This window comes from Diabrotica undecimpunctata, chromosome 3 (genome assembly GCF_040954645.1).
Source record: "Diabrotica undecimpunctata isolate CICGRU chromosome 3, icDiaUnde3, whole genome shotgun sequence".
Taxonomy (NCBI): domain Eukaryota; kingdom Metazoa; phylum Arthropoda; class Insecta; order Coleoptera; family Chrysomelidae; genus Diabrotica; species Diabrotica undecimpunctata.
In genome coordinates this window covers 113541807-113685985 of record NC_092805.1, presented here as the reverse complement: position 1 = coordinate 113685985, position 144179 = coordinate 113541807, and the positions used below count along the sequence as shown (strand labels likewise).

The following is a 144179-nucleotide window of genomic DNA, read 5'->3' as shown; positions in this document are numbered from 1 at the left end:
TGATGGTCACCAACATCAGCATTTTTTCTAATTTAAAAAAATTGACTTTATGACTATTAAATGAAATGATATCATATTAAAACTTTTATGTCATAGCATAGTAATTTATTTTAAAAATCAACTTGTTCCAGAATTTTGATGATTCTAGAGAGAGATAAATTATAAGAGCGGGGGAACACTTATTACACCACACTTTATAATATTTGATAACGTAGTACCACTTAATACAATAATATTTTAATTAAAATGAGGAAAATGCAAATTACGGAAATAAAGGATAATACAAAATATTTAATATTAATCTCATATCAGAAAAAAATTAAAAATATGTATATTTTTTTCTTGATAAGCAACAAGTATGTATATGCGTCAACATAATCTCAATAATAATGATCTGCGTTTTACATTAACCTATAGTTCGAAGGTATACTACATTCTTATACTATACGATAAAATTTAGTCCATAACAGTATATCTTTTAAATAGCCTTACCTTTATTTGTGCTAATAGCATTTTCCGTATTTTCTTCTTCAGAAATTATTTTAGAATTACTATTCCAATATTCGGATTGGTTTACTTGATCATCTTCTAAAACAATAATTTACAAATTAGGTTTAAATCTCGTATGGAATATTAGAGAAATTCAACGTTACCACAATATTGATAGAAATTTAATGTTTTTAACGTTTCTGCTTTAAGGTGAAAAGCAATATTGTAAAAATTCAAATATAAAACGATAAATGGCAAATAAATATTTCTATCTATCCATTTCATTATGTGTCATTTACACAATATATCTTATTTTTTAATGACTCAACGGGGGTTGCTTGAAATTGTGTCGTTGTCTGTCCTAAAACTCTTGAAGGAAAAGTCCCCGAGACTTTAAAATTAAAATATGACAATATCGTTTAGGCTTTCGCCTCTTCAAGGAATGGCTGCCCCCTTTTGTTTGTCACGGGAATCTGAATTAGGGAATTCGTAAACAATCGATGTGTTATCAAAGAAGATAGACGCTTAAGCGTCTATATTCTTTGGTGTTATGATGGTGAATTTTTATGCTAGAATGGGAAGGTAGACAGCTGACATTTATTACTCAGAAGGCGATTCTTCTGCAAATATGTTCTAAGCGTTTTTTTTTATAGGAACTGCTCTTAGATCAGCATTTTTGGCAGTTGCAGGTTGTTACTTGCGATATATTAGAGAAGTTGATTCATTAGGAAGTTCGTTGCCTGCTAAGTTTAAAGGTTTAGCTGATAGGAAGGAAACTTTGGTTTTCGAGTGCCTAGTGAGTAAATGTACTCGGCAATGGCATGTCGTTTAAAAACCTTCTTTCCTCTTTTGTTTTCGTATCATTCGATAGTTTGTAGAACGTATTTTTTGTTAAGAGTTTTAATCTTATTTTAGATGGTGGGGAGATTGGCTAGTTTGTCGATTAGTGCTGGCGGATAATACGGAAAATATTAGGATTTTTCTCTCGGTTGCCATGATTGGATTCATCAGTCTAGGAGTTGAGAACTAGGTGAATTCTGCTACTGTATTCGAATATTGGCCTGATGTATGTTTTATAAGTGTGAATAAGACAAATAGGAGTAGTTTTCGATGTCAGTGCTCCAGTTGACTGTCTTTGCAAATTTAGTCCCAAAGTAGGATACCGACGCGACGGTCTTCGAGTCCCTCTCTGTTGAACATGATGTGGTTCATCTATTCGGACGCGAACATTTGGAATGTCTAAACAATATTAACTCTGTTTTGTTGAGTTTAGAGTTACTGTTTATTTATAACACCACTTAACTATGGAGTTAAGCTGTTCTTGTGTCTTATCGAACATAGTTGTAGTATAGAGGTTCCGCGGAGAGTAGGGCCGCGTCAACATAGAGGATGATGTTTTTCGGATGTATTGTCGGGAATGGTAAAGATCACTGTTATACACTGGATACCCAATACACGCTAGCATTGAGCCCTGTGGGATTCCTGGTTGAGGAGTGACGGGCGTTGAGAGCTTATCAGCAACTTTAACACGGATAGTCCAAGCATAGACGTAGGAGTCGATTATTTTCAGGAAAAGAATTGGTACTAATGCTTAAACCTAAGGATCCTCTAGTAGATCTTGCCTAGAGTACTAAGGAGCGAAATTGGTCTCTATGATTCAGTGCTGCTGGTGGGTTTTCATTTGTATTTTAACCTAGGCTACACGACGGTATCTCCTGACGATGTCCATATCTACTTGGGCCACTACCTCGTGATAATTGAGCCTTATATAGAGGTATAGGTTATGGAGGAGATTGTCTATTCTCTGCTAGGTTTCTATTCGTAATTGCTGTTACAAGTTTGGGTTTTCAGGAATTTAAAATGTGACTGGGTGTAAATTTTTAAAAGTTTCAGACTTATCTAGTGAGTTGGTTAAGACGGTTAAGTTTAAAGCGAGAGTACTGTTTAATTTGTTGTCTAGTTAGGAATTTCAATTTTTGCCAGAATTTGCCCCCGTCCCGGTAGTCCAGACCAGTTGCAAACCGCCTCGAGATGCGGTTGTATTCTGTTTTCATGAGAGTGTTTCGGAATCTTTTACATTCTCTGATAAGCCTGCGCTTAGTTTGGAATTTTAGTAAGGATTCTTGATAGTAGACTTGGCGTAACGATGTTATATTTCGTATCTGGGATTGATATGTTTGAAGTTTCTTGTAGAAGACTTTCGATTTAGGAAATAATTATGTCTACCAATTTGACTGACATCATATTTCCTAACTCTGGAAGGTTTTGGGAGATGTGCTTAATTCGCATTTCTGTAATCTCTTCTACAGGTATAGGGTAGTCTTTATCTAGGGGCTTAAACTTCTAATTTAACTAGAGTAGAAAATGATCTGACATGATTGAGTCACCTATGAAGCAGTTATCCACAAACTTATTCATAGTGCTTTCTGTGCATAGGATTTGGTCGTTGATAGCCATTTGAACGTGACTAAAAACGTTATATTAGTGTTGGTGATTCTGTAGATAGGCAGATCTAGAAGAAGGTCTAATAGGTGTCACCGAATTGGTTGTGTCTGTCTACTGTTACGACGTCTAAATAAGGAGTTAGAAATTATGAACAGCATAAAAAGAAGAAAACTAGAATATTTGGGTCACATAACCAGAGGAGAAAAATATGAGCTGCTGAGAAATATTATGCAAAGAAGGATCCAAGGAAGAAGAAGCATAGGAAGAAGACGCATCTCCTGGCTGAAGAACCTTAGAGAATGGTTTAACTGTAGTTCACTACAACTTTTCAGAGCAGCAGCCAACAAAGTGATCATAGCCGTTATGATATCCAACCTCCGATAGGAGATGGAACTTTAAGAAGTAGAAGTCTACTGTTTAGATCGCTAGTTAGAATTGTTTTGTTGAGTGTAGAGCACTGCCAATGGGAAATTTAGAGAGGGGTTCGTCTGGATGTTTATAGTAACAGATTACTGTGGTGGTGATGTTTCCTTATTAACTGCCAGATAGTCGATATCGGGAATTTGAAATTCTGAAGGGGTTATGTGAGGTAAGGTAGGTCTTTGCAAATTCTGAGGCTATTTTAGTGACAGACTTGGCTTTTACGTTTATGATACACTGTGTAATTAGCGAAGTTTAGTATGAATTTGAGTTTGGTGTCGGTTAAGGATAGAGTTTGAATGTCGTAATTGTGGAGATGTTTTATCACTTGACGTTTTCTTCTAACTTATGGTTTCTATCTGCTAGTTTGTTCTTTGTCTGGTGTTAGTTTTTGTGTAAATGTATTTCATGGATATAACATATACTTGGGCAAAAACTGTGCTCGATATCTGCCCTTTATTTATAACGAAGAAAAATATCGAATTCTTCAACTTTTTATGCAGGGTAAAGTATTTGGCAGAAGAGGACCGGGACGCCGTCGTATCTCGTGGTTGAAAAATCTCCGACAATGGTTTGGGATGACCTCAGCGGAGCTGTTTCGCAGAGCAGTCAACAAAACCATGATAGCCTTGATGATCGCCAACATCCGGACCGGATAAGGCACTGAAGAAGAAGAAGAATTTATAAAGTTTAATATAAGTCTTAATAATCTATAACTGGTCTCTTATGTCCAACAGCTCTGTCTGTATGTAATGTAGTATCCCAGCACAGTTTAACGTGGTTGTTTTGTAATATTGTTTGTGGTTGATATTTGTAATATGTAGGGTATTCTGTAATGATATTGTGTTTTAGTGCTATTACTTGGTGAATTACTTTAGCTGTTATATTATGCCTATCTGTATAGTCTGTACTAGCGAGGAGTTTTGCATTAGCTAGTGATGTGTACAATTTCTCTGAAAATTGGTGACATCTTCTCTATTTGTCTTTTAGTATAATAGAGTCTTTTAAGATATGTTTCATTTTATTTTTAGTTGCTATTACTTGGTCTTGGATTACTATTGTAGTTTCTTCTATTTCTGATTGTATTTCTGCTTTTGTTAGTGTTTTTGTTCTGTGTTTTATTGCATATCCTTGTTGTGTTTTGTTAAGTGATTGTACAAGTGGATTCAGACATTTGCAGAATTATAGCGCACTTAAAAAATCTCCTTGGAATATTCCCCTTCTTATGTGTATTTCTTCTGTTTCTATTTGTTATATAGGACCGGTGTGGAGATGTATTTTTGTTCTCCATCAGTTCATTACGTGTGTCCAGATTTAATGCCGTTATGGATGTCAAGCCCAAGACGTGTGTGTGTTACGTGTGTTATTATTATTATTATCTAGAAATTTAGCCGATGGGCCTCTCTCTTAACAATACTGGATCCGCCGCTGGCTACAGCGTCTATCTGGTGGTCTACTGTTGTTTTCAATAGATTCCTGTCAAATACGACTTATTATTATTTTATATTATAACCAATGAACCATATAACCATTTTAACACAAAATACATTGATAATCTTATAATATATGCTATTATTGCAACTGATATATTAAAGTGTTCTAAATCAAGAGAATATAACAGCCAACTGCGTGAATAATCACATACTGTAATCATTTGACCCTAACAAATTTTAAACAATTTTCTAGTCTAGTAACAATAATAACAAACAGTAAAACATACTGACAACGACGAATTTTAATGTTTCTTGATAACATTAAAATGACTCAATTATTGTAGCAAACAATAAACTATAAATATAATGCCTGTAAACGTCAAAATATTTTTTGGTTTAAACCCTAACTGAAAGTGGCATTCCGGTTGGTTGTGATGGAACTTCAAATTAGCCATTTTTTGCTACCTAAATTTTGCGTCTTATTGCATAATAACACAATGCACCATATCGCGCAAAATACCCGAAAACACGTCTCTGTCAAAAGCTTGCCAATTTTATTAATGCCAGTTCTTTATATTCTGTAGCCACGATATTCGTCTGCAACCTACTCCTTTCCTGCCCTTAATCTTTCCTTGGATAATTAGTTTTGGAACTGCGTATTTTGTCCTCTCAGAATATGGTCCAGGTATCCAATTTTTCGTACCTGGATCAAGGTGAGTAACTCTCTCTCAGTATTTGCCCTTCTTAAGACTTCCTCATTTCTATCATCATTTCAAAGTATTTGAATGTTTTCACTTGCTTGATTTGAGCAGTATTTACTTGCAGTTGTACTCTTAAAAGTACGTTTGTTGTTACTGCCATGCATTTAGTTTTTCTAGCATTTATCTTTAAGCCATATATTTTGCCTACGGTATTTATTTTATTAGAATTTCCACATGTCCACATGAATGCTAAATTGAAGTTACGAATGACAGGCGCTGAGCCCCGACTGAAATCTCATTGAGTACTTCTTGTACTAAATACGTGGGATATTCTTCACTGATCCAGTCTTCTGGCTACCCCATAGACCAATCAGTTCGTCACTGATGATTTTTTTAAACTCGAATGCAATTAATGTAGAAGGTGTTGTACACATGATGTTAATTTATTGACACATAACCGCTTGTCATAATTCTATGATATTCAGAGGCTATCATAGATCTCTCCCCGCTGGAATTATTTATTTTGGAGGCAGCGTTTATGACCATCCTGAGACTTGAAGCAAACGATACATGGGGGCATTATACTTGGGGTATCCATCTTTCAGATGAACTCAGATATGATGACACCAAAACTAAACTTCACTGAGAAGATTTATACAATTATATCGCCTAGAGAACAAGAATTCCCAAATATTAATGAGGAATTATTATTATTTACCTAATGGATATAAAACTACACCTATGGTCCCGGTGTTGGATACTGGACCAGGCTACAAAGGCAAAGAGAATCAACATTTATACAGCTAGCCAAGCAGCTATTCTGGCCATAAAGAATCCAATCACCAAATCAAAACTGGTGGGGAATTGCAACGATCTTCTCAATAACCTTCTTTCTTCTTTAGATGCAAATCCACTAATGGATGTTAGCGATCACATTTTCCATTAATTCTCTATTTCTTGCAATATGTATCAGAGATTGTATGTCGTTAATCCCTGTCCATTGCCTTATGTTTCGGAGCCAGGACATTTTCTTGCGTCCCATTCCTCTCTTGCCTTCAATTTTACCCTCGATTATAAGTTGGAGGAACTGGTATTTTTCATTTCGCATGATGTGACCTAGATACGCCGTTTTCCTTTTCTTGATGGTTTCGAAAAGTTGGCGTTCTTGGTTTATTCTTTTAAGGACATCTATATTTGTGATTTTCGCTGTTCATGGTATTTTTAGGATACGGCGATAGAGCCACATTTCGAAAGCTTCTAATCTGTTTATATCCCTCGTTTTGAGTGTCCAGCCCTCTACGCCATATAGCAGCACTGACCACACGTAGCACTTAGTAAACCTTAGTCTCAGTTGAAGATCGAACTCTGAACAAGTCAGTACCTTCTTGAATTTTACGAAAGCTTGTCGAGCTTGCTCAATGCGACATTTTACTTCCCTGTCCGATGCCCAGTCTTCAAAAAGCCACGATCCCAGGTATTTAAATTTACTCACTCTTTCAATGGACTCAATAACCTGGTAAAAGAAAATAAAATATGTGCAATACAAGTGCAGGGTTACTAAGATAAGCATAGGAACTAACGAGCAGATTTATTGACAAAATAAAGCTCGGGAGAAACCTTTGTTGTGTGTCGAATCACCAAAGATGCAGTAAAAAACGAGGTTTAGAAGTGGCTGATAATGAATCATCAAAAGAGCAAACTAAAGGGCAAATCCAGACTATGAAAATAGTCAAGAATATTGATAAAAAACTAGGACAGTCTGATGAACATCAATAAAAGAGAGATCAAAACGGTCGCCCAAATTTTACTTCTTGTACTTAACGATATGCCATTGCAATGTGCTAATGATATGAGGCAGGAATTCAGTGGTCAACTAAGGAATAGTGAAACGGTGAATGGTTGAATAACATTAGATATGCAGATGACACTATAGTTTTTGCCGATAATCTGAATGACTTACAGATATTAACAAATCGCATAACAGAAGTCAGCAACAGATACGGACTAGCTCTTAACATAAAGAAAACCAAATTTATGACAATTAGTAAAAAACCAATACTAAACGCTCAACTTACAATCAACCAACAGAATATCGAAAGAGTCGAGCAATATACATATCTAGGCACCAATTTAAATAGCCAATGGGACCACTCAACAGAAATTAAACAGCGAATAATAAAAGCAAAAGCAGCATTCGTTAGAATGAGAACTATTTTCAACAGTCGAGACATATCATTAAAAACAAAATGCCGTCTATTGAACTGCTACATATTCACAGTTCTGCTCTACGGAATGGAAGCATGGACACTGACTGTTGCATCTATGAATCGGCTCGAAGCTTTCGAAATGTGGTGTTATAGGCGCATCTTACGTATATCCTGGGTTGACAGAGTTACTAATGTGGAGGTCCTGCGTAGAATGGGGAAAGAATGTGAAATTCTCATGACCGTCAAAACTAAAAAGTTGGAATATCTAGGTCATGTAATGAGAAATCAAGAACGTTACGGCCTTCTCCAGCTGATTCTCCAAGGGAAAGTAAATGGTAAGAGGGGACCGGGAAGAAGACGCATTTCCTGGCTTCAAAATTTGCGAAAGTGGTATAACACGACTACCACTGAACTGTTCCGCGCTGCAATAAGCAAAGTGAAGATAGCCGTGATGATCGCCAACGTCCGGAACGGATAGGCACTTTAAGAAGAAGAAGAACTAAGGATTGAATCAAAAGTGATCCTTTTAACTACCAATGAAAAAACCGTTATCCTTCGTTAAGGACATAGGACTTATTGGAGTTTAATGAAAAAAAAACAGGGCTTGGCATAAAGATTTTATGACCAAGTACCAGAGATCAACGCCTGAACTAAGAAAAAAAAAAAGAATTCTATGATACAGAGGATAGACATTTTTAACAGCTTAAAGTGTTTTAATTCGAGACAGATTTTTGTTATAAAATTATTTAGCAAAATTATAAGTCTATCAAAACTGACTGAATATATTTTTATAGCAACTTTGTCAAAAAACTTTCCAGCTCCGAAAAAATCTGTTCCCCTAATTTTGTGCAGCATTGTAGTTTTCTGTTCACAAGTAGATAATAAGGTTAATTTGCTTGGTAAAAAATTGCTTCGTAAATCATTTCTGCTGTAGTGAATAAATTCTAAATTTAATTAATTGAAAAACAGCAGATAGGAGATTATAAAACATCTTTAATGAAAACATATAAATAAAGTAGTTTATATTAGAAAAATCTAAATAGCATAGTTTGGAGCATTTTTGGATTTTAATTATCGTCCTTAAATCAATTATTTTGTTATTTCAGTTCTGGTAAGTATTCAGATAAATTAATCGAAGCTTTAAATTTCTGTCTCTGGAATTGATCATTGATAGTACTATAAGGTCACTGCCTGGAACCTACTTAGAAAACAGAAAACAGCCTTTAATATCAAAGCAACTAACTCTTCATTACCAAACCCAGAATAAATTGCGAAACGAATTGCCCAACTCTCCAAACCAGTGATAGAAAATGTTCATAAAAGAGAAGTACGGCTGGATTTATGCCAGGAAGGAACTGCCTTGATCAAGTTCTTTCTCTAACAATATTGTTCTGAAGCTATTTTCTTGTGGCATTTTAAATTAATTAATATTTAAATGGGAATAAGCCACAATTAAAGGTTAAAATACATTTATTGACGTTTCAATTTCCACTTCGGAAATCGTTCTCAAAATACAAACTAATGTTTGTATTTTGAGAACGATTTCCGAAGTGGAAATTGAAACGTCAATAAATGTATTTTAACCTTTAATTGTGGCTTATTCCCATTTAAATATTAATTAATTCTCTAACAATATTTATTAAAAATGGCTTCCAAAAGAAAATTAAAATGGTAGTAGCTTTCATTGATCTGACTTGATCTGACACGGTATGAAAAAAACGCCTACTAGTTAAATTGTACCAGATGGTACCATGCAAATTATTTAATAACCTAGTAAATCAAATGCAGTGCAACAGATCATTTACACTTAGTGGTAATGGGAAAACTAGTAAATTTCAAAGTTTACAGAACAGCTTACCTCAAGGGTTGATTCTATTGCTGCTCTTGTCCAACTCACCAAATCACGCACATATTCTTGCCTCTCATGCAAATTTATTTATGCATATGACATGGCTTTATACAAGAAAGCAGCATCAAGAACGTCCAAGATATTGTAAAAGGCCACTTAAATATTATTAACACGTTTTTTTTTTAAATGTGGCCTAAATAGTCGTGAAGTAAACCACAGACCAAACAGAAAGTAAAGGAGTTATTCTAAAACATAACCCAAATCCAAAATATTTTAGTATAACTAGATCGTACACTTTCAAGTAACACTTACATAAAACTGCAGCTAAAGTAAAGACTCTTTATAAGCTTGCAAACACTTCTTTCGGAGCCAATGCAGACAAAATCAGGACAAGTTCTGTTGCATTAGTCTATTCAACAGACGAATATTGTGCTCCAGTTTGGCTAAACAGTCACCACACCAACATTCTAGATGCACAAATCAAACCAGGAGATATATTACGCGGACCATAAAGAGTAAGCCAACTCAATGGGTTCCTATTTTAAGCAACATTACACCACCCAAAACACGACGGTTAGCTGCCCTTAAAGCTTAATACCAGAAATGTCAAAGAAATTCATCACTGCCAATAAAACCAACATCTACCAGCTAAATCAGGACTAACTGCAGCTTAGATCTCTTAACCCGCCAACAACAGCTAACAAACTTCCAAACAATTTCACAATCCATGAGCACTGGATAGGCTAACGGAACGAAGAAGTGAACCACACGGTTAATAGAAAATTCTACAGTCAAATTCAACGCTTTCTCTCTTTCGCACCGAGAATCGAGTAATCTGAACCAAATCAGAGTAGGCCATGGAGTATGCAATAAATCCAGTGGGGAAATGCAGACAGCCCCTATATGACAAATGCAACGCTCTGAACAAACAGTCTACCATATCACTCAAGAATGTTCAGCCACACGATTCGAAGGTAGTTTAAATGAAAAATCCACTAACGTTGGCTGCATCAACTATGTTGGAAAATCAATTTGTTTTGGATGAGAAAATTTTCTTTCAGCCGATAGAATATTCAGATGATTGACAATAACAATTAAAACGGTATTGGCTACCTCACATTTTTGGAGCCAATTATCTGTTCAAAGTTTTTGTTATTAATATATTTCTGATGGGTACTCCTAATAGGTAATGAAACCAAATAAATTCGTCTTTCCATCGACAAGACTTTTCTTTGTATCTTAAAGTTGCTTATTTAATATATTTAGTTTTTCAACGATATCGTCTAAATAATTCATAAATGATTTACCATCAATTGTTAACAGATACTTCATTTTACGTTTATCGCTTAAAAAATCATTAAGAGTATTAAACAGTTCCATAAATATTTTCAAACAGTTCCCTTTACATTGCCATCTCACGTCAGTATGAAGTAAAAGTCTCACGTGGTCTTTATTTTGATCTTCACAAAATAGCTTGAAGGGACGCTCACATATGACATTAGCTTTAATATCGTTAACACACTTTATTACTGAATGTAGTACTTTCTTTAGAACAGCCGATATGTTTTATTTAACACGTTTTTATATGATAAACAGAATGCACAAGAATCATTTCTGGATTCTGGATTGCACATCATATTAGGAGCACCATCTGCAACACAAGATGTTATATTTTTATTTACATCTTAGTAGTTTTTCATCACCATCATCATTCTGGCTTTACAACCCTGCGTGGGTCCTAGCCTCCTCAAGCATTTCTCTCCAATCGTCCCTATCCACCGCTTTTTTCCGCCAAGCACGTATTCCCATATTTCTCGTGTCTTCATCGATGTTATAAAGGAACCTTGTGGTGGGTCTTCATCTTATTCTCTGACTAATGGGTCTATCAAGAATCATTTTTCTAGCTAAGTTTTTTTGTTCATTACCCTATCCAACTCAGACGTCCTATCTTAATATGTTTTACGATATCTTTTAATAGTTTTTAGATAAGTAGTTTTTCACCAATATCAATACAACATCAATACTAGGCTTACCACAATCGTCAACCAAAATATATTGAGGTACTTTAAACACATTACCAGACGAATGGAAGGCATGAAGAGGTTGATGGTTGAAGGCAAGGTAGATGGTAAAAGAACCCGAGGAAGATCGCCACTCCGATGGTCAGACCAAATAAAGTACGCTACCGGTTACTCTCTGTCTGAGGCAGCACACCGCGCCCAAGAGAGAGAAGAATGGACAACATCCATTCGTCAAATACCATAACGTCATCACATCCTTACGAAGGATAAAGGAGAGAGGAGGAGTTTTTCACCTAATTATATATATTTTTGGAGGTAGTGGTGCTTTCTAATCTTTTACAGAACAACATTTCTTCAGCAAAATGTCCTTTATCAATATATCCTACGTATGTTATCAATACTGCCTCACTGGCTCTCAAAGTAGATTCATCCATTTACACTGAGAAATTTATTCTTTTCAGCTTTTCAACAAGTACTTTTTCAATATCTTCACTCATTTCATCTATTCTTCTGCTAACAGTATTGTTATAAATACTGAGTAGTATCGCTTTTACATATTTGAAAATTGAAAAGACTTATATGTTTTTGTATACAATTATGACAAATGAAAGAATGGAAAAGAAAAGTAAAAAAGTATTGTAGAAGTGTGAAATTTTTTTTTAATTTCTATAATTGGTTTCAAATGAGTGTAGAGTAATAAATCATGAAGTGTCATAAAATTTGCCTGAATTTCGGTGTTGTCATGGGCGTAGGCAAATGGACGGATGTCAACTTCGTCGTCAAAAATTGATGTACCTCAAAATATCATATTTTGGATATTTTGTGATAACCAATTTTATTTAATTTTTCGATTAACTTATTCTTCAAACTCGTATTCCATTATATGGTCATTAAAGCTAATTACATTTTTATTTATAAAAACAAATTCACTTCCTTACTGAACGAATAAAAGCATTAGAAGAAACTGATAAGGGTATGACGCACCTCCTAATATTACTAAGAACTAAAATAAATCAACATGAAGACTAATAACGCGTAATGAGGTTTTACTTACACTTTCATTATAATCCCTCTTTTATTTTATTATTATCATTCGACATTCGACATTCGAGTTAGTAATTGTTACTACACCAATTAAACGTACAGTAATATTGTGATATAGAAATAGTGAAAAAGTTATAAAATGGCGACATTTACTCCAAAGAAAAGAGGTGTAAAAAATTCTCCGCTATCTGTTAGTGAAAAAGTTATAATTTTAAATGTATATGATTGCATAAAACACGATCACCCTAGTTTGTCTGTGCAAGAAAGTGTTGAGCGATGTGCCCGAATGACTGGAATTGGACAGTCCACGATTTTTAAATTATTGCGAGAAAGAAAGATATCAGGCCAGTTAAGTCCATGCAAGAGAAAATCAGGAAGACCAATAAAAATCTTAGGTGAAGACACCAAACGTGACATTCGAAGAAAAGTTCATTCGTTTTATTTTAAAAAGGAAATACCCACCCTTGACAAAATACTAATGGAGATAAGCCAAGATAACGATATTCCTTTGATATCCAGAAAACTTTTATGGAAAACTTTAAAAAGTATGAATTTTTCCTGGGAAAAGCACAATCGAAAGGCACTATTACTGGAAAGTGATGAAATCATTTGCTGGAGACGAAAATATTTGAGAACTATAAAACAGTACCGCAGAGAGCACAAGAAAATTTTTTATCTTGATGAGACGTGGATAAACGAAGGTTATATAGTCCAAAAAATGTGGCAAGATAAAAATGTAACAAGTGCTCGCCAAGCTTTCATAGAAGGCCTTTCGACGGGTATTAAAGTGCCTTCGGGAAAAGGGAAGAGGCTTATAATTGCTCACATTGGAAGCGAAGAAGGATTTTTAAAAGAAGGTTTGTTAAGCTTTGAGTCGTGTCGGACGGGAGATTATCATGAGGACATGAATTCGGATGTCTTCGAAGACTACTTCGGGGAAATGTTAAAATTTCTTCCAGCTGATTCGGTCGTGGTTATGGATAATGCAAGCTACCATTCAAGGCGCATAGAGAAGGTACCAATTTCAGCTTGGAGAAAGCAAGAAATTGTTAACTGGCTGTCAAATAAAGGTATTCAGTTTGAGACGAATTCAATAAAGAAGGAACTACTAGCCGTAGTAAAACAACATAAATCTCGCTTCATAAAATATGCCGTAGAAGATGTAGCAGAAAAGTATAAAGTAACTGTGCTACGCCTACCGCCATATCATTGCGAATTAAATCCCATAGAACTTATATGGGCACAAATTAAAGGATATGTTGCAAGGCACAATACCACATTTAAAATGAAAGATGTCAAGGTATTGTTTGATCAAGCCATTATGGAAATCACATCAGAAAACTGGCAAAAAGCAATCCAGCATGTTTTAAAAGAGGAAGATAAAATGTGGGAACTGGACAACTTGGTCGATCAGGTGGTTGACCCTATAATTATAACACCAGGGGATGATGACAGTTCTTCGGATGAAGACTATAGTGATGTAGAATTGTAATAACGTATCCAGTAAAGTTTTTGTAGTTTTTGTGAATAAATTGATTTAAACTCCCCACAAGTGTTTCAATATGTAAAGTTCATTCGTGTGTGTTTGTGAGTATTTCCCGATTTCGGTTCGTATATATTTTATTGTTACATTTTATATTTTTTTAATAACACTGTTCTGCTGTATTACATTTTTATTTCCTTTAATATGATTTTTAAGAATGCATATTCTTTTGTCAATTAACCCACTAGCGCGCCTCTGGCTCAGTGTTTATCTGTCGATAACAATGGACTAATCCCTTAAAACAGGGTGATACCTACCTGCTCTTTATGAAACGACAGAATTTTGCAATGCGGACGGAATTTATTGACGGATTATTGACGGATTACCCTGTAGCGCTTTTGAATACTTCATGAGATTTTATTACTCTACACTCATTAGAAATAGATTATAGCTGAGTGCTCTCGGCTTACAAAATAATTTTCATGACTATGGTCAAATTTATAAAGTACCACTATTAAAGAGGTATCCGGTTGGTGGAAAAATATAAAGTTTCCTTTAAAAGTTAAAAAAAAACTTCAAATCTGACTTAATATGCCTACAAATGCGCCTCAAGATGACCTTGTATCATTGATTCGTTGATGATTTATTGATTTGTCAAGTATTGCTGGCATAAAAGTCTAAAAGGGAATTCGCTCATCGTTAACAGCAGGTGTGAACCCAAATTTTAAATATTCCTCCGAATATTTAAAACTTATCCACCACTTATTTTACTGTGGACTATAAGAAATAAATGTCATTTACTACACTGCCACCGTGAAATAATATATTTTTTCTATTTGACAAAATTGACTGGAAAATTATGCTTCTAAAATTAAAATAAATAAAAATAAAATCAAATGTTTTCCGATGATATCCATACCTACAATGTATATATTTATTAAATCAACGTGCTTTTAGAACAGTTTTGACAGACACTTATTTCAAATTAACACCAAGTTTATCAGTGGCGGATCCAGAAATTTTTGTCGGGGGGTGGGAGGGGTCATGGGTCTTGAGGGTGATTTTGATATAGGATTTACTTAGATTTTTGCACCTTTCTAAACTCACATAATCCATGACAGTAAAATCAAGTGTACCAGACTAATAAACCAAAGGAAATTTATTAAAATATAAATACTGAAAAATCAAGGACTGTTAATTTAAACTAGGTATTTTAAAGACAATTAATTTAAACCCACCTATCCTATGGCTACAAAATCAATAACAAACCAAGGATAAATAAGTATAAACTAAAGTTAAGTAATTTAACTGCAATAACTTAATGTAAGTGTAAACATTAATGAATGTATTAAACATTCCTAAACACTATCTTATCGTTGGATATCCGATATCAATTTGTAAAAACATTCATTTATTCCTTATTGCTATACGGAGTGGAAACATGGACTCCCGGAATTACAAGTATGAGGCGTATAGAAGACTTTGAAAAGTGTGTTTTTCGAAGGATGTAGAAGATTTCGTGGAAAAGAGCACGTGACCAACAACGAGGTGCTGAGAAGAATGAGGACTGAGAGAGTCCTAAGTATTGTAAACAACAGAAAAACGAGTTATCTAGGATATATTTACAGAACCGAAAAAAATAACTTTCTACGACTCATAATGGAAGAGAAAGTATAAAGAAAAAGCGGTCCAGGACGAAGAAAATGCTCCTGGGTGAAAAATGTAAGAGACTGGACAGGCATGGACACGGCTTCTATACTAAGAACAGCTCAAGATAGAGAGCAATTTGCTGTAGTTATAGCCACCCTTCCGTAACGAAGAATGAACCTTAAGAAGAAGTGTAAACATCATTTTATTCTAATCAATTTATTCAACAAAAAACATAATATAATTTAAGCATAGTTATTTCTATAATTACGCATATTAGGCTACAAGTGAGTGAAATATTATTTTACTCTTATTATTTCATCTTCAATTCAATGTCTAGTTGTTCAGCTGTTTCCTTTACTTCATAGTAAAGTTTGCTAAAAACAAAATTTACCATTTGATTTTTTATTTTGAAGAATGCACTTAGTGTCCTCTATGGCCTCAGTAGCCTTCTTCAAATCTAATTTTGGTGACTGAAGAAGACGACTAAGTGATACAGTTGTATCTAAAACATCACTAGGACAAACTACTAAAATGAGAAATTCTGGGCTCCTAATAGTTTGCATTAATGAAAATGCATCAGCTGATATTTTACTGTCCTTCCACGTAGAAATTGTTTCAAGAGCTTTGTATATTTTGATGACTGATTGCAATCTAGCATTGCATTTAAATAGCTAGGAGCAAAAGAGTTAAACTCATGTCGAGTCCACTTTCAAATTGCTCCTCTATGGGGTGTGGGCCTCGGGAAACCCTGGTCTAGTGTAATATACTGACAATACTGTGATATTTGTAGATAGGCTGATATGTATGAGCTATCAAAAATTGCTACAAAAAATTTCTGAAATATAGGTAATTTCTGGCTTTGTTTTTTTTAAACAATTCGATTAACAAAGTAGATAGTCATATCAAAATAAACAAATATCTGAGTCACATCGAAAAAGAATGGTCAATAGATAAAATTAGTTAAATTATACAAATATCTAAATGTAAATTGGGATATTACACATGAGCTTCTTCTTCTTCTTCTTAACATTGAACATTACATAGTATTCTTTATCACAATTAAATCAGTTTTGTCTCGTATCGAACTGAAGATGACTACGATTTCGAGTGCTCCACTATTATGTACTAAGCATTTTATATTATTTTTATCAACCAACGATTGAAAAACTAAATAGCACCTGCTAAAGTGTACTTACTCTGGATCCGATATATAATCACAGATAGATAGACCACAATCTACTTATCGGCAAAACAAACAAATAATTCATAGTCCAAAAACTAAGAAATATAATATTAATCAACTAAAAGACCCAAAAATAAAACTACAAAAAGCCTAAAAGAAGAAATGTAGGTCCATACAGAAACAGATAACGCAATAATATAAATTAAAAAGATACATAACAACAACATTTATTATAACCTAATAGCCAAAATCGAAATAGAAGACCAATAAACTAATAAAATCATAATAAAACGAGTAGTGCAACATATATGTATTTTATTTCCTCTGTCATTCAATATTTATGTTAGTTGAATAACTTTCGAGATGTGCTGTTATCTGTTATAGGCATTTTCTACAAAAGAAAGTCCTGCACAGAATGGAGAAAGACTGTAAAATTCTGATGACAATCAAAACTTTAAAGTTACATTATCTGAGAGTATTTGCGGAGTTCTTCCGTTTTATCTCTCCAACGAAAGGTCTATAGTAAAAGAGGAACGTCAAACAAAGTAAAGATAGCCATGATGATCTCTAACGTCCGGAACGAATAGACATTATAAGAAGAAATTTTGTATTACAGCATTTAAGCATGCGTTGGTGAGGGATCTAACAGACCCGAAACAGACCAAAAAAGATGCAAGTATATACTATCTAAAGAATTTATATACGGAATAATAAATAAAAGTCGATTTTAATTAAGAAACAGGAGATAATTTCATTACGTCGTCGTTATCTACGTCGTTAGCTACGAGTCATTCGTCGATACCGCGAAGAAGGCTACAATATCGCCTATTTAATCGCCTTAAAAGCTCTTGCAGATCGTGGTCCTCGTTTTGTCTTCCTACATGTCGGATCTGAAAATGGCTTTGTTAATGGAGCAGAACTGACTTTTTTACCATGACGGAATGGATGGTCCACTCTTTGAAAATTCGTTCAAAACATAACCTAATTCCTAATTTGCCAGAAAAAACAGTTGTGATTAAGGATAATGCTCCTTATCATAGCAGAAAATTGGGGAAAGTTCGTAACACTGCCTATAATAAAGAAGAAATAAAAACATGGTTTTTATCGAATGATATACTTATTTAAAAAAAATATATTTAAAAACAGAACTGTTGGAAGTTGTCAACAGTTATAGGGCAAATTACGATGAGAACTGACTTTTTTGGCAAAGGAAAACACCCCAGTTTAACATCACTAACTTAATGGCTCAGTCTTTGAAAATTTGTTCAAACATAACCTGATTCCTAATTTATCAAAGAAAATAGCTGTCATGATGGGTAATGCTCCTTTTTATAGCAGGAAGTTCCTAACACTTCTTTCAATAATAAAGAAATAAAAGCATGGCTTCTATCGAAAGATATATATAGTTATAGGGCAAATTACGATAGATATATAATTGAAGATATTGCACAACAACACAATTTAATAATTATCCGCCTTAAGTTACTCAATAAAAATGGAAAAATTATATAAAACACCTAATATTCATGATGATATTCACCAATTATTATAAATATTGGTAGGACGAAAGTAATAACTAGTAACTTAAGTTATTATGTTTAATTTATAATTAAAAATATATTATATTTACCCTTTACTTTTATTTATTAAAAATAGTTCGTATTTCCCCATTATATTATAAAACAAATGTAACAAACAATTTCCGTACAAATTTTTATATTATATATATATATATATATATATATATATATATATATATATATATATATATATATATATATATATATATATCATCATCATCATCATGTGCAGCTTTATCAACCGTTTCCAATTACGGTGCAGCCTCCCTTATTTCAATGTTATTTTATGTTCTTATTATTATTCGACGATGTCTTAGTTATACGTTGTTCTAATAATTTGCGCTCATTTGCGCCCATATTTTTCTATCTTGTGCTATTCGAGACCACGTTGTTCCTGTTAATTTTCTAATATCATAATCCCATCTGAGATTTGGGCGCCCCTTTGGTCTCTTAGCGTTCCTGGGGTACCACATAGTTGTTCTAGTGGTCCATCTGTTATCTGTTCTTCTTGCCATATGTCCTGCCCATTGCCATTTCAGGGATTTTATTCTTTGGATTACATCAGTAATATATATATATATATATATATATATATATATATATATATATATATATATATATATACGCCTGTACATTGGGCGCCACGCCCTTCCGGTAGGGATCTATGGAGTAGTATCACCGAGACGACGCAAGTCCTTATCTCTTGCCGTACAGCTCCACCATAGGCCGATCAGACACCAGCATATTCTAGTCTAAGCCACAGATTCGTTTTAGAATTTTATACTGCTGCGTTAGCCTTTTTTATTTTTCTGTACACCGAGCCAGCGCTTGAACGCACATCCACTTAACTATTCGACAGTGAAACGAATGAGAGTCGGCCACCTGACCTGCTTGGCTATCTGACCGACCAAATTTTTATATTAGCTACGTATAAATAAAAAACATTTATAGTGTTGACGTTTTGAGCTATCTTATTATTAGTCAATTTTCAAAACAATAAGTCAACCTCGCAAGGGGTATAATAAAAAAGGGGTTCAATAAAAATGTTTTTGCATGGTTAAGATTTTTTACATCTTGAATTATGGTTTTCAAAATGGCCTAACATAAAATAGTCTGTAACTTCAACACTACAAATGTTTTCTATTAACATATTTTTTTGTTGACCGTTCATGAGTGAATTGGAAGAAAAAATAATTATTCAGTACCGTCAGTAAATTATTAATTGTTTGATGACCTCTGAGAAAAAAAAGCAAATGAAAGTATTAGGCAGGTAGGTACTTGATTATTGCTATTAACTGCTGTTGAATACAAAAGAAGTATTTGTTTATAATAATTCACAGAATGAAAGAAATATGGTAAACCCGCTAGAGGTTTAAAACACCCTGGATCTAACATTTGAAACGCAGTATAGATCAATAGTAATCAATAAGATCAAAACTGGAAGTCAATGGAGTTAGCATTGAAACAGTAATGGAAATAAAGTACCTAGGGATGCCTAGGGATTACACCGTCCAGCTATGGAGAAGGTGAAAAAGAAGTAAGAGATCAAGTATAGAGAGCAAAAAGATTAGCAATATGCCTTAATAACACTATATCGCATAACCGACACATTAACGATGAAACGAAATCAAGAGTCAATAAGGCCAGTATAAGACCAATAATGATATACGCTTCAGAAACAAGACCCTACACAGCCGAAACACAGAGGTTGATGAAAACAGCAGAAATGAGAGTACTCAGAAGAATTACAGTTAACACGCTGAGAGACCGAATAAGTAGTGATAAGATCAGAAAAAAATGTGTATGAACGAGTGAAGTAAATAAAAAAAAAGCAAATGAGTAAGCAAAATTACTTATATAAAGGAAGTTGAAGAAGGCATGGCAGCATGGACTCTTACTGATAACATGTATAAGAAATTGAACGCACTTGAGATGCACTTAGAACGCAAAATACTTAGAACATCATGTAACGACAGAGTACGAATCGATATGATATGGTTTTCCTATATCGACACGGCACTTAAAGTAGAACGAAACAGTTGAGTTACTCATAATAAAAATACTTAAATACTCCTAATAAAAAACGGTGAATATTTTTGTTCCAGCTTTACCTTTTTTTAGGTTTATAAGCTCATTAAACCTTAATTTCGTATCGTTTTTTATATGCTGTACATTATGAAATTATAATTATGTATTCACAATTTAATATAAATCGTACTGCTACCTACAAAGATACTCACCAACATTGTTTTGTTGACCTTTTGTTTCGGGTAATTTCGTTTCTACCATCTTGTTGCCATGAAAGACGACTCACAACTAGGAGATGAGCGGATTACGTTCGTTAATTTGGATATTTGAACTAAAACAAACAGACAATTCTGTCGATAAGATAGTACATGAATATTCAAATTAGCGCTGTGATTTTAAAGTGTGGCAAGTTTATTGATATAGATACATTTAAATAAATTAATTAAGTTTCTTAAAAAAAGTAAAACTCCAATATAATAAATGAAAACATAAATATTCAGAAATCGAACTAATTAACAGACGGTTCAAGTAAACGCAAAGTTTTATGAAGAATATATCCCAGAAGTTAGAGTTATTGTTATATTTATTGGATTAGTTAATTCAAAAATGTGTCATTTTTTATGTGCGCGTACATCCAACAAGAAACCTACATAAGCAGTTACAAAAGGGCTATATCTAAGACACTACTTGAGCTATAAATAAATTGTTTTGACAAATTTTTAAGGTAATGTCATGATAACAGTTTTCTAAACAACATTTTTTTTACGAAATACAGCCCAATATGAAAAGTCAACCCTTTTTGCAAAATGGGTGTACTTTTGGATTGTAAACTTTTTTTGAATAATAATAAACACCGTCAACTATCTTTTTTTATTTTATACACACGCCGGACAATAAATCCCGGGTCTAACTAGTAAAACAATATATTTTTGAAAAATTTATTCTTTATTCATTAAAATAACCCCATTTAACGATGATACAACCATTCCAATGCTTCTCTAATTTTTCGATGCCGTCCTTGTGAAACAATAATTTATCTTTGCATTCAAAATAGGCTTCAGTTTCGGCGATTACTTCTCCACCGGAGCGATATTTCTTGCTACGGAACATTTTTTTAGATCGGAAAAAAGGTAGTAATTGCTGGGGACCAGATCTGGACTACACGGTGGGCGTGGAAGCAATTTAAAGCCCAATTCAGCAAGCAGTTTGAATGCAGCAAACTATTGTTGAATGGTTGTAGTCGATGAAGCAGAGTCCCCGTAACACTTTTTGAGCCATTCCTCAGTTTGGACGATATTGTCTCCCATCAAATAACAGTGATAAATCAACACAAGAAATTGCTTTGAATCCAGTGTTTATAAAAATCACAAAAGTAGCGTCACTTCAAGCACCGTAACTGGGTAAATAATAATCTGAGTATCATGCACATTTTTACAGTATGCTTTTGAAGGTTAGTACTACCGAAATGTCAAATGGAAAATTCGTTAGAGTCGCCATCTTATGGTTATGCCCATTACTTATTGACGGGCGTATTATATTATAAGAATAAAATAAAATAAAGTTGACCAGAACAAAATGGAATAAAATAACGTAAAATAAAATAAATCAAAATGAAATAAAATAAAATAAAATAAAATAAAATAAAATAAAATAAAATAAAATAAAATAAAATAAAATAAAATAAAATAAAATAAAATAAAATGAAATGAAATGAAATGAAATGAAATGAAATGAAATGAAATGAAATGAAATGAAATGAAATGAAATGAAATGAAATGAAATGAAATGAAATGAAATGAAATGAAATGAAATGAAATGAAATGAAATGAAATGAAATGAAATGAAATGAAATGAAATGAAATGAAATGAAATGAAATGAAATGAAATGAAATGAAATGAAATGAAATGAAATGAAATGAAATGAAATGAAATGAAATGAAATGAAATGAAATGAAATGAAATGAAATGAAATGAAATGAAATGAAATGAAATGAAATGAAATGAAATGAAATGAAATGAAATGAAATGAAATGAAATGAAATGAAATGAAATGAAATGAAATGAAATGAAATGAAATGAAATGAAATAAAATGAAATAAAATAAAATAAAATAAAATAACATAAAATAAAATAAAATAAAATAAAATAAAATAAAATAAAATAAAATAAAATAAAATAAAATAAAATAAAATAAAATAAAATAAAATAAAATAAAATAAAATAAAATAAAATAAAATAAAATAAAATAAAATAAAATAAAATAAAATAAAATAAAATAAAATAAAATAAAATAAAATAAAATAAAATAAAATAAAATAAAATAAAATAAAATAAAATAAAATAAAATAAAATAAAATAAAATAAAATAAAATAAAATAAAATAAAATAAAATAAAATAAAATAAAATAAAATAAAATAAAATAAAATAAAATAAAATAAAATAAAATAAAATAAAATAAAATAAAATAAAATAAAATAGAATAGAATAGAATAAAATAAAATAGAATGAAATGACAAAGTTAAAAGTACAGTAGATCGTCGATTATCCGAACGTCGCGTCGCGTCGATCAACCGAACGACCGATTATCCGAACTCCCGAGTCATGCGTACCTAACTTTTCCCATAGTATATTAAACTAAAGATTAATATCGTTATAGTATCTACTAAGCTTATCCTGTGACAATTCGGATTCTACAAAGGGAAGAGGACAGTTGACGCAACTTTGAATGTAATCGAGGCATTGCACAACATTGGGGACGAACAGCGCTCGGCGGCTCTACTGCTCTTCGATGTTAGAAATGCATTGCATACCCTGCTACTGTTACTCGCGCAATGCTGGAGTGTAATAGATGAACAGTGGAACGAAACAGAATGTATAGAGAAATAGGTATGAACCCTGGTACTGTGAGAAAGATAAATGTGAAGATGACGGGAAGTAAGAAGGGATGTTGATTGCCAACGTTCGGAACGGACAAGGCACATGAAGAAGAAGAAGAAGGGATGGAATATTGTACATAATTACATTCGAACAGAAATTAAAAAGAAAGAAAAAGAAGAGAAACACCAGCCGGAACAATGACAGAGATAAGATATAGATATAAAGAAGGTAGTGCTCCGAAAGTATGGTCAGCCTTACAGCGGCCATCCCAGTTTCGGAGTACAGCAGTCAACTGTGCACAAGTAGAAGAGGGTGGTTTTAGTTGGTAGGCAGGCTAACAGAAAGGCATCTGTTTTCATTACCTCTTTTTTATAAGAGTAAGGGTAAGGGTAAGGGATAAGTTAACTTTTTTAGAAATTTCTACTCCCAGAGAAAAAAATACCTTAGCCCTAAGCTTACCCAGGGACAGATATAGCAAGTGACCACAACATTGTTTTAGCAGACATGAAACTCAAACTAAAATAAATAAAAACAGCTTCCAAAACAGCTAGAATTAATCTAAGTAGACTTAAAAAGAAAAAGAAGCTGATCTCTGCCAACAGATCAAAGAACATATTCACAAGGAAGTCCAGAAAGTAGAAAAATAAGGAAAACTTAACGCTATAGAAAAATAGAGAAACAATTCTGAGGAACATCATACAACAACAACTAGAGGGCGATACATCGCCTAAAAGCAAACAATAGATAACACAAAAAAAAAGTCATTACTATCGGAAAGGAGGAAATACAAGAATAACAACGAACAACAATACAAAAACGTAAACGAAACAATCAAATAAAAAATCAAAGAAGCGAAGGAGTTCTGGCTATTAAAAAAATGTGCAGAAATCAAAAGATTAGAAAAGCGACATGACAGATTTAACATATACAGGAAAATTAAAGAGATATATGGCATATACACAAAACGAGGTATTGGAAACAATAAATCAAAACAACAAAATAATAATTGAAAGAGACAATGAAGAATATATAAAAGAGCTATTTGAAGATGACGAAAGAATGGAAACAATAAAACTAAGAGGTAGAAATGGACCAACAATTAAAAAAGGGGAAATTGAAAAAGCATTAAAACGTATAAAAAATGATAAAGCCATGGGACCGGATAAAATACCTACATAAATTTTAAAACTACTAAAAGTAATATAATATATTAAACAATATTATTGTTAACACCAATGATGTTAACAGAGATGCCAGAGAAAATATTTTTTGTTAGTATATGGCAGGGCAGTTGCATTGGATTTGATTGCAAACCATAATTGTAAGACCCCAAAGAAAAGAAGTCAGGAACAAAACTTGATAAAAATCAGTTAAAAAAATACTGAGTGACGTCATATTCAGTTTCAACAGTTCGCGTGAGTAGTAGATGTGCATATTGGGTTATTTATAAAAATAAACGACGTATATGAAGTTTGTAGCATCAAAAATACTCAGTCTAGGTCTTATTCTGTATGTTTATTGTGCAACCTACAGAGTGCGAAAAAATTATAATAAAGGTGACTTTTTGTATAAAGCGATTCTCTTTCTTGTCCTTATGAATTTCTAACTAAATTTTGTTGTGAGTAGCCCAATGATAGCCTCAAAAATTAAAAAAAAATAGTAAACCTTACCTTTATTTAATAGTATGTATAAAAAATTTAAACACAAAGTAATGGACAACAAATGGTTAATAATAGTTTGATACGTCAAAGAAACAAAAAAGTTGTTTGTTACAACAAACGTGTAATGTATGCAAAATGACTAATATAACATGAAATTATATTTTCAACTTGATAAACAAAGCAAAGCAAATAGAGGTACTTGAAGAGGGAATACAGTGAATAAAATAATTTCTAAAAAACGTTGCAAAATATAAATTTTTTTGTTTATATTAATGGTATATCTAGTATATAGTAAAGGTATGGGTTAGTAGGGATTATTTTATAGGAACTAGTCAGTGTAAGAGAGAGGGGGACATCATGCCCCGGGCGCTACTCACAAAGGGGCACCAAATAGTCCACGAAACCAAAAATTGCTAGATTATTATTACTCTAATGGATCCAAATGATAAAAAGGATGAATATGTAAAATCAGATTCAGAGTCACAACTCTATTTAGGTTGTACACCTACTGCTGCCAAACTTTTATTCACTAATAACACAACTCAACAAATACAATAGGTACTATGAAGAAGGTGGCCCAAGTACATCAGAAATGATAAATACATGTTCAAATTTAATAAAAATACAGAACAACAGAAAATACAACAGAAACACTGTAATTCAGGACGTTTTGGAGTTCAAGGATGTTGCTTATTTAAAATTAAGCAACTATCTTTAAAATAATATCGTACCAACTTCGAAAAGAAATGATTATTCGTGGATCTTACACATTTCACAACAAAGTCAGTTTAAATGCAGTAACAACATCAACTAATTGTCTAATGCCAGAATCTTGGTTTTCTTAACTGGTCGGTAATAAAGAGGAAGGAAGGAACTGAAGTCAACCCATCTTAATGGGGCGCTAAATAGGTATTGTGCCCCGGACACACTACCTTTAAGTTCGCTTCGCCACTGGAACTAGTTAAAATTATCTTTGGTGTAAAACTCTCTTAACCCTAGAATGGTAGTTTCAATTAGATGAAGTGAGCACATTTCTAGACAGGGGTGGCCTATATTCTCAGTACCTTTTTTAGTTTCAAATCAACTGTAGAACTTCTGGAGAAGAGCAGCAGGCAAATCAAGAAGAGATCGAATACCAAATGAGAGAATACGAGAAATGATGGGAGTCAAGCATACAATAGTTGATATCATAAAAACAAAACAGTTAATATGATACGGCCATGCACAGAGAATGCCAGATGACAGGATTCCGAAACAGATTTTGACGTGGACGTCACAAGGAAGAAGAAAAAGAGGAAGGCCGAGAAGAAGCTCGAGAGAGGGAATTGAAAAAGAACTAGAGGAAAGAGAAATCCCTCCAGGCCTATGGTTAAATAGAGAAGAATGGCGGTTAGGAGCCGGAAGGCGTCGGAGAATGCTGTGAACCGATAGTAGTAGTATCAACTGTAGCCGTAAATATTTATCGGACGCTAAGTCCGCTAATTTATAACGACACCACAGTACAATTCTCGTGTTATAATTTCGAATATAGAAGTAAATAACTTTAACAAGCAAAGCTTTGGCTCAAGCTGAGTTATAAGAAATTGTGCGTGCTTATAAGGATGGTGAGAGTGATGAAGACGTCTCTTTAAGTAATACAGAATCTGAGTGTTTAAGTGAGGATTAAGACAAAGAGCTTAGTGAAAGTAAACATTCTGATACCATTTTAGCAGAACTAGATAGTGAAGAGGAGAGTGAAGATTCGCAGAAAGATAGCGATCAAAAAAGAAAAGTAGTATATGAAAAAAATGGTTTTAAGTAGTATTAAAGGTAGTCCGTATTTCTCAAAGAACACTCGCACAGTTCAAAAAAATATATTGTTTCGTCTAACAGGTTCAAAGGCTCTCGTTTCAAATACACCAGAAGAGATTTTGGCTTAAAACCTATTTTTTAGCAACTCAATGATATATTACTCAAAACACAAACCAAGAAATCTCTAAACAATCTACTGAATATAGTCAAACTCCAAGTTTTACAACTACCACAAGCAAAGAAGAGTTTTTGGCATTATTCGGTCAAAAGGTATTCAGCATCAAAACTAGCTACCTGAGTATCTCGGATTCATGGTCAAAATAATTTGGAATGCCCATTTTTAGAGCATTGCTGTCTCAAAAACACTTTGATTTTTTGATTAATTGTCTTCGTTTTGATGACAAAACAATTATATAATATATATAATTATAGCAACAATTAAACCAGATCAGATTCAAATTTAAAAATTACTCCCAGGAAAGATTTTCTTTTAACATTAAGCACTACCGTTGGTGACTCAACGCAACTAAAAAAGAGAGCAGAAATACCAACTTTGTCTAGATTTTTAAGCTCCATGGTTTTGAATGTTCTTGGCGAAGAGGACCAGGCAGTACTCAGAAATCAAGAAACTCAATCTCCAACCCTCAAAAGATGTTAATTTTGCCCTTAATTTACCAACAGAAAAGGCACAGGGTAAAGACCTGTGCGTCTGCTGAAAAGCTTGTCTTTGTGCCGAACACAGAGAAGACCAATTTGTCCAACTTGTACCAAAGAAATTTGACTTTTTTGTTATAAACATGTTCTCGTGTACTTCTTTAGAGTCTTTTTTATATTTTTATGTTTTAAACAATGTAAAATACTTGACATTATGGTACCAATAATGACTTAAAACATATCGATACCCATTCTAGGGTTAATATTGGATTGTAATCTTCTAACAAATAATTTAAACAAGATGCTCAAGCTGATGATATTGCAGTACCTTTTGATATATTAGTTGAATTGAAATTTGGTCACAAAAACCCGATGCAAATTAATATCAGAGATTATTGAGGTACAAAAACAAATGTAGTCGGGGATTATAATCTCTTATAGTCTAGTTTACTCTTTGATAGTTTGAAGTTTAAAAATATTTAGCTGCGGATAATGAAATAAACTTTAAAAAAATAAAATAAAAAATATTTATAAATCTCATATACAATGTCTACAAAATGGAAACATGATATTTAAGGTGTTTACTTTACCATTCAAAGATACACTTATACTAAACTGGAACAATACTCATAATTGCGTAAATAAAATAACGTCTTAAATACACAGATGATACTGTTGTGGTCGCGATCAATTATGCAGAACTTATCATAAACTTGACACAGTTAGCATACTCACCATATATCACATACGGAACACAAATAAAATATTAAAACAAAATTTACGTCGAACTGCACATGCCAAAGTTATTCGTGCGAATGCAAAGGTCGATGATTCAATTTATACCTATTTGCCAGGACGATTTTTAGTAATACCACAGGATTACAACATATTCTAAAATTATTTAAATTATCTTAGTATAGCATTCAGAATTTTGTCCTGATCTTGATTATTATTCACAAAATAACTGTATATCCCTTATCGGTTTATGAGATAATTAGAAAGTCAGTCTTTTAATAGTTTGATCTTTAATTCTTTTTTATTGTTATTAACACGTTAAGCCCCATGAAGTATAATACGCGTAACGCACCTAATCTTGCTCTTTGAGCGACGTGACAAACCTATTATGTCTCATTGCTAACAGTTTTATTTTGAATCGTAATAGTCTAGGTGCCAGGCGACATACTGTATCACTCATACATAACAGGCTACAATTTTCAGGATAGCTTCAAAGACCTCGACCCCCAAATATCTCTTGGGATACTTTCTGTACCGGATGCTTTTTCTCTCCAGCTTATCCAAAACTGGTCATTTTGAAGTGGTGTATCAAATTTATTAATAACGTACATATTTCTGTTTAATGAATACAAAAGTCGACTTCGTGAAATATCCTAAAAAAATCTTGTCCGACAAAAATTTTGGTTCCATAAGGGAGTCCACCAAACTAAACATGCCAAAAAACAAAAAAATTAGTGATAACAAACTGATTTTCTCTATATCTTTCAAAAATAACGTGAAAACTATTATTTTTACATTGTCCGACAAAATGTACTCGCCGATTTTTCCGTCCGACAGTGAAAATCGGCTTTTCCACCATGTCGTCTCCGGTGTAATTAATAAACATATGAAATAATGATAGCATCTTGGTGCAAGTTTCCATGTTTATTAATTTTTCTAACTATTGCGCAATATGTTGCAATATTGCGTAGTTAGCCGGTACGCTCTTATTGTGGCATTGTCTTGAAAAGACAATGCCTTTATGGTTTATTTACTTGGTGAAAATAAAACACAGGTTTTCTAAGAAGAAAAAAACTCAGCTTCAGAGTCTTAGAAAATTGCAGAGCCCTTCGAGCAAAGTGCTCTAGGGAGCTACCCTAGACGGGTAAAACTTAAAAAATTAAATTTAATTATAAGTTCCAGAAGGAAGGGCGATGCACATCGAGGTGCGTGATTGGTGGCACCTGATGACAACCAGTCTTTGGAAATTTATTAATAACTGTGGGACAAAAAAAAATTAGATTTGTGAAATATTTACATACTAAATGGAATATGTGTCCGACAAATATAATGTACCCAAATTGCAGTCCGACAAAAAATGGTAATTTTTTTATTTATTTAATCTATATAAATTTCAGATATTACGCAAAGCTTAAATTTTATTAATAACCGTCGGACTAAGTACAAAGGTTATTTTTTAGATAATTATTTAATGTTTAATACTATTGGCGGACAAATCAAATGGTGCGGGAGCGCCCCATGAAAAAATCAGTTATTTTTCGCGTAAAATGCAAAAATGCGCATTTATTAAATGGCGTTATTGAGAATTATGCGTATAACAAAGATAACTGGTATTTAAGTAAGTAAGTATTTGATATTTTATATTATATTCTGTATGAATATTAAAAAAAATTGTAAAAATAATATAAATATATATAATATAAACATGTGTATGCAATAAAAAATAATTAAATAATTAAAGTTTTTTTGACATTTTTCATCAGAACTATTATTTAACTCTTCATTACTTAATCTAATAATGTCCTCATAGTTCTCTTCATTTTGACTTTCCGTATCTAAAATAATAATAGATTATGATTTTTTACAAGTACCTACTATATTTCAAATATAAATAACAAGCATAAAATATTATTACCTGATACATTTGAAAATATATCATCAAATGTAGGACACTGAGGGCCATGAAACCAATGGTGGTAATATTTTTCTTCCATCAGTGTCCATCCACAATTTTCAGGTTTTAAATTTGTTGGTGATCTTAAATGTGCATTGCACCACACACTGCATATACAAATTGTTCTTTTAATTTGTTGCAATAGCTCTTCTTTAGATGGAGGCATACTTGATGCATCGAGACCTCTTAACTGAGCTTTTATTACCATTTCATCGTGATTTTTGTTTCCAAAAGCCTTCTTGAAGAGCTCAACTCGCCCCATGTTGACGTCTTTGCTTTTTAAGGAATAAACTTTACAAATAAATTATTCAATGACTTTAAAAGATCCAGGAAGGCTACCTGATATCTCTCATTTTTCTTCAAAATATCAAATGGTCTCTTCTTTCCTTTTCTATAAAATGCAGGGTTATAAATAATCATTGCCAGTAAATACATGACATACTGTTAGAGCTCGTATCATTTGCTCTCCATAATTTTGATAAATATCATTGATATTAAAATATTCCCTTTTTTTTTGTTGGTTGACATATCTATAATTACTTCCACATTGGATTTTAAGAACTCCATATTGGATAGCATAATTATAGGTATGTCAGAATCGGTATAACGAACTATTACTCGGTAGTTCGTGTTCATCTGACAAATATGGTGTAGAATCTTGTATCTGCTTTTTCATGTGTACAAGATGAATTATAATCTACAGATCTCTTCATTCGATTGTTGAAAACTTCATACACGTAACAATTATCATAATTCAATTTTAGTATTTTTCCTTCACATATCTTAGCAAATTAGTCGTTGCACCAGTCTTCAACGAGAAATTCTACAAACTTTTCTTTAAAATTTCTATTTCTTAATAATTTGCCAAAATCTGTTGAGCGCATATTTTTTCTTCTGACATCATACTGAATATTTTAAGTTTTACAATTAAAAAAAAAATACATATACACAATTTCAGCGAAGGGTACGACGAAACGTGTCCGACTGAAAAATCGGAAAAAGATTATTGTCCGTCAATTCTACATTTATTGTATACTACGAGATTTTATAAAACAGCTTTGAAAAAATCAGCTTGTTATTTATAAATAGGATGTATCTATAATTTTAATGCTCACACATTCTACAAAAAGGTAATCTTTCGTTATTTTTGAACGATACAGAGAAAACAGCTTGTTATTAATAAATTTTTTAAAGTTGTTTTTTTGGCATGTGTAGTTTGGTGGGCTCCCTTATGGAACCAAAATTTTTGGCGGACAAGCTTTTTTTCGGATATTTCACGAAGTCGACTTTTGTATTCATTAAACAGCAATACGTTATTAATAAATTAGATACATCATTTCAAAATGACCACTTTTGGATAAGCTGGAGAGAAAAAGAACCCGGTACAGAAAGTATCCCAAGAGATATTTGGGGTTCGAGGTCTTATGAAGCTATCCTGAAAATTGTAGCCTGTTATGTATGTACATTTATACGTTTTGCTAATGGAAATCGAAAGGAGGTGAACTGAGGACCCACACGTTAATAATATTTCATTAGTTTTAGTTTCACACTTTAGTTTTTTTTTTGCTTTTATATTAAATATATTCTCGTGAAATAAGAAATAAGCAGTTTTCAATGATTTTACAATTTTATTGCCTAAAATATTAGATAGGTATAAAGCGCAAATTTAACATGGGTATAAAGATACAGTGTTTTGAATTGTTAAACTTAAACTAACAAAAACATAAAGAAAGAAACTAAACCTTGGGCATCCACCATTCTAATCAAAACTTTTTATTCCCTTTTTTTATTATGATCATTATGATCCACAAAAAACAACTAGGAAAACTGTAAGGTTTTGTACAGGCAGAACAGTGCCACTTTGAAAGTGTTGCTTCATTTAGTTCAATTTTGCGCTCATCAATTGCCTTCATAATACGATAATATACGACACAACGCAATCGTGAATTATGTTCAACAAAAATATGTCCATTGTTTTACACATTGTCTGATTTAGGAAATTGGTGAGTTTCAGTTATTTCCAGGAGAGATAAACAAAATATCTGATGAAAATCTGCAATGGATATTTTGTTTTAAGTTACTTCCTGATATACTAAGTAAGCGTTCACGACAGCTGAACCTAACAAATCTGAAAGATCGACAAACCTTTTTGCTTCATTATATTCTACGAGAGCTACAACTTTCAGTTTTTGAGTTACCTTGATTCTGTATAGTTTTTAGGTTATTTGTATAAATCGTACTTAGCATAAGAACATCTCTTTTTTCATGCCATTTCAAAACGACTATTCCCGTAGCACTTTCTTGTTAATTGGGTATTTGGATTTTATTTTTTTTTTGTTTAATATCTTTAGAATTGTATTATCGATTACTTTGAGGTATTCCAACACGATAAGTTTTTTAAGCTAACAATTCAGTGGCCAAAGAAACACTTGTGTAATAATTATCCGTGTATAATCTGCTTTCAAAATTCAAAAGTCCTTCCATAAGATAAAGTACTACATTCCACCGGGCAGTATCGGTACCACAATAAATTTTAAAATTGTATATATAGCCACCTTCACATTTCTTACCTAGTCCTCGATGTTCTCCACCTTGTATCTACGTCGTATATCCGTACTTCTAGCTCTGTCCCATAGTGTCTTTCCATAAATTTTTCATCTCTGCTATTTCTAACATTTTTTTTTGTCCTTTCTTTGTCAGGTCGTGTTTTTGTCGCGTATAGAAAGTTTTGTATTTTTACCATCCGGAACAAACAGTCCAGTTGAAAGCAGTGTGTTATAAATTGTGTTTTTGTGTGGTTAATTCAGTGATAGCAGAATAGTGGAAGGCGAAAAGAGACCAAGTTAAGAATTAAAAACTCTTTTTGTCCGAAGAGGTTCCAGTTTCTGTGAGTAAAGAAAAGAAGCATTAAATAAAATTGACACGAGGCACCAAGTCGAGGAAAAAAATCCTTGGGCCTAATGACTGCTGGCCTTATTTTGAACGAGTCGGAGATTGGATGTGTGAAGATAATACGAACGATTGCTGTTTTGAAACATTGTGAAAGGAGAAAGCAGAATTGTTCCATTTTACTCTTATATTTCTTACCTAGTCCTGGATGTTCTCCACCTTGTATCTACGTCGTACATCTGTAGTTCTAGCTCTGTCCCATAGTGTCAATTTTTCATCTCTGCTATTTCTAACATTTTTTTTTGTCCTTTCTATGTCAGGTTGTGTTTCTGTCGCGTATGTCATTATTGGCCTGATGATTGTTTTTTAAATTCTGCATTTCATTTCTTTTCCGATATTTTTATTTCTCCATATTATTTCATTCAGGCAACCTGCGGCACTGTTTGCTCTATTAATTTGATCTGTTTTGAGCTTTTCGTAGCTAGATAGTGTTATGCCTAGGTATTTAAACTCCACTTGTTCTATTATTTGACGTTCCAGCTCCAATTTACATCGTAATAGATTTGCTGTTATAACCATGCATCTTGGCTTTTTTGAAGAAATTAATATGATAAATTTTCTGGAGGTTATATTAAATTGGTGCAGCATAATTATGTTTTAAATCATCTCCACTTTGAGAGAGCAATATTGTGTTGCCTGCATATCAGATTATTATAAGTTGTTTTTCTCCCATTTGGTATCCTTTTTTAGTTTTTACTTTTTTTATTATTTCGTCCATAATCAAGTTGAACAGTAGAGGACTCAGGAAATCTCCCTATCTTATTTCATTTTTCTTAGAGTGCCGTTTCCCTATGGAGTTTGCTGTCAAAAATTAATTGTTTTGTGGGTGCACTCTAAATATCGATCTATAGACAGATTGTTAATAATGTAATAAAAAAAAAGAATAATAAACATTTTATCAATAATCTAATAATAATATTACTACAAAATTATGCATAGAATTCCGACATTTCATGTTAAATAAAAAAACTTACAGCGATTTAAACACAAGAAACTCGAAACAAATGAAAATTTTCACAAAATACAGTGTACAAGAAAATGTGTCACTTGTAATAACTAAAGTAATTATTAAATTGTCCTAATAATATTATTTTGATGTTTAATTGTTAAGACAATTTGTAAAAACAAAATAATGTGCTCAAAAAAAAATAAAAATATTAAATTTGTGTTTATACCATTATTATAAAAATACATTTACTTATTTAAAAAATATAATTTAAGTTACCTTAGCGGGTTGGGATGAGACAGCGAAAAGATCTGAGGAACGGGAAGCGGGACGGGACAGATAGACAAGTGCGGGAAACGGGACGGGACAAGCGCCTGTCCCGTGTGAAACTCTAATCTAGATGTTGCCGTGTGGAACTGTTTTCTATCAAACTGGGTGCTTTGGATGATTAAATTGCAGTCTGTCGCAAAATAAATCAATCGTGATCCATTATCATTTTTGTAACGTCATGTAGGCTATGTCTTTCTGCCCCCGGTTCTATGTACTATTTTCTGCCTATTTTGCGTTTATATCCCCTAATATTATTTTGATATCATGGTCAGGAGCTTCAGTGTATAGTCAATTTAGAGAGTCGTAGAATTTATTTTTATCATCCTCTGATGCTTCTTCGGTTGGTGGAATGCCTGCGAAGATGCTGCAGAGTAACAAGAATGGATAGGAGAAGTAATGACGAAATAAAGCAAAGAACATCAATAGAAACAGACATACTAACATATATAGAACAAAAAAGATTAAAGTGGTATGGACATGTAAGAAGAACTAGCGACAGCAGATGGATAAAGAGAATAACTGAATGGAGCCCCATAGGAAGGAGGAAAAGAGGACGACCCCGAAAATCCTGGAGGAACGAAGTAGACGACGCCATGAGTAAGAGAGGCCTAAACGATGGAGAATGGAACAACAGAGAGAGATGGAAACGGTTGAGCGAGGGAAGGCAGTGAATACTGTAGAATCCCTAAATATATATATATATATATATATATATATATATATATATATATATATATATATATACATATATATATATATACATATATATATATATATATATATATATATATATATATATATATATATATATTATTTCAGTCCCAGTCCAACTCATTACCTAAATGTCTGTTACGTTATATCTCGGCCCTTCTAGCTATTTTGTGGCTCTTGTAGATTTTCCAGGTCGGTACCAACATAACACGTCCCATGTTCCTAATAGTAATGCTCGGATTATAGGCAAAATGCCTTTTTTGCCTATTTTGCCTAGTATATTTGATTTTTGCACTTTTTGCCTTTATTCGTAAATTCCGCCTATTTGTGCCTTTTTTAAAATTTTATGGTACTACCCATGATATTATTCTATTACTAAACCATTCTATAATAAAATTTTGGGTCAATAATAAAATATCAATGGTTTGTTTATATAACAGATTTCTAGGAAAATGTACCTAATCGAGACTTGAGGGTTAACTATTTGGAAATCCCTAAGCTTTATTGGTTTATTATCAGTTGTAGAGTCGGTTACTGTATCAGAGTTTAGTCACAAATTGCTATATCCTAGTTTAGTTTTGTTGCGTATACCGAAAAGCAAAGAACACGTTTTAAAACGTTTTAGACATTTGTGTGAAAAGATGACATCTGAATTAAGGCTATGGATCGCACCTTATTCGGAACTTTCTCTAGAAGGAGATGGAGCATTTTGTAGACCATGCGGCAAATCGGTAAGTTTTATTTTTTCTCGTCCCACAACATAACTAAATTCTAAAGCGGTTTTAGAATTCTAATTTTTTTTTTAAATTCTCAGATTTCAAGTAGAAAAAAGTACTTTATTGACCAGCATTGTGGAACCCCACTTCATAAACGTAATTTGGAAAAATTAAATTCCTCTAAGTTAGCCCAAATATCTCTGCGGGATAGTCTAAGCAGTTCAAAAAAAAAGGAGGAAGACGCATTTAAATTTGATTTATGCCAGATGATGATTGCATCCAACATTCCTCTATATAAAGTTAATAACCCTAGTTTTAAATGCTTTTTCGAAAAATATCTTAATAAATCCTTACCGGACGAGAGTACATTGAGAAAACATACTGTGGAAAAATGTTATGTGGAATGTATTTCAAAAATTAAGCGGAAGTTAGAGGGCAATTTTTTGTATATTATCGTGGATGAAACGATAGATCCATAGATCCCTACCGGAAGGGCGTGACGCCTAAAATACCGGGTATATATATATATATATATATATATATATATATATATATATATATATATATATATATATATATATATATATATATATATATATATATATATATATATATATATATATATATATATATATATATATATATATATATATATATATATATATATATATATATATATATATATATATATATATATATCGTGGATGAAACAACAGATGTATGCGGCAGGTATATAGCTAATTTAATGATTGGAATTTTGAACGAAAACTTTGCGAAAAAACCTTATTTAGTTGCCGTTAAAGAATTGGAAGAAACAAACAATTTAACAATAAGTCGATTTATACAAGATAGTTTAACAAACCTGTTTTTACCCAACGCTTTACCAGTGAATAAAATAGTTTTAATGCTTTCAGATGCTGCGGCATATATGTTAAAAGCTGCTGTTAATTTAAAGATTTTTTATCCTAATTTAATTCATTGCACTTGGTAAATAATTTTATAAATTTTATGAAAAAAGTTTTTGTAAAGGCTGCGTTGAGGGTGCAAATATATAAAGAAAGACTTCCCGGTGTTCCTTTGCCACCTAAACCAGTAATTACAAGGTGGGGAACCTGGTATGAAGCAGTTTTTTTTACTTTGAACACTGCAATGAAATAGAATTAGTTATGTCAGAATTTGATGATGACATTTCCGAAGCCATTCGAGAAGCAAAAAAAATATTAAAAAATCCCAAATTGAAACAGGAACTCGCTTATATCAATGACAATTATAAATTAATAGTTACCACAATTACCTTATTAGAAAAACAAGAGATAAATTTATGTGAGTCAGTAAAATTAATAGATAATTTAAAGACGAAAATTAAATCGGCACCTGGAAATAACGGTCAATTAATAAAAAAAAAAAAATGAAATGTTGCTAAAGTTTTGAATGGGACATTTTCCGAGGAATTTCAAATTAAGCCAGATTTATTATCAGCTCTGAAATATGCTCCAATTACATCTGTCGATGTCGAACGTTCGTTTTAAATGTAAAAATTAATTTTAAGTGATCAAAGACATAGTTTTAAGACCGAAAATATTGAAAAACATTTAGTTGTTTCTATTAATGATAAAATTTTAAGTGGTTACAATGTTTAATTATTAATTAACAGTTATTTAGTTACTAGTGTATTTATACTAATGTTATGATTATGATGTGTAAATATACCTGCCTTAAGTTAATATTACGTTAATTCACTTTGTACAATCAATAATAAGTTATATTCCTTTATTGCCTATATTTTGCCTAAATGTTAATATTCCTGCCTTTTTTAATAAAAATCTTTGCCTATATAGGCGCCTTTTTCTTCAATTTTTGTTGCCTATAAATCCGAGCTTTACCTAATAGAATATCTTCTGTCCGTAGCTTTCGTCGTTTATTTTGATAATCTGTTCTATTCCGAGGCAATAACATTTGTTTCGCAGCATTAGTATTTTACGTGTAAGGATCGCTGGTCCATAGCAAAACCCCTTTTCGGATGACCATGTCTCTTCAAACACATCAGTCACGTCTCGTCACAGTTCCGGCGTCGAATCGAACAATGCGTCATAAAAAATATTCTTTAATAGAAATATGCCACCGGCATTCACATTCATCAGTTGACGAACAGTTTCCCAGCAGTCAGGTTTCGATACGTCTAACGCCCGACCATTTTATAACCTCAGCAACGATTTTTTTGGTTTGGCCGGCAACATGACAGGCGTACAAGTGAACAAAATAAAATTAATGACGAACAAGTAATAGAATATGTGAGAAAATATAATGTTTTATATGATTTGTAGCATGCAAAATACACGGACAATAATTTAAAAAATAATATTTGGCAGGAAAACAACATACAGTTTTTATGTATGTATTCATGATATTTTTAATATAAGTATGTAGAATACAAGTCGCCAGTACTATGTTCTTTGCATTTTTTGGTGCTGCTTGAATTCGCCTGTTATAAATTTTTAATTTTATTTAGGTAAAATGCCAAATGTATTTTCAACAACTCTTCTGAAACGACAATGGCAGTAGATGTAAACACGTTCTGCTACATTTAAGTTTTGACAAGGATAAATCCGCAATAAATATGTTTTTAAAGGGAATGCTTCCGTCTTCTACTATTACATATGAGGCTTCAACTTCTGTATTCGGTAGAGTTGTATTTTGTGGTAGTTGTAGTGTTCCTTGTCGAAATCTTTTGCCCAATGAAGAAGTGGCGAAAATTCCGCCATCGCTGTTCTTGCCATATTTTCCGACGTCAACGATCAAAAAATTATAATTGGCATCTACAAGAGCCAACAAAACAATTGAAAATGGTTTCTTGTAATTATAATAAAGCGATCCTATACTTGGAGGTGCTTGAATAGTAATGTGTTTGCCATCCAAAGCTCCCACACAGTTGGGGAAGTTCCAGTTTGTGTAGAAATCTTCAGCAATGGCCCTCCACATCTCTTCAGTAGGTTCTGGTAGTGTTTCAGCTATTAAACTGTTGCATATAACTTTACATGTTTTATGTACAATATCTTGCACTGTACTATGTCCAAAGCGGAAGCTAAAAGAGATCGCCAAGAAAGAGTCCCCGGTTGCCAAATACCTAAAAAAACCAAGTAGTTGACGCCTTCCTAACTGGTATAACACCAGCCCTAAAGTCCCTTCCGGCTCTAAATGATCATTTTGCGAAATCAGAAATATTTTCGGTTGTACAGAAATATGAGCTAAGGTCTCTTCAAGAACAAACTTATAATAATTGTAATCAACAACAATTAAGTGGTGTAACAGCTCTTCCAATAGTATCGCCTGCATCCAGTTAAAACTTGTTTATATTTTGTTATTTAATGAAGGTTTAAGCGTTCATTATGTGGATCCAGAATATTGATTAGAAAAAGTAAAACGTTTCAAAAATTCATCATTTTTAAAAAATCACGTATAAAAATTAAGAAAAAAATTATATTTTATAAATTTATTTATTTCGTTCGTACCTTAAACAAACTGCAAGACGCTGCCTCGGTCCAATGGCTCTTCTCCAGTGTGTGTTTTCGACATCCTAAAATATTAATGCAATTTCACATCATCATGAAGCAGTTCTTTATACAGTGTCACGTATTTTCCTTCGGTATCCCTTTTTTTTCATGCGTCATGGATCCATTTGCGTCTTTTTGCTTGGTTTGCTTCCGCTTCTTCTTCTTCCTCGTCCAAACATATAGCAATTATTACTAATTCTTCATCCGAGAAACTTTCCATCTTTTAATTACTATTTAAATGGGAATAAGCCACAATTAAAGGTTAAAGTATTAAACCTTTAATTGTGGCTTATTCCCATTTAAATAGTAATTAATTTAACATGTCACAAGAAAATAGCTTCAGAACAATATTTCTATCTTTTCAACAGATTGGTCGCCGAAGACTGATACATTCCGGGTGTGTGCGAATAGACGAACGAATAATTCTGTGACCAGACGGTACTGGTTCGGGACCGGAACTATGACGGGACTGATGTGTTTGAATCGACATTGAGCCAATATATTATCAATACAAAGTGTTAAATTATCCCTCGCGCACTTATGTTTTTCTGTTCAGGTTGAGATCTATACAGCGAAGGCTACCCTGTAAGCCGATGTATTATTGATTGCCGTACCTCGCCCTCCTAGAAAACAAGTACTTTATATGGGAGGCACATTCTTTATATGTGAATTTACTTCGTTGTAATTATTTACATTGAGGAGGAATTTACATTGAGTAATTAATTGTTTAACTAGAACAACTAGAAATATATTATTGCTGCTTACGTTAACGCATAGTTAGCGTACGTACGCCATAAAGAAATAGTATATTTTTTATTTACATTTACATTTTTTACATAATTTGTATATCTATCTCGAAAGCAATTGAACATAGAAATATTATAGATAAGATAATAATCGAGTAGTACATTATAAAATTTACATAAATTATGCCAGTCACCATAAACCGCTATAAAATTTCAAGGTAAAACATTTTTTTTTGCAAAAGGCTTTTTAAACTTTTTAAAAAGATAATAAAGTAAATATTTTTATTTAAAAATTTCCTTTATAAAAATACATTAATATAAAAACCCTATTGGGCTACATCACAGAACGTTTTTGGAATAACTATTCCATCATCAGTGCTATCTGGATTTACATGTTTGAAGCCACTAAATACATGGGTAGAAACCATTTAAATGTAGTTGAAAGAATTTTAAACTACATTTTTGATGTTAAAAAACTAAAATATTTAAGTTATAAATAGAATTTGTTACATGGTAACTTACATACAACTCCACTGGGGTTGCTAGCCCTTAGACACTGTACAGTACTGATGATGAATCCGGTTCTGTGATGTAACCCGATAGGGTTCTTATCTTAATAATAAATTAATTATTATTAAGGTTAATATTGCTTTTGAATTTTTTTGAATAAACTTTTTGTAATTGATGGTATACAGCCAACTACAGGAATTCAGTTTCCTTGTCAATAAAGTAAAACTTATGTAAATGTCTCAGTTAGCTGGGAAAATCAATTAAAAACTGACAAGTTTTTTTAATAATATGTAGTTAATACATTTTTATTAATAATATTCTTATTCTTGTGCGGATTCTAAGGAGGTATCAGAGTCTTCTTCTATACTCCATTCGCTTATTTTGACAGATTCATTGTCGGAAACCTACAACACAACAATTCCTACTTCTCGATATTAATAGCTCAAGTATACTACTATTGCAGACTTCTTTCTTTGAAAAAAGAAGAAAATTTCTAAATAGTGGAAGTGTATACTAAACCCATACCAAACATTTTCGGTAATATATATTTAAAATATATATTTTAGTTGTTATAATTTAACATAACTATTTATTATATATGGTGCAAATAAATAAATATTGATTGTCGGTAATTTGTAAAGTTCTATTTTATATACTATTTAGTTTGTTTACTATTAATATTGGCTATAAGGACGTGTGCTTGGTTGTATAGTAATTTCCAGCCACTTCGAGTCTGTCAAAAAGTAACTAACTTCGCAAAAAAAATAATTACTAAATTCACTAGACAGTTCGGACTGGAGATAGCGAACCGAGTATAATAAGAGTGTTATTGCAGCTGGATTTATGTCTAGTTGTTTCATTAATTTTTTGCGTACGAATAGCATCACAAAATAGCGGTCCTTCACATCGATTTACTACTCTCGGTGCATTCTTTTCTAGTCATCATATACTCTAAACAAAATACAGATATTGAATAAGAAATAAAAAATTAAAAGAATCTCTCAATAGCAGATTTGATTGGAAACGATTGTCAAAATTTAAAATTCAGAAATGCCATCCAATATTAAATCATTTGTAAATTTTTTATGACATTTTCCGTTTGAAATAATTTCATGTAAATACAATCATGTACGATGTAAACATTTATTTAGTTTATACAATAATTAAATTTACTATCAAATGATACTTAATTCTATTTTTTTATTAATTTAATATTTCGTCTGAATTTGACAGGTCTGTCAGAAGTTAACAACGTGTGCTTTGTTAATACATTACCAGATGACGTTAAGAGCAAACATAATAATTTATTACTTTAAGATATAAATAATAAAATATATTTACCTATTGAATTTTAAAAATATGTAAATTTTAAAGGTACAGAAAACATAGTACTACTGTAGGATCTTTTTTTTTATGCGGCTATCGGTATAGAAAAGTTGTATTTTTGACAGCATTATTAAGAAGTCATTATCATCTTCTATACAAGTTTTTACTAAGGTAACATAATATACTCGGTTCGCTATCTCCAGTCCGAACTCTCTAGTGAATTTAGTAATTATTTTTTTGCGAAGTTAGTTACTTTTTGACAGACTCGAAGTGGCTGGAAATTACTATACAACCAAGCACACGTATTTATAGCCAATATTAATAGTAAACAAACTAATAGTATATAAAATAGAACTTTACAAATCACCGACAATCAATATTTATTTATTTGCACCATATGTAATAAATAGTTATGTTAATTATAACAACTAAAATATATCTTTTAAATATATACTACCCAAAATGTTATGGGTTTAGTATGCACTTCCACTATTTAGAATAATTCTTCTTTTTTCAACGAAAGAAGTCTGTAATAGTAGTATACTTGAGTTATTAATACTGAGAAGTAGGAATTGTTGTGTTGTAGGTTTCCGACAATGAATCTGTCAAAATATGCCCGAGCTAAGCGAATGGAGTTTACTATAACTAACAAGATAAGTCAACGTGCATGTTCTTGCATCTCTCTCGCACACCTGTGACGTAAGCCCGAGACAACTTTAATGATGCCAAGTTAAATGCTCTATCTGTTGCTATCCTGTGTGCTTCAAAACTTAATGAAGGATATTTTTATTTATTCATTGATGTAGTAAAGACTTTGTATATTATATTTTTATATAAATTTTGTGGTGAAAACATTCAGTTTACTGTGTTAATATTACGTAATTTATTTATCGTACGCAAGTTCTTCTCAACTACCTGTAGCTACTTTATAAAGAAGACTAATTATTTGGTTGCCATCATGTATTGTGCAGTGGTGGGTTGTTTAAACAATTATAATAAAAAAAGTAAATCTTTCTCGAAGTGTTGTTTTTTTGTGTTTCCTAGAGACAAACAAATGCGTAAAGTATGCCTCTTCAAGCGTTTTCAACGAGACAAATCGCGAGAATATGATCAAAACATTTTACAGAAGCTGACTATTATTCAAAAGAAAAACTATAGTGGAATATTACTGCTAATAGTATAATTAATTATTATGAAATTGTCACTGAAGAGATCTTTTCCTCGCTAAACCTTTCTAGTGGTGATACAGAAATTAACCCTGAAAATTTAATTGACAGTCATCAGGATTTTATTAATTCGAATATAAAAGATCTGGAATGGGATTGATTGAAAAATTTAGCCGATTTTATTGCATTTAAGTTACAAAAAAAAAGAAATACTTGTATATATTCCGGACGCTAACGATAAATCGTTTACTTGGGTAAACCACGTTTCTGAGGGTGGTTTACTCAAACCAACACTGGAATTTGTAACTAAATGTAGTGAACTGGAACATATTTTTTGTAGTTATAATGACAACAACAACAAATTAAAAATAACTAAAAATTATTTAAAAAACCTAACAGAAGCTGCAAAATACGTAAATGTTAGCGAAGATGTAAAATTACTTTTTTTATATGTAAAATGTATTTAATTGTAATTCTAAATAAAAATACTAAAGATAATTATTACAATATCTGCAAGAGAAAAATCACGAAGATTGTAAAATAAATGTCTAAATGAAGTCTGACCTGCTTTTACTTATGTTTCAAATTCTTTACATTTTACCCGCCTTTTATATTTAATTTATGTTTTGTAGCAATATCTAATTTGTTTGTAATACACACAATCAAATCGAAGATTCATATATTTCTTTAATTAATTTTACAAATTACTTATTAATTTTCAAACCACGTTTTCACAGAAAGTAACTAGTTATGACTTCTTAGTGCACGATATGGCATCGTGGTATACTTACCGTTAACAGTTTAAGTTTCGAAGTTGTTCATTACAGCTAGTAATGGAACAACGTTGCCATATGATGCATCGTTAAAATAAGATCCACACAAGTCTCCTGGCTTTGTCTCACTATGACGTCATGCGCAAAGTCGATTAAAATTAGAAAACGGCAAGTGAGCATAACCTGTTTGTTATAGTATCATGCTAAGGTAATAAGGTCCTTATGTTCATATGTATTTTCGAAAAAATTGACAATCTATTGAAACTTTAATTTTAGTGTTTCTTTGTTAATAGAATTTTAGTTTTTTGTAAAATTGTTCTTCTTGATGATGACAAAAGCTTGATCCAATACGTTCTCAGTGGGAGAATAGGTAGGTAACTGTATCTTACAGCACTTACAGTATCAATTTCTATTGATGCTTGGAGTTTTTTTTTATTTGTTGTTCTTTTGACTCTGTTGTTTCAGGAGATGTTAAAATTTGTTTTTTTATAGAAGTGTGCGCTTTTGTGTTAGTATTAGATTGTGATTCTGGTAGGCTTTTTAATTTGAAGAAGATATTTGATGGTGAACTAGTTAAAAAAATAGGAAGAGTACTGTCTAGTGAAGAGTATTGTCTGTGATATTATATTTAAAACAATTTAGACCTTTTAAGGAGAGATAGAGTATTGTCGTGAGGGGTATTCTCGTGAGATATGAGAATTTAATTTGGGATAGGAATATTCATTTTTGGGGCAACATTTACTTAACTCCTAAAGCTTAATACATGACAATATTCGGATTCAGGCACGCCGACTTTCAAAAAAGTTATTTTGGAAACTTCAAAAGCTCCAATTTTTTGAGCTTTTCTTCGATTGTAATGTCTCGAATGCTGAGTCAGACAATTGATATTAATTAGCAATTATTCTTCTACATATCATTTTCTTCTATTGAAACGGGTTCGTGACTCCGCAGTCAATTTTCTACGATAGTGTTGTTACTAAGATGTATACAATGTTGTTAGAGATTCTGGACGCGAAGATGATATTTTTGTTTGTACTAAAATTTCTATTATTCTTGGTACTAAAACAATTAAAACAATTGCTGGTTCTTTAGATGAAAAATTGAAATTTCTTACGGCATTAAAGTAGGTTAATGTTAGGGATGTTGAAGATGAGGTTGACGGTGAAAAAGTTGTATAAAAACTGTACTCACAATTTTTCCTTTATCTAATTGGAAATCACCTTAATTTTACTTTTAGTATCTGGAACATCTGTTTCTAACATTTGACATAGACAAAAAAAACACTTTTTATTCGAAGCTGTTGAAATTATTGACACTTCTCTCAATTTAGTAATTCTATTAAAAAATTACACTTGCTTTTTTAAAATTTCAAGAAGCCTATGAGCAATATCTCGAACAAAAAATTTGGGAAGCATCTTCAGCTATGTATATTAGTGTAACCATCATTTTAGCTTATAAAAACTTTACACCAAAAATCGTATTGCACATAAAAGAAAAAAACTCATTTTCAAATGAATTTGCAATTGGATTTATTTAGAATAATCTTAAAAAACAGGAAAAGGAAATGCATTAATGTGAATATCGTGTTTAACAAATTACGATTACGATAATAAAAATTAAACAGACAAGAGAAAATTTATAATACAGGCAAAGAATAACAATTATTATGATTTTTTTAAATTATCAATAATAATGGACATTTAATTTAAGTATTTGGAAATATACTCCATCAACCGATGATAATGGAGGATGAAATTAAATAGCCCATTTAGAAACCTATTATAGGTAAATATAGTATTCACGATATTTTTAATTAGCTTTAACGAAAAACTTAGCTAATTTTGTTTAATACCTCTTAATAATATACATCTATATCGAAATACACTTATAGTTTATATGCTAGGATGGTAGAAACCTTAGAAACAAGTTACAACTTTGGAGATAATATATATGACACAAAAATTATTTTACATACCATAATTGTGATAATCATTCTTATCTTGATATTTAGTTAAAGTTATTGTTTCGAAAAAAATATATATGTCATACCGATTAGTATCAAGTGTTCATTTTCTGATTAGTGGCATATGAGGTACTTTTTCACATCACATCATTAATTAATTATCTAAAAAATTATGAAAGGAATTTCAATTTAAATAATTTTAATAGTGAGCTGTCGTCACTTTGATAAACACAATCACTTGTGTACTTCCATAAAAATTGTTTTGATTAAATTCTTATCTAGACCCCGCTCAATACAGGGTGTTTCAAAAAAAGGTAACCCCGTCTCTAGGGTAGGTAAAAAACTGAAAAATAATTGGGGTTTGCTTAGTAACAAATAGATACATGGCATTCATGCTTCAAGATACAGGGCGTTAAAGAAAAAAAAATTTTACTCATTTTTTACGATTTTGCCGAAACTACTGGCAACATTGTAATGAAATTTTATAGGAATATGTTTTGGAAGCTGATACATCCCATGAATTTGTTTTTATATCTGATTCTCATAGATTGCGCTAGTTTCACGGATCGTACTAAGTATTAGTCAATATAACTTTTTTAAGAGTACAGTAAAACCTCGATATAACGGACCTCTATTTAACGGACTTCGGATATAGCGGACAAAAAATCCGGTTAAATGTAAAAAAAATAAAAACATACTGTTAATATTACACATGCGTTTCATGTATGTAATCAATATGGCATGAAAAAGCAAACTTTCGGACATAAAAAAAAAACAAATACAAAATAAATAAATTTGCATTCATGTGTGAGGTAGGAGAGCATAGCAATCTTGGAAAACGAATGAAATTGGCTCGTGAAACTTCACTGGAAGAAGCAATCTTAAAATGGTATGGGTAACAACGTTCTAGTGGGATCCTGGTCCGAGCAGTCGAATTGATATTTGCTGCAATTAAATTAGCAAATCATATGGCCATACCATTCAGAGCAAGTGATGGATGGCTCTGGCGCTTTCGTAAAAGGCACGGAATCACGAATAAAAGAATTTACGGCGAAGCTTCAACTGCACCAAAAGAAGAAACAGAACCTTTTAGGCAAAAATTAGTAGCAAATATAGCAGGTAAGTAACGAAATACTATTAGAATCTCAGATTTACAATGTTGACGAAACTGGTTTGTTATGGCGTACTTTGCGTGAAAGCGCACAAGCCTGCAAATATGAAAAATCGGATTCTGGAAGAAAAATCAGCAAGGACAGGATCTTGCCACTGCTTTGTGCTAACGCTTATGGATCGCATAGATAGACACCTGTAGTGGTTGGCAAGTCTCGCAAACCTAGAGTTTTAAAAGACATAATGCATCATATACTGCTTTCATACTATAGCTCTAAGAAGGCATGGTTCACCTCAGATATTTTCAAAAATTGGTTTTTCAAAGAAATTGTACCTTCAGTGAGAAAATTTCAAGAGAAGAAATTGGGAATACCGTCAGAAGAGGTGAAATGTTTATTGCTTTTAGACAACGCTCCTGTTCACCCCTCTGAGAATATTCTACGTTCAGAAGATGGAAACTTCAGGTGTATTGGTATATTTTTTTAATATTTCATATTTAAACTGTTTTTAGGGAGTTTATTATAGAAAAACAGCAAACGTGGAAAGTGCAAACGAAACTTGTTCAAAACGGGATTACCAACAGCAAGCGCGTCGATATCCACAGCAACGTCACTTCACGACGAATGACCGAAGACAATTACTTAAATAGAATTTTGTTTGTATGTTGTATTTTTTATATATATCTAATTACAGTGTACATATATATTTAAAAAAAAAGTATTTTGATTTATTTTAACCATATTTTTATATAACGGACTTTCGGCTTTAACGGACACCCCCCCCCCCAAGTAGTCCGTTATATCGAGGTTTTACTGTATAATTATTAATCAAAAGTAAACTTAAACATCATTCAATTTTACACGAAAAAGGTACTCTTGGTAAAACTCGATACTGTGTACCGTTTTCGGAATATTTTGATTTGAAAATTATGAAGTAATAATTGATGCTGGTATAAAATAGTTAGTAATTAAACAAAACTCACAAGAAGAAAATTAAATTAATGACTAAGAACATAAAATAAAATTCAATTACAGTAAGTGTTCAAAATGCCCTCCGTTTTCGCGAATACGCAAGTCTATTCTTTTTTCTAAAGATTCCATTAACCTTCTGAACGTTAGGGGATCAGCTATGATGTCATTAAATTGACGTTGAATTCTTTCTTCCAATTCTTGGCGTGAATTTACCTCTGTATCATAGACTTTTTCCTTAATATACAATCAAACTGCGTAGTCCAAAGGGTTAAAATCGCATCACCAGGAGGCCAATAAATCGGAGCTTCTGCACCTCTACCAATCCATCGATTCGGAAAATGATTACTCAACCAATTACGACACCTTCTATCAAAGTGTGGTGGAGCTCCATCGTGCATAAAAAATAAAGATCTTCGCTCGTTTAGCGTTAAATCTTCTAATATCTCGAATAAGGAATTGTTTAAAAAATCAAGATACATATCACCATTTAAATTTCCAGATAGAATATGATAACCTATTAATTTGTTACCTAAAGTTGCTGCCCAAAACATTAACTTTAAATGAGTGTTGGTAATGTGATATCCTTTTGACTCGTGGATTCTCATCACACCAGTAGTGTGCATTATGGGAGTTAAACATACCTTGTCGCGTAAAGGTGGCCTTGTCCGTAAAAAGAATGCATTTAAAAAAAATTTGGATTGTGGGCTGTCCTTTGTTGCAATGTTTCACAAAAATCCACTCTAACCGGTAGATCATCTGGCAAGAGCTCTTGGACTTGTCTGTAATGATAAGGATGTAATTGCTGTTCTTTCAGTATCCGCCAAGTACTTGAAGAAGAAGTATTTGTTTGTCTTGCTATATTCCTTACGCTAACTGTTGGATTTTGATCAAGTAAATTTAAAATATTATTTTCTTTATTAATTGTTCTTGTTGTTCTTGGTCTACCAGAATTTATTTTATTTGGTCTCACATTCCCAGTTTCTCGACAACGTCGTTCAACGGCTCTAAATGTTTTTTTACTTGGTAAGTTTCTTCTTGGAAACTTTTCTGCATAACGCGTCACAGCTGCACTAGAACATCCTAAACATTCGCCAAGGTAAATAACATGTCAATATATGCAACATTTGAGTACATTTTGATCTGATTTTACAAATAACAAGGTTTCAAAACTCTAATTATTGTTGATTTATCGTCATAACAATCAATAAATGTCAGATTTCCATGGCACACTTGGAGAAAATAGAGGTATACCTATTACAACTTTATCATTACTACCAGCATCAATTATTACTTCATAATTTTCAAATCAAAATATTCCGAAAACGGTACACAGTATCGAGTTTTACCAAGAGTACCTTTTTCGTGTAAAATTGAATGATGTTTAAGTTTACTTGAAATTTTGATTAATAATTATACTCTTAAAAAAGTTATATTGACTAATACTTAGTACGATCAGTGAAACTAGCGCCCTCTATGAGAATCAGATAAAAAACAAATTCATGGGATGTATCAGCTTCCAAAACATATTCGTATAAAATTTCATTACAATGTTGCCAGTAGTTTCGGCAAAATCGTAAAAAATGCGTAAATTTTTTTTTCTTCAACGCTCTGTATCTTGAAAACGGATGGCGTTACAAAAATTTTTTACTAAACAAACCCCAATTATTTTTTAGTTTTTTACCTACCCTAGAGACGGGGTTACCTTTTTTTGAAACACCCTGTATATCCTTTCCATAATACGAAAGATTTATGATTTATATTCCTATAAAACGGTATACATCCCATTACGGTGCAGGGTGTTCTAAGTTTATTTGAAAATAGAACATCACTTCTAGTTTCTTATAATAGTGCACAATTTGGATGTATACGAACTCATCACTTTATAGCCCCCCATAAAATTATTAGACCCTCCGAGATATAGCAAACTGATCATCAGCATCCTTTGGAGAGACGTAAACTCATCACCGTAGATAGGTAAACTTATCATCAGCATTTTTGCCCTAAAACGCTGGTTTCTAATGGGAAATATTGCCTGTTACCGGCTCCACTTCTTGTTTAGGTACGTGGTAATATAATATATAATAAATTATTTTAAGCAAATTGCCTTAACTTATATATTTATTTTTATAGGGTGTCTTGCGGAAAATGGCATATTAGACGTATTACAGGTAGTCAATGAGCAATTTACTATCCATGTTGAAGGAACAAGAACAAATGATGAGAAATTTTTCTTTTCGCATAGTTTTAGGTAGCTATTAATAGAATTTAGTGGAATTCACAAATACCAGCCAATGCATTGTATTTTCATTTAATACATCCTGACTTGTATTATTGTAATTTATTATTTTTATGAGGAATGAGCCACAATTTTACTTTAAAATAAGTTTATTTGACGTTTCGATTTCCATTTCGAAAATCGTTTTCAAAATACAAAACGTTAATAAATTATACAAATTTTGTAGAGGGTAATTCATTGTTAAGAACCGATTTTAAAATTGGCAACTGTTGGAAAATTATACAATTCCAGCGGCGTAATTATGTTATTATTTTTTTAGGATTGAATTATTTTATTAGAAATTAATTTTATCGTTATGTATCTGTTCTTGCCTTTGTCATTCTATGAATTTCGTGATTATTCATGTTATCTAAAAGCTGTTCTCAACAAGGAAATATGTGCTGCGACTGCAGAAATCGTATTACCGTCAAATTCATACTTGTCATTATATTGAAAATTAATATTGTCTGGATAATATCTTAGTGGGAATTGCATAGTCGGTAAATGATCAATCGGCAAAAATGTTATTTAAAACATGCGAACACCTAATTGTTCCTCTTCTGCCGTTAGGTATCGAGAAGGTGATTCTAGCTTTTGATAAATTTTCTCCAAGTTTTGTTTGTTGTTATAGTATTGGCTGTTAATTTTTTTTTTGACTGCTTTGTATTAATAGTTTGTTAATTCGTTTTTTATTGCGAAGTAAGACAAAATTTTAGATTAAATTATGATGATTTGCCTTATAGTCCATCAGTTTTTCGTAGAATAAAAATGGATATAACCAGTGGCATAAATTCACGACATTCACGCCATAGACGCGCCTCCCAAGAAGAAAAACAAATTATCTGGAAGGTATATGATGAACTAAAAAAACACTGCCTTCATCGGAAGCTGTTAGTCGGTCCTTTTTTAACATGAGTATCAGTGGTAACAGTTGAACGTATTGTGAGTAAAAAAAACTAACAACTGGTTTTAAACTTTTATCTATAAATTAGCGCGAAAAAAAAAACCTGTAAAGTTGTATAAAGCCTAAAAAATATCTTTTGCAGAACTGTAAATTCATTTTTCTTTGAAAATAGGGCTCCAAATCATGAATCAATATTGTGAAATAGGCAAAATCAATAATTTTCCTAAAATGAGCCGTGAATTATTACGAGAAACATTACAAGATCTTAACTCTTGATCTATATAAAATTATGCCAAAATTCCATTTTAACAGATAAGGAAGAAATATTATCATGGCGATGTAATTATCTACGATCAATTCGGTAATTTTGTAAAAAAAACCTGTAAAGTTGTATGAAGCCTAAAAAATATCTTTTACAGAACTGTAAACTGAAAATAGGGCTCCAAATCTTGAATCAATATTGTAAAATAGGCAAAATCAATAATTTTCTTAAAATGAGCCGTGAATTATTACGAGAAACATTACAAGATCTTAACTCTTGATCTATATAAAATTATGCCAAAATTCCATTTTAACAGATAAGGAAGAAATATTATCATGGCGATGTAATTATCTACGATCAATTCGGTAATTTTGTAAAAAAAACCTGTAAAGTTGTATGAAGCCTAAAAAATATCTTTTACAGAACTGTAAACTGAAAATAGGGCTCCAAATCTTGAATCAATATTGTAAAATAGGCAAAATCAATAATGTTCTTAAAATGAGCCGTGAATTATTACGAGAAACATTACAAGATCTTAACTCTCGATATATATAAAATTATGCAAAAATTCCATTTTAACAGATAAGGAAGAAATAATATCATGGCGATGTAATTATCTACGATCAATTCGGTAATTCTTCGGACATATTATGCGAAATGAAAATCCAGATATGCTCTCCTTCAAGCCATCCTGCAAGGGAAAATATTTGGAAAACGAGGTCCAGGAAGAAGAACATCTTGGTTAAAGAACCTCAGAATCTGGTTCAATACAACATCTATTCAGCTTTTCCGCGCTGCCGCAGATAAGATAAAAATTATCATGATGATCGCCAACATTCGTAACGGATAGGCACGTCAAGAAGAAGTAATTTGGTAATATCGTGCGGCAAATCCAAAAAATTTATTACCTCAACAACACATGGATTTACGCTAGACATACTACTACTACTTGTCGGTTTATAACGTTCTCCGCCGTTTTCCGACTTCCAATCGCCACTTAGTCCGGTTGTTCCATAGGTCTTCTTCTATGGCCCTCTCTCTCAGTTCTTTATTTATTCCTTCGCTCCAACTTTTTTTCGGTCTACCTCGTTTTCTCTTTTCTTCTATTTGCCATTTTAATATTTCTTTTGGTATTTGTTGTTCGTCCATTCTTTGTATGTGTCAGAACCAGATAAGTTGTTTTGTTGTTAGGTCATCTGTGATTGTTCGTTTGATTCCCATTATTTCTCTAATGCGTTCGTTGGTAATCCTTTGTCTTCTAGATCTTCCTGCAGCTCTTCTCCAAAAATCCATTTCCGTCGCTTTCAGCGTTGCCAGTGTTCTTTCTTTCAGTTTTTCAGTGCCCATACCTCACAGCTGCACAAAGTGATACTTTTTACTATAGTCTCATATATCCTCTTTTTATTTTCTTTGCTGGTGGATTAGTCCCATAAAATGCTATTTAAATTGTGATGGCTTTTCTCCCTGACGTATTTCTCTCTCTTATGGCTTTGTCTAATGTTCCATTTTGTGAAATAGTGATACCTAGATATTTGTAGTCACAGCAGTACTTTATCTTGGTGTTATCGTCTAATATGAGATCTTTTTGTTCTACTCCAATGCACAGGTATTCGGTTTTCTTTTTATTTACTTCTAGACCTCATATATCATACTTTTCAATTAATTTTCGTGCCATATAGTTTAAATCGTCATAATCTTGAACCATTATTACTTGATCGTCTGCAAAGTTGAGCGTATATACCATAGTGTTGGTGTTCTTCTGCATTTTGGTTTCCATCTTTTTAAAGCACTTTCGAGGTATATTTTAAATAAAGTGGGGGACAAACAACAGTCTTGCTTTAATCCTTGTGATGTTATAAATCCTGTTGTTATTTGTGTCCCTGCTTTTATTTTTGTTATTGGTTGATTGTATAGCACTTTAACGGCTTTTATTAATTCTATATTAATATTCATGCTTTCCATTGATTGCCACAGCTTCTTCAGTGGAAATTTGTAGTAGACTTTCCGTATGTCGACGAACAACATATGAATCTCTTGATTCCGTGCCATCTTTTTTTCTATTATCTGGGTTAAGGAGAAAATGTGGTCAATAGTGGATCGACCGTACGAAATCCTGCTTGTTCTTCTGCTTCATAATCTAAGTATTCTCTCTCGATTCGGTTCTTTAAAACCTTTCCATATATTCGACTCATAGATCCGGTTACAGCTATTCCTCGGTAATTTTTACAATTATTTTTATCGCCCTTTTTATGTATAGTACTGAGGTATGATATCTTTCATTCCGTAGGGATTTCGCTTGTGTTTATGCATTTTTGAAATAGTTGTCGAAGACATTCGTACAATTTGTTCGTTCCGTACTTAACAATTCTCCGGTAATATCCCCTGGTCCGGGTGCTTTGTTTCTCTTCAGCTGTTTACACACATTTTTAATTTCCTCTGTTGTTAATCTTATTTACAAGCCGACTATTACAATTCTATCTTGGTTTTGATTTCTATGTTCTTGAAATTCGACTCTATTCTCTACCAAAAGTCCTTTGAAATACTCTTCCCAGTCTTCCGGTTTTATGCTTTGTATTACTTCTTTATTTTTTCTTTATCTTTTCTCAATTTTTTTATTAGTTTCCAACTTTCTAGGCAACTGGTTACTCCTAGATAAGTATTTATTCATTGGCAGTTTCTTTCCCAAGACTCGTTCTTCTTCTTAGAGATTTTCCACGCCTGACATACAGTCGCCAAATTTTGGCAACATATAACAATAGTAATTGCACCACAAGCCAAAGTTTATCGACAGGATTGCGAGTGCAAGTACCTCAGGTAAGGGCCAGCGTCTGATTCTGGCCCATATTGGCAGCGATACTGGTTTTCTGAAAAATGATGCCCTTGTTTTTATATCGAAGAAAACGGGGAACTATCATGATGACATGAACTCCATATGTTTCGAGAAGTGATTTTTGTATATTCTCCAGCGTGTAGATAATACATCTGTAATAGTATTGGATAATGCATCTTATCACAACCGTCTTGTTAAACGCATTTAAACGATGACCGATAGAAAATCCATTATGCAGAGCTGGCTACGAGAAAAATTTATTTTATTTACAGAGGATATGGTCAAAGCAGAACTAATGACAATAATCAAGGAGCATCGTGGTAGATATCGTCAATGTACTGATGATTCGATGGCTAGACTTCATGGTATTACTGTTTTGAGACTTTCACCTTACCATTGCGAGTTGAATCCAATTAATTTATTAGTTGAATTAATTTAAGCTAAAATGAAGGGATAGGTTGCCCGAGAGAACGTAACATTTAAAATTAGCGATATTCAGCGCCTATTATAAACCACTATAGATTGCATAATATTCAATATTATTGCTTTAGAACTCTGCGTGGGTCCTGGCCTCCTCAAGAATTTCCCTTTAGTCGTCCCTATTCATCGCCTTCCTCCGCCAAGAACGTATTTCCATATTTCTCATTTATTCATAGATGTGATTAAGAGACCTTGTTCTGGGTCTTCCTCTTCTTCTCTGACCAATTGGTCTGTCGCGGTCTAAGAAGCGTTTTTCTGGCTGGGTCATTTTGTTCCATCCGCTTTAAATGCCTTGTCTCCTCAGACGTTCTATCTTAATATGGTTTATGATATCTGGTTCCTAATATATTCTATAAATTTCGAAGTTGTTTTGTCTTGTTCACGCTCCATTTTCATTCACCGCTATATAGATTTGCCTTAATATTTTTCTTTCGAAACATTCTAACATATTTTCATTACTTTTGTTAGACTCGAGGTCTCTGAACCATATGTTAGAACTGGGCGTATTATAGTTTTGTAGAGGTTTACTTTTGTATTTCTTTAGAGTGTCACCACGCTCTGACAAGAGCTCAAGGAATGAGGAGGAGGAGCAGTACGACAAGAGATAGAGATTTGCGGCTTGGTGGTATTCACTTCACATCCCATCCCTATTGATCGAGTGTTTATGCTTAAAAAACCACAATTTAATTTTTTATAAAAAGAAAACCAACAATTCTATTTTAATATTTTTACTAACAATTCTAATATTTGTTATTTGGCAAATAATTATTCAAACAAATTATTTAAAAAATCATTGTCTGCCTATTTTCATTTAATATATAAAATAAATGTCTCAAATAAATTTAAATTTCAATACAAGACAACACTTTTAAGATGCCTTCATGAAACGCCACTGATAAGGAGTAAATAATTTCGAATTCGCATAAATTGTGCTGACCAAATATTAATTTATTAAAACGTATCGTAAATGCGTGTGTTGTTACAGCTGGCTCATTCATATCGCATATTACTTATTAAAATGTAGGGAGAGCTATCAAAATGTTGTGGGCCTATACTATTTCGATTTTCTTATTAGTAAACGGCGTGTTCCATTTTCACCTGGTACAATTCATATATCCTGTTACATTTATTAGTCACCCTCCTTAATTTCTTGCCAGAGTATAATACTTTAATTTTATCACATCAAAAAGTAAACTTATCTTTAAATAAATATTAATTTTTTTACGTTTTCTTCTATTTCAAGTTTATACTAACATGTTATTACGGAAACATAAAATTGATGTAAGATACACAAATTTAAAAATAATAATAATTTGTCCTGTTATAAACAATGAATATTTATGGCTTTGGTCTTTAAAATAAAACGACTTTGTCAAAAACAAATAAAATATTTATGGTACAGTATTAGATTTCTTGTAATAGTTCCATGGTTGTACATCTCCAGAAGCAAATAGAATGAAGGTAATTCCAGCAGTAATATAGAATCCTGCTGAGACAGAAAATATAATGTTCCATAGCTCCTTATCATCCTAAAAAATAATAAAAATAGGTGTTATTATTTTAAATCAACCAAAAGATCTATAACAAACAAATGTAACTTATACAGTGATGAGTGTCTTACCACCCGGCAAAATAGCGGAAAGGATAGAAGACAGATTAAGTTGTGAGATAGTACAAGATAAGGCTAGTATTAGACGTGTCTGTTTGACTTCAGTCATAATTATACGGATGACCTCGAAAATATTTTATTTTAATAATTTCTGATGTTAGAATAAATGATTTAATATATTAAGATATATTATAGTAAAAAACATTAATTAGTAGCGATTTTAAATTATAAATCTTTAAGTTTATTTAATAATAAAAACAACTCAACTGAAATATTTGACTAAACTAAAGGTAGGTATGTTTTTCCGAAAACAATTATTGTATGTAAAATTGGAGTAATAGTTAGAGACGTTGTCTATTGACAAGAAGACTGGGGTTCAATTCACACCAAGGGTAAAATTTTTGTTTTACTCAATTAAAAATAATAGAAAATATGATACATATTAGGTAACAAGTTTTCGAAAAACTCATTAGTTACAATTTATTCTTATTCCAATGTTATAAAATAGAAATAAAAAATATTTCAAATTCAATTCCAGTTTTATAGTCTTCAGTTGTGAATTGAAAATAATCCATTGAAGACTGTTTAATGTCAAGTCCATCACTAAATTCTCAGTGTTAATATCAATTTCTCTGTACAGGTAATGATTTTCAAAACAATTGACGACATTGGAATGGATGCGCGCGAACAGCTACCTGCTTTATAGCTAACCAAATCATCAAGCCTTCAAGTTATCAAATAATAACACACCGAGAAGTGTTATTTACGGTAAATAGAAACTTTTTATTGAAAAAACAATTCGTGAAAAGGATTTTAACGGTCGAGGAAAAAGTGCAAATTGTTGTCTGGCATGTGAATGGATTATCAGACAACATGATTAGACAACAATTTGTAAATATGTTTCCAAATAGGCCGGCTCCATCACAATCAACAATTCAGTCTATTATACGTAATTTTTTTACTTATGGATCTGTGTTCGCTCCAAGAGGAGTTCGCAGACGAAGAGAGGTAAATCCAGATTTGGAACTAAGGGACACTTTGATTTGTGCAAGTATTGAGCAAAATCCTACCCAATCAACATCTCGTCTCGGAGAACAATATGGAATTCCAAGATTTAGAGTAGGTGAAATTTTTTAAAGACATCGATACCGTCCCTATAAACTTCATAAATCCAACGAACAATTCCCTGGGGATCAATATAGACGTTTAGAATTTTGTCAAACTGCAATGGAAATGTCACATCAAGATGAACATTTTTTAGAGAACGTTTTGTTCACCGATGAATGTACGTTTTCATTGCATGGCCGTCACAATTCAATCAATGGTAGGTATTGGTATCGAGGAAATCCTCGTCAGATTTATGTCGCTCGTACCCAGTGTCTTCGAAAAGTAAATGTTTGGGGAGGCATAATAGGGAATCATGTCATTGGTCCATTTTTTATAGACGGTATGTTGACTGGGCGGAAATACTTGGAACTTCTGCAAAATGAAATTGTCCCAGCCCTTCGTAATTTACCAATAACTTTTGATTCCATATGGTTTCAACACGATGGTTGTCCTGCACATAATTCTCGCATCGTCAGTGAATATCTCAGTGCGACTTTTCCTAATCGATTGATTAGTGGCCACGGAGATATTTTTTGGCCTGCGATCTTGCACCTTGTGATTTTTTTAATTGGGGATATATCAAGTCCAAACTATATGAGAGATGTAACGATGAGAACATCGTGCCTTGAACTCTGATCCATCAGACTTTTATAATTCTTTAGTGACAGTTTGGGTTATTGTTCTGCTGCTAATGAAGGCTTATTTGAACATATTGTAAATACGTTTATTTACAATATTTTTTTTATTTTTGTAGAATTTTTACTTATTTAAACATTCTTTAAAAGTTCTTTTAATTTTAAAGAATTTTTACTTTATTTTCAAAAGTACGACGATACTGTTTTGTCAATAAGATTTTTTGTTTTAACTTTAAACACTTCTAATACTAGTAACGACTGACATAAATGTTTAATGATTCAAAGCAAAGCGATCTTTGCATAATTTCAAATTATTAAAAAAAAAGAAAATCACATGTGGGTTTTGAACTCTAATCGTCTGCGATGTCTGTGTCGCAATGTCGAATTCTTACCACTAATCCACGAAGGATTTATAATTATTCTGTCACAAGAGTGTATGAAACTCCTCAAATCATAGTAGAAATTATGCTTGGTTAATAATTTAAAACTTTAGATTAAATAATCACTATTAATTAAATTATTTTATTCACATTTTTGCTTTATTGTGGTCAATCAGTTTTTACTTTATGCGAAATTAAAAAATGGAAATACGTCACACATTCTACGTTACTCATAATAATTATGACCGAGGTGATTTAGCTCGAAGCTAATGTCTAAAGGTGTGAGACTATCGATAGTGGTAATGTAATGTAATATAAATTATAGGTTTCTCCGATTATTTCTCACCTCTACGAGTTTCATCTCTTTTTATTTCACAAGGTAACTGTGTTTTCTATCTCTTACGTTAAAAAGCCGGGTGGTAAGACACTCATCACTGTATAGGTATAGGTATAGGTAAAATTATAATTAGACATATATCGACTATAGAGAAACGTCTCACCTAAACCGCTTAAAAGCCGCTTAGCATAACTGAATTGTAGGGCGCAAATACCTATTATATAGACCCTTTTATTAAAAAGTCCATTTAATTGATATTACTTATATTACTACAATATCGCTGTATTTTATTGTGATATTGTATTACCAAAACAATGCCACAATAACCTTACTACCAAAGAACAACTTTCTATTCGACCAAAAAGTTCATTTTCCAAATTACAAGTTACTCCTGTCAAATAATAAGAATGTTAGATTATACCATTTTAAACCATTTCTTAAAGATTCCTTAAGTATAGTTTTAAAATCAAAAATATAGTGCTTCCTTTTTCGTCATTTTTTTTTCTGAAAGTTATCTGTTATAAATCGGCCCCGTAGCTCATTGACTTATTATTCTTCTTCATGTGCCTTGTCCGTTCCGAACGTTGGCAATCAACATGGCTATTCTGACTTTGTTTACGGCAGATCTGAATAGTTCAGCAGATGACAATCTGAATCATTGCCGCAAGTTTTGGAGCCACGAGTGTCTTCTCCTCCCTGGACCCCTTCTGCTGTCTATTTTCCCTTGAACGATCAGTTGTAGTACTTTATATTTATTATGTTTCATAACGTGACCCAAGTATTCCAACTTTCTTTTCTTTATACTTATTCCTACCTCTCTCTCTTTACCTATCCGGCGTAGTACCTCTTCGTTGGTCACGTGCTCAGTCCAGGATATACGTAATATACGTCGATAAGCCCACATTTCGAAGGCCTCTACTTTTTTCATCAATGTTGCGGTCATTGTCCACGCCTCCATTCCATATAACAAAACCGGGAATACATAACATTTCAGAAGTCGAATTTTGAGAGGTAGGGTGAGGCTTTTAGAGGTGAAAATTTGCTTCATGCTAGTGAACGATGCTCTTGTCTTTTCTACTCTTATACGTATTTCCTTCGCTTGATCCCAATTTGAGTTAACTGTTGTTCCCAAGTAGATGTACGAATCCACGTGTTCAATTCTTTCATTGTCTAATATCAGTTGCTGTGGTGGTTGTTGGGTTTTGCTTACTAACATCCATTTGGTTTTTGTGATATTTAGTCTGAGTCCGTATTGTGCATACTGAGTACTTATTATACATCTTTCCATTTATTCATGGTATACATTCCAGAATTCTAGAATATTGCACCAGCAGGACACAGGTCTAGTAGATGAACACCATATGGTTTTCGAATTCCTTAGTAGTCTCGGACTCGCACATTCCACTTGTGGAAAATGTGGGAATCGAAACATCAAAATAAACATTAGAACTAAAATTGTGGTTAATTTCCAGTAAAAATAGCAAATTGAATTAAGGTGCCACAATAAAATAGTATCACAACACCAGCCTTGCTGTATGCAGATTACCATTGACTAGCGCATATCTAAGGGAGCCTTTAACGATTCTAAGCTAATTTCTGCTTGTTTTCCTCTGTACTTCAAACCTATTGGCGCATGTCCATCCAATATGCATTTTTCATGTGCTTGACCGCCTATACTTTTCCAGTGGGAGTTATGTTGTGTGAGGATCTTAGTTTTTTCCGGTCGCTGATAGTGCTTTTTGAGACCCCTAAAGCCAGTTCTGGATCAAAGTATTTTGTTCATCAGCTTTTTTGCTGCCGTATATTTTTCAATAACCTGACATCCATTTAAGTGTAGCAATGGTAAGATCCAATCTCTCGAGTTATTTTTGGCATTTCCACTAAACAAGTGTAGTCTATAGATTACATTAGGGCTCCTGGAATCCTGGAAGCCCTCATAATCACTTGATATATATATATATATATATATATATATATATATATATATATATATACGAAGTAACAAGAAGTCCAGAGACCTCCCTCTGATAGTAAATAAAAATTTGAAGTAAAAAGATACTTCTAGCGTCGTTAAAAGTCTCTAGTAAGAGGCTTTGAATTTGCGGTTCACCTAATTTACTATCAGAGAGAGGTCTCTGGACTTCTTGTTACTTCGTATAGATGTCACTGCTAGCGTACCTGGCTGTTATATTGGTTATAATAACCAAATACTAGACTGCATTTCATTTCAGTTGAACTTCCACAAGTGCTCCTGATGATGAGTTGAATAACTCGAAACACGTGTAGAGCAATGGTGGAGTTCCGCTTGAAATGAAATGCAATCTTTTACTTTCATTTAAACGTCTTTCTCTACGTAAAGAGCGAAAAAGATAGTAATTTTCAAAGGTGAATCGTAGATGCATGTTGAAGTAAAAAGATACTTCTAGCGTCGTTAAAAGTCTCTAGTAAGAGGCTTTGAATTTGCGGTTCACCTAATTTACTATCAGAGAGAGGTCTCTGGACTTCTTGTTACTTCGTATAGATGTCGCTGCTAGCGTACCTGGCTGTTATATTGGTTATAATAACCAAATACTAGACTGCATTTCATTTCAGTTGAACTTCCACAAGTGCTCCTGATGATGAGTTGAATAACTCGAAACACGTGTAGAGCAATGGTGGAGTTCCGCTTGAAACTTGAAATGAAATGCAATCTTTTACTTTCATATATATATATATATATATATATATATATATATATATATATATATATATATATATATATATATATATATATATATATATATATATATATTTATATATATATATATATATATTTATATATATATATATATATATATATATATTTATATATATATATATATATATATATATATATATATATATATATTTATATATATATATATATATATATTTATTTACCGTAACAATTGACTTCCCACATGTAAAGTTGTAGGTTCAATTGGCTTCCGCTGGTCAATTGGCATCCGGTATTCGGATGCCAATTGACCTCTTCAAAATAATATCAGAAACGCATAGTGGATGATATTATAAGGCTCTTTACGCGATATGAACCCGGAATCCAATTGGACCGTTTTTTGATTCGTAAATAAATCGTAGTTCGAGGCAAAAAATAAGCAGCGCCACCATCGATTTGTGTATATTGAGTTGAAGCGATATTCATGTCGTTACAGCTTAGCGGTTCAATTGGCATCTACAGGATGTGATACGATTTTGGAAGCCAGTTAGTCACTTAGATTGTCTTAGATTCCAGGTTTATAAAGGTTCGAGTAACATCTGGTCGATTCGCGTTTGAGTTTAATTCTTAGAATGGATATTTTTTGTTTAGTTTTTGGATTTACAATATATTATTGGTTTTATCTTACTTTCTTGTTATCTGCAGTCTTTTATTCTTTTTGAAAGGTTTTATAACCTTATTTCTCAGCGCCATGTGTATAATTTTTTGAAGCACATTGCTAAAACGTTGTGTATTAAAAAGCATTTAATGTTAGGGGTTGTAAATGCATTAAAAATGTTGTGAATTTTGAAAATGTGGTTTGGCGCTGTGTTAATAAGATTCTTTCGTTAAGATGCTTAGTTTTTATCTATCTCTGGTTATGCTTTGTCTTTTTTTCTGTGAAAATATTAACTAATATTATAAATGTGAGTGTAAGGTGTTTGTCGGCTTGTTTTTTTTTCGCATTCCCTGTTTAACTTTTTAACCGATCATATTGATTATTTTTGCAATTTTGACAGGGACACAAATAAGCACAGATGATACATTTTATTAAAAAAAGTTGTATTTTCAAGGGATACTTCTCGGCAGAAGACGCCATCACAATCGAATCGAGGATAAAAGCTAGTATTTTATATGTAAATGAGAATGCAATCCACTCTTAACTGATCAACATTTAATATGTCATCACAGGTGTTCCGTGTGCAATGCTGCCAGGTCACCCATGTATAGCTTGGAACAACAAGAGCCATTTGCTGATCGGTTTAGGTCACCGAAACCCAACCAATTATGATTTGATCAACAGAAACAACTACTCCGTGGGCTAATACCCCTACCGGCATTGAATTATACTATTGATCCAATGGTCGCAGAACAACACAACCCATCAAGTGTGAAACGCCAAACAGCTGTTTCGGTCCGCCAGACCTTATCAGTGACGCTTGGCTTCTCCATTGGAAAGTTGTCCGTTCTGCTTAAGGGGACAAGGTCCTCTGAATCTCAAATGTAAATGAGAATGCAATCCACTCTTAACTGATCAACATTTAATATGTCATCACAGGTGTTCCGTGTGCAATGCTGCCAGGTCACCCATGTACAGCTTGGAACAACAAGAGCCATTTGCTGATCGGTTTAGGCCGCCGAAACCCAATTAATTATGTTTAGATCAACAGAAACAACTACTCCGAGGGCTAATACCCCTACCGGCATTGAATTATACTATTAATCCAATGGTCGCAGCACAACACAACCCATCAAGTGTGATACGCCAAACAGTTGTTGCGGTCCGCCAGACCTCATCAGTGACGCTTGGCTTCTCCATTGGAAAATTGTCCGTTCTGCTTAAGGGGACAAGGTCCTCTGCATCTCAAATGTAAATGAGAATGCAATCCATTCTTAACTGATCAACATTTAATATGTCATCACCGGTGTTCCGTGTGCAATGCTGCCAGGTCACCCATGTACAACTTGGAACAACAAGAGCCCTTTGCTGATCGGTTTAGGTCACCGAAACCCAACCAATTATGTTTGGATCAACAAAAACCACTACTCCGAGGGGTAATACACCTACTGGCATTGAATTATACTATTGATCCAATGGTCGCAGATCAACACAACCCATCAAGTGTGAAACGCCAAACAGCAGTTTCGGTCCGCCAGACCTCATCAGTGACGCTTGGCTTCTCCATTGGAAAGTTGTCCGTTCTGCTTAAGGGCACAAGGTCCTCTGAATCTCAAATGTAAATGAGAATGCAATCCACTCTTAACTGATCACATAGGTGACCTAGCAGCATTGCACACGGAACACCTGTGATGACATATTAAATGTTGATCAGTTAAGAGTGGATTGCATTCTCATTTACATTTGAGATTCAGAGGACCTTGTCCCCTTAAGCAGAACGGACAACTTTCCAATGGAGAAGCCAAGCGTCACAGATAAGGTCTGGCGGACCGAAACAGCTGTTTGGCGTTTCACACTTGATGGGTTGTGTTTTTCTGCGACCATTGGATCAATAGTATAATTCAATGCCGGTAGGGGTATTAGCCCACGGAGTAGTTGTTTCTGTTGATCCAATCATAATTGGTTGGGTTTCGGTGACCTAAACCAATCAGCAAATGGCTCTTGTTGTTCCAAGCTGTACATGGGTGACCTGGCAGCATTGCACACGGAACACCTGTGATGACATATTAAATGTTGATCAGTTAAGAGTGGATTGCATTCTCATTTACATTTGAGATTCAGAGGACCTTGTCCCCTTAAGCAGAACGAACACTTTTCAATGGAGAAGCCAAGCGTCACTGATCAGGTCTGGCGGACCGAAACAGCTGTTTGGCGTTTCACACTTGATGGGTTGTGTTGTTCTGCGACTATAGGATCCATAGTATAATTCAATGCCGGTAGGGGTATTAGCCCTCTGAGTAGTTGTTTCTGTTGATATAAATATAATTAATTGGGTTTCGGTGACCTAGACCGATCAGCAAATGGCTCTTGTTGTTCCAAGCTGTACATGGGTGACCTGGCGGCATTGCACACGGAACACCTGTGATGACATATTAAATGTTGATCAGTTAAGAGTGGATTGCATTCTCATTTACATTTGAGATTCAGAGGACCTTGTCCCCTTAAGCAGAACGAACACTTTTCAATGGAGAAGCCAAGCGTCACTGATCAGGTCTGGCGGACCGAAACAGCTGTTTGGCGTTTCACACTTGATGGGTTGTGTTGTTCTGCGACTATAGGATCAATAGTATAATTCAATGCCGGTAGGGGTATTAGCCCTCTGAGTAGTTGTTTCTGTTGATATAAATATAATTAATTGGGTTTCGGTGACCTAGACCGATCAGCAAATGGCTCTTGTTGTTCCAAGCTGTACATGGGTGACCTGGCGGCATTGCACACGGAACACCTGTGATGACATATTAAATGTTGATCAGTTAAGAGTGGATTGCATTCTCATTTACATTTGAGATTCAGAGGACCTTGTCCCCTTAAGCAGAACGGACAACTTTCCAATGGAGAAGCCAAGCGTCACAGATAAGGTCTGGCGGACCGAAACAGCTGTTTGGCGTTTCACACTTGATGGGTTGTGTTGTTCTGCGACCATTGGATCAATAGTATAATTCAATGCCGGTAGGGGTATTAGCCCTCGGAGTAGTTGTTTCTGTTGATCCAAACATAATTGGTTGGGTTTCAGTGACCTAAACCGATCAGCAAATGGCTCTTGTTGTTCCAAGCTGTACATGGGTGACCTGGCAGCATTGCACACGGAACACCTGTGATGACATATTAAATGTTGATCAGTTAAGAGTGGATTGCATTCTCATCTACATTTGAGATTCAGAGGACCTTGTACCCTTAAGCAGAACGAACAACTTTCCAATGGAGAAGCCAAGCGTCACTGATGAGGTCTGGCGGACCGAAACAGCTGTTTGGCGTTTCACACTTGTTGGGTTGTGTTGTTCTGCGACTATAGGATCAATAGTATAATTCAATGCCGGTAGGGGTATTAGCCCTCGGAGTAGTTGTTTCTGTTGATCCAAACATAACTAGTATTTTATAGTATAGCAAAGTAATACATTTTTGGGTAGATCAGATATGTAGGATTTAGTGCTCGCTCTTCTACCTATATTTTATTAAAGTGTCTTATGAAATTTCAATTTCTGGATCATTTTTTGTCTTTAACTGGGATATTATTACTCTCCTGCCTTCTACTATTCTTTGCTTTTCTCACCACTCCTGCTGATATCTCTATATTTGTGTTTCGTTTATTTATTCGTTCATAGTTTGTTATTAATTTTGCCTCACACATATTTGCGTCTTAATAATTTTAATAATATAGAAATCTTATTACCTGAATAAAGGAATCATGTTTTGTTCAAATAAATTTAATAAATTAAAACCATTTCTACATAGCAACAATAATACAAATTTTAAAAATGGAAAAGGGTGAACTAGAACAACTAGCAAAATTTATGGGGCATACCTCAAAAACTCATGATGAGTGGTATCGTCTCCCGTCAGACATTTACCAAACCGCAAAAGTTTCCAAAATATTATTGCTCGCTCAAAACACTAATATTGACCGATATAAAAATCGAAATTTAAATGAGATTGAAGTCGATAACGAGATATTGGAAGACGCAGAAGAAGCTGATAGTGACGAAGAAAATACTAATCAACCTATTCTTCAACAAAATGAAGTAAACATCCCGTCACAAAATAGAATATAGGAGAAAGGTAAACGTAATTTAGTTCCATGGACAAAAGAGGAAAAAGAACTTACGCAAAAATTCTTTGCACGTCATATTAAGAAGAAAATTCCGCCAAAAAAAATGGAAGTTTTAAATTTGGTAGAAAAGTATCCAAATGTTTTTAAAAACAGGAAATGGGACACAATAAAAGTATTTGTACAAAATAAATATAAATCACAATAATTCATTCAAGTGATTACGAGTTTCAATAAAATATTCTATTACAATCCTATAGTTTTAATGTATCCTTCATTACTTTCTTATTGAATTAAACCTAATTTTATTAACGTTTTAAAACGTCGTCATATTAATATTTTCTCTTGGATTTTGTAAATCGAATGAAATGTTGTAGATAGAATTTGAGGTTGGACAAACATTCATTTTTTCTTAGCTGTTCTAGTTTTAAAATAAAGTTTCTAACTAGTCTATGTTTCTAATGGTAATAGTGGGTTTTGTACAATTGCTAACGTATAGACTTTACCTATTTTACGTTTTTATCGAGGCTATTTTTTTAAATAAACCCGGTGTGGTCAATGTTGATTATTTCCATACGACATGTGAGTCCTAAAGTAACGGATAAATTCAATATTTTTGTAACTAAAAATATTTTGACGAAATCCTCGTACAGGTCGATTTTTGTTTTTTGTTGTGCATTTTTTCAATATAATCTTTTTATACAGGGCGTGTCGTGTAAGAGTGGCCAATACCAACTTTCTTATTTTAAATACAACACCCTGTATATTATTATATCTTTTGATTTCTAAGAATATTCTAGATAAAATTTATATTCAATCTTCTATTCCTATCTTTAACTGTTTTTGAGTAATCGAGGTTGGAAAAGTGACAATTGCTCACAAAATCTAAACAGTTCGATCTAGAGTAAAATGGTTTTTATATTAAGACAAAAGCTTTTTATATTTACAAAAAGCTTTTGTCTTTATATTGATTCAGGGTATACAGCCAACTATTGGATTTGGTCCATTTTAATTAGTTTTTATATTACTATCTTAGTTTTTAATATGCTATCTAGTGGTATTAAATAAAAATAAAATACGAAAATTGTCGTGGTCGGCCCTAAATTTCAAAATTTGTCCTTTTGAATATAATCCTATCATCTCTGGGTTTGATACCACTAGATAGCATATTAAAAAGTAAGATAATAATGTAAATACCATTTTACTCTAGGTCGAACTGTTTAGATTTTGTGAGGAAAAATACACGAAATGTCACTTTTCCAACCTCGATTACTTAAAAACGGTTAAAGATAAGAATAGAAGATTAAATATAAATTTTACCTAATATTCTAAGAAATTCAAAAATATAATAATACACAGGGTGTTGTATCTAAAATAAGAAAGTTGGTATTGGCCACTGTTACACGACACGCCCTGTATAAAAAGATTCTATTGAAAAAAATGCACAACAAAAAATAAAAACCGACCTACATGAGGATTTCGTCAAAAGATTTTTAGTTACAAAAATATTGAATTTATCCGTTACCTTAGGACCTCACTGTATATAAATCACAATGGATCATTTTATGTACCATTATAGGTATGTGCCATGTATAGCCTTGATAAAGACTTAAAATAAAGTAAAAACATTGGCAAATTTTAAACATTAACTAGGTTTTAATTGTCCCTAACCCACTATTACCATTAGAAGCTATTAAGTGGACACTACTCCTAAAACTTTGTTTACGTTGAAAGCTATGTATCGCCATTTTAAAAAGAGAGACCAAGAAATTTTGTAAATTATATGTTTGCAACTGTGTTTCTTACAAAAACCTTTTGTATGTATATAACTTCTTTATTATTCACTTCTAATGAAGTTAAGAGATAAAATACTGATTCTGAATTTTGTTTAAAAGAAGTGTACCTTTAAACATTTGATTTTCAACTTCTTCAAAGTTACAGTAATTTCAACATCTTTTCAATTCTTGAGTACTTCAATTCCCAAGAGATTTCAGTAATTTTATTTTATTTTTTTCTACGTAGGGCAAACACAACCATGAGATATAATCGAGACTCCATATATTTCAAACTAGGTTGATTTTGATAAAATTGGTTTTTGTTAGGTACAGATAATAATTACCTATGTAGTGCCTTCATAACAGGTAATTCTTATTTTTATGTTTGAATAAATTTTGATATATTATTTATTAACAAACGGTTAAAGAAAAACAAATATGTGTTAAAATACGACTCTTTTTTTATTATTGCTTTTCATAGTATATGGACATAATATTTTATCTCTTTTTAATGTAAAAGAATCTGGTTCGTTTTAATTGTGCATCTATTATTATATAATACCACATCAAACCAGATTCAGTGACGTACGAGAAGTATGGGCAGAGGAAAGAAAAATACACACAGTTGTAAGAAGTCAGATACCAAAAAATAAAGGAGAAAGTTATGTGCACTTTGCGTTCGGCAATAATGTGCCTGTTGTCTTAAACATCTTCACTTGCAAAAATTTTCACAGTGAGTGTTATCAAATGGTCGTATACTCTTATAAGTACTTTTGTTTGCTTTCTAAGTATTTTTCATGGACTTTGAATTTGCTAAAATATTGGAAAGTGTCATCGAAAATGCAAATCGAAGAGAAATACGAACAAGAACGAGAAAATACAGCCCATATAGCCCATAATGCGACGTAACAGCCCAAGACATGAAGTTACAATCATTGTAACATTTAATTTTAACATTTAATCCTACTATACCAGAATTTCTTTAGTAATACCAAATAATTCATTACAACAGAGCTCTTTTACTCAGGGAATAATCAGACTAGAAGTTGTTAAAAGACGATAAAACATTTTTAAATTACTGAGCTTAAAAAATGTAAAATAAAAGTATTTAGCAAATTAAATCAAATTTGAAGCTGTCATAATTTTAAAAGAAAAATATTCAATCTCGAAAAAAGCAATAACTACCTGCCTACAATTTATAGATAAAGTGTAATATACTCTAACAAGTTAAATTTTTAAACATCCGTTTCGACAACAAAATATTACAATGACTGAACAGATGAATTGACTCAGGTAGAATTCCACCGAAACCTTTAGGTATTATTGTCGACTTGAGTCATAAACCAATGGATGCTAAAGGTCCAAAGCCAATCGATGCCAAAGAAACCGCAACAGCGATTGATGCCAATTGGTACCGCAACAGAATTCGCTGTATATTGTGGCCCGTGAATATTCACGGATGCCAAATGGGAATACTTTTCGTCCAGAAGTCAATTGGTACTACAAAGAAATATATATATATATATATATATATATATATATATATATATATATATATATATATATATATATATATATATATATATATCCGCTTAAGTTTAAAAGCCCTTATATTCATTTCTGATGCACAATAAAAGATAGCATAAATTTCTGTCTGGAATACACAGCTATAGTCTCCTAGTGTTAACAGCTTATGAAGAACAACTGGAGAGAATTAACAGTATCACTTATTTTGGTTGTAATCTAAATGAGAACTGTGGAACTAATGTGGAATCAATATTACTTTGAGACTAAAAATTAGATTACTAAGGTGGTATGTGTTCTCTATTTTTTTTATATGCTGACGAAGGTTGGACGTTAACGGATACACTTCTAAGAAAACTTGAAGCCTTTGAAATCTGGGTGTATCGCAGAATTCTACGAATAAGTTGTGTAGATAGAATTCCTAAAAAGGTTGAATGAAAAGCTACTAGCTAAAGCTAAAGCATTTTGGCCATATGCGTCGCCTATATAATATACTTCATTGAATAATACAAGGCAAGATAAATGGAAGAAGAAGGGCTAGATCTAAGAAGAACGTCATTGCTTAAAAACCAGAGGAAATGATTTAATAGATCCTCTGTATCCCTTTTCCGTGCTGCCGTTAACAAAATTAGTACAGCCAACTTGATAGCCAATATACGATAATCGAGCAGGGCACAGGAAGAAGAAGTTTTCTAGTGCAATAAAAATGTTTTTATTTCCACCACTAAGTACTGTAAATTTTTGCGCCCATCTCCTCTGCAGTTTCAGAGTCGCTTGAATACGAGATGTAATCCTAAACCCTAGATTATGTCTTTTTTCTTTCCTATTCCTCCAGTGGGTGGATTTCCATTTGAAAAGGTACTTTAGGCCTGTATCTGGTTACCGCATGATCAGAAGTTATTATGAATTCGATATTACTAATGTTATTTATATCATATTAGTTTATTATTGTGTTTTTATTGCTTAGCTACCAACTACGTAATAGTGTACTGTATGCCCGCGCGGGCATAAAGATACAAACAAAAAGATAATAAGATTTCCGTAGCGTAGCAACATAACACGGACGATACAATGTCTACTAGTAAATATATTGTCAAAAAGAAATCGAATTTTCGGATTTTTTTGGAACATATTTATTTGTAGATGCAATAACGAACTAGTATGACATAAAAGTTTGTATGCACAGCGGGTATTAATAGATGTATATGCCCTCGGACAACTTAGAAACCTTCGGGTCAGAGCCCCCCGGGTTTGTAACATCGTCGCCCTCTGGGCATAAACATCTATTTAATACTCTTGGTACATAAATGACTATATTAATGTCATTGTGTTCCAATATAACCACTACATTACTCAGGTTTTCTAGCAGTCTATAATATCCCTTTTTCGCCTTTATAACGATGTGCAGAGAAGAGAGGTCAAGCAGGACTTCCATATCTGCTGTTGGTGCATCCCTCAGAACCTCTTTAATTCTTAGACAAGCAAGTATTTGCACCTTGCTTAATTTTAGATGCAATTTTTTTGCTAGACCTAGTCACCATACCACTGATTCATATATTATTGTTTAATTTAGCACCACCACACATTGGATAAGTAATCACTGCTTTCTTAGAAATTCATTTTATCTTCTAATCACAATAAGCCAAGTATTACATTAAGGTACTTTACTTAACAAATTAAACTTAGATTTATACCATTTAGATTTAGAGGACCTTATTCGTAGTGCTATTTTCTCTAGGTTTGCATATTATATATTATTATATATTGCATATTTTATTAGCAGTATTAGAAAATTATTGAAGAGGTTTTTTATGTCGTCCTGTAATAAAAGCACCTTTATTTTGACATATAAGTATGCCAAGTTCTGCGTCCTTTATTTTTGTGCTTTAATAAAATACAGGCGTAGGTCAGAGAACTTTTATTTAAAGATCCCTTTTGACGTAACTTGTCAAATTACGAGCAGAAGTGAGAAAGACATGTATATATAAGGTTCTTGAACTCCTAAGTGGAGCATAGAGCTTCAGTGAAAACGCGCCATCGGGTTCTATTTTGCGCTAAGGCCTTCACCTCATTCCAAGACTTTCCTTGGCCTCTTATCTCGTCCATGATGGATCTTCTCCAAGTTTGTACTGGGCTACCTCTTTTTCTTTTCCCTTGGGATTCCACTCTAGGGCAGTCTTTGCGATACTGGAACTATTTTTTCGGAGTGTGTGACCGATCCAACTCCACTTTCTGGACTTAATTTCATTTTGTACCCTCTTTTGTTCAGTCAGGTGTAGCAGATCTTCGTTTCTGATGGTGTTAGGCCAGAATATACGAACAATTCTTCATAGACATTTGTTAACAAAGACCTGCAGTTTGTCTGTGAGGGTGTTTGTCACTTTCCAGGTTTCACATCCGTAGAGTTGAACAGGCATGACATTTGATCGGAATATTCAGATCTTTGTCCTTGTAGTATACTCGCCAGATCTCCAAATAGGGTTGAGCGTGCTGAAAGCTTGTTGGACTTTTCGTATCCTCATACGAATATCGTCTTCTGTACCTCCGTTTTCTGTTATGACACTTCCAAGATACGTAAAGTTTTCCACATTTTCAATCTGCATATTGTCGATATTAAATAGCGTGTTGTTCCTTGCATTGATTCTCATGGACTTAGTTTCACTAATATTGATTTTCAAACCTATTTTATTGGCTTCAGTGGAAAGTGTTTCCAATTGGTAAGTCAGATCTTGGAACCTTTGACCTAATAGGCAGATATCGTCCGCGTATTCTAGATCGCTTAGGCGTGTGGTTAACGTCCATTGTATCCCTCTTGTGTCGGAGTCTAGTTTGGAGAGAACATAGTCTATAGCTATGTTAAAAAGAAACGGAGAAAACGGAGAAAACGGAGAAAGACGTGTAACTTCACTTATATTTATATGGATATTTGATCAAATTTGTTGTATGATGTTCTGTTTTATTTAATGAATATTGTTTTTAGTATTATTATTCTCAATTAATAAATCTTCGTTTTACTTTATACCGATGCCGATAACATTCATATTAAACAACTTTTTTTATTTATCATTCGCGCCAGTATACTAGCCATATCTAATTGTACTTCCACATTGTAAGATCCGTATTATGAATTATTATAGTATTCTTAAAATAACAATTTAATTAAATTTCACGTATAAATAAACGTTTCACTCCTTTCAATGATCTTATTTTAAGATTTTACCTAGGATTTTGTATATAGGTAACAAATAGGATCTTATAGGCATGAATAAAGTATAGGTTATTTTCATGTACAAAAATATTTATTGTCATATGTCAAAATAAAAGTTTTCTTTAACATCTTAGCAATAACTCTCGTTTAGACATGAAGTGTTTTGTCTTTTATTAAAGGATCCTGTAATAAAGGCGACTATCATATTACGTTTTCAATAACTCTCTATTCACTTGACTTCTTTTGTAGAAAAGCGTCTAAGAACACTCAACTTTAATAACTTTAGAGCTTTAACTTTCGAATTGTATGGAGCTTTGTCATTTCTACAGTCTGGCAAAATAAAATTCGTCTGTTTTTTGATTTGCAAGATTTTTACTCCACCCCAGTTCTATCCTGTTGGAATTGTTCATTGTCTCCGGACAATTATTATCTTTGAATGCCGCTATGACAACTACTTAAAATTGTTCGGCAGCTAAGCCTAGGTCCAGTGTATGCCATATCTTTTGTGATATACCGATCAAACCCTATTACAGGTCGGCTTGATATGCTTTTCGGTCGGTTTTACGGAGGTTGTAATAGGTCTCCTTGACAGGCTTATAAACTATTATTTTAAAACAAATGTATGAGTGTCCGAGTAAGATATCTTATCTGACAAATGCCACTTTTTAATAATTCTAGCCACACGACTGATGTCTATTTTTGTATCAGTTACCTTTAACGTTGTATGGTTACGAAAGTTCGTTTATTTCCTACATTCAAAATATCTAAATCATATTCGATAACCAGTTTTAGTAAGGACTTTCCTCTTTCATTGGTGTTTGTGCTGCTCCTTTTCAGGTGATGCGCATCCTTTTCTTAATCAAGTTTAAGAGTATAATGTTGGTAGAATATTCAAATCCAAATTATATATCCATTCCATCCAAATTATATTCATATCTCATTCAGAATATTGTCTTCCAGTATTGGTTGTTTTGAAATTTGTACTGTAAATCAATTAACCGAAAAAACCAATTTCCACATATTTTTCTCCTAAAATATCTCACCAACAAAATCTAAAACACCAGTAGTTACCAGTACTTCTCAATCTAAATAAATAAAAAAAAGTCTGATATTTGAACCTATGGAAATCAACTTCGCCTGTTAAAATAAATCTGCCCCCCTTCTGTTCAAGTGATGATTTCTGTGTAGTTGATTTTTCGTTATCTATACTATAATTCTTGATACTCGATACGTAATTTCCTATTTTGGTAAGCACATACTTTTTTCTCCGCCTTGCGAGGAAAAAGTATTGGATTTGGGGCAATAGGTCTTTTAGGGCAATACCTTCTCTGATATTACTTTTTTCTATTAAGAAAGAACACTATTAAATCTAAGTTTAACAGTCATCTTTCTTTTATATTCTTAAATTCTCAAATTTACATTTATGGTTAGTTTAGGTTAGGTTTAATATGAATGGTAGCTTAACAACCCTTTCGACTTAAGAAGTCTATTGTAGCTCATCTCTAAGTTAAGGTTGTCCTTTTAGCCCAGCCTTGTCCTTTAACAAAGGCAATTATTGTCTTTGATGACATTTCTATGAAGTCGTAGGACACAAGTTATTAAGGCTCAAATGTATTGAGCCTTATTCTATCTAACCCTGGGCGGTTGCATAGAAAGTTTTCCATCTTCTCTTCTTCAGCCTGACAAAATCTGCAATTCGCACTTTCTATCAGATCGATTTTATTCATGTGTCTCTTAAGACGACAGTATACTGTTAGGAGACCTACAATAATTCGCAGATCATTCCTTTTCATAAGGTAAGATCCTGGTAAGATCCTAATCATTTTATGGTAATTTTTATAAAATAAGCAACTTCTTAGAAAAGTAAAGTAAAAAAAAATTATAATTTCACTGAAATTATTTGGTTCTTAATATAAAAAATGTTTTCGAAGCTTGTCTATAAAATTTTTTACTTCTTTTACAATATAGAAAAAAAACTGTTTTTCTATGTTGTTTTACGGCAGATTAAATTGTAAATTCTTATAAAATTGAAATTAAATTATAAAAATACCTCAGTATAATTCGAAAGGTACTTGACAGCGTCTACTGCTAGGGGTGCCATAATAGTGAAAAGCGCAGAAATCGTGTTGGTTATACCCATCATAGTTCCTGCAAAAACTGGTGACAAGTCAATATGATTAATGTTAAATCCACTGTAGTGTCCAGCATTGAAGGCCACTGTTATTACCAGAATTGTTTCTATTAACCACTTATTATCGCTTTGTATAAACGAAATTGATATTAGAGCCAGAGCCGGTATAAAGAAACCTGAAAATAATAAGAAAAAAGTTAAGAAAAATTTGTTACATAAAACTTAAATAGTATAAATAAGTAACATAGAAATCCGAATACCCATTATAAATTATTATATTTTAAAAATATTTTGTACAATTATATTTATATGGTAGTATAATAAACAAACGATCCTTTCAATACGGCTAAAACAACTTACAGGGGTAAATCATTTATTGCTATATTGATACTCCTCAATGGGCTCTCAAAATTTGCGCAAGATGCTCTAAATTAAGTAGCCTCCGACCCATTATGTCCCACGCGTGTTCAATTATAAATAAATCTGAGGATCTCGGAGCCCACCTTGCATTCCCCTTTTAAAAAATCGGATGTTGGGGCGTCTACAGGTAGGGTATGAGATAGGGTTTCAGAATTTCTCCTACGTATCTCAACCATAAGCGATGGCACCCCACACCATAAATCCAAAAATGCGGAGCACCTTCCGTTTGACAAAGAACTGTGGAATTCGTCTTTCACCACGTCGTCTTCTAACCCTGGGTCAGTTATCATGCGTTTCTTATAGACAATCTAATTACATTCCTAGTCTTAATCCAATCATCCTCTGCACCATTCAAGATCATTACATCGACGTTTCGGGTAACAGGTAGTATCAAGTGTGGCCCAAATAAAAAATCTAGGTCCCATCCCAGAGGATGGGACCTAGTACTGAACTCTGCGGAACACCCTGCGACAAACTTATGCTGGTATCTTTTTCTCTTATGGACCTGTCAGTAAAGTATCTGTCAATTACATTGACCAGGTACTCAATAACGCCCAATTCTCTCAGCCTGGACATGATTTTTTCCCATGATGCCGTATTAAAGGCATTCTTGACGGCAAGCAGGATAAGAGCCACCCATCTCTTTGTATCCTGTGCAACTAAAGAGGTTACTTCTGTGTTTGCATATATGTGGCCTTTTAAAAGCTGTTCGTACAATTTAGCTATTTACAAGATTTTCTACTTAGCGAAACTAAATTCAAATTTTTACCACTGCGCTTTCTACAACTTGCAAAGCAGACAGATTGATAAATTAGTCGACAAGGGAATCTATAATATACATTCCACATGCAGTCCATCACGGTAAAAATTCTTAGTGAATTTAGTTTCTAGTACTCGAAACCAAGTAAAAAAACTAAAACAGAAAAACGGTCTTAGATTTAATTTCAATGCAGGGCATCTGCCATCCGCGTGGCAGATGGCGAATGACCGTCTTTCTGTCTCTGATATTATAAATCATAGGGTATGTAATTTAGTTAGTTTTGTAATGTAACTTGTCTGGATGGGAAGTAGGGGATTGAAAGAAAAAGAAAAAATCCAAGTGAAAGTCGGTTCACCTTGCAAACCGGCGCTCAGGTGTTTTGAAGGACACAACTATGAGCTTTGGAACGTGGGCCTATAGATTTGGAATGACGGTATATTTAAAATATTGAGAATTGAAATATACCAATGAAAATGACGGAATTTGGTACTAAAAGGAAGGGGGGGAAATAAAGGGAGCCACCGAGTCCTTTGTTGAGGGGCGAGGAAAACTCGAAACTTCACCTATGAGAAGATTGGCTTAAAAAGATAAAAGATTTAGGCTAAACCTCTCTAAAAAAGCAAAATGCATACATAGTCAAAAAAGGAAGCAAACAATCTGTTAGATTTACTTTCTTATTAGTTACCAGAAGAAAAGAAGACTATAAGAAAGCATTAAACAAAAAAAATGGCTATAAATTAACAATTTTTATTACTTAAAAGTTCAGACAGATAAAAGTATTACGGAATGTCAACACATTAGCAAAGTAAACATTACTAACACAAAGCAGATGACGAAAAAAACAAAAATGTAAATAAAACAAATCAGGTATTAAACAAATACTAAACTTGTATATGGTTTAGGAGTAACGAATACCTTTATAACTGGGTAAAGGTATAAGATGAATTTAAATAGTACAATTTAGCAAAAATACTTAGACATTACCTTAGATCTAGTATATTATCATGATGTTATCGGCATTAACACTTACTATCTATTAAAAAATACCTATAAATTGTAGGATTTTTATTTCACCCCGTATATCATAAAACACTGAAAAAGATTCTTAATCTTTTTGCATCTCTCATGTTGATAATCTAAACATTTTGCAATCTTTTTATAATAAACAAATTGCTCTTCCGTTTGATCTTGGTTCCACCAAGATATTTACGCAGAAAATACACAAGAACCTTTCCGCTTAGCTCATACCGATTTTTGAGGATGAGGTCACTTCTCAGTGGACCGGCCGTGAGAGTGATCGGTTTTGTTGTAGAAGTCTGAATTTGGTCATCAGGACTTCGATGTTAGCAGTAGGAGCGAGCAATGGGGTGACTAAGCAAAGAATGTTTGTTTCAATATAAAAAAAAACTTTGCACTTTGCTGCACTAAATACATAATATGTAAAAATAGTTTAAATGAAATCAGGCTTGATTAGGTAAAACAATTTGTTTGACCAAATGCCTTCATAGAAAATTTCAGGTTTCATTAATTTGTTTGATCAGAAAAAAAGGCGAAACAAGAAAATATTATAACTTACATTTTGTTCTTCTATCCCCAAAAACTTCATAAACTGCAACTTAAAACACTTTTCATGGGCAACTCAGATCTCTCATACTATTTCATTGACTGCATATTGTCACCCAACTACACTACTTCCAAAGGTACATTTAATCTTCAAAAATTATTTCCAACCTTAGATGAATCGATATAATGATGAATATATAATCGAGATCTATATTATATTATTATATTCATCGAGATATACGTATATCTCGATAAAGATATAATCGAAAATATACTGTGCTACTGGGTCTCCACTGGGAAGTGCGGACTTATTACATCGTACCGCTACGATCGCCTACCGAGAAGTCTAGGACTTACTACCTCTACAATCTTTTTCATGGAAGTGGAAAAACCAAAATCAAATTTCTCTTAACATTCCTTGTCACCACTCAACCAAATCAAATCTTTTACCGATTTCTAATCCTTTCTTTCCACGTCCTTCTATTCAAGTTTTCCGACCAACGCAATTCATTACAAACAAAAACAGACTCCAAAATGTTTAGGTTATCAATCTCAGAAACGCAAAAATATTTAAGGATCTTTTCCGGATCCCACAATATACCGGGTCAAACGAAATTGCTCCACATGGAAGCGAAAAACCAAAATCAAATTTCTCTTAGCATTTTTTGTCCCCACTCAACCACATCGAATATTTTATCGACTGCTAATCCTTTCTTTCTCACGTCCTTCTATTCAAGTTTTCCGACGAACGTAATTCATTACAAACAAAAACAGACATACATTTTGCTTATCATAAACAGACTCGAAAATGTTTATTTTATTAATCTCAGAAACGCAAAAAGATTAAGGATCTTTTTCGGATACCATGATATACAGGGTGAAACGAAAATGCTACAGGTTTATAAAAAAATGTAGCTTAGGATACTTGGAACTGAGATATTAAAAAATCTACGCTGTTAATTCTTGTCTATTGCAAACACAAAAAATGTATATTGTTAGTAACTTATGTTTATGAGTAATTTATCCCATAAAACCCAAATATAGTCTTCGATATTTTTTTGTATTCGCAACTTTTTGTTTTTCTTTAAGTTAATTTTTTTAATTGATATTTTAATAATTTGACATCTGACAGTTTTCAAAATTTTACAAAATTTGATAATTAGCCTAAAAAATGTGAGATTCAGATATATCTCCGTCTACAGCAATATTTACGCAATTTTTTTTTTAATCTGTTCTCATTATTAGGCCTAACATGAGTCGAATTTAGATAACATATATTTAAAAATTTACATTGAAAACTTACCAATAGAGTTAAAGATTTTTCTACTTCTTATTAGACTAACATAACCTCTATCTATTATAAAATCAGCTAATGGTCCTAAGAATAAACTCGTTAACCACATAATAAAATATGGTAGAGCTGCCAGTACACTACCCTGAAAGTGAAAAAAATATATATCTCTGTTATCTTTACATACAGGGTGTCTGAAATTCTTCAATTTCAGAGCACTGTCCACTTGTTTTTTATCAATAAAGTCATAATTTTTAAAGTACTGACTAATTTCAGGTAAATTTTTATTTTTTTCTGAGACTTCATTTTTCTCTTTCGTTTTTCGCCCATATTTTTAAAAAGTTTCGATGCGATATTACTGTCGGCGTCGCAATGCAAGAAAATTATTTTATGATTAGAGGGCGGCTATTCTCAAAAATCTGGACAATTAATTTCAGAGCGAAGAAGTCGTCTGCTGGGAAATAGTGTACAAAATATTTTATTTTTACATTGTAGTAATGACCTTTGAGCATGTGTCAAATGAGTCAAGTGTTCTTTTAATTTATATTTTGATTCGGCATATATATTTATGGTATTGTTCGTAATGCGCATAAGTCAAGTTTTCCAAATTTTTGTTACATATTTTTTGCGTCTCTAAGCATATACCTGAACTACATACTCGCTAAAACGACACTTAGTCGTAGCTGCAAGACGTTAGAGTATTGCAGGCTTAGTCTTGTTCTTGCTTAAATCTTGCACGGTCAGTCTTGGTCTTAGTCTTGCTAAAATTAGGCGGTCTTGGTCTTGGTCTTGCTAAAATTAGGCGGTCTTGTATAAGTTAAAATACCGAAATATTATTTCAATCCTTTTTGCGTCGCTGGAGTTGATAATAAACACATTTTAAAGTTTGTTTATATATCACAGGTGGGTATTTTTTGGATAGTCTTTGATCGAGAGCCACTTTAGGATATTATGCGCGTCAAATAAATAGGAATTTAACTGAATACGTTTTGTTTTTACCGAGTTGGGCAAATAATTTTTAAAAATTACTCACTCTCGGTGAGTCGCTGTCAAAAGCAGTTGGTTTCAGTGTCAGTCGAAATTTAGCTTTAAATTCGTATTGGATTTCCGTTTTTCGTCCCTTTTCGTGGGAAAATGTGTAGTATTGTGGCAGTTAATTGTGTAGTAAGTGAAGTTAAGGAGGTTTGGGAGAATTACTTAAGAGACAACACGCGGCGAGTGTCAGCGTTAAGAAACCGGAAAAATTTGTTGTGAAAAAGTAGATTATACTCAAGGTAATGTGTCACTTTTAAAATAGTAATCACTATTTTTTATTTTTATACCGTCTCTCATCTGAGATATTTGTAAAACGGCGTTTACAACAACTTTGAAGGATAAATACATGGTTAAGTTGTGTCCAGTTGCGTTCCAGTTGTGTTTGGGTTTTTAAGAAGCCAAGGTTCAAAGTTTGCATCCCAGGGTTCAGTTTCCATCCTCGTTTTTTTTGTCCCACGTCATTATTCCAGACTATAGATGCAGTTTTTTGCGTGGCTGTGAATCTCCAGTTACAACCCCAGAAATTTTAAAGAAATAAAATTTACATTTAGTGAAATCCAGGCAACTTTTTTGTTGAACTCTTAAAGCAAAGATATATATTTGCTAGGTTAAGAAATTGTAATAAGGATAAGTAAAATTATAAATGTTAGGGTGTGGCTAACCTGCCATATTAATTATTTTCAAAGTTTCAGCATTTAATATTGACATCTGACAGCTAGTTTTATTTTTTTGACATTTGGTATTTGACTTTGGTAAATACCTAATCATAATTGGGATTTTGTTTTGTTTTTGTTTTTGTTTTTTAAAAAAAGGTTAACCACTATGCATAGGTCCATTTAAAAGCTATTTTTCATTTCTAATTTTTTCCGTTACAAATTGTCGCCCATTAACAATTGTAAGTTTTATAGTATCTTCAACTTCTAGAATTTGTAAATGGATAGAAGGTAGTAAGTTTGTTCTTTTCTTATTTTTTATTTATTTTTGTAACTATTTATATAGTATTTTTTGTACTATTTATAGTTGTAACTGTTTGTGGTGAGACAACAATAAATATTTATTTTTCTCTAAACCAATTTGTTTTTTTTTCTTTTGAGAAGTTTCTAACCCCCTTTTGTATTTTTTAGGAAGGAAGAGCCTTTTCTTTCATCCAGCAGGAAGATTCTTCTAAGCGGCGTCCTTATTTTAAATAGCTTTCAGGTAAGTATCCCTTTTGCTTTACTTTTTGTAGTTGCCCCAATCCAATCCCATCTTGTTATTCACTTATCCACGATCCTGCTCTTCAGAGAAACCCTGAGTAGCCGTTCGCAAACGTTCCGGTTTGTTTTGCTTACCCTATCTCCACCCCAGTAATTTCTGTCTCCAATTTTCAACCCCTTATAGTAATACTCTATGTGGTAGGTAAAATAATCGTTACAGTATTGGTCTTGAAAACGCAAGAACAAGACTAAGACTGCAAGAACAAGACCGATTTTGGGCAACACTATTGAATACTCACCTTTGCTATTGAATATTTCATAACAGACTTCATAAAGCTAGGAATCTCCGTCAATAAGGTCCAAAATCCCCAGTTTTGTCCACAGTGAGTAATTATTATGGCTATAAAAGGCACTGAGGTAAAAAGAGATTTCCAAGGCGTCGGAGGTACCTTAAATAGATATAAATTAATTAATGAACTTTGATCAAATAAAAGGCAGATATCGAGCACAGTTTAATAATTAAATTTTGCCCAAGTACTTTCGCTTCATAAAGCATCTTCAGGGGCATCTGAAATAAGCCAAGAAACGTTTTTTTAACTGAAGAAAAATTAATTAACTTCGATAAAAAACTCGAAGTTGATGGTTGATAAAAGTTTTTATGGAATTAATGTTTTAGACTTACTTCAATGTTGTCCTATTCAACAATCAAAGAATGTCATAAACATAAAATTGTACATTACACTACACTACATAAGGACAAACTGATGAAATATTAAATTCTTATAGAATATTTTAAGTAGGTTGCATAATCCAGATCTTACACTGAAACCTGTCTATAATAATTAGGGTGTTAGTATGAGGGCAACTAAAGTGGACGTAGAGTATAAAAGCAAGAAATAGACTAAACAATCTTTTAGACAGTGGGTAGTTGACTACAATAAAGGGGTCTACCAAGCATTATCAATACTGTAGAAAAGAAGATATCTAACCACGAAATTAAAATACTAAAAATTAAAAATCAAAATTGAAAGCAGAGTGTATAAATGGGGTATAATCCAAGTAGTTCAGTTAAACCCACAGTCAATGGGAGAACTATAAAATTAATATGTCAAAGCATTACTTAAAGCCAATTGACCAACAGTGGGAGATGTTGAAATATAACAACTTTGAAGATGATGTATCTAAATTACGTAGAGGTATGGAGAGTGCAATAAACGCCAACTATAGATCAATTGAACCAGAGCAAGCTAGTCTTGTAAATTATTGAAGAATAAAATAGTAATGTTGATCAAAGTGTTGATAAATGTTTAATTTAGTTCTTCATTAATATTAATTATTTTATAATTTATATATATATATATATATATATATATATATATATATATATATATATATATATATATATATATATATATACATAAATATACAAAATGTAGTTTAGAAGGATACTTGTGGGAGGGTTATCGGTCAAAAAATTGAAGTAGAAAACTAAAGAATCTTGCTACTTAATCATATATTGTTGAAGACGTTTCTTATATGAATCCATATACATCATCAGTTGGGTTATGAGCGGACTCATACAAATGGGGTGCAGAAGGAGTAGGCCTAATAGTACAAACAGAAAAGATAAAAACATAATAGACGAAAGATATATACACAACAGAGTATTAATATTTGAAGTAGAAATAGACAATATAAACACAACCAGCATAATCGTAGCGTATAAACCGATTGATAGTGCAGGAAAATAGAAAACGATGACTTATGTAAAACTTTACAAGCAGAGACAGATGACGAAGGAAATATATTATATTAATGGAAGACCTAAAACAAACAGAGTTATAGACACATACGCACATATACAAATTTACCAGATCACTACCAGTTTTTTTTACTGGCGTGGCCCTTATTATTGTTGAACACATGTCCCATGTCCAATGGAACCAAATATTCAGTCTCTTTAACACACCACATGTATCGCAATTACAGACAAATACTAATAAATCCTATTCATCAGCAACTTCTACACAATTTCCATCAGAATATCAAGCGATTGTCTTTAGCGCTTGACATTCTATTTACCCCAAAAATATTATATTTTCCTCTCGACTATCGAATAATCAGATTTGTATGTATCTTGCAAATAAACAAATTGTGGACGAATTCATGCAAAACCATGGACAAATAAAAATCCAGAAAATATTGTACCAGCTAGAAGACTAATTTAACAGCGGAACGTATTGTTTTCTTAACTGTATGTCCCACAATTGTATGTATGTACCAACATTAACAGCCAATGGGATCACTCCAGTGAAATAAAACAACGCATAGGAAAACGAGATCGGCGTTCATAATGATGAAGTCTCTTTTCAGAAGTCACGATTTACCACTTGCTACCAAAATCTCTCTCATTAGATTCTATGTATTCTCTACGTTATTATACGGAGTAGAGGCCTGGACACTTTCCGAAGCTTCCTTAAGAAAACTCGAGGCATTCGAGATGTGGTGTTACAGACGTATTTTAAGAATTTCATGGGTGGATTGTGTGACTAATGTTGAGGTCCTACGTAGCATAGGCAAGGAATGCGAGATTATTAACACCATCAAAGAGCGCAAAGTAGAATATCTTGGCCATGTTATGAGGAATGAACAGAGATACGGCTTGTTGCAACTCATTCTTCAGGGCAAGGTATTTGGAACGAGAGGACCAGGGAGAAGAAGAATATCTTGGCTTCCAAACCTGAGAAAATGGTTTAAAACATCGACAACCGGACTATTCAGAATAGCAGCAAGCAAAGTTAGGATAGCCATGTTGATCGCCAACATCCGGAACGGATAGGCATCGTAAGAAGAAGAAGAAGATGTCCCACAATACCACACAGTCTGTTAGTATATTATTAACAAATATTTCGCTTAATATGGTCTCTCCTGTCACTTTTCTAAAAATCAGTTCCACTCTTCCCGAATATAATCATATTTTAAATTTCAGAAGACAGATATACGTTAGTCCCCATAATTACTTTTTATCCGACTCATTCACCTTAGACTTCGATGATACAACATTATAGAATATTTTTATCTCAAGAAACTATGGCCTGTTCGAACCCCAAAAAAAGTCTGGATACATCACCACCAACTGTCCCGATAAACTTAAACCAACAAGAAATGCAATTCATTCAAATAGCAGTCAACTTATTACTTGTTTCTTCTAAATCCATTCCTGAATCCTTATCAACAAATGATACATCTTAAAAAGGTTACAGTCATGGAATATTCGTGGAAATTGTTTTTTAATTAAATATGCTATTTAATAAAAATAAATTTATATTATTATTTTAATAATACATTTTATTAGGTTTCTTTCTAGAAAACATATCATTTCGTGTAAGAGTTAACAACTACCATTCCGAAAAATAGAAGAGAGAAAATGGAATTCCCCAAAGCTCAATTATTAGCCCTAGACTCTTGTTAATCGTCATTAATGACATTAGAAACTCCTTCAGAAGCCAATTTTTATGCAAAAGATTGCAAAAGATTGCAAAAGCTTGTTTATGTAAAAGGCAAAGATAAAAATTTAACTTCAACAGTTTTCGACTCGAAAAGTGGTCTCGCGATATAGGTTTTTAGTTCTAGGTTACAAAAACCGTAGGTATGGTGTTCTCAAAAAAGAACCTTACAAACTAATCTTAATCTCAAACTTTCCAATATATCGCTATCCTTGAAATCATGTATGAAATTATTAGGTATATAATGTATTAGTTCACATTCATCAATAATTTTTTGTTTCAAATCCTACAATTTTATTGGATAAGGCGTTATCCTAAAAGTAATGGTAATTACGCTTGCTTTAATTTGGGATCGATTGCAACTATAGTATACCTTTCGTCATGATGCATTAGGTTTTTTACATGGAACATGAAACGTTCACTCAGCCGTAAACGTTTAATACATTTATTTTAGGTCTTAAAAAATATAACTTACCTCTTCCTTTTTATCTGGTATTAGAGATTTAAGCCACATCTTTTCTTCCTCCGATATTCTTTTGTCACTATCAGGATTATTAGATCCGAATATAAACCATATCAGAGTCCACACCATTCCACAAACCCCATAAAAGTAAAAGGCCATCGGCCAACCAGCACCTGAATCGGATATTATTCCAGCTATTGGCATTGACATGCAATTGCCCAAGACTTGTCCTAAAATATTTTTAAATCTGCTGCAGCCATTATTAAATAATTTAGAAAAAAAAAGTGATTTTAGATTAATGCACATAATAATGCTTTTACCTATTATTCAAAATATTGTAGAAACAAGGCAAAAGGCAAAATTTTTAAAAAGTATGTAACAGGCAACTACAAATTAAACTAAAAAGGGATTTTCACAAATTTTTAAATATAGTTAAATTCAAATAAATTCAATAGATTATAAAATATATAAAAATATAGTAAACATGAAATTGTTTATTTGTTAAAAATATATATATTTTAAGATAAATCAATTCTTAATTTTAATTTTGATGGAGGTTAGAAAAACGGCTTCTCGCAGCGAGGCTACGGTGTGTGACGTCAGCAGTCGTATCGACAACTTGTTGTGTATACGTATTTACGAAGTGTAACCAGTTCTTTAAGTATTTCTACAGTGATAATGAAGCCAAACAAGTGGTGTTTGCTACAAAGAGAGAGAAAAACTAGAAAAGGCAGTTATTATGCAAGTTAGAAGAAAAAATAAATGCAAATATCTGTACCTCGGAAGGAATCAACACTATGTTCATTTTTAAAACTTTACAGGAGAGTAGTTTTAAACTTTTTTTCACCAAAAAGTATTATTGCTGCAGCTCTTTATTAAGATATTGAAACAATATTTTACTAGACCATTCTGTTTACTGTTATTTACATAATACATTTGTTATAATTAAAAACAAATTTGTTCCTGTGTTTTTTAACCCTTTTAACGGACATGGTGTTGTATTCATCTAATAAAGTTATTGTACTGTAAGAATTAATATGGGGTATTCAATAACAACTACAATCCTATTTGACTTTTACTGACAAAATTTATTTAACCATACAATTTGCCTTTACAAATACAAATATGTATGTAAAAATGGCATTTTAGGTACAAACCACTCAGTGATCCTCAAGTAAGTCTCCTTCTGGATAGTCACTATTAGTATTACTAGTAGGTATGCTTTAAGTTTTAATAAAAATCATGGTAAAATGTAGGAACATTTGACAGTAATGCCAATAGATCGTTATACTTTTGTTGTGATATAAGTATTGGACTTTGTGATACCAGTTGCAAATCTTTTGGCAATGTAAGGTGTCGCCTTCGAAACCTAACAAGGTCAATTTCCTAGTTTTCGTCATGAAAAATACTTTTTAAAAACATAGTTCCAATGCTGTTTTGTTTAACTTGCAGTTAAACACAGTTTGACAGAAGAACTTGCTGTTTGCTAATGTCTCTTTTCTATTAATCAAAGGCGGATTTTAAGATGTTTTGACATCATACAAAGACCTTCAATTTTTAAATTCTTCTAGTTCCAATGTATGTACGGTATATTTCATTGAGGTTTATCTGACTAACGGCTGCCAGTCCCAGGGCGTGTAAATAGAAATGTTAAGTTTTTTCTCTTTCGCTCTATCAGTGCATGGGCAGTGTCCGCCTCCATGTGGGTATTACTCTTTAGTAGAAACTTCTGGATGACAATTTTTACTTTTTTAAACAAGTATTAATGCTAACATTTTTATTCTGGCCGTAACATTTGTAAGACCGTAGTATGATTTCTTCGATGTTACCGTCAGGAATGACAGTATCTGCCCATTTTAGTAATGCAGATCTTATTTCATTTCCACTACGAATAGTTTATCAGAACTTTTCTCTATATCAGACTGATCTTCGTTATCACAACTCAAGGCATCTCTAATAATATGCTCTTCATTTAAAACATCATTGCTTGGTGTATTATTTGATTCTGAAATTAAACAAGGCGTATAATATTGGTTGTAAAATATTTAATAATATTGCTAGTCTAAGGTTGGTATCAAATCACTACATTATCCTTTTGAGGTTATGTTTTTTAATAATTTAAAAATAATGAGCAAAAAGGTAGCTTAACTGTAAATGCAGTAGAAGAATTCGCAGAACTTTTTAGTAGGTACTTCAAGAATCTTTCTCCTACGAGAATTATGGTTCATTTTTCTTATTATTAGTAACAAACCACTGTAAACACACCATAAATAGCAAAAGTATTATTATTAGATCACTAACAGTCTACCTCTCATCATAGAGATATGCGCGGCAGTAATTCACATGCGTAGATGGACAAAACATTAACATGGTCTTTTTTCCCTCTAAGTAAAAATGGACTTGGTGTTCTTTTAAAGGTCACTTTCTTTATCAGCAAATGGTTTAAGACCTAGTGGTCTATTCCTTTAAATAAAGTTATAAAAGTTAATTATTAGTCTGTAAAATTGTCAAAATTGAAAAAATGGACATAGTGTTGTAGAGTATCCCTCAGAGGTACAGATATAAAAACCTGTGGTTTGACAATTTTATGTGAATATGGTCTTAAATTGTTTGGAACTGTAATAAAAATCTTCCCAGAATTGTTTTTAGATGTATTTAGACACCCAGGATCAAAACACCACTTAATTGGCTTCATTATCAGTGATTAAATATTTAAAGAACTGGTCACACTTCGTAAATACGTATACAAAACAAGTTGTCGATACGACTGCTGACGTCACACACCGTAGCCTCGCTGCGAGGAGCCGTTTTTCTATCCTCCATCAGAATTGAAATTAAGAATTGATTTATCTTAAGAAATATATATTTTTAAACAATTTTATGTTTGCTATGTTTTTATATATGTTATAACCTATTGAATTTAACAATATTTAAAAATTAGTGAACATCCCTATTATTATTTTAGAATCCATTTAAAATGTAATAAATAGTTTAGTAATAAATATTTAGTAATAAATAATATTTTTATTCCTACGTGACAAGCTACACTTACGTAGTAATAGAAATGAACCGATGATGTTAACAATGTTAAGAGGAAAAGAAGTTTTCGTTAATTTTCTCTTTAATTGCGTGGGAAGTAAATATTAATAAATCAGCTATGTATAAGTAAAAATCTTGTTAATACAGTGAATTGCAAATATTGTTTATGTTGAATACATTGTTTACATGTGTTTACATTGATAGTTACCTGCATACACAAATCCTCCCCATTGTGCCCTCTCTGAGATAGGCGCCCATTTGCTCAGCAAATAATGCACCGAAGGAAACAGAACTCCATGGCAAGCACCTTCGATAACTCTTAAGGCTATTATACTTTGGTATCCAAATTCCGCCGCGCACATTGGTATTAGTAATATACATGTAGCTGAGATCGCAATTGCAGCGGTGAGGAAATATTTTGGACCATAATTTTTAGCTAGCTGTCCAGCACCTATTTGAAACCATACGTGGCCCCAAGAAAACGAAGATAAAATAACGTTTTTCTTGTCTTTCCAGTCTGGATATGTCTGCAAGACAAACGATATTAGAGATATTTGACTTTAAATGATTTAAATCACGTTTAAGGTCTAATGACATGAGTAAGTAACTCCATCTTTGGATGGATCTAAAGGATGCTTGGGCAAAGGCTAGCCGCCCACTCTCTTTAAAAAATTCGACCTTTAGATAAGCATCGGTCAGGATAGTCTTATCGCTACGATTCAGAAAAAGCAATGCATTCCTACATGGAACTACCTGATAATAAACAAACATCGAGCCCAGTACCAACCAAAAACTAAATTACTGTGAAGCAGAATAAAAAAGACCTATTATTCTACTTCACAAAAGGGTGTAAATATGTCAAATTAATATTATAATTTCAGAGTATAAGAACTGTATTAAATAGAGCTGGTTCAAAATAATTCGAGATAATAATAAGTTATACAGATAATAGCCAAATTAAGTTTATCAAATATTGCTGTTACAACACACACTCGTATTTATAGGACCAACCACAACCGAGGAGATAGAGCACATTATTTGCGTCTGTGGTGTATACGATTCAAAAGTCAAGAGGATTCGCAGTATTTTTCGGTAACTATCAGAGAGACCTGTGAAAACGTCCGTTTGCGTTGAACTCAGATAGAAGAGAGTGAGAGAGAGGGAGAGTCTGTTGCTAGTGGCAGTCAACAGTCGAGAGAGAGTCCAAAAAGGCATTTCTATTCAGTACGAACTTCAAGACCAGAAAGAGATTTTCTGTTTGCTATTTTAAAACTATCTATATATCTAAAGGGGTGGGTTTAAAGTGGGAGTAGTAATGATTACTAGGGATTGTATTCACGTAATGGTAACGATTTTTAATATTAAGGTTGAAAATTATAAGAATTAATACAGCGTAAAATAAAACATGGATTTTCTAATGTGAAGAATTGAGCATCTACTAAGAAAAGCCAACTATAAAACATCATACAAACAATGAGATTTACAATAATAATGTCTTTATCTTTATGGAAGCTTTCAAATAGTCAAAGAGCTACATCAAGACGATGGGCTTTATAGCTCAACTTGACTCTTGAATATTGAACTCTGAAGAGCTGAATTTTTAAAAATAAAATTTTCTAACCAGCAAATCAATGCAACTTATGACGATTACATAATATTATATCGTATTTATTAGAAAGGCAGGCAACGGAAATTTATTCAAAACTAAAAGTATTAACAAAGAAGGTTGAACTAGTAATCAATGTACAAATGACCGAAAACACTAACATAGACTAGAATAAGGGGAAATCAAACTAGAGTAGAGGGCGATATGGAAGCAGTCAAAAAACTTTACTAATGTGGGAGTCAAAGTACTTATGTGTATGGAACAGAATAAGCGGAAATCCTATTTTTAGCAAACTCATATATTCCGCTCTAAAACCATATTCGTAAAATCGAAGTCCAATACTATGTTGAGGATGTAAGGTATGAGTTTTTATATGAAATAAAAAAGAAATAACAGTGTTTAAAGGAAATATTGTAAGAAAGATCAACGAAAATGGGATGTGAACATCTTATAACCATAAAGTTTACCAACTGTTCAAATGATAGCTATCTCAAAATTTGATGGATGACGACAAATTGGCGAAACTATTCCTAGATAATGAACTACAAAACAAAAGTACAAAATGGAGGCCATAGGAATGTGCCGAGAGGTACGTGAACAGCGCAGAAATGATAAAATTCCAATGCTTTATTTAGACTGTAGTATCATTGAAAGAACGGTATGCATTTCTTTTGTTATTCAGCAATTGTATAATCGTTATATGGTGACAGATCAGTAAAAAGGATTCTTTGGGCGAGATCGTAAAAAAAATGACTCAAACTGAAGATCCATTTTTGTCATTTCACATCGTATTTCGTAATCTTATTCTGACAGTGATCTTCGAAATGCTCTTAATATTCTACATAATCTTCGACATGATAAATTATATCACTATATAGAAAAGTAAATACATTGAGCTTCCACAAAAATCTTACACAAAACAGTTAACAGGTTGACTGCGTTATCCCATATTCGTTATTATAAAACTGCGGTATGTGAAAACTGCGAAAGGCATATCTTTGTTAATATTCGTTTCTTTTAAATGCTAAAAACAGCATTATACTTGGTTTGAGATTTAAAACACTTCTAAAAGAAAAAAATGTACCGGGCTTTGGGGGCCGGTAACGCACTTACATTACAATTTGTTACTCGGGTGCGAGACCTGTTCTACATTGATGATTGACGTTGACGATTACACATGCAAGATTGCGCAGTCAATCGACGTTTAGTATCGTTTGTATTTCAATAGCAAGTGTGTTTACGTCCGTGTTTTACTAGTCTAAAAATGTCATCTCGCGGTAAAAATATTTTGTTTTAGCTTAAACATCTGATAAAAACAAAACCAAAACTGTAGAGTGTAACGAACAGAGTACTTTAGTTGAAAACAAAAAATATAACGAAGATAACTTAAGTATTGTAAATGGGCGCCAAAGTCTAACTGACTTAGATAAGGAGACAGAAATTGAAAGCAAAGAAATGTCAGAATCTGAAAATGATGATGAAAACGAGTGGCATGATATAGATGAGAGTGACAATAAATCTGTCAAATTGAAACAATATCAAGATATGCTTATATTACATTTTAATGATATCGAAATAAAAAGCGTCCTATAGACGCTTACAAGTTATTTGATACCGATGGCCTTTTACAGAATATTGTTACTGAAACAAATAGATTTGCTTGGGAAATATTGTTAAATATACATCGATCAAAATCGCGTATACATTCCTGGGTTGACTGCGATATAGCCGAACTTAAACGTTTTTTTTTTAATAAGAATAAGACTTTAGTTTTATTAGTTATTATTAGTTATAGAATTAGTTCTGATTCTGGGATTAGTTGACAGTCTCGCAATAAATTTATATTGGTCGAAAGATCCCATGTTCAGGAATAATTTTATTACGAATACCTACGTATTCATTTTTGTCATAGTGAGCAGTGTAATAAAGATAATCGGCTCTATAAGTTAGGTGAAGTTTTAAAAGTATTGAATAAAGAATTTCAAGCTGCATTAACTCCATCGACTACCGTTTGGTAGTCGATAAAAGTATAGTACCTTATTAAGGAAGACTCCAAATACAGCAATATCTGTCAAATAAAACACACTCGTCTTCTTCTTCTTCTTCTTCTTCTTCTTCTTCTTATGGCGCTACAACCCTTTGTGAGTCTTGGCCTGCTTAACAATGTTCTTCCATTCTGCCCTGTCGGATACTTTCCTTCGCCACTACCTAATGTTCATGGTTTTAAGATCCCTCTCTACGTCGTCTATCCATCTTTTACGGGGCCTTCCTCTTGTTCTGTTTCCTTGGGGCTTCCATCTCTGGACTACTTTTACAGCTCGATTATCCGGCATTCTTTCTAGGTGACCAAGCCAGTTTAGTCTTTGTGATTTTACAAATCTGACAATATCTGCGCTCTGCATTAGTTCATCCAGCTCGTGGTTCATTTTAATTCTCCACGAACTATCGCTGCATTGGGTTGGTCCAAATATCTTCCTTAGTATTTTGCGCTCAAATATTCTCAGTTGATTTTCATCAGTGGTTGAGAGGGTCCACGTTTCACATCCATATGTGACCACTGGTCTAATTACTGTTTTGTAGATTCTCAGCTTAGACTCACGATTCAGTAACTTACTTTTCATTAAGTCTTTGGATGCATAAAAGCACTTATTACCGCTAAGAATCCGTGCTTGTATTTCTTGACTGATGTTGTTGTTGTCATTTATTATTGAGCCTAGGTAGGGAAAAGTGGAGGCATATTTGTAGGTATGGTTGTCTACGTTCAGATTCTCATGTTCATTCGATTTTGTGCACTCCATATATTTTGTTTTGCTTTCATTTATATATAGACCAAACGTAGCAGCTTCTCGTTTCAGTTCTATAACTTTTTCGCTTAATACTCTTTTGTTGCGGCTTATTATGGCAACATCATCCGCATATGCGCATATTTGCATAGATCTTGTATTAATACAGCCGTTTATATCCAGTTTTCTAACAACAGCTTCTAAAGTTAGATTAAAAAGTGTTGTTCATAAGGCATCCCCTTGTCTAACTCCATTTTCAATATCAAAGGCCTGCGTCATATCTCCATCTATTCTCACCAGAGCTTAGGAACCCTCCAGAGTCATTCGTATAAGTTTAACCAACTTATTGGGTATCCCTAACATAGATAGTTGCTTTAACATCTTTTGTCGATCTACTCCATCAAACGCCTGTTTGAAATCGATATACAAGTTGTAAATAGGTATGTTATATTCAACACATTTTTCATGTATACCTCTTAACATATGTATTTGGTCTATAGTTGATCTCTTTGGTCTGAAGCCACATTGGTATTCACCAATAATCTCCTCCGAAAACGATTCCAGGCGGCTATATATAATTCCTGATAATATCTTTTAGATGACATTTAAAACTGTTATGCCCATATAATTTTTGCAGAGTCGTTTGTCTCCCCCTTTGTACATAGGAAGTATGATTCCCACTTTCCAATCTTCTGAGATGACTTCTAGTGTCCATATGCGGTCGATTAGTTTATGGATACGCCTCCATAGCGCATGTCCACCATTCTTTATCAGTTCTGCAGTTATTCCATCTGTGCCAGGTGCTTTGTTATTTTTTAGATGTTTTATGACGTTTGTCGTTTCTTCCAATGTTGGTTGCTCAACTAGTTGTTCTGCTGTGTGGTGAATTATCTCTTCATCTTCGTTTTGTTCTTTTTCTGGGTTTAACAGCTCTTGAAAATGCTCCTTCCACCTTTTCATTATTTCCTCTTTCTCGCTGATAATTGCCCCATTTTTGTCCTTGCAAACTGTTGATCTTGTTATGTATCCTTGGGTGCATTGCTTGATTTCTTTGTAAAATTTTCTAGCCTCTCTTCTGTTAGTATAATCTGTAATTTGTTGTATTTTTCTATTCAACATTTCTCTCTTTTTCCTTCTGCATATTTTCTTTGCATCTTTTCTGAGTTCTTCATATGCCTTTCTATTCGATCGGGAATCCCTTTGTAGACATTTCTGTGTAGCTATATTTATGCTATTTATTACTTGTTGGCAATCTTGGTCAAACCATTCCTCGTTTCTTTGGCTTGAGGTTTCACCTAATGTTTCCTTTGCCATATTTGTAATTGTCGTTTTGATGATATTCCATTCTTCTTCAATGTTGTTTTGTTCTCCTCTTTCATTTAATATTACTTTTATTTTCTGCTGGTACTCATTCTTCTTTTTAGGATTTTTAAACATATATGTATTCCATTTTCTTTGCTTGGCGCCTTTCTCTTTTCTTACCATTGATATTCTTTGTTTTATCTTCGATATAACCAAGAAATGGTCCGAATCGCAATTTGCGCCTCTATATGTTCTAACATCTGTTACGGAGGTTGCCCACCGCTTAGATATTAATATGTGATCAATTTTATTAAATTTATTAGTACCAGGTATTATCCAGGTTCCTTTATGAATATTTTTATGAGGAAAACACACTCGTATGTAATTAAATTTTATAAGTTATGTACAGTGGATGGAAAAACTAACAACATAATCGTTTATCGTGGTAAAAAGAGGTATTCTCAAAACGGTACCTAATAAAATGAAAAAGAAAATTTTGGGGTACTCAGAACAACTGCTTACGTATTATAACATGAATGGACAAACGGCCAGTTCTGATGTTAAGTACTGATCCAACCCATACAACTACCTTAGAACCAACAAAAAAGCGAAACTGGCAACGTAAGCCTGTATTGAAACCAAAAACAATTATTGATTACAATAAAGCAAAAAAAGAGGTACACTTTAGTGATCAGATGAGTTCTTATCATTCGGTTTTAAGAAAAAGTTTAAAATGGTACCGTAAACTAGCCTTTGAATTTTTGCTCGGAACAGCTATTGTAAATACCTGGATTGTTTATAAAAAGATTTGTTGTTCCACAAAATTATCTATATTGGAATTTAAAAGAAGATTGGTACATGAGTTACTTGTACTTCAGTTGCACACGAAGACACCACTACTCCCAAAAGAGATCTACATACTTTTGTTAAACCGTCAGGACCTGGAAAGAAAAGGAGAAGACAATGCCAAGGATCTTATCATAAATTAAGAGAAACAGATTCAAGCAAACAGGCAAGTAATATGGTGACGTAAAAAGTTATTGCGATGAATGTCCCAAACAACCAGGTATGTGTTTATCTTGCTTTAATAGCATTCATAAAAAATTATTTATTTTTCTGAAATTGTGTTGTTTTTTGTTTAATAACAAAAAACATATTATTTAATATCAAGTTTTCAAATATCATTTATACTGATAAAATATTAAGAAGTCTTCTGTCATTTGAACTTTTAATCTAACTCTTTAAAAAATAGTAGGCTGTCTTAACACTTTAAAATCTTTTTAACAGGAAACCTGATCAACAAACGGTAAGTTTTTAAATGTTTTAACCTTTAATAATTAATCTTAAAACTCGTATAATTTATATTATAAAACTGTAAAAATATAAAAACTAATTACGTCAATATCGGACCCCAACGGTCAGTAATGCATCGTGTTCGCGCCAAGATATTGGTCACTGGGGACCGGTAATTCACAGTTCCGTGGTTTACATATTTTGGGAACACAGTCAACCTGTTAATGGAATATATTTCACGGTACTTATCACGTCTCCATACGCATGTATACATATATAAACATTTTCCTAAAAACTTATGTCTCACCAAATTCCTTACAAATGAAGTTTTTGTATACCGAATATTTTATTATTCTTTTTTTACTTAATCAAATTCCTTATATACACGTAACCTTATAAATTAGAATTAAGTCTGTATGTTCAAGAGATTGTATTTGTATTTTAATTATATTTTGTTGTGTACGCAAAATTTCAAAATTGCCTGTAAAAGCTAAAAGCACTTAATAAAATTCTTACTGGATATGTTCTGTTTTCTGCATAATCTGCAGTCATAGCAACGATTGCAACCATAAGAACAGTACGCATGCCATATACAACTATGGCACCACTAAACATAAGCCCATATTGCAAATGTCGTATGCCTAAACCACCTAAAACAAATAGCTTGATTAATATAAGTATCAATATACATTTTTATAAGAAAGTCAATTTTTTTTGTTTAACTCTCCTAATTTCCTAATTCTCCTCTATTGAGATATTCTGTTGCAATTTCATAATCTTGTGTCATTTCAACTAATGCCAGGCGTTCATATAACTGTAATAGCTTTGATTTTATAATTATTTGAATCACATATATCAGCACACATTTAATATTACGGTGGATTTTCCTATACTATGAATTTCGGCCTAATTATGTCCAATAACAAATTTTTAGGCTTTTAAATTCTCGAATCTGTTTGATACACCCTGTTCCATTTTTTTTACTTTTGGATACGCTCTGTAGAATTTTCCCGCTTTTTGTATAACGATAACTTGTAGACCACTATTAGGAAAAAGACCCTCTACATGTTTGAGTCTCTCTTGTCGACTAAGTGGGCGCTCACTACTAGGCGCCGACCAACGACCCTTGCTCCGACCATAGGATCGTATCGATCGCCAGTTAAAATAAATACATTATATTAAATGCGAGCGTTCACTGTCAGTGCTATGATCTAGGCGAGGGTACGATGCGATGGTCTCCGTTATGAACGTACCCTAAGTTCCCTTTAAACTCTCACTCTTCTTGATTCAAGGTAAAAACAAAATCTAGCTTTATCTGTGTAAGCTCCAATGAACATGATGTTGACCTTAATTTGAGTCAACGATGTCCATGACATAACACGGAAATCCTGAAAACCTGACGGACGTCTGACGTGCAGGTCAGCTTCATGTAATCTATTTCTGAAAGTTTGAATACTTGATATTGTGGGTATTTTCTAATGTCCCACAGAGGTCTTGTGCAGTTATATGCACATATCCTTGGGCTTAATTATCTTGTTGTCCAATATCAAATCTTCATAATTCATATCCGAAATTGGACAGTATAATTTTATCACCCAGTAGACCGAATGAATCTATTTGTTATTAAATACACACACGTAGTTAATTAGGTTACATACACATTTGGTCAATTATAAATAATAATTTGGACATCAGTCAAAAGTACTGACAAAGTTAAACAATTTACATAAATTAAATACACATATCACGCTAGGTACGCGAAAAATATTGACCCAAATAGAATTTATATAAAACTAATATCTCTTGACTAGAGAAGCATTCAATCAATATTCACTCAACGAACATATAGTCTTCAACGATCAACTTCATCAGTCTCTACTCAAAGTAATCCCGGGTCTACACCCATAGTGTACGTCTCAACTATAAACTCTGCTACTATTATTTGGTGTTTCCATTACAACAGAACGAACATCTTCACTGAGCCAACGAAGGGAATTTGTTCACTTGTTTAAGTAAAATTTTAAAGTAAATACAGACTACCTTTAAAATTTGAATTACTGTTTCCGTACAATTTGAAGCAATTAATTGCACGAATTGAGGCGCTGTCACTTAGTGGCTGATTCAGACATTTTTATCGGGGTGGGACTGGTGGGAGGGTGTCATGGGTCTTGAGGGTGATTTTGATATAGGATTTAGATTTTTGCACCTTTACGATTAATATGATTTGTGCCTCATGTAAGGGAACCATTTTTTTAATAATTATATTAAACGATATATTAAACCAATGAGAAGTTATTAAAACCCAAATACCCTACGAGTGCAAAGGAGGGTACAACATTAAGGGGTCTTAAACTTAAACCAAAAAAAAAAATAATTTAAACCCACATACTCTATGACAGTAAAATCAAATGTACAAGACTATTAAAAAAAAGGAAAGATATTAAAATATAAATACTGAAAAATCAAGGACTGTCAATTTGAACTAGGTATTTTAAAGACAACTAATTTAAACCCACCTATCGTATGGCTACAAAATCGAGAACAAACCAAGAATAAATAAGTATAAACCAAAGTTAAGTAATTTAAATGCAATAACTTAACGTAAGTGTAAACATTTATGAATGTATTAAACATTCCTAATAAACTCTATCTTGTTAGATATCCGATATCAATTTGTAAAACCATTCATTTATTCCTTATTGCTATACGGAGTGGAAACATGGACTCTCGCAATTACAAGTATGAGGCATATACAAGCATTTGAAATGTGTGTTTTTCGAACGACGCTGAAGTGACCAACAACGAGGTGCTGAGAAGAATGAGGACTGAGAGAGAACTTATAAATATTGTAAACAACAGAAAAATGAGTTATCTAGGACATATTTACAGAGCAGAAAAATGTAACTTTCTACGACTCCTAATGGAACGGAAAATAGAAGGAAAAAGAGGTCCATGAAGAAGAACATGCACCTGGCTGAAGAATATAAGAGACAGACATGGACACACATTCGATACTAAGAACCTCTCAAGATATAGAGCTGTTCTTAGTAGGTATAGTTAGTATAGTAGGCCATAGCTACAACTGATTTGCTGTAGTTATAGCCACCCATTATAATTAAATATTATATAATTTTATAAAATGTATTCTTTTCGTTTTCTTCGTTTATCCGATTTAGCAAATCGCTCTATGATTGCATCAACATGTAGAGAAATTTCAGGATGCACATTGATGAGTGCTAAACCAGTTAACCTTTCCTCCGAGAAATTTCCTCCTATTTCTGCCCAGTCTTTAAACGCTTAAGCGTAGAAAAACTACGCTCTGATGTTGCTGCACTGACTGGCAGTGTAATTAGTATTTGCAGAAATATTCTGATATTTGGATACATATGAATATCGCAATTTTCTAATACTTCTAAAATATAATCAGGAAGTTTTCCATTATTTTGCACGATTTTTTCCACTTTTGAATCCACAGTGAAATCTCTTGTTCTACTGTGGTATATGCAGTAGATGGTCTAATAATATCCTGGAAGGTGTCAACCTTCTGGTGTGTTATCAGTTTTAGGTAAAACAACTCGAAGATTAAATAAATTCATAACTTTCGGTGAAAGTCGTTCTTCTAAATCAGTAAAGATATTGTCTAAAAGGGGTGAATAAATAGATCTTCGGAAATATTCTTCGCAAGAGTTAGCAGGTTGGTTTTGACGACAGATTTTACGAGAAACTATACGAGACATCTTCAATTCAATGTCTAGTTGTTCAGCTATTTCCTTTGCCTCATAGTTAAGTTTGTTAAAAACAAATTCAGCATTTTATCTTTTATTTTAAAGAATGCATTTAGTGTCCTTTATGGCCTTAGTAGCCTTCTTCAAATCTAATTTTGGTGACTGATGAAGACGACTAAGGGATACAGTTGTACCTAAAACATCATTACGACAAACTACTGAAATGAGAAATTCTGACCTCCTAATAGTTTGCATTAATGAAAATGCATCAGCTGACATTTTACTGTCCTTCCATGTAGAAATTGTTTCAAGAGCGTTGTATATTTTGATGATTGATTCGCCCTGGAACTGAAGATGACCTTCACGCCTTTCAACCCAACGAGTTTCACAAATACCTTGGATAGCAGCTCCCAGTTCATTTATTTGTATTCACTAACGTATCAGACAGAGCTAATGCAACAACAATATTCACTTTTATATTTATTATAGATAATTTATAAAATGTAGCACACAGTCTCAACAATTATAATACATATTCAAATTACAAACAATCAATTCGTAAACAAAAGTTATTCAATCAACGACAAAACTAAAGCTAAAAAATACCTAATACCGTTGATTGAATAATCCTGTATGTTTATTATTTACAGTTGCCCCCCGTACATAGTGTAATAAGCAACACATATAAACGCCACCTGTTCCCACTTGCACCACAGTCTGGGTCAAGTGAGAATATTCGATCAGATAACAAAAAATATTGTATTTGATAATGTTTGCACAATTAACACCTGTTATTAAATCAGTACTTACTAGAAACTACTACTGGCTTTATATATTATTATATTATTCTAGAATGCATACTTCAGTTTTAATAATGGCATCATCTCTAGAAAAATGCATTCGCACTTTCCCTGACTCAACTTATTAAAGTTTTTACCAGCACACAAGTGATATAAACACAAAAGATCAAGTGTCTAGTTCACAGTGGATATTTTAAAATTATTGGGAATGTTCAGAACGTTAAGAAAGAAGAACGAGCACGAGCAGGCGTAGGTATACTCGTCCATAAAAAATTTAAAGACAACATAAATAACTGCCATTATATCTATGAAAAAATATTGCATATAAACATCACAATGGACTACCAAAAATTAAATGTCATATCTATCTATAGCCCCGAGGACGACAAACCTAAGGAGGAACGAGAGGCATTCTACGAACAATCGCAAACCATCCTGGATTAAATACCTCATGAAGAACCCTTAATTCTTATGGGTGACTTTAATGCACGAATCGCAAATGAAATAGTTCCAGGAGTAAAACAAAGATTTAATGAAAACCATGTCAACCCAAATAGAGAACTCATGGCTAATCTCTGTGCTTTTAACGAACTGAGTAACTGAGAATCGATAATACATTTTTTGACAATAAGCTTCAATATTAACATACATTTGAAAACTCCAGGGGACACAAATCTATGATTGATTTTATAGTCACTAATAGAAAAATCCATCCAAAGCAGATTATAGATATCCTAACTTTAAACTCAGCAGACGCAGGGAGTGAACACAAACTAGTATTGGCAAAAATAAGAATGAAAATAACACCTAAACATTTTCTACAGTAAACCACCGAGGAAAAATTCAATGTAGATTCACTGTGAAACGACTTTACAAGAGAAATGTACCAAAGGAGGCTAGCACAGAAGATACAGCTGAAACAAATAGACGACATCGAAGATATAAACGCGAGCTGGGAGAAAATTAAAAACAACATTGAAGAAGCAGCAACAGAAGCTCTAAGATAACGAAAAGTCATAGTGAACAAAAGAAACAACAAAAATACACCATGGTTCAAAAAAGAAATAAAAGAGAAATGTAAAGAGAAACGAGAGGCCTACACGAACTACAAAGCATCAAATACTTCAGAATCCCGAGATATCTATAGCAGAATACGAAATAAAACAAAGCAGTTGGTAAGAAGAACAAAAAATGAAAACTGGGAAAAGTTTACAAAAATGATGGAAAGCGACTTCTACGGTACACAAAAAAATATGGAGGTTCATAAGAAACCAACGGAAAGGAATGACAGAATTGAAGGAATACAATAACATACCCGCAAACGAATTGAAAAGATACCTCACGGAACTGTTTAAAGAATGGAACTGAATTAAGACACGAAATAGAAATCAGTTTTCAGGAAGTAGAAATAGCCATAAATTCACTCAAAAATAGAAAGTCAGCAGGACCAGGCGGAATAACCAACGAGCTTCTAAAACACGGAGAAGAATGTATAACCCTAGAGATGACAAAACTTATCCAAAAACTAATATTGTACTGCAAGATACCAGACGCATGGAGAAACAGCATAATCATACCAATGTTCAAGAACGGAGACAAAGAAGACTCCAACAATTATAGAGGTATAAATCTAAAACACCGTACTTAAGATTACTACAAATAACAAAACTCTTAACCAACAAAATCAATAAACTAACAACTTTATCAGATGAACAACAAGGATTCAGATCCAGAGAATCCTGCGTAGACATCGTATATTTACTAAGACAAATCACAGAAAAGGCTATCGAGTACAATAAACCAGCATATCTTTGTTTTATAGACCTGACAAAGGCATTCGATCGCATCCAAGTCGAAGACGTCTTAGAACTGCTGTATAAAAAAACTTGTTAAGCCCACTTCTCTTTAATATAATAATGGACGAAATAATACAAGCAGTACGTGAAGGTCATGGTTACAGAATGAGAAACATTATGTTATGCAGACGGTTCCACATTAATCGACGAGACAGAAGACGAGCTTCAAAGATTAACACACATCTTCAATACAACAGCCAAGAAATACAATATGATAATATCACCAGTAAAAAAACCAAATGTATGACAACATCTAAATACCCACTACGATGTAAAATCGAAATTGATGGGAAAATAATAAAGCATGAAGCAAGGTTTAGATATCTGGAAATAGAAATAACTATACATCGTCTCAAAGTGACTAGTCTGTACAGGGTAAGATATGCAGTGCTAACCTTATGGGAATTTTGCCAAGACGTTACCAGTTTTATGCAGTGGGCGATGGCGTTCTCTATTGTCTATATTTCAAAATAAACGGAATAAACCAGGAGTTCTCAACAAGTCCTCACGTACAATTTTATGTAATTTACAAATATCGTTTGCTAATAATTTTACATAATACTATACATTATTTGTTTCTAATAGTAACTTATCAACTTTTATCTTTTATTAGTAGCAGTAGTATAATAAAATGTGCATTAAATAAACATTTGTTTCAAAGTTTAAAATAATTCCGGTAATTTCTATTAACTGCCAAATTTAAAATGTTATTTATGTCCCTACGGTGCTAATTACTACCATAATGTGTAAGGAATTTGTAATTTTGATTGATATCAACTGCAAATACTTTCTATGAAGCTATTCAGTAATTAAGAAGCAATTAGAGTAATTCTTGTACAGAATATGTTTAAAAGCTTGATACTAATTACTACCATAATGTGTAAGGAATTTGTAATTTTGGTTGATATCAACTGCAAATACTGTCTTCTAAGCTATTCAGTAATTAAGAAGCAATTAGAGTAATTCTTGTACAGAATATGTTTAAAAGCTTGATACATCCAGGGCCTTAATTAGTCTTCATTTGGTCTTCGGAGCGCGTAAACATATTCGAGTTACGATTATTTGTACCATCTTGGATGTAGTGTTACTGTTTTGTTATTGTTATTATTTGTTGGTGGCTGTTGTTGTGATTCGCAGTTGGCAATTATTGTTATTTTCTGTTGTTGGCTATTGTTATATTTAACGCCGAATTTTTACCGCAAAATGGAGGAAATTGTTCAATGGAAACGTGGAAAAGCTCTGAAACTTTCAGAGAAACAGATACTGATGAATATTATTAATTATCATCTTAATCAGGATAACAATGATTCTGTATCAAGTGTAATTGGGAAAGTGTCAGAAATGAGTGGTGTTTGCGAAAAGACTCTGTTTCGCATACAACAGGAATATTCATCACCTGGATTACAATCTCCAAAGAGCCGGCCCAAGAAGCGAAAGGTTATTAATTCTCATTACAACAAGTACGATGAAGGTGTCAGGGGCCAAATTTGTAGAATAGTTCATCAAATTTTTTGTGACAACATACCATCAACAATAAACACCATATTAGCTGTTGTAAATGTCGAAGAAACTTTGCCCAACTTTTCACGGGTCACGCTACATCGCTTGCTGAGTAATATGGATTTTGTGTTTATAAAACGTGGCAGAAATTCAATTTTGATTAAAAAACCAGAAAGCATCTCGTGGCGTCATCCTTATTTACGCGCAATTCGTAAATACCGTGCAAAAGGATACAACATAGTATATTTGGATGAATAATGGGTAAATATCGGGCACAGTGTCAAAAAAGAATGGGTTGATAAAACAATTACATCTCATCGCGATGCTTTTGTTCGTGGTCTGACAACAGGGTTAAAAGCTCCAACAGCTCGTGGTGCACGGTTCGTTTTATTGCACGCAGGATCTACCAGTGGATTTGTTGATGGAGCAGAGCTCACGTTTTTGATAAAGAAAAATACTCAGGACTACCACGACGAAATGGATGGACCGACCTTCGAAGATTGGATCGAAAATAACTTAATGCTAAATTTGCCAGAAAAAACTGTTGTAATAATGGACAGTGCCTCTTATCACAGCAGAAAGTCAGAACAAATTCCCAACAGTTCAACACTAAAAAAATATATTCAAGAATGGCTTCTGTCACCCTATCACTGTGAACTCAATCCCATCGAGATGGTTTGGAGTGAAGTGAAACAGTATATAGCTGAACGCAACGCGAATTTTAAAGAAGCTGAAATGCAAAATTTAATTACAGCAGCGTACCAGGTCATTACGCCAGAGAAATGGAAAAACATACGTAAACCTCGTAATAGCAACAGAAAAAAAATGTGAGAAATTAACAATTTGTTGGATGATATCGAACCAATTATTATAAATACAAATAACGGAGATAGTGATGACAGTGACGATAATAATGATGATGATAATAGTGAAGCAGAAACTAAATGTGACCGCGATTGACAGAAAAAGGAACTAAATATAATGGTGTACAATTACGATTACTTACACACGAAATTAAATACAATGACTTCTTTTATTTTCAACTTATTTATTCGTTTTATTTTTGGATATTTCTACGTTTTGTTACTGCCAACATATACAGTGCGGTTTTTAAAAGTCCTTCCCCCCTTAACTTTTGAATGGAACAATACATAAATAAAATGTTTCTTTATATTTTAGTTTTATTTTATTCGATTTTATTTAAATCTATAAACAAATGGTTTGTATCGCTAGCACATACTGTAGAATTAAAAACAAACTGCTTGTGTGACATAAATAAAAGGCATTTCTTAATTTCTATTTTATTTTAATTTAACCCAAGTATGTTGTAGCAAATATTATTTATGTTTGAGAACCCCTGACAGAAGGAAGTCAGGCAGGGTCGTTAGTGGGCATTAGTACTTAAACTACCCTCAACACAAAAGAAGGATTAGGCTAAGTAGTAAGAAGTGACGTTTATTTTAATACAAGTTTGCAAAGAAGTATGGCATCGATGTTGTGGACAAAGAAGTATTGTCAGACCAAGAAAAAGTTGGTGCGATAATTTAAACAATTTAGGAGGCTAATACTGAAGAAGTTACAGGCTTTAAAGCCTACATACAAGAAGAAAGAAGAAGAAGAAGAAGAGAATGTTGAATAGTTTACAGATGTTCGCTTGTACATGCCACAATTGAAGTAGTTGATGTGTTGTACGCTAGGAGCGCTATATTAAAATGTACTCTACTGTATCAACAGTCAACATTTTGGCAACAAATAAAGAACATAATTATAAAGGCATACTATTACATAGAAAAAAGAAGTATAATTAAAGTATGGTTGCTAATACTGGTTTCAATGTATTTACAAGATTTTGTAGTTATCGTTATGATACGAGACTTTATTTCTATAAAATAAAATTTACCTGGTTTTATTAAAGCTTGATTTTCTCTGTCATTTTCATTTTCATTTTCATTTTCAATAGTCTCTACGGCTGCGTCCATTGGTCATTATTTTATCATCCGAATATAAAAGATAATATTTCAATATTTACACTATAAGCAATTAAATCCGAAATCTCAACAAACATTCACAATAGACTAATAGAGATTAAAATTTTTATACGAAAAAATCCCCATCAATGCTATACACATTTTAAGATAATGGTGATATGATTTTCCTTTATCTTCCTCAAGGGCGTACCACTCAAGTGGTACGCGGAGATACTATGCACAATAAAAATGCTTAATTTTAGACAGAGAGGCCCACATAAATTTGCATAACCCAATTAAAGCAGAAACAATTAATAAATTAAGCTATTGAAATATTTGCAGATATGTATTAATTTCTTTCCTTAATAATGATACAATACCAGGTCATTAAAATCGGTTCATTCATGATTAGTTGACTATCACACAACATTTAACCTTTTATGAAATATAAGCCAAAAATAGATAGATCGGTACTCAAACGAACGAAGACAAATATCGTGAAATCATTGTTTAAAAAAAGTTCAACAAGAAAAAGTGTTATTAAGAATTGGAAGAGTTATTAAAAAAGAATGAATACTTCAACGCTTGTAAAAAGATGCATGTTATTGATACAGGTAAAAAACCATCCCTATATAAATTTTAGACGATAATTTACAAATTGTAGCGGGCGAAAAGACCATAATAGACTAAAGAAATAAGATTGTCTTCGTGACACTGACCCGGCCAGGAAAACGAGGTATTTTAAGAATTAAAAAAAAAGAAAAGTAAACTTATGTCATATAAAAAACTTCAAAATGGCGATTTTGAGGTAAAGCTTCTATACCGGTGATATATTACTTTTTTTCTACAGTAAAATGGACAGACGGGCGTCACGAAACTAGCGCCACAAGATGGCGTCGTCACGGGTAGCGTCGTAGAATAGCGGTTCTTGATATCGATTCACTACTGTCGATTAATTCGTTTTTAGACATCATATAAAAAAGCCTGTTCCAGATATATTGGCATTGGAAGAAAATAGCAGCACTTTTAGATAATGTTTTCGATCTTTTACTCTATATTTCGCACAATCGGTATATTGCTGTGTTCCCTTTAAAGACGTGATATATGTATGAGCTATATCCAATAACAATGCCTGTGATTAACCCGATGCAAGTTTCTGTAGCGTAGCTAACGATAGAAATGATAAGCCCGAAGCACGAAGGACAGCCTTTATCAGACGTAATTTGGTGCTCTTAGTTGTGACCATACCTTTCCCGATTTTAGTGAGTTTGATCGTTAACAATCTGGCAATAGTAAGGCTGTAACCTTCGAACGACCCATCAGAAATGGTGGGTGCCAATGGGTAACAATATAACTACCATCAGAAGTTGGGAACCAATTTAGAACAATGAAACTCACAACTTTCTTTAGGAACCAGTTCTTAGGCTTCCTCTAACTCAGTCTCTTAGGTGTGAGAACGTCTTATCTTAGAAGTAAATATGAAAATGAGTTTGGCTAGGGCAAATAAACCAAGATACTAACTAATCTTATTTATTATACATAAAAAAATATCAAATTAAAACTTTAATATTAAATTAAAATCAAAGCAAATCTTGCCTAAAGCTTTACAAGAATTTTAAAATGATACTTATGGCTTAATGTGATTGATAGGATAACTTGCTGGTGGTTTCTGATATTAGTTGAATGTATTTTAGCTGAATGAGTAGTCTGTACGTTGATGGAGATGCCGGGATTGAGTCCGTTGTGATTTTAAGCAGCTATTGAGTTCTGCATATCTGCTACGCTGCTGCAGCTGTCATTCCATATGTGATGCACCACGATGCTTCAGAAAGTTCTACCTATCAAGGGGAAACAAGAAACATTTATTACGGCAAAAAAAAACTAAAATAATAAATCTTGTGTTAGCACCATCATAACTTTTTAAATATTTCCATTATTATATGGCAAATATAAAGATTACAAATAATTACAATATTAGCTACCAAATAGCAAATTGGCAAGGATAAAATAAATATAATTATTATGAAACAAATTGATTAAATTATATCAAAGATATTAACCGCATATGGGACGAATCATAAGAATAAAAGAAACATGTGCGGTGGAGTTTATGTATGTAAAAAAGAAGTCAAATATAAAATCATAAAAGACACTGGATATTGGTTAAATATTAAATATATCTTACATCAAGAAAAAAAAATTATACATAAATGAATTTTCAATCCAAGCATGCCTCTTTATAGATGCAGGAGACTTCCCTTTCTATTGAATTATCCCTACTTCTGCATTGAAGTGAAACTGTCAAAAGTCGAGAGTTGTAAACTGACAAATAGCATTTGCCGACTGAAGTGAGGCATAGAAATTTATATTTCATGACATAGAACATAAATGTGATCTAAATAGAGGAATTAGAATATTATGTGAAAAGTAAAATTGGAATATAGATTACAAGAGACAAGTTAGTATATCAATAAAGTCTAAAGAAATTGAAATTAAGTAATTATTTAAAAAAAAATAACAAACATTGTGACGTTTATAACGTTACAAGGTGTCGACGTATTTCTTCTTCGCTTCTTCGTATCCTCCATTATTTGTGATAAGTGATAACAGAGAACAAGTAATTGAAATAGGGAAAATCACAGTGATTGGCTGTATACCAGTGATTGGCTGTTTATAGTTTATATAAACTTTTAGTAAAAATGGAAAACTTATAGACCAAAGTGGTATATATTTAAAAAATATTTTAATAAAAAACGAAATTTTCAACACGGATTACAATTTCATCAGAACGTTTTTGATCTATAGTAAGACTGAAAACTTTCTAATGAAATTCTAATCCGTTTGGAAAATTTAACGTTTTGTTAAAATATTTTTTTTGATATTTTAATATTACTTTTTATATAAAATTCATAGAGAAAACATTTTACACTAGAAGTTTTTTACTTTACTGTAAGTTTAATTAAAACGATTTACGACTTCATATCCTGCTATATTTCTTATTTTCGGCTGGGTATTTCTCGTTCGATCAATGATGATCACCGTGGTCTTCTGAGGATTAATTTTAAGGCCAAATTAGTAAGTATTTAATTTAAGCTCGCCTACGATACACTAAATCACAGAAGGTTCCTGAAGGTCTGGCTGAAGTCTTTCAACCACTCAAAGACTACTAGCTAGTCCCGCTGGAGGGAAATAAGAGTCGATGAAGAAAACAAAATAATGCCTACACAAGCGAATTACCAACACCTTAGTATATATAATACTTTCTGTATACCGATGAACTACTCATCATCACTGCTCAAGGGGGAAACTTTTAGTTGTAGAGAACTTAGAAGAGGTCCTTGACACCATACGGAACTACTACGGAAACCACTCACTCAAACCAAACCTACTCAAGTCTCAAGTAAGCTCCTTCCAGCTCCGCACAGACCAAACAAACAAGAGCCTCGAACTCGAACTCACGGATAAACTAATATATCTGAGTTTTACGCTAGACAGGTTCTTGACATACAGATACCACCACGGAAAAAATACGTCAGAAAATTGCATCCAGAAACAATATTATTGCCAATAGCAGGTGGAGAGACAGTCTGGCCATCTTGAGAACCACTGCTTGGTACAGCTACTATACGGTGAAGTATGCCTGTCCAATTTGGTCCAGATCAATCCAAGCAAAAAAAAGTGCAACAGTTGGTGGTACTGTAGACTAGCGCGGAGCTTCATACTGTGTTTTCTATATTTTTTAAATTTAAATATTATATTTAAAATGAAATAAAGTAATTTTATTATTTATTAATTTTTTATAGTTGAAACAAATTCAATAAATCATTATGCTTGCTCCTAACGCCACCTCTTAACGTATCAACAAAGCATACGTTATTTACTTATGACAAACCCCTCAAATTCAGACCAAATATTATTGATAAAATATAAATAAATATGATGTGACAGTAAATTTAATTATTATATAAACTAAGTAATATGTTTACAAATAATAATAATTGTATTTATATGAAATTATTTTAAAACGAGAATTATTATAAAAATTTAAAGAGAAGATTCAATGTTGTTATTACTCGGATGACATTTATGACTTTTATTTACTGACTTATTTGACTTGTTTTATTTTATTTTATAAGTTTTGACAATCCTAAGAATACGATTTTTTAGTGATAGATATTCTTTTATTTTTTTACTTCTCATTTAGAGACTATTGACTATATTCAAAAATATACGGCTAAACGGAACTACAATGTTAAAGTAGTTTTATTATTTCATATGGTTAATGTACCAAAAAAATATTAAAAAACCGTGTAGTGCTACCATTTAAAGGGGTGCGTTTTTAAAAAAAGGGAGAATCTGTCCTATGCACTATGGTGCATCTGGGTGAATTCTATGCAGTTTTCGTACATATACATCTTTAGAAAAGTTGTTCAAAATTAAATTTCCTATCAAAATGTCACCTTTTAAAGTCAAAAATATGTTTTTTACAAAAACATATTCAAAAAACGAAGCAAAAGAAACAAGAACGCATGCGATTTTTCATTTTTGTCCCATAACTTTTTTCCACGAGGCATAGGTATAGGCATTGCTTTACAGAAAAATCTTGTAGTCTTTCTCTTTAAAACGACGTTTTGTAAAAGTATTTAGGAGTTACAACTTTTTTTACGCAATTTTAGGTATATGCAGGTCGCTTCAAACGTTGTTTCTAAGAGAACGATTCATTCTACAGAACAACTGCTTATAGTATTTTTCATATAAAAATGCGTGCACGTCATTCAAGATTTACGACGTCAGAACCCCACAGCGTTGCCAAAACATCAGAATAGTTAGTAAGTGAGGAATTTTTAAAATGTCAACTATTTGTCAAACTATTATATTAACAGTAAATACACTTAGTTTTAAGATTACTGCAACACACTAAAATACATAAGAAAACATTTTATTACAAAATTATATATTCTAAATTTGAAACTTACCACTTTTAGAGCATTAATAATAAAAACGTCCCGCCATTATTTCTTGTGGAAAATAATCTATGTTATATGAAAGCTTATTAGCTTTTTACAGACTATTTAGTTGTTTTGGCATAGCACAATCAAAATACACAACAATAATTAGTTTTTAAAGCTATTAATCTAAATTTAATATGTATTTATAAATACAATTTATTAATATATAATATATTATGATCAAATTGTGTAATAAATCAAAACATAAACAAAATTCATACTCTAAAAAAGCGGCAACATTTTAAACAATTTTACCACACACTGAACTGTCAAAAAATTTGAAGTATTCCCATATCAGTTGCGTGCAATTGTCTAATATATTTAATTAAAATTATTATTTTATGGAATATTAGACTTAAAGAGTTATTTTATAAAATTTATATTAGTAATAATAACAAATGTTTTTAGTTATTTAACCAATATAATTCTAAAATTCCCAATATAATTATGATTACATTTTTCCGATTATTATACCATGTTGACGCCTATAAAAGATCGAGCAGTTCCGTATGGGTTTCGTATTATTAGCTGTGTTAGGAAAATTTGAACTCTAAGCTTGACCTTCTCAAAATTTTTAATATAAGTAACGTCACTTTATATAAATTGTGACGTGCACGCATTTTTATATGAAAAATACTATATAAACATTTTTGTTCAAAATTATCTAAGCTACATTTTTTATTTAATAAAACATTTTTTTTCTGCGGCGTACCTACAGGTCATTGGTAAAACGGTGTTTTTTCCGTTTTTTTTTCCCTGCGGTGGGGTTTTTAGTAAGCTGGGGGTTAAAAGTGGTGAACTTTTTTGCATTTTTTTTGGGGTGCTGAAATCGATATTCTCAGAAAAATTTAGCTTGTTCGTATGATTTTTACAGGTTCAATGACATTTTCGACTGGAGTTTGACTGTTTCTAGTTTGACAGGAAATTACTCAATATAAACTTTTACACTATTGACTATTTCTTAAGATTTTGTATTAGCTGGTTCTTGTTTCCTCTCATGTCAACAGGTACTCGTCCTTATTCTAAAAGCTCTATCAACCGACCTACCCTCTGTTTCGTTAGAGCCTGCAGACTTAAAAATGTAGATTTACAAACAGAATAAACTCCTACACGCTGCGGAAAAGAAGAAGAATTGTCAGATGAGAGAAAAAGATGAATTGATAGTTGACATTAGATAAGGGAAAGAAGAAGAATTAACAGACAAATAGTTGCGGTGTTGGCTAAGATTCATACTCGGCCGGTAATGCAGATTCGACGCTTACCGACAGTGACGTCAGAATGGACTTTGACCGTCTGTCTCAAGTGTTCCATATTCTGCACATTCAATTAAAAGAAAATCAATTATCTTAAAAATGGTCAATAGTAGAAGGGTAAAGAACTAATTTTAAACAAAAACGGTTCTTTAAAATTTTCTACTTTTAACGATTTTTGGTATTGAGTTTTACGGCCATTTTTTAAATTTCGCATTATTTTTTTTCAACTTTTTTTCTTGTACATTTAGGCATAAATATGCTTTATGAAATAAAAAAGCTTATTTTTTGTACTTCTAAAATGTCTATTGTGAAATATTCTAGGACTAACAGTAACTAAGACATGGTTCGTCAAATTGTGATACTTGCAACAAATTGTGGCACTGAAAAGAATACTCCAGTAGTTGCAGTCGTTAGAGACGAAAATGCCATTAAACCTCTAAAAATCGCACGAATAAGCTAAATTGTGCTCCTAATGTCAATATTGAGGCTCCAAAAAAGATGTAAAAAGTTTGCCACTCCTACCCCAGGGCGTCCTCCTAAAACCGCCCTCCGAAGGGGGGATGGAACGGAAAACATCGATTTACCAAGAATCTGTACGCCGTAGAAAAAAGTTTCAAGCAAGAAAAGATAACTTAACGTTCTCTTAAAAACAACGCTTCTTAAAAAATCAGTTTTTTAAATAAAATTTGTATCAACTCTACGGTAAAAATTCGATAGCTTTTGATCAGAGTGTCCTATCGATAAAAAATAAAATGGGATTTGCAGTAGGTGATCAAATTAATATGATCACTGCAAAAAGCTTTGTATTTTGGTGTTTAATAAAGAATAAAACTGCATGTAAGCATCTAATGATGTGAGTGTAATATAAATAATATAGATCAGGAACACATTCTTTTATAAAATTTTGAAATATTTTTTTCTTTGACCTTAAACAACATTTTTTTTAATATTTCGTGTGAGCTCCTTTAGTTTTAGTGACAGCTTTGATCCTTCTTAGAATGCTTTTAATGTTTTTCAGGCAGTCTTCTTTTATTTTATTATCTCTGTGCCAGGTGTCAATAAGTCTTTCAATTAACTGCTGCCTATTTGTGACAATTTCTTGGATAATTTCTTTAGGGGATAAAATCACTAGCACTTAAAAAAGATTAAAACATTAATTTTAATATTTTTTAACTTCGTAAATAAATTCAATGATGTATTGATTAATTTTAAAATAACCTTGATAAAAACATCAAAATACCTTAAAATACAGTAAAAACTAATTAAAGTTTCAATCAAACATAACATAACCTTAAAATATGAACATTCGTAGCAAATATCTTAATTATTTGATATTCTTACCTTACAAATTCATAAACAACAAATAACGCCGATCGCAAAGAATGAATATTCATTGCCAAAAGTCTTTATTTACTTTTTAAAAAATTAAAAAAACTAATATTTTCAACTTCTTTATGGGACAAATATACACAAATTGTTGAAATGTTTGGAAAGATTTTTAAAATCCCCGTCAATTGTGACATCAGAACTTAGATAGTCCATACTGTACTAAATAAGAACCGGCATAGCACTAGTGAAAAACAATCAAATAAAGTGAGGCCTTAGACACGCAACAGACAACTAATGCCATTGCGGAATACATTATATATTTATAGTCGAAAGCCAAATTGTTGTTTATGTATCAGCAGTTTTTCTTTAACAATTAATTGTAATATGCCTACTAGTAGTTTTTGAAATAATTTGGATAACATGGGATATCGACTAATCGGTCTATAATACTTTACATCCGTTGGTGTTGAAGGTTTCTTTATTATTATTATTTTGTCCACTTTATATAATGACGAAAAGTAATCTCTTCTGGGAAAAATATTTAAAATAAAAGTTATGATTTTATTGATTTGTCGTGTGACGCTTGTAACATATTAGCACTGATAAAGTAATAACCAGGTAGTTTCTTTCGGTTTAGTCTAGTGCACGTTATTGATGCAATCAATATTTTTAAATTAAGTTGACCATATAATTCTATAGAAACCACTAAGAACGAAATTAACTTCATTCTAACCAACAAGATTGCTACAATACAAGATGTCAGTGTAATAAATAAATTTTAAACAGGCAGGACCATAGACTTATCAGAGCAAAAATTGTTCTAAATCTGAAACTAGAAAGAATACAATTAATCACAAAACCAACAGTAGCAGGTATAAATATTAACAATCTAAAGAAACTCAGATAATTCCCAAAGGACAATTGATGAAAGATTACATGACCAAATCGACGGCTCTTAATTAATGGAAATCATCCTTGATAGTGCTCAAAAAATTGGAGGCCCGCAACAATGAAATGAACATAGTAAACTGTGTCATAAACCCAAAATAATGCTAAAACAAATAAGGGAAATGAAAATAAGTAGCAACGTACAGAGAATACAATAGAGAATACATAGAACTCTGTAAGACAATAAGGAAAAGTATTAAGGAGGACATAAGAAAATACAATGAAAGACTGGTAGAAAATGCAATCTAAAACAGAAAAAAAACTATAAGAAAACAAGAAAAATAATAATCATGGGAAAGAAGCAAATCGTTGCTTTAACAAACGAAAACACCAGAATTACACACAGAAATGAAATAATACAACTCGTGACTAAATTCTACATCGAACTATTTAAAGCCCCTGAAATACTTGAAGAAGCAATCAGTATCCAAGAAGATGTACGAGAAGTTCTTCTGTAAGAAGTAGGATCGACAATTACAAAAATGAAAAGCGTTAACCCAGCTGTAATAGATTGCATAACAGTGTAACTGCTAAAATACGCTGGCAAAAAACCTGGAAAATCTTAGCAGGCATATTCACGAACTGCCTAAGATCAAGATGAATACCAGACCACTGGATTATAGCAAACATAAAATTCTTATTCGTAAAAAATATAGCAAAGAGGATATCAAAAACTACAGACCTATAAGTATATTACCAATCATATACAAGATATTCACAAAGATCTTCAACAACAGATTAACAAATGCATTAGATGTTGCACAGCCAAGAGAGCAAGCGGACTTCAGAAGTGGATTCAGTACCCTGGATCATATCCATACCCTTCGATAACTGATGACTAGAGCTAAAGAATACGAAATACCACTAGCATTAACCTTCATAGATTTCAAGAAGACTTTCGATTCTATATATCCTTAGACAGTAATAGAAGCTTTGACCGATCAATTCATTAACAAACCAGACATGGAGACTTTAGCAAATATATACAGACAAGCAAAAGATAAAAATTTATTAAAACACTCCAGAATTTCCCACTACCAGAGATGTCCTACAAGGAGACTCAATATCACCGAAGCTAGCTCTTCACTGCGACTCTAGTAAATATATTCAGCAAAATAAACTGACAAAACAAAGGCCTATTAATTGATGGAGACTACCTCAGCCATCTAAGATTTGCAGACGACATTTTTCTGATTGCTAATGATCCTTTAGAATTACAAGAAGTTATAAGCGACCTAAATGCAGCTAGGAATGAAGTTGGCATAAAAATAAACTTGACATAAACAAAAACCATGTACATCGATCTAGTGGATGTCCAATATGTAATACCAAACAACACTGCACTTGGAACAGTTGACAAGTATGTACACCTGGGACAATTAGTACATAAATATGGCTCCTTATTTCCACAAATCAACAGAAGAATGAAACTGGCTTGGGCATTTTTTTGGTAGAAATGTATCATTCGATCAATTTGTCAATCATGTCATACGGCTGCGAAACTTAGACAGTACAGGAAGAGATAAAAACGAAACTGAAAGTCACTCAAAGGTCAATGGAGCGATGCATGCTACGTATAATAAAGAGAGATCGAAAAAGAATAGAATAGATCAGACAGAAAACCAAGGTCACTAATGTAATCCACAGAATTATGGATATTATTATTATAAAAACTGGCAATAGATGGTCCACTAGAATTACACTGTCGCTGTACATTAAAAAGAGACCTCAAGAGACCAAGAAAGCTTCCAAACTTAAGATGGGACTGTGACATAAGGAAACATGCCGGTAAACCATGGCACAGAAAAGCGAATATTAGGCAATCGTAGGCAGAAATGAAGAAAGACTATGTAAAGAAGCTGCAGTAGAATATGCTGAGAATTCTATAGCTGTTTCAACGATTTCAAGCCGCCACAGTCAGCTATATTCTAATAAACATTTAATATAGACCAATAAAGAAAACAAGATGAATATGCTCAAAAATTTGTAGAATACAGTAGATACAATAGAGAGACACAAATTAAATATGTACAAAGTCTTAACTACTAAAAGCCTTGTTCTTATGTAATGTTATTGCGTTCACACAAATATCTGTAGAGAATTTATAACATAATTTTTCAAAGCACTTCTGAGCTGGGCCTGATAATTGATTTAATTTAATTTAGTTCATTTTATTTGATTTCAATACCTGTTTACAAATACTTTAATTCTTCACTGTCTCCCTAATTGAGCCCCTGTAACTATAATGCGATGTGTACATTACCTCGATTATCTTTGTTACTAATTGCCACAGTGTTTAATGACAATACTATGTTTTTAAATTAACAATACCTTTAAATAATCGTCTATAAGATAGTGATACATTTATTTCAAGTGATTGTCCTTAAAAATCAGGATGTTGGAACTAGATTGGATATATAGAGGCCATTGAAAAAATCGTAGAAAGCGGAGGCTGAGAAATAGCTTTTAAATACGTGATGCCAACAGTTTAGTCACTAGCAAGATTGTTTAAATAACATGATACTTCTTTCTTCTGAAAGCTTTGGTTTCCTCGAAAGTACCGGCAAATTGCGACCGTAATATTGCGATGAATGACGTCAGATTGCGGTGGTAACATCAAGTTCCTTTATTGAGGCAATAAAATGTTTAAACTCAAAAAGCGTCGTCTGTACTGTTTTGCGTTGAAAACGAGCGACCATTGACGACCTCGATGTTGCTCTTTTAGTAGTGCTAGATGGTGAGGAATCAGAAAAAGAGAATTAAAAGAAGTGAATCTGACCTTTTTAAAAATAGAACTGTAGAGGGTGCATACCAAATTTTGATTTGTCGCCATTTACATACTAACGAAAATAAGTTCAGAGAACATTTTCCGTTGACGCCGGTCTTATTTGATTACGTCCTAGGATATATAAAACACGATCTTTGTGCAATACCAACAAACCGTATTCCAAATCCATTGACTCCTGAGCAGAAATTATGCCTGTTTTTAAGGTATGTATTTCCATTACTATTGACTACATCAAACACAAAAGTAACACATAGTCGTACATATACTTTTATTTTGAAGAAATGTACATTTATTTGATAAGTTAACATACAAGTATTTATAAAGAATTTTTGGCCAGGCTCCACCACTACTGAAGTAGCGGATGGTCCCTTTGCAGTTACATCATCGGTAGCAAATATAATGTTTGATGTGGAGCTACCTGCTGATGATGGTCTATACTCACAGTCAGAACTTGTCAATGATGATAATTGTTCAATCTCTGCATTTCCTACTAAATTTCCAATTTGCATTCGAAGCCTAGCCTGAACTACTTTTGGCAACTGTTTAGTTATTTTTGCCATTGATGCAAAGAATAAATCATTTTCATCTTGCTTTTCCATATTTTTTAGATTTTGTCTTTCGGCTATTTGTTTTAATATTTTCCAACGTTCATCTGCAGATGTGGATGTAGTTTGCGATGGATATTTGCGTTTACTAACTCTTTGAGTTTTTACAATTTCAGCTAGAGTAGGGAGTACTAAAAATAAAAATATTTTATTATCAGTAAAATAAGGAAATATAAATTTACCTTCTCTTGGCCGAAGAGATACTATCTAAGAATGATAGCTGGACCGATCTTTTCTTCGCTGCTTCCCCAGATGAACCCGTGAGCGAGCTTGCCTCGTCTTTTTATGTTATAATCTCTTACATATCTCCACCTCTTGCTGCAATCATTGTCTATAAATATAAAAACAAAAACAATGAGTTAGGTGTCATGAATAAATAGATGTTTTTTTTAGGTTTTTGGCTACAGGAAAATCTTTTAGATCGTTGGCGTTTCAGTTTAGAATATGTCATTCATGGATTAGTGTAATAATAAGAGTTGCTAAATCCATTGTTATAAGAATGCTCACTTTGGTAATGCCACAACCAACAGAGAAAATGTTCAAAACAATATCTAGGAAATATAGATCTCTTTGGGATTTTCCGAATTGTGTTCGAGCAATCGATGGTAAACTCATTCGAATAAAGGCTCCAAAAAATAGTGGTTCCAATTTTTTCAATTATAAGGAGTTTTCTTCAGTGGTTATGTTATCAATTGTAGATGCAGACAATAAATTTGTTACAATAGATATAGGATCGTACGGTAGAGAAGGAGATGCAGGTAAATTAATTACAATTAACGTAATTTTAATTTTTCTAATAAAACATATTTCATTTTAGGCATATATTCAAAAAGCAGATTTGTACAAAAAATTCTGCAAAAAGAATTTAATATTCCATCGCCACAACCACTGCCTGGTATGAATATCCTGGTACCTCATGTCATTCTCGGGGATTAGACATTTGCTCTTAATGAACATCTCATGAAACCATACCCAAAAAATCAATCAGTGACTGATAAAACTAAAGCAATAGTTTTCAGGACAACTGAAAACGCCTTTAGCATTCTTTGTGCATTGTTTCGAATATTTTTTCAGTCAATCGCTACGTATTCTGAAACCACTGATTAAATAATAATGTGTGCCTGTATCTCATATAATCTTCTGCGAGAATCAAACATATTTCCGACATCAACTAATAGTAGAGAGAAATACCCACTCTGCAGAAAATTTACTTCCACTAATTCAAAACAACGTACGTGGGGCAAATATAGCAGTCCAAATTCGTGAGACATTTAAAACGTATTTTAATGGACGTGGTGCTGTAGTATGCAATGTAAAATATTATAAATAAATATTTTTGATATTAGTTAGAATTTGTGTTATTGTATTACCTGTTATTTGAAGTATCTGAGCTAGTTCTTTCCATAAACTCTGTTTTAGTTGGGTTTTGCTGTAATCTTTACAATGAACATTATACAAACATTCAGGGTTTCTAACAAAATCTATCAATATTTCGTCCTGCTCACTTGTCCATTCAGTGTGTTTTAGTTAAGAACACATTACTCTAAAAAAACACTTTTAAATACCGTTAACTTTACAAGATAAAACATATACGTTTTCATCCTTCTTGGCGTGTGCCTGAAATAAGCTACTACGGAATTTTTAATATTCGTCTCTCTCTGACACACAGATGCGTAATTCAATTGTGCGAGTCACGTTCGTCATGGTAAAGTGCGATGAGAAGGGAATGAAGAGACCACTCACGTCTCCCAGTATTGTAGCAATAACACCGATGCGTTTGGCCGATACGGTGTCGGTGATAAGTTCGGCCTCTTTACGAATACAGATAGCTGGCAGTGACGTGTTTTTTTTATTATAACATGTTACCCTGATCTGTGCAGGTTTGAAGTAGCTGATGAAATAGTTTTTATAAGTAAACAGTTTTTAATTAATTAATAGTTTGCGCTCTTACTGTGTGGAATTCCATTACATAAAATAATATTCTCGACACCTTAAAAATTCCAGTTTATTATAAATTAACTCTCTCTCTTCCGATACCCATTGCAATAATGACTTGTGGCATTGTTCTTGAATGAGCTGGCTAATAGGTTTATAATTGTAGCAATTACCATTGATATTTTAGTTGTTTTAGTCGATTTTAGTCAGTCATTGTTGGAATTTGTTCCGAACAGTTTTACTTATTATTTTTTGTTGTGAATAACTAATTGTTCTATTTAATAAAAAAAAATGCCGGGAAAACGATAACAGGAGAAACGCGTTCATTTATTGGAGTATTTTAAAAAAGAAAAAGAAAACAACGGACCTTTGCTTTCGTTATCATCGGTGTATGAACGAGTACCGGACGCTTTGAAAATCAGTCTTCGCACAGTGACAAGAATAAAGAGTGAATACAAGACAGGGGCAGCTCTTACTACACCAGGAGAGTCACGTAATGTACAAAAAAAGACTAATGATGTCAGCGATACTATAAAAGGAGAGATTAGAAATGTACTGTATGGCAGTACTGCAATTAAAGTTCTAAATACACAATTAAGAAACAAGCATCTCTATGACGGTTCTGATACAAGTTTGTGGCGTCTTATGAAAAATTGTGGGTTTTTATACAAACTAGAAAATAGTAGACGAGTGCTATGTGAGAAAACATGTATTGTCTCTAAACGACTGTATTTTTTGAGGCATTATATGAGAAATTTTTTAAGTCCAAGCCCACTTCAGTTCGTTTTTTTAGATGAAACATGGATATTCCTAAAAGGGGCATATCAACGTACTTGGCAAGATGACTGTGTGAAAAGCATCAGAAAAGGACACGAAAATACAGGTAAACGCTTTGTTGTTTTACATGCCGGAAGTAGGCAAGGATTTGTTAAAGATGCTGGATTACTGTTTTCTACGAAATCGAAGAGTGCAGACTATCATGATTCTATGGATAAAGAGTCTTTTAAAAAGTGGGTCTCCGAAAAGCTGATACCAATGTTGGAGGAACCATTTCTAATTATTATGGATAATACCTCATACCATAGCTCTTTAATAGAAAAGTTACCGAATGCCAGTTGGAAAAAATCGGACTTACAAGAATAGTTACGAGCGAAAAAAATAATTTTTGACGACGATTCGGACAAGACAGAGCTATTGAGTCTTTTTCGCCAGAATAAACCACAAAATACCAGGTACGTTATAGACGAGCTACTCCAAGAATATGGGCATCAGGTTTTGAGATTGCCTCCATATCACTGTCAATATAATCCGATTGAGTTGGTCTGGGGCATTTCTAAACAATACTATGATCGTCATATTGGAGAACATGGACGTGGAGATGAAACAGGGAAAAAAGTTTGGGGCGATGCATTAGCTGAGACAACACCTGCAGTGTGGGCGAGTTGTGTTAACCATACTGAAAAATTAATTCAGGACGACTGGGCAAAAATGGTCACATATGATGAAAATGAAAGTAGGATTATCAACGATTTGGCGGAAGATTCCAATGATGAAGACAGTTCCAGTGAAGACGCTGACTGATTAGCTAATTAATCAAGGTCAGTACGTTGTAACAGTTCAGAATTCGCTACAGTGCTTAAAACTATTTTATCTACCTATTTTATCAGTTAAAAGTTATTACAATATAAAAACACAAACGAATCACCACACTTCACCACCGCAATAAACCGTTAACAGAATGTTTCTCGCCGCATTGGCTACCGCATTCAATGTGCCGGCACCATTATATTACGTTGCGGTGGCTTCCAACGCTTCCTTGAAAACCACTGCTATTATTATGCACGGTACAGTTTAGTCTATGATGTCATTCGCCGCAATATTGCGATCGCAATTTGCTGATACCTCATTCGAGGAAACCAGAGCTTTAGCAATGCTGCAACACTAAAAAACTTATTTTTCACAAATAACGTTAAACTTCAATAGTTCCACTAAACAAACACAGTAAAGAGATTAATTTGTACTGAATTTAACTAATAAATTACTTTTCTATAAGGATGCTTAAGATAATTTCAAATAAACTTAATATTTTCTGCACAAACTAGTTCGGTGGCATGGCCGTCATGGTATCCTCATGACGGCCAAGCCTCGAATTCCTCGTTTCCAATTTCATGTGTCAGAATAATGCAAATCATTAATCGTTCATAACTTTTGTAAAAACTAACTTACTATTTGCTCTTAAAGGGGCCTTAATAAACTCATCAAAATTCAGCTTGATCTACCAGGTAATTTAAAAGTTATTTAATTTATTCTATATTTAATAATTCTACGAATACCATATGAAAGGAGCCTTTTACTTTTAATGTGCATCAAAAAGGTTCCTATTTAGTACGTATTTATTTTTCTGTAATGTCGAATCAGCGCTCCCTGAAAAAAATTATTACCATCCGCCGCTGCTTCTGTTTGATTGCCCTCGTAAATTATGTTCCCTTATTTATGTGTCCTCTATAAATAGTCTGGCTTTTTTATAACATTCAAATTTAAAAATATCTAATTATGAATTATCAAATTGTTTGATTTATTTTGATTACAACCTCATATTTTTATTTTATAGATAATCATATTATTATAATAAGAATGTATAAAATTTTATTATTAAATAAAAAACATAAAAAAAATTAGTTAAAAAAAACAAAAAGTCCTCCCCGGCGGGGAATCGAACCCCGGTCTCCCGCGTGACAGGCGGGGATACTTACCACTATACTACCGAGGACTTGATTATTTGTGCTAATAAGAGTTTATTGACGGTAATACTGTTGATTCTATTTATTCTATCAACAAAGATTACCATTCGATCACGTGCCTATTAATTTAGTAAAATGTTATTACTGTATTATAATTGAATCGCTTATTGTGTAAAAGTTATAATTTCGCAATACTTAGTTTTGAGAAAAACGAAAAAAGCTATTTAGTTTAGAAACTTGATGACCTATCAAATTTTGTTCACATATATATGAATAAATGTAGAAGGAAACTAGTAGCAAAGAATATAGACGCTTAGCGTCTATATTCTTTGCTAGTAGCCTAGTAGAGTGACTGTGATACAGCAAATTTGGCTTTGAAAACTATTAAGGCCAAAAGCACGTTTTTAAGAGCTGGGACTTGTCTCCTTTATAAAATCAATGAATAGACGAAATAGAAAGACGAAATAATGTGCTGCTCTACAGGTAATAATTATTAATTTATTTACAAAAATACGTTTATTTTTATAAACAAGACCTAAAGTACATCTTAAGACTTCGAACTTAAAAAAACTAATCACCATCATATTCTTCATTGGTAGTCGGCCAGTCCTTAAATTTGTCAAAAAATTCTTTATCGTCTTCGGAAATGTCAGTCAAGACTTTCATAAGATCGCCCAGTTTTTGGCCTTGATTGGCAATTTTCCTTCGTAAGCCATTTTATTTGGACACGAAGTAGCTGCAACATTTTTTTTTTGACAAATTAAATTTGGATAAAACAAATCCATCTATGAATTACATTAGTTACTGATATAACTCCGGGGGTCTCACTTGAATAAGTCAAGTGTTTATATTTTGATATGGCAAAATTTTCTTTAATTTTATTTGTACCCATGACGAGTTCCCTTGTATTTTTTTTAAATAGGCTGGCCACCACATTTTAAAGTTTAGAATTTCATGCGTGCGTTCAAGTCCGACAACGCGACTGTTGCGTTCAGTGAATATAGCCTCAGAGGCCACCAACACGAGTCGCGTGGTCTTTGACTATATGACAATATATGAACGTTATCTCAATGGATTTTTCACGAATTACAACAAATATCTGCTGGCCGCTTGGAAACACTGGCATATACTGGAGTTTGTGTTTGGTTTTCGAATTTTGATGTTAAACTTTATTCTGAGTAGGTATATGACAATGTATGAATGTTATCTCGGCAGATTTTTCACAAATTATAACAAATATCTTTTGTCCCATTGATAAATTGGATGATAAAATATGAAATCCTTAATTTCATTGCTTACTTTTTAAATATTCATGCTAGACGTGCTCGAAAACGACAAAATTAGCTGTAATAAAAGGTTGTAAAGTAATAAAAGTAAAAGCATCGGTAAGCTTTGAAAAATCAACAGATGTATTTAGATTATATTACATTTCCAATAATTTGTTGTATTATCATAATCCAATCCCATCGGTTTATTGCTATGCATTCAGTAATATTCAGTAATATTTTCTACGCCTTCGGTGTTGGATGTCTTTTGGTTTTACTGTGAGCCATTGCACGTGTTTTGCTAAATACCTCAGTTTTAAATTATTTTTAAAATGAGTGATGAATATTGCCAACGATCGACTTTTAAACGAGGTAGGTGGGAAACTTCTCAGCCAATCTCAGATGATGAATTATTACACATATTAGAAGATTCACATGACGAGAGTGACCCAAGTAATGAAGATTTATATTGTGATGAAGATGGTCGGGCAGACGATCCTAATTTACCAGAAGAATCTGAAGATGATGATGGTGATGATGAGTCTCAAAATATTATTTAATCCATGGTGGCAGCAATCCTATTGATTACTTCAATTTATTGGCATGTGAATTATTCTATGACCTGATTATTCAAAATAGCAATTTATATGCCGTTAATTACTATTTAAATGGGAATAACAAACGATTTCCGAAGTGGAAATTGAAACGTCAATAAATTTACTTTAACCTTTAATTGTGGCTTATTCCCATTTAAATAGTAATTACTTTAAAATGCCACAAGAAAATAGCTTCAGAACAATATTAAGAAACCGTTATTGGCCCAGCGTTATTCAAAATTTTCGGAGATTGGAAATTCTATACTGGAGAACGATTTCCGAAGTGGAAATTGAAACGTCAATAAACGTACTTTAACCTTTAATTGTGGCTTATTCCCATTTAAATAGTAATTACTTTAAAATGCCACAAGAAAATAGCTTCAGAACAATATTATATGCCGTTGATATTCTTTCTCAAAGTAAATCTGAGAAAAGTAGAATTGCAGCTTGAAAGGATATAACTGTAGAAGAATTTAAAATTTTTCTTGGTTTGTTATTTCACATGGGAACCATAAAAATTAATCGTATGAATGATTATGGGAAGAAAAATCATTTATTTAGTATTCCAGTGTTTGGACAATATATGAGCCGAAATCGCTTTATGTTAATTTTGCGTGCCCTACATTTTAACAATAATACTGACAGTAACCAGTCCAGACTTGCCAAGATATCTCCATTGTTGGCTTTTTTTAATAATAAAATGGAGAATCGTTTTTATCCAGAAAGAAAATTAGCCCTGGACGAATCTATGATTTTATGGAGAGGAGACTTATTTTTCGTCAATTTCTCAAGGGCAAACGACACAATTATGATGTCAAACTGTATACTTTGTCAGAATGTACTGGGATGATTCAATGCATATTAGTTTATAGTGGAGCTAATGACCCCGTAGTTGGAGGACGTAATCATACAGAAAAAGTAGTGCTAAATTTGATGGATTCGAAACTAAATGTTGATCACTCCTTATATATGGATAATTTTTATAATAGTGTTCCATTGTATAAAAAATTACTTTCGGTTAAAACTTATCTTACAGGAACATTGAGAACAGGAAGAGCGGAAAATCCACACGAAGTTGTTTCTCGAAAATTAAAACAAAATGAACTGGTGAGTGCTTACAATAATAAAGGGATATGTGTGTGCAAATAGAAAGATCAGCGAGATATTTTAATGATCTCTTCCGAATTTGGTCATGAAATGGTTCCAAAAATATCTAGGAAAGGAATTGATAAAGAAAAGCCCCGTTTAGTCGCTGAATATAACAAAAACAAAGGTGGCATTGACTTAGGCGACCAGATGTTAAATTATTATAGTTGCGAACACAAAACTATGGGGTGGTACAAAAAAATAGGCATACATATTTTTCAAATTATGCTAATCAACGCAAACTATTTCTATAACAATTCTAATACATCGATTGTCGGTGATTGATAGTCTTTTGGGACCAAACCCAAAAATCCCTCATATCAAGAAAAATTTGACGTTTGTTTCATTTGCCATCCCATTGCCCTAAATTAGCTAATGGTATTACAAAACGACGACGGTGCAAATATTGCTGGCAAACTAAAAAAGAAAGAAAGGACTTTTATTGTGCGTTGTGCCCTGAACATCTGGGATTGTGCTTAGAAAATTGTTTTAGACGTTTTCATGAAGAAATTGAAAATTAGGTAATTAGTTTGTTTTCTTGATGTTTTTGCCGTTTAATAATTACTTATGTTAGTTATCTAGGTTCATAATTATATTTTTTCTCAGATTATTATTTTTTTTAAGTTAAACCGACACATTTTCTGCCCTGTGGTCACCAATGCGACTCACGCGGTGAGTTTTTTTTTGTGACCAAATTAATTTTTTTTGTACCCATATTTATTATAAATGACTTTTTAGAGTGTACCTTAAAAATTAATTAGTTTACACGAATACATCTCAGTGGCCCACTGTTTTCCCTTAAAAAAAGAGACGGAGCTGAAAGTTAGTAAAATGTGGTCTCGATGATTTTGCGTTTGCTATTATTGTCACGTACTACATTGGAGTATAAACCCAGTCATGGGGCCTGAGAACCCTTTTTATAAGTCCAAAATCTCTGTCACGCGGTAGAAATGAATGCCCACAAACTGGGAAAAATTGATGAATTATTTTAAATCTTTCATTCATGGTAAGATTTAAGAAAAATCGAACAAGGGTATGATTTCTATTTTGGCCCCCAGAAGCCTCACTAAACACGTGTAATTCGGTGATAGTTTCCAAGATTTGTTTTATATAATCCTGCAGGCTACCTCATTAGCTCTGCGTTTGACAGTGCCCTCATCCTCATGGTGCGTATAAAATGTTGCAGCATCCGTTTTTATGTCATGTATTCCAAAAACATATTGCCATACTTTTCGTAGGTAAAACATATGATTTACTGGCATAAATGGTGTGGGGTATTAACAAACAAATGTACTATTACAAATTAATAGTACTTAATTAACAGAACTATTCCTTCGGTAACTCTGGCGAGAAAATGGACTTTTCCTCATTGGTGCAAATAATTATTAAAATTTAAATGGTTGCAATAAACAATCAAAAACAATTTATAGGTTTAGGTAAAACTAGGTAAAAACTTACCGCTGGGTCGAATTACCAGGGTTTGCACTACAAAACAACGAACGAAATCAATTTAATATGCGTGCATGGGTTCCCGTGCCGGGTTGCGTCTTTTCTTTTCAACGACTCGTGCTCTTCTCCTTAAAGGGACGCATTCCACGAGCCCGATGGCGGTACTTATAGGGATCGTAGGAATACAGGGAGGACAAATGTATTGATTAATTTATACAACCATATTTGAATTTAAACATTCTCCCCCCTTTAAAGGCCATAAGGTCTTTAAAAAACAAAACGAATTCCAAATACTATAATTACTTAAACAACTAAAACGATAATTAATACAAACAATTCCTATACAAATCTTACACAAATATTCAAAACTTAAACTACAATAAAAAAAATTAAAATTAAAATGGTGGTTTCGTCGCGGTTATATTGACAAAAGTCGAACAAAACAAAATTAATAAAAACGTTGTAAAGCGGCCAAAAAAGCTTCCGCGGTCAAATCACTAGCTAATTCAAGATTTAAAGCCTTAGTACCGCAACATACAAATAGACACAAACAGGCCTTTTGAGTTCTAACTCCCCTGTAACGAGACATGGTTATCGAAAACGGTCCATCATAATCTAACCCACAAATCGAAAAGGGTTTAATGGCACCGAGACGAAATTTAGGCAAATTACCCATAGGGGGTTGTAAGTTTTTAGGAGATTGTTTCCAACATCTAATACATTTGGACAATGCCGAATTAACGGCTTGTTTAGAAGACATTATCCAAAACCTTTGACTAACCAAAAACTGAGTACTCTTAAATCCAGCATGTAAATACTTCTCATGATAATGACGAACTAGAAGAGTAGTAAGGCGAGATTTTTTTGGTAACAAAAACGGGTGTTTTGCTTCATACGATAACGAAGACTGAGATAGACGACCACCTACTCTTAAACACTGAGTACTATCATCTAAGAATACTCCCAACTTACGAAATGGTTTTGGAAAAGAATTTGATTGAAGATGTTCTTCAAAATACCTACTTTTCTTGTGTAAATCTGACAAGAATAATCAACGAGTCTTCTAATTCTACGAAAGTCAAGGGTCCTGACCGTTTCGACCTTTTATAACGAGAATTGTGCGCGAATCGCAACATAAAAGCCAAAATTCTTTGGATCGAGGTAAAAGACGATTTATTTTTCAGCAAACAAGACAGAAAATGTTCCTCACGAGTAGAAACAAACACTAAAGCTTTCTTTATCTCTTCCAAAGAGGATTTTTCCTGCAATGAGGGAGGAACCTCTAGAAAAATTAATGGAATATTATACAAAAACGAAGGACCTGTTAACCAGTCTAATTTTGATAGAAAAGCGGCCGGTAGCATGCCTCGCGAAGGCGCATCAGCTGCATTATTTCGAGATTCGATATAATGCCAAGAATAATTTTGACTATGAGACTGGATATACGAAATGCGATTTGCGACGAAAGTTTTGAATCTCGAGTGGGAGCTTTTAATCCAGTGCAATACGATTTGAGAATCTACCCAAGCATACACATTTTGAAATATTATATGCTTCCACGACTCTAACACAAACGACATAAGTTTTACCAAATGAACAGCAGCTAACAATTCTAATCGAGGTATAGTAATCTGTTTATAGGAGCTACTTTCGATTTGGCACACAGTAAATTAACTTGAACTAGGTTACGAGTGTCAATACTACGAATATAAACGACACAAGCATATCCCTTTTCACTAGCATCGGCAAATCCATGAAGCTCTAAAATGGGACATGAGGAAATATTCAAAAAACGAGGAATTTTGAACTGTGAAATAAGAGATAGTTCGCTCTTATATTGCTCCCATACACGAATTATTTCCGAAGGAGGGCGATCATCCCATTTAAGACCGGTTGCCCAAAGTTGTTGGATTAAATGTTTAATAAAAAAGGTAATAGGTGTTAAGTAACCACAAGGATCATACATTCGAGCTAATTCGGACAAAAACGATCTTTTGGTACAAGGGACGTCTTGCAATTTGACTGAAAATTGAAAGACGTCGGACTGTGCAATCCACTTCAAACCAAGGATTTTTAATGAAGGACCATTTGCTTCTGGATCAAAATTAATGGAGTGAGGATTAATATGGGATTCAGGAAACTGCGACAACAATTTGGGTTCATTCGAACACCATTTCCGTAACTCAAAGCCTCCTAACTTTAACAAAGCGACTAATTCGTCAACTAAAGTTTGTGCTTCTTCGAGAGTCGAAGCACCAAAAACAAAATCATCAATATACGAAGCATGACGAATAAGCGAGACGGCTTTAGGAAAACGAGAGCCTTCGTCTAATGCTAATTGTTGGAGAGTTCTTAAAGCGAGATACGGCGAAGATACTATTCCAAAAGTAACGGTTAATAAACGATATTCCTGAATTTCCTCAGCGCTAGAAAATCTCCATAACACGCGTTGATAATCCGTGTGTTCAGGAGCGACTAAAATATTACGATACATCTGACGAATGTCCGCACACAGCGCAAAACGATTAAGTCTAAAATTCAACAACAGCGAGACTATGTTCTGTTGCAGCTTAGGACCGACCAGTAAATAGTCGTTCAAAGATTTACCGCGACTGGGACTTTTCTGAGACGCATTATATACAACTCGAATTTTACTTGAAACACTATCTGGTTTCACAACGCAATGATGTGGAATATAATACTTTCCCCTTTTCTTTTCGGCATTAGGGACTAACTGCATATGACCTAAATCAAGATACTCCTGCATATAAAAAGAATATTCTTTTTTCAAACTTGGTTGACGAGATAAGCGTCGTTCTAATGATAGCAATCTATTTAAAGCAATATCATAGCTATCTTGCAAACAAGGTGGCGATTCACGAAAAGGCAAAGACACTACATATTTACCCGAGACGTCTCGATTATGCGTTTCCAGATAAATGTTCTCACACAGAACGTCTTCTGGTTCTGAAACTGGCTTTTCCGGTACGTTTTCCAGTTCCCAAAATTTCGTTAACGAGGAATTTAGTGGGTCTTCAATATTTGAAAGACAAACAAGCGAAGTCGACGAAAGGTTAGGTGTGCTAGTAGGTCCTAACAAAATATAACCAAAAACGGTATTTAGGGCATCTGGTTGTCCCGCTTTACCTTCAATTTTACCTTCTAACAACACCTTCGAAAATATGCTACAACCAATTAACAAATCTATAAATTGACTACAGTTAAATTCGGGATCGGCTAACTTCAAATTTTTAATATAATTCCACGTCGATATGTCAATTTTGGTGCTCGGCAAATCCGAGCAAACCCGATCTGTAATAATAGCCTCCAAGTGAAACACCGGTGACTCCTGATGACGAGGTTGGATAGAAAAACTTATTTGACCTTGATTCAGTTTCGTTTGCATCGAATTAAGTCCGTTAACTTCAAATGAACAAGGAGTTTTAGGCCAACCTAATCTACTGGCAGCTTTACGACTAATGAACGAACTCATTGAACCTGAATCTAGCAGACATCTCAAGGGCTGTTTACACCCCTTACTATCAATCGCGTGAACTAAAACGGTACCGAGCAAAATTTCCTTTTTTGTCTCGTTTTTCTTCCCTATAAAACTAGCAGCACAATGTGATATTTCAGGCGAATTTTGTTCGACTCCCGATGCCCCTGGATTATTAGTATTTTCTATGGACGACTGACTATTGGAACGATTTCTATCAAAGTGCAATAAACTATTATGAAGGTGACTATTACATTTACTACATTTAAAGGCCTTTGGACACGACTTGACAGAATGATTAGCCTGATTAAGACACCTAAAACACGAGGAAGATTCTTTACAAAATTGGTATCTTTCTTTTGGAGATTTTTTCAAAAACAACGAGCAATGGTTAAGAAAATGACTTTGTTTACATAAAGCACAACATATTGACGACGAATTTGTAACAAAGGATGAACTACTATTATGCCTTGACTCATTGGAATGTTTATAATTACACTTTGGCTCCGTATAGGTTGGAGCCCTCGACGATTTCTTAGATTCACTTAAGCTACTATTCAAATTATCGTAAGCAATGTACTGAGTTTCAATAAACTCTACCAATTTTTGAAATGACGGGATTTTATTCGATTTATTTTCTAACTCAAATAACTTTACTGAATCCGCGTCTAATTTCGACAAAAGTAAATTAAACATAATAAAATCCCAATGTTCTGTCGGAAGACCTAATGTTTTCAATGCGGCTAAATTTTCTAAAAACGTATCTACTAATTTAGCCAGATTTTTCGAATTAACTACCGATATTTTCTGTACGCCCAAGATCGCATCCCAATGCGCGGTCGCACAACGACGAACATTTGTGTACCGTTTAACAATCAGATCGTAAGCAATTTGATAATTATCGCTATTTATTGACAAATTACGAATCAAACTAAGTGGAGTCCCTTCTAAACATCCTTTCAAATACTTAAACTTTTCTACGTCTGCTAGGCCTGCGTTATTATGTACAACCGAATTATATAAGTCTAAAAACGAACCAAACTCCTTAAAATCACCCTTAAATTTAGGCAGCTCTATTTTAGGCAAGCGAATATTAGATTGTGGAACTACTACTGATCTAAACGGTTCTGGAGTTTCAAATTGTGGCTCAAATAATTCCGCACTAAATAGTTTTATTTTATAAAATTGTTCCAAAAATAATTCCCGAACATTTTCTTCAACCCTCGTATCCGCGTCTGGTACAGAAAGAATATTACTAATAATATTAGTGTGATGTTTTAAGAACTCTTCGCGAATCGAATCTAATTCTTCCAGTCTAATTTTAAATAAAGGGCGAATAGAAACGTCTGAAAGGGCCTTAAAACCTAAATCGAAAATTAACTGAATATCATTTAACGCAGTTTTTCTTAAAAATTTGAGCTTCCTATTCTTTTCTTCAAGTTTTTCCATTTTAAATTTTTAACAAGTTCCAATAATATTACACAAACGAAAGTGTACAAAAATGTGGTCTAAAACCCCGAAATTACCGATTTGTAATTCGATACTTTATTAAAACGACGATAATCCCCTTTTAAAATCCCATATGGTCGATTTTACAAAAAGGTCATAAATTATTCTCGAGCCACGACAAGAGACGCAAACTTAAGATAAGAACCCTCAAAACGATAAAAAATACGACATTCGACGAAACCAACCATTAAAATTTAAATAAAACAAAATATTTTTTCAACAAATGAGTTTAAATCCGGCTCGAAGGACCAATGTGGGGTATTAACAAACAAATGTACTATTACAAATTAATAGTACTTAATTAACAGAACTATTCCTTCGGTAACTCTGGCGAGAAAATGGACTTTTCCTCATTGGTGCAAATAATTATTAAAATTTAAATGGTTGCAATAAACAATCAAAAACAATTTATAGGTTTAGGTAAAACTAGGTAAAAACTTACCGCTGGGTCGAATTACCAGGGTTTGCACTACAAAACAACGAACGAAATCAATTTAATATGCGTGCATGGGTTCCCGTGCCGGGTTGCGTCTTTTCTTTTCAACGACTCGTGCTCTTCTCCTTAAAGGGACGCATTCCACGAGCCCGATGGCGGTACTTATAGGGATCGTAGGAATACAGGGAGGACAAATGTATTGATTAATTTATACAACCATATTTGAATTTAAACAAATGGTAATGACAAATTTTGCATACAGTCAAGAACGATGGCTGCTAGATTATCGTTTTTATTACACATCTCTTGCTTATTTAAGTTTTTTGTAAAACTTCCTCCTCTTATGCACAAGTAATTCTGCAGCTGCTACTCGTTCTGCGGTATTATTTAGTACCGATGATTTTAATTTGACTCCTAGTTCCTCGCATGTCGGGCATACGTCTACTTGCGGTCTACCTATATCATATACAAGCTATATACAAAATTTTCATTGAAATATTTCAAGTAGTACTCATATTTAACAAGTTTCGTAAAATCTTTATTTTCAAAGCAAAACATTTCGTACATCTTTTTACGGTTAAAGAGGAATCAAGGTAGGTAGGAGGCTTGCTACCATAATGAGTTTCTTTTTTTGGAAAAATTCTAATGTGCTTATTTATCTTTAAAATTGTAGCATTTGCATTTTCCTTGATATATATTTTAAAATCCCCTCGTATTAAATTGAAATTCCCTCATATATGTATTAAAATGAAGAATGTTTTCCATGTTTTCTCTTTAATATCGTACGAGTTAAAAACCCCAAATAGTATTTCGTTCTTTTTGCGTCGCCGAGTAAAATAAACCATTTTTAGAGTTGTTTATATTTTCTTTGGTATTTTCTTTGATCAAAACCGCTCGAAATATGCGTTTCAAATAAACATCCATTTAGATCGCTGAGAAGTTTTTGCCGGAAATTATAATTGTTCACTCTCGCTAAGGCTTATAGTGTTATAGTCGCTTATAGTGTTAGTCAAAAAGTTTCTTCGAATTTGTATTGTTTCTTCGTCATTCGTTCTTTTTTTTATGGAAAAATGTGTAGCAGTGTTCACTCTCGCTGAGGCGTGGTCAAGAGCGGTGAGCTTCAGCGTTATGTCCAAATTCTACGTCGAATTTGGAAAGTTTTCTGTTTTGTTCCTTTTCATGGAAAATGTGTAGCAGTTTAATCAGTTTAATGGTTTAGTTGCAGTTTAAGTGAGCTTCCAGAAGGTAAGGAACAAGAATCGTTGTTTCCATTCTCGTTTTGTTTCTCCCTGGTTGTCATCCCAGGCTTTTTGGCAATTTGGAGATGAATTTTTCGTGTTCAGAGATTTCCAATCCAGTTTCAACCCTCAGAAACTTTAGTGCTTTTTTTTGGTGAAATCAAGTAATTTTTTCTGTGATTTAATTTTGAAGTAAAGACAGACATTTTTTTAATAATAATTGCTTTCATACCAATTAAAATTTTGATCTTTAATAATGTAAATCTTAGGATGTGGCTATGCTGTCATTTTAATTGTACTCTGTTATGAAATTCAATGTTGACATATGACAGCTAGATTCATGTTTTTGTCACATTAGCTTGTTTTGTTTTTAGAAAAGGTTGATCTTTATGAATAGTTTTATTTAAAAAGATAATTCTTTAGTTGTAATAATTTTTTATTTGCCGCAGTTTATAGCCCAGTAACATTTTTGTAAGTTATGTAGCAATTCCCACTTGTAAACGAATAGGACACATGTAAGTTTTTCTTTGTTATTTTTATATTTACTTTTGTGACTACTAATATAGTCTATGTATTATTTGTATTTGTAACTGTTTGTGTTGAGACACAATAAATGTTTAATTTATTTCTCTAACCCATTTTGCCTTTTTATTTTAGAAAAGTCTCCTAACCAGTTTTGTATTTCTAATAATTATTTCAATAGTTACAACTAGTTGTTGTAATCGTTTTAATTTGGCACCTCGAAGTGGCGTCCATTTTAAATTGCTAGAGGCCTTTCTGTTTGTTTTATTTGTCCATTTGTCTTACGAAATTCATATAAGTACCTCTTTGTTTCATTTTTGTAGTTGCCCCAATCCAACCCCATTGCCATTCAACTTATCCACTACCCAGCTCCCCAAAAAAACCCTGAGTGCCGTTCGCACAGTCTCGTTTATTGTACTTGCCCTATCTCCACTATCTCCAGTAGTTTTTGTCCCCAGTTTTCAAACCCCCTATTATTATACCCTATGTGGTAGGCAAAATATTACGTTACAAAATAACAGAATCGGGCAAAGCATTACCACGTTTAAGATGTCGACCTCGTCTATCAGTGGGTCTATCACCAATTGTTAGGAGCGAAGTTAAACGAAAAACTGCTTTTGCCGCAAATGCATACAAACCGAGAAATGCTTTTTTGCATACCTGAACACGTTCTTGTCTATTTAATACATGAAACACAAAATTGCTTCGGCGTTCTTTTTTAGGTTCTTGATTCCTTGACCTGCGTCTCTTAATTTCTTTCTCATTAAGAAGACCAATTTAAAAAGTATCTTGTTCATTACTTGGTTTTCCTGAATAGAGCGTTTCAAAAATTGATTTCTTTTCCTCTCCAGAGAATTTCTTGGTGCATTTAAATTTACACCTGCAAAAAATCATCATTAAACATCAAATTGTTTGAGAAAAGTAATACTGACCTAGTTAGATTTTCAGAAGCAAATTTTAAACAGAAAAATATTTAAATTATTACAATACGTCTTATTTAAAATAATTTTAAATATATAATAATTTTTTGATCCTAAAAATACTAGTTTTTGTACAAGACGGCCCTTTTTTATAACCATTACCAGAATATATTATAGGTATATAAATAGATTTCCTCTCAACATAACTTTCATCTATATATCGAAAAGGCGCCACCCTGTACATAGTCGTAAACATTATAAAAGTACATATCTGCAGTCCTGTCCTGCTTGTCGATACAGTCTTGTAATTCCTTTTCGACTAACATAACTTCTTCCAAGTAATCGAGCTTTAATTCGTATATTATTCTTATATTTTTCAGGGTTTCGCTCGCCCCTTTTCCGTTTCCCTTCTCTTCCCAATTTAACACTTTCACTGCTTGCGTTAGAAATATCAGACATGATGCTAACGAATAGTATATTGTTTAAAATAAAAAAATATTCATGTTTATTAGCAAAACTACTAATGCACACGTCTTACAATGTTCAACGACAAGTGGAACTATCCTATAGTTTATTTTTATGAACGAGAGAGTAATTAGCATAATTTTAACTGGTAGCTCCGACCACTCCATGGGCGTGCTCAAGATTAATTGAAAAATTACTTTGAATAATTGTAAAAAATAAATGAATTATTTCAGTGTTATAAAGTGTTATGTGTATGTAAACAAAAGTGACCTCTTTTATCACACACTATATTAGAACTGACTGGCCTACATTAAAAAGGGTTTTAAAAAATTCACATTTTTTTTAATTTTTAAAAATTACAAAAGAGAAAAAGAGTTTTTAAAACCGTCTAAGGTATGTTAAATAGATGAATAAAAATATTAATATAAAACTTACAGCTACTTGTTACAAATCCAAATCAGATTCAGAAGATGAACTTTCAGAACCAAGATTTATAATAACTGGCTCGGTCATTTTATCAGTAATATTGTCCAGCTTCCACATTTTTTCCTCTTCTTTAATAGTGTGATTTACTGCCTTTTCCCAGTTTTCAGGTTTTACATTATTTACGGCCTCCAAAAACAACTGTTTAACATCATGAATTTTAAAAGTGGTATTTTTTCTTGAAACTTCACTCTTTATCTGTGCCCATACCAGTTCAATCGGGTTTAATTCACAATGATATGGTGGGGATCTAAGTACTGTCATTCCACGATTTTTGGCAATTTCATCAATTTCGTATTTTTTAAATTTTTCTTTATGAAGGGCACACAACGAATAAAGTTCCTTTCTTATAGATCCGGGATGGTACGTAATATTTTTTCCAATCCTGCAATTCAATTCTGCAATTCTGCAGATGGTGGGTTTAAACCAGTAGATAAGTTATTTACAAAAGCGTGTCTTTGACTTGTAACAGTTTCATCCTGCCAAAATTTATTTGGTGTATGACCCTCGTTGATCCATGTTTCATCAAGATAAAATATTTTTCTTTTTTGGTTTCTCATTTCCTTTACGGTTCTTAGAAAATGTCTTCTCCATATGACAATATCGCTTCTTTCTAATAAAATAGACTTTCTGGGATTCTTTTTCCAGCGGAATTCCTATTTCTTTAAAAAGTTTCCATAACGTACTTCGACTCATTTCTGGGTAATCCTTATCATCTCGAACTGAGACAAGAACTTTATCCAATGTTGGAAATTCTTGTCTAAAGAAGAATTCATGCACTTTCCGTCGAAGTCCTTCTTTAAAATGATATTCTATTTGAAATTTTGGTTTCCCTGGAGCATTACGTGGCATTTGAAAACTACCACATTTCTCTTCTTTAATAACTCTGTAAATCGTAGATTTCCCAACACCAAGTGTACTGCTAACTAACTCAACGGTCTCATCAACACTTTCACATAAACGTTTGTCTGTAAATGATTTAAAACAATTAAATATTAATGTTTTTTCATTAACTGTTAGAGGACCAATTTTTCGGCGTTTACACGGCACTTCCAAATTTTCCATAACACTAGTATATACAATAAACTGCACCTTGCAACTGAAGTACCTACTTTTAGTGAACTGTTAAGAATTTTGAATACGTCACTTGGACCTTCCTATATACAAAATGGAAAAACCCACTATCACATTTTCTGTGGAATAAGTTTAGAAGGTAATTATCTAGTCAATTACTGTCGTAGATTCCTGGAATTAAAGAATTAAATGTTTGATTGTCGAAACCCTTACTTCGTGGAATGTACTCATTTCAGATAAAATAAAACGTTTTATTTTATCTAAAGAATTAAACTTTATTTTGCAAATAGGTAGGTACTTATTAAACTTTTATTGGTTATATATAACCAATAAAATACACATCTCACATTTCTTGCAAATTCATTAGTACCTGTTAACCTCCATCACTTCGACACTGGCAACCTTATTTAGGGATTAGTAACCCTCACAACTATTGTATTCTATTCTGCTCCAACCTTTATACCTGGTGGTCATACTCAATTTAAAATTGTTTTCCTATATACTTCTGTAAACTTGTTGACAAATATCTGTTTTTCATTGAGTCACCCGTATCAACAGTTTAGGGATTTGCATACATAATTTATTGTTTTATTACTCTCTCATACATAAAAATACACTATGTGTATTTTTATGTATGAGAGAAATATACAACTGTGTGGGTGCCATAGACGGAAAACACATACATATTCAAGCACCAGAAAATTCAGGCACAGAACATTTTAATTACAAGGGTTTTTTTAGTATTGTGTTGCTTGCTATAGTGGACGCAAATTACAATTTCATATATGCGAATGTTGGTTGTCAAGGAAGAATTTCGGATGGTGGAGTTTTTAATAGTACATCTTTTAAGAAATGTCTAGATGACAACACTATGCACCTTCCCCCTCCCCGCCCTTTACCGCAATTGAGTCTTCCGGTTCCATATGTCCTTGTAGGAGACGAAGCTTTTCAACTAACCCCAAATCTTATAAAGCCATTCTCTGAATTGCATAACAAAGGATCAAAACGAAGAATATTTAACTACCGGTTAAGTAGGGCTCGAAGAGTTTCAGAAAATGCATTTGGTATAATGTCTTCTCGTTTTCGTATATTTAGAAGACCAGTGTTATTGAAGCCAAGTACTGCAAGAAAAGTAACATTGGCTGCAATTTATTTACATAACTATTTAAGGAAAAGCGGATCAAAAAACGTTTACTGCCCCATTGTGAGTTTGGATACGGAGTGTTCTGACAGTGAAAAAGTTATTCCAGGTCATTGGAGGCGAGATTCATCAACTTGTGAAATAAATAGTCTGCCTACTGTTCCCAGGAGAAGTTGTACTGAAGCTCAAACGGTGAGAGAGGAATTTGCTGAATATTTCATAAGTAAGCCAGGAAAACTGCACTTCCAGTACGATAAGTAATTGTAATTGTTAATTAAGTAATAATTAATTTGTAGGTATAACTGTTTAATATCTTTAATTACATTCATTTTGCTTTTGATTAAAAAAAATTATTAATACCTAATTTATGGATTGTTTATTTATGTTTTCCCATTACCAAAAAATAATGGACGGTATTTATAAACCAAACTCAGCCCATGGTTATACTTAGATCTGTCTATTCATAATTTTGAAAATATTGCTAGGTAGGTAGGTACCTACTTATTAAAAAGTAGGTATTATTTATGTTGTTTTTACAAAACAACAATTAACAATAACATTATTTCGCATAACAATAATAATCATAAAATCAAGTAAATTACTTTAAAACAAGCTAAATATTTAAAAAATCATAATTACCTGAGTGTTAATTAAATCTGTATCCTGAGTGTTTCTTGGTTTGTTCTTATCAGCCAAGAACATCATACTTTTGTATGCAAACCATTTGCTAATGTACTTTTCGTCTGCCCCCATCCCAGTGGTACACTTTTCCTTCTTTCTTTCTCTGGAAAACTAGCTTTGCAAATATCATTAAACTCCATTTATAAATACGTGTTAATAAAAATGTTTTAAAAATAAAATTAGTTTAAATAGAATAATTTTGATAAACACAAATAAACAGCTAAATGGAATAATTTTGATATAAACACAAATAAACAGCCTAAATATTTACTGAAAAAGTTGACCGACATATTTCAACACGTCCACACCTACTGATGTCGCTCGACTTCCTTTGATCCGTACCGACTTGATTCGGATTGCGTTCGATTCGACCCGACATGGTTAAACAAAGCCGGGCGACATGTTCGACAGTGTCGGTCGACCGAGTCGAACGACACCATTCGACATAGTGTGGACGTAGCTTTAGAGCTAACCGAAATAATAAAATAAACTACTCTGTAGCTGTAGACAAAATGACAGAAACGATGGTGGCGCCACAAGAATTATTATATAAAGGCAACCAGTCTCGGACAAATTTCCCTTATAGACTCATTGATCCGTCGACTTAGGTTGAACAAAATGTATATCTCTCTTTAAATTCGTACTGATGTGGACTTATTACCTTTATACAATAAGTGATTCAATTTTACTACTTATGAAAAAATGCCATGTAGTACAAAGAGTTTATTCCACATATGAAAAATAGTGTTTTTAATACTAAGATAACATATTTTAAATAAAAAATAAATAGAATTAAGTACTTAATATTAATTTTTAATACTAAGTGCAAAGTTATTCACAATATTACACCACATATTGCATGATTGAATTCGTGGCAATATGTAGCCGTTCTATATTTTGGGCTTGGACAATAAGAGCATTCTTTGAAATTTCTGACTAATTTCTGTCGACCATTTGTGACCATTCCAATTCTCAAAACTTCTATTTCTTGTACCCGCTATTTCGGTAGGGATCTATAGAGGAATGCAGGAGTAACACCAAGCTGCAACCCCTTATCTCTTGCCCTACTGCTCATCCATAGGTCGATATAATACACCAGCGTATTCCTGTCTAATTAGCAGATTTAATCTCCAAATTCTTTTGTTCCCAGTCTATACCGTTGTCTCCGAAAGGATCTGAACCAAGTTCTTCACTATTCAAAATACGCTTAGCTCCAACTTTTTTTTTCTGAGAGGATTTTTGTGATATTGTTTTACTGAAATGTAATGCGTATATTTAAGACGAGAAAATAAAATAAAATATCGTGACCTCAGTTAACTCTATCTATCTACGAAGCCTCATGTAAATATGTCAACTTCCAACTTTTGGTATGTTTCTTTATCTTTTTAGTAATGTTTTAATGAGGTAATTATTAAAAATGTCGGAATGTACCTTTTGTAAGATAATTTTAAATGGGATCATAGTGCAAGCAATACATCATTTGAAAGATAGATGATTTTTTTAATGACACCAAAGAAATTATCTAGCGTTTTGAATTTAAAAATAGATAATATCAAGTTCAATAGAGAATCCTAGTTTTGCACAAGTTGATTAAACTGATTGGTTTAAACGTCTTATTTTATTGATGGCGTAACTTTTTGGAAATGAAAAATAGCATCTGAAATCAGTTGAAATCAATTTCGACCGGAAGTAAGTAAAACTTACATTGGTATAATTTTTTTATGTATAGGTACACTTTTCATTTTATTTCTGTTAAAATAGGTATTTTATTATTTCCCGTTTCTCACTTTATTGCAATTATACTTATACTAATTGCTAATAACTTTTCTTATACTTTGTTATTGTAAAACTATGATCTAGAGTAAATATAAAAGAAATAATACTATATTTTTCAAAAATAAGTGTGTATGTTTAGCTTTGCGGGAATATCGATTTTTTATATTGGCAAGATGGTTTGATTAAATCGTAAGTGGAGGTTCAATGTAGGTTTAAGCAGGTGCCTAGAATTTTATTTAAATATAAACATGTTCAGGTGTAGATATATTGTAATCTTAAAGTCTAATTTAATGATTTGTTGCAGTGGCGGAGCAAGGATTGTACATTTAATATAATTACACCTATATGTCCTCCATTTATTTGAAGATTTAATCTTGTGAATAAAAAATTGACGAGAAGAAATCATAATATTTACAAATTACGAAGGGCACCTAATGTGGAGCGGCAGAAAACCCCAATTTTTGAGAACTTTAATAAAACAGGGATCTTTCACAGATAATGACTCTTCAAAGAATTTGTATAGAATTTGTTTAAAAAATTTGGTAATGAGAAAGATATACGTGACGGTTATATCTGATAATAAAGATAAAAAGGGTGCGTGATTTTTAAAATCATATATAAATTAACCTTTATATTACAGGGAAGGTACACACGTAAACTATTGCTATTTATTTTCTATTTATTGGGCTTTTAAAAAACTCCAGGTGACTAATTTCTCAGAACTAAAAAAATTTAAATAATTTCTAAAAACGTTTCGTCGATTGTATGAATAATCTAAACTTTTATGTAATATCTTACGGTGTACAATTACAACTTATTGTAAAGTAAATTTAATTTTGTAAGGTTCTTATAACATATAAATACCATCATGTTTGATTACAGTCTACCCTGATGATGGGAACAATTTAATAAATTTTCCAAAAGTTTGGATGAAGAAAAAGTGTTTTCTGTCATCTAGAATTTCTGAGTGTCCCAGTACTTCTTTATATATATATATATATATATATATATATATATATATATATATATATATATATATATATATATATATATATATATATATATATATAAATATATATATATATATATATATATATATATATATACAGTGTGTCCGTAAAGTATGTAATAAATTCAATATTTTTAAAAAAATCTAAAACACGTCGATTTTTAAATTTAATGTTCTACATTTTACAATAAAATTTCATTATACAAGGCGATACACATTACAGTGATGACGTCATCGGCTCTTTTTTTTTAATGTAACACCATGTATTTTGGGACATTTTTAGATCGATAGAAATGAAGTGTTGTGCAGTATGTCGTCCTCTACGCGACCCCAGTCTGGAGTGAGGCGGTAGAAATACCAACTATCAAGAGGCTCATGGTACGCGTGGACAGAACTAGTCTGCTGCGGGTAGCATGTGCCTACAGGACTGTGTCAGCTGCCGCTCTTTGGGTGATCACGGCTGTGTTCCTTTACATGTGCTGGCAGGTGAAAGGGCCATGACTCATAGTCGTAGGGTGCGGAAAATTGGAGAGCGAGAGATGACTGAGATAAGACTGGCCTAGAGATTAGTTTCAATCGGGCAGTGGCAACAAGACTGGGGGGCAACACGTGATGTGGCGGAGTGGACAAGGTCACTAATCCCGAACCTTCGAAGCTGGGTAGACTGTGGGCATACGCAGCTGGATTATTATCTGACGCAAATGCTCACAGGCCATGGCGGCTTCCGCAGCTACCTTTTCAGGTTTAGGAGGGCTCAGTCCGATCAGTGCCTTTACTGTGGTCTCTCGGATACTGTGACACACACGATGTTGGAGTGTGAGCGTTGGGCGGGTGAAAGAGAGAAGTTTGAAAGAGAGTGTAACTGACCCTTCCATCCGTTCCATCCTGATTTCTGGAGTGACAGAGGAGATGTTTTTAGTTGGACGCCGACCGTCTCGGAATGGTGACGGGACAAAGTGTCAAAAGTCTCACTCCCTTGGACATCTTGTCCTGGCACAACTTCGTTAGGGTATTACGAACCAACGCTACCTGTGTGAGTTACAGGTGTCTGTATGCAGATGTTCCTTCTTCACTTTAAAGATGTAAAAAAATAGAATTTAGTAGAATTTTTTTTTTATTTGAATTAACGTGTCTCGACGACGAGATCATTGACACGATGACAGTATAATACAATATAAGGGTATTACAAATACAATTTTACATTTGACAATACACAATATATAATACAAAATATTTATTTTTTACAAATTTAACCTTTATACATAATTACAATATTTCAGAGTTTATAAAGCACTTAAATGTCTTCTAAATATTTAAACAGACTTGCATATTCTCAGTTTCATTGAACATTTCTTGTATATTATCACCCAACTGGTGTTATATTAGAATTTTTTTAATGGAGTTTAAAAACGTATTTTTTCTATTTATTTCATTATCATTATCATCAACAGCTGTTTCATCCATCGTCGGATGTAAGTCTCCCTTAGGTGTGTTTATTCATTTCTGTTTGTTCTTTTTTGCATCCATTCGTGACCAGCCATTCGCTTGATGTCATCAGTCCATCTGGTTTGAGGTCTGCCTCTATTTCTCTTGTTTGCTCTACGTATAATTCGCTTCGTCCAACGGTTGTCTTTCATTTTTCCTATGTGTCCTACCTAGTTTCACTTTAACATGGCAATCTTTTGGATTACATCCATCATTTTTGTTCGACTTCTTATTTATTTTAATATTTCTCAATTTATTTCATACCTGTTGAAATTTCTTTAATTGCAATGTCAGAAGTCTCTTATGAAAATTAGTTTTTATATTTTATCTGATTTTGAGGTAAAATGGTCCCTTCATGTCGAGACAAAATGATTCCGGGGACCAGTTTAGCCTAGCTTAGCCAACAAAATAAAGTTTTGACTTATACAGAAATATTTTTATAACAATCAGATGTAGGTATATCATCTTTATAGAAATAATGGTTAGAACTTATGTTCAGAACACGACAAGATAGCAGTGGGATTCAAATTTAATGAGACTTACCTTGGAAAATATTGCTAATGGAAATATTTTCTAAGCCGTATATATTTTCTAAGCCTAATATTACCTAGAGCTGCTAGACTTTATAATCTTGTAGCATTTCAAATCACCTTGTATACGTAAAAACATTTTAAAGTTTGTTTTTATATCACAGATGGGTATTTCTTCGGTATTATTTGATCGAGAGCCACTTTAGGATATTATGAGCATCAAATAAATAAGAATACGTTCGTATATGTTTTGTTTATACCGAGATGGGCGAATGATTAATGTATAGATGCAGTTTTAAGTGAGGTTTGGAAGAGATTTTGTTGAGAGCAGACGGCGGTGTGTTTAGTCGGAAAAAAGAAGCCGGCAAATTTGTTGAAAAAAGTGAATTATACTCAATGTATGTTTTGAAAGAGTAATCACTGTTTTTATTTTTATGTCGTCTCTCATCTGCGATATTTGTAAAACGGCGTTTACAGCAACTTTGAAAGATACCCACATGTGTTCCAGTTTTTAAAGAAGCCAAGTTTAAAAGTTTGCGTCCAGTTCCCAACTTCCAGCCTCATTTTGTTTGTCTTAAGCCATTTCAGACTATCTTTGCAGTTTGGAGATGCATTTGTTTGTGTTTGCAGTGTCCAGTTCAACCCCAGAAATTTCAAAAGAAAGAAATTAACATTTAGTGAAATACCAGGTACCATTTTATTAAACTTTTTTCATGTAAAAATAAAAAGTTTTTCATTTGTAACATTATAACATTTGTAAATTATAACTACATAAATTTTAATCTGTTTTGTTAAATAATTGCTTTCATAAAAGGTTAGGAAATTGTAGTAATTAAAATTATAAATGTTAGAGTGTGGCCTAGTTGTCATATTAATTGTTCTCAAGTTTTAAAATTTAGTGTTGACATCTGACAGCTAGTTTTGTTTTTGATATTTGGTAAATACCTAATCATAAATTGAGATTTTTGTTTTTGTTTTGTTTTTTTTTTCAAACAAGGTTAACCCCTATGCATAGTTTCACTTAAAAGGATATTTTTCATTTGTAATAATTTATTTCTGCTACAAATTATCGCCCAGTAACAATTGTAAGTTCTTGTAGTATCTCCAACATCTAGAGTTTGTAAACGGATAGAACAGAGTAAGGGTTTTTCTTTGTTATTTTGTATTTATTTTTGTAATTTATATAGTATTTTTTGTACTATTTATAGTTGTAACTGTTTGTGGTGAGACAGCAATAAATATTTGATTTTTTCCCTAAACCAATTTGTTTATTTCTTTTAAAAAAGTTTTTAATCCCTTTTTGTGTTTTTAGAAAGGAAGAGCCTTTTCTTTCTTCCAACAGGAAGATTCTTCTAA

The 144179-nt window shown here is 32.8% G+C and overlaps 3 protein-coding genes and 1 non-coding gene across 8 annotated transcripts in view; 1 reads left to right on the top strand and 3 right to left on the bottom strand.

Moving 5' to 3' along the window:
• Positions 1-46043, bottom strand: part of LOC140437248 (putative inorganic phosphate cotransporter) — a 90960-nt gene extending 44917 nt beyond the window's left edge. The window contains exons 1-3 of one of the 5 annotated variants that reach the window (XM_072526658.1): positions 45906-46043; positions 20746-20864; positions 493-585 (exon numbers count right to left, since the gene is read on the bottom strand). In XM_072526658.1, the coding sequence (XP_072382759.1) occupies positions 493-585; positions 20746-20794 (142 nt within the window). In that variant the 5' untranslated portion in view covers positions 20795-20864; positions 45906-46043. Of the gene's footprint in view, positions 1-492; positions 589-20745; positions 20865-28107; positions 28225-28252; positions 28335-45905 lie in introns of those variants that run through there. The other 4 variants (XM_072526654.1, XM_072526657.1, XM_072526655.1 and 1 more) reach the window with 4 other exon arrangements.
• Positions 46044-56093: 10050 nt separating this feature from the next.
• On the bottom strand, positions 56094-105164 carry LOC140437247 (putative inorganic phosphate cotransporter). Its single transcript, XM_072526653.1, has 8 exons — positions 104928-105164; positions 95663-95796; positions 88371-88689; positions 85136-85353; positions 81454-81603; positions 78936-79068; positions 74809-75065; positions 56094-56254 (listed from the first exon to the last, which is right to left on the bottom strand). Exons 1-8 carry the CDS (start codon positions 105004-105006, stop codon positions 56117-56119), a joined length of 1428 nt encoding a protein of 475 aa, XP_072382754.1. The 5' UTR covers positions 105007-105164; the 3' UTR covers positions 56094-56116.
• Positions 105165-115840: 10676 nt separating this feature from the next.
• LOC140436072 (uncharacterized) lies at positions 115841-118171 on the top strand. Its single transcript, XM_072524780.1, has 3 exons — positions 115841-116524; positions 117320-117684; positions 117744-118171. Exons 1-3 carry the CDS (start codon positions 116268-116270, stop codon positions 117860-117862), a joined length of 741 nt encoding a protein of 246 aa, XP_072380881.1. The 5' UTR covers positions 115841-116267; the 3' UTR covers positions 117863-118171.
• A 3388-nt stretch (positions 118172-121559) lies between these two features.
• Positions 121560-121631, bottom strand: TRNAD-GUC (transfer RNA aspartic acid (anticodon GUC)). The gene has a single exon. It is a non-coding gene; the product is annotated as a tRNA-Asp (tRNA).
• Positions 121632-144179: the final 22548 nt, after the last annotated feature.

Excerpts from the sequence above, each read along its gene's own strand:
- LOC140437247 (XM_072526653.1), bottom strand. The coding sequence starts at position 105,006 with ATGGACGCAGCCGTAGAGACTATTGAAAATGAAAATGAAAATGAAAAT. Across the intron at positions 81,604-85,135 it reads TACCAGATAAAAAGGAAGAG|GTACCTCCGACGCCTTGGAA; the intron begins GTAAGTTATATT and ends TATCTATTTAAG. Across the intron at positions 56,255-74,808 it reads ACCTTTCGAATTATACTGAG|GATGATAAGGAGCTATGGAA; the intron begins GTATTTTTATAA and ends ATTATTTTTTAG.
- LOC140436072 (XM_072524780.1), top strand. The coding sequence starts at position 116,268 with ATGGTGAGGAATCAGAAAAAGAGAATTAAAAGAAGTGAATCTGACCTT. Across the intron at positions 116,525-117,319 it reads AAATTATGCCTGTTTTTAAG|GTTTTTGGCTACAGGAAAAT; the intron begins GTATGTATTTCC and ends TGTTTTTTTTAG. Across the intron at positions 117,685-117,743 it reads CGGTAGAGAAGGAGATGCAG|GCATATATTCAAAAAGCAGA; the intron begins GTAAATTAATTA and ends ATTTCATTTTAG.